Source organism: Oncorhynchus keta, chromosome 12, assembly GCF_023373465.1.
Source record: "Oncorhynchus keta strain PuntledgeMale-10-30-2019 chromosome 12, Oket_V2, whole genome shotgun sequence".
In the NCBI taxonomy this organism is placed as follows: Eukaryota; Metazoa; Chordata; class Actinopteri; order Salmoniformes; family Salmonidae; genus Oncorhynchus; species Oncorhynchus keta.
The window spans coordinates 19170660-19285122 of record NC_068432.1 but is presented as its reverse complement, the minus strand read 5'-3'; the positions used below and the strand labels follow the sequence as shown (position 1 = coordinate 19285122).

The 114463-nt window shown below is 43.0% G+C and overlaps 3 protein-coding genes across 5 annotated transcripts; 1 reads left to right on the top strand and 2 right to left on the bottom strand.

Moving 5' to 3' along the window:
• Positions 1-11807: 11807 nt before the first annotated feature.
• LOC118391672 (protein ripply3-like) lies at positions 11808-13310 on the bottom strand. Its single transcript, XM_035783179.1, has 2 exons — positions 13243-13310; positions 11808-12273 (listed from the first exon to the last, which is right to left on the bottom strand). The coding sequence occupies exons 1-2, from the start codon at positions 13278-13280 to the stop codon at positions 12066-12068; spliced, it is 246 nt and encodes an 81-aa protein (XP_035639072.1). The 5' UTR covers positions 13281-13310; the 3' UTR covers positions 11808-12065.
• A 5572-nt stretch (positions 13311-18882) lies between these two features.
• hlcs (holocarboxylase synthetase (biotin-(proprionyl-CoA-carboxylase (ATP-hydrolysing)) ligase)) lies at positions 18883-68027 on the top strand. 3 transcript variants are annotated; one of them, XM_035782071.2, is made up of 11 exons: positions 18883-19299; positions 19751-19897; positions 25093-25255; positions 25597-26651; positions 26870-27052; positions 36176-36459; positions 61770-61837; positions 62025-62185; positions 65748-65862; positions 66032-66245; positions 66473-68027. In XM_035782071.2, exons 1-11 carry the CDS (start codon positions 18898-18900, stop codon positions 66642-66644), a joined length of 2964 nt encoding a protein of 987 aa, XP_035637964.1. In that variant the 5' UTR covers positions 18883-18897; the 3' UTR covers positions 66645-68027. The 3 variants fall into 3 exon arrangements, with proteins under 3 accessions (XP_035637964.1, XP_035637966.1, XP_035637967.1); XM_035782074.2 differs by having other exon boundaries at positions 19297-19437; XM_035782073.2 differs by lacking the exon at positions 19751-19897.
• Positions 68028-70843: 2816 nt separating this feature from the next.
• On the bottom strand, positions 70844-102222 carry LOC118391775 (single-minded homolog 2-like). The gene is made up of 12 exons (XM_052457560.1): positions 101793-102222; positions 100700-100951; positions 93134-93216; positions 92303-92392; positions 77959-78067; positions 76903-76988; positions 74572-74771; positions 73841-73947; positions 73343-73490; positions 72986-73151; positions 72304-72715; positions 70844-71667 (listed from the first exon to the last, which is right to left on the bottom strand). The coding sequence occupies exons 2-12, from the start codon at positions 100872-100874 to the stop codon at positions 70844-70846; spliced, it is 2400 nt and encodes a 799-aa protein (XP_052313520.1). The 5' UTR covers positions 100875-100951; positions 101793-102222.
• Positions 102223-114463: the final 12241 nt, after the last annotated feature.

Sequence of the window (114463 nt, the reverse complement as noted above, 5' to 3'; positions counted from 1 at the left end):
CATTAATACCTGTCATATATCAGTTTGCAAACAAAGTAAAAAATAAAAATAAAAGTAAAGCTGCATACAAACATGGTCTCTTTTTTTTAAATATCCAGCTTAAACAGACAGATGGGGATTTTTTTTTGCATGCCTCGAGTGGAGTTTGGGGGGGGGGCCTCAAGCAGAGAAATTATTTTAATAAAAACATAATAAGGAGAATATTATGCCCAACTCATGAGGCCCCTTGACGATGTGAGGCCCAATGGTAATTAGCCAGTGTTTGCCACCCCTCCGAGCCTGGTTCCTCTATAGGTTTCTTCCTGCCTTCTGGGGAGTTTTTCCTAGACACTGTGCTTTTGCATCTGCGTTGCTTGCTCTTTGAGGTTGTTGGCTGGGTACCTGAAAAAGCATTGTGAAGAGCTTTATAAAAAACAGGGCCAATTTAAAATTGTTCTCTTCAAAACATGATTTAATCATGTTCTGTTATTTTTTTTAAATAGTTATTTAACCTTTATTTAAAGGTCTTCAGTGATGTCACCATTGCCCTTGATTTTAAGCAATGTTGTGCTGCTATTTTTATTGACTTGGCCAAAGCTTTTGATACAGTAGACCATTCCATTCTTGTGGGCCGGCTAAGGTGTATTGGGGTCTCTGGCCTGTTTTGCTAACTACCTCTCTCAAAGAGAGCAGTGTATAAAGTCAGAACATCTCCTGTCTCAGCCACTGCCTGTCACCAAGGGAGTACCACAATGCTCGATCTTAGGCCCCACGCTCTTCTCAATTTACATCAACAACATAGCTCAGGCAGTAGGAAGCTCTCTCATCCATTTATATGCCGATGAAACAGTCTTATACTCATCTGGCACCTCCCCGGATTTTGTGTTAAACGCTCTACAACAAAGCTTTCTTAGTGTCCAACAAGCTTTTTCTACCCTTAACCTTGTTCTGAACACCTCCAAAACAAAGGTCATGTGGTTTGGTAAGAAGAATGCACCTCTCCCCACGGGTGTGATTATCACCTCTGAGGGTTTAGAGGTTGAGGTAGTCACCTCATACAAGTACTTGGGAGCATGGCTAGATGGTACACTGTCCTTCTCTCAGCACATATCAAAGCCGCAGGCTAAAGTTACATTTATACTTGGTTTCCCCTATCATAATCTCTCCTCTTTCACCCCAGATGCCAAACTAAACCTGATTCAGATGACCATCCTACCCATGCTAGATTACGTAGATAGTTGTGGATGCTTTGCGTGATGTATTGTTGTCTCTACCTTTTTGTCCTTTGTGCTGTTGTCTGTGCCCAATAATGTTTGTACCATGTTGTGCTGCTGCCATGTTGTGTTGCTACCATGTTGGTGTTTTGTTGTTTTGCTACCATGCTTTGTTATCACGTGTTGCTGCCATGCTATGTTGTTGTCTTAGGTTTCTCTTTATGTACTGTTGTGTTGTCTCTCTTGTCGTGATGTGTGTTTTGTCCTATGTTAAGAAAAATTATAAAGTCCCCGCAGGAGACCTTTTGGTAGGCCCTCATTGTAAAGAAGAATTTGTTCTTAACTGACTTGCCAAGTTAAGGTTGCAGTGACGCATCCAAAACCTGAGCAGAAACCATATTGCTTACCAGAGAGAATACTATAGACATCAAGAAAGCCAGTCAGTTGATTATTGACAAGTTATTCCAACACTTTTGATAAACATGAGTTGTCAGCAGTTAAAAACCACTAATACTTCAGTTTCAAAACCCTAAACCATTTTATTTCAGAACCACCAGACCGGGATGGCACTGTCCCCCATGCTACTCCCCTAGTGGAATATAAATGAAACTATTATTCCAGATATTAAAAATGAAGAATATTGACATTTCTCTGAACTCCTTTTCAACTCATGTATATTTAACATGGCTGTTTAATACACATTTCGATGTTCACTTATAAGAATAATAACGTTTTTGAGCATGTTCTGATTGCATGATTTATTTCATTTACCCACCTTGGTAGAGTGAGTACCTATTTACAATTATAAACTGGGTAGTTGGAGCCCTGAATGCTGATTGCCTGAACGCGTGGTATATGAGACCGTATACCACAAGTATTTAAAAAAAACATTACTTTTGACTGTTCTAATTACGTTGGCGAGCAGCTGTTTTGCACAAGAACAACCCTTAGCCGTGTTATATGGTCATACCACACCACCTCGTGCATTATTGCTTAAATAACCACTCGATCTGAACAATGAGCATCAATACTTCCCCAAATAGCATGAACGGGGAGGATAGGATCAGAAAAATAGAACGCATCTTGAAACAAACTCAATTTCAAGAAAATGGAGGACCTTTATTTTGAAGCTGTTTGCGCGATGTCGGACCAGTTAATGTCGCTGATTTCACGGAGCTGGCGTGAAAAGAGTAGCTGTGTTCGAACACTCATACTAAGCCAAAAATTCCCTGACGTCGTACTAAATTCGACAAAATACGAAGTATGCAAGCACTGGACACTATTTCCGTGCTTTTAGGGACCGTAATGCAATTCTTCAGAAAACGGGCGCCGCTTCACAACGTTTTCAGATTTGAGGAAAATGGCGGAAAATATGCAGCCGATGTCCGACAAGAGCGGATACAAATGTATTGCTTTAACTAATTATGACAAATGTTAAGACAATGTTGAGCAAGGTAATACATGAATGACTTTTCAATAATACATTTTAACTAGCCAGAGAGTATATTAACTATATGCTATCTAACGAAATACCCAACATTTATTGACTTGGTTATTCACATCCTTCTTAGCTAAGTGATATAGTCGTTGTGCGTTTTCAATGGACATAGTGCACTGGCACTCCAGATTAAATGTACGAACACACCCAAAATCGTTAAATGTCTGGCTAGTAATTTGTTATGCTAGCAAGAGGTTGCGTAGCAACAGCATCCGGTAGAGAGGCGAAGCGCTAGTACGCTCAAACGATAACGTTCATTTACAGTATATTACAATGAACTAATAGTATGTCGGATATACTTATCAAGTATTTAGTATACAGTATGAAAGGAATGGTATTTGAACACAGCTTGTGTTTCTCGTTAATTGCTAATCAGTTGCTTGTTCCACTTCCCACTCGCTTGAAGTCTCATATATATGCCATTTAGCAGACGCTTTTATCCAAAGCGTCTTACAGTCATGTGTGCATACATTCTACGTATGGGTGGTCCCGGGAATCGAACCCACTACCCTAACGCCATGCTCTACCAACTGAGCTACAGAAGGACCACTCATGACAAAGTTACCAACACCCACTTCCGGAATATGGAAGTAATAAAGATGGGTATAAGATTTAGAATATGGTTATACATTTCCCTCCCTAGCCCTACGAAAAAGCATAAAGTTATCTTCAAATGAAGCATGCTGATGTGGTGAATATCTCTAATTGTACATTAGCTGTTATAACCAAGCAATTAATCTGTCTATGTGTCATATTTATCACTATCTCCCTCTCTTTTCTACGAATTCAGATTATGTGGTGGAAAATTTGCCCTCTCCCCTGCCAGAAACGGCTTTGTTCTGTTCCTTGGCTCACAAGTTGGCTTCTGTAAATCACAATTGAGTGACTTGAGTTTAGGCTATGTCGATGACTGAAGTTGGGATTGGAATGTGACGGAAGATGGCAGAACATGAGGTTTTGTTTGAAACTGCTAGTGAGTCTGGTGAAGCTAATAGTACAGAAAGTGAGAATGAATGGGTTACATTGGTGAAGAAAAAGAGAAACGATAATTAAAGCTATGTTGGAAAACAGGAAACCAGTAGACTCGTTTTAGTCGGTGTCAGGGTTTTGGATCAATGCAACAGGAAACCAGTAGACTCGTTTTTAGTCGGAGTCAGGGTTTTGGATCAATGCTACTTATCTGTTTACCTTCTCCAGGAAAATCTGGAATGAGTTGGAGGAAAGTGTGGAGTCGGTGAGAGTCACAAGACATGGTCTTATTTTGATTTGTGTGGGTCTGCGGAGCAGAAGAAGCATGACTCAAAAAGATATTGGAGTGGAATCCTTCCTGCATGGATTTGCATAGCAGGGTGCCTATCAAGGTTTCTTTTTCTAGGGTGGCGCAAGAAGTAAAGGCAGAGGATATAACTGAATACATCGATAGAGTGGTTGGTGCACATCGACTGACCTGTATGGTGGATGGAGAAAATAAATTAACTTCATCCATGCTACTGTTCTTTGATGAAGAGTCTCTCCCTTAACATATAAAGTTAGGATTCATGAGATACCCTGTAAGAGCTTTTGTGCACAAGCCCCTTCAGTGTCATAAATGTAAAAGATTTGATCATGTGTCAAGTGTGTGCAGAAGGGAAAATAATCATATGCCAGATGAAGGGAAATGCTGTAACTGTGCAGGTGAACATGCGCCTGAATTCTTGGAGTACCCTGAGTGAGAATGAGGTGGCAAGGTTAAGGAGTGTCCAGTATATCTTCTATCTGGAGGTGGTGAGAAGATTGGACGGGAACGAGTGACAGGGAAGAAGCAATCGTATTAGAATCACCACGACCAGTGAAAGATTTCTCATCAACCGAGGGATAGTGGAATGCTACATGTTAAAAAGATGGACTTTGTGTTATGTATTGCAATGGTCATAAACTGTACGGCACAAGTAGAGAATTATTTTAAGAAAATTGAAATTGTGAATGCCGCTGAAAGTTTTTTGGGTCTCCTTGATTTCACAGCTGAGGCCATGCAAAAAATCCTGTCGGTGAATGTACCCTCATCACAGGCCCCCGAGCCTGTGTAAGGATGTATTTTGTAGTGGACTATGCTTGAAGAAGTGTGATGGGTTTCCTTAGTTGACATGTTTATTTTGTATGATGTCGTTTTCCCCCTTTCCCAAAATGTTTTTTTTTTAATTCAATACCCCGTCCAGCTGGTGGCGGTAATGCACCATTAACATTGGATGCCAACCGCCGTTAACCCCATCGAAGAAGAAGACTGAAGTTGGGGACTCAATGCCATATTACTCTCTGTAGACTATGTGAAAAAGCCAAATGTGTTCTCAAATGGAGTACTTTATGTTTTTGGCAATTTTCTACTCTTTCCCCAGTTTTATATTTGATGTGGGCCTATCTCCACTCTCCTTCTTGGTCAAATAGCCCTTACACAGCCTGGAGGTGTGTTGGGTCATTGTCCTGTTGAAAACAAATGATAGTCCCACTAGGCACAAACCAGATTGGATGGTGTATCACTGCAGAATGCTGTGGTAGCCATGCTGATTAAGTGTTCCTTGAATTCTAAATTAATCACTGACAGTATCAGGAGCGAAGCACCCCCACATTATCACAACTCCTCCTCCATGCTTCACGGTGGGAACCACACATCAACCGTTCACCTACTCTGTGTCTCACAAAGACACCGTGGTTGGTCCAAAAATCTCAAATTTGGACTCATCAGACCAAAGGACAGATTTCCACCAGTCTAATGTCCATTGCTCGTGTTTCTTGGCCCAAGCAAGTATCTTCTTATTATCGGTGTCCTTTAGTAGTGGTTGCAGCAATTCAATCATGAAGGCCTGATTCACACAGTTGAACTCTGTGAAGCATTTATTTGGCTGGCAATTTCTGAGACTGGTAACTCTAATTAACTTATTCTCTGCAGCAGTAACTCTGGGTCTCCCTTTCCTGTGGCAGTCCTCATGAGAGCTAGTTTCATCATAGCGCTTGATGGTTTTTGTGACTGCACCTTGCGACTGCACTGTCAAAATTGACTGACCTTTTGGATTGACTGATCTTCATGTCTTCAAGTAATGATGGACTGTTGTTTCTCTTTGCTTATTTGTGCTGTTCTTGCCATAATATGAACTTGGTCTTTTACCAAATAGGGCTATCTTCTGTATACCACCCGTACCTTTTCACAACACAACTGATTGGCTCAAACGCATTAAGAAGGAAAGAGATTTCACAAATTAACTTTTAACAAGGCACACCTGTTAATTGAAATACATTCAAGGTACCTCACCTTTCTGAGTTTGAGAGAATGCCAAGAGTGTGCAAAGCTGTCATCAAGGCAATGGGTGGCTACTTTGAAGAATCTCAAATATAAACTATATTTTGATTTGTTTAACACTTTTTTGGTTACCACATGATTCCATATGTGTTATTTCAAAGTTTTGATGTCTTCACTATTGTTCTACAATGTAGCAAATAGTACAAATAAATAAAAACCCTGGAATGAGTAGGTGTGTCCAAATTTTTTACTGGTACTGTATTTGATAGACCCAAAGTATCAGATCACACCATGTAAAGGAACAACCTCTAATACTTTTTTTTCTCTCAATAAAATGCAACTAACTGGATTTATGTAAACATTAGATTATTCAAATATGTAATACAAATCTCCAACTGATTTTTATTTTATAACGCTATATACAGTGCATTTGGAAAGTTTTCAGACCCCTTGACATTTTCCACATTTTATTACATTACAGCCTTATTCATAAATTGATTAAATTGTTTTTTTCTCCCTCATCAATCTACACACAATACCCCATAATTCAAAAGCGAAAACAGGCTTTTAGACCAATTGTGCAAATAAAATAAAAAATACAAAAACGGAAATATCATATTTACATAAGTATTCAGACCCTTTGCTATTAGACTTGAAATTTAGCTCAGGTGCATCCTGTTTCTCTTGATCATCCTTGAGTTTTTTTTTTTTTAACCTTTTTTACCTCTAGGCAAGTCAGTTAAGAACAAATTCTTATTTTCAATGACGGCCTAGGAACAGTGGGTTAACTGCCTGTTCAGGGGCAGAACGACAGATTTGTATCTTGTCAGCTCGGTGATTCGAACTTGCAACCTTTCGGTTACTAGTCCAACGCTCTAACCACTAGGCTACCCTGCCGCACCAAGATGTTTCTACAACTTGATTGGAGTCCACCTGTGGTAATTTAATTGATTGAACATGATTTGTAAAGGCACACACCTGTCTATATAAGGTCCCACAGTTGACAGTGCATGTCATAGCAAAAACCAAGCCATGAGGTCGAATGAATTGTCTGTAGAGCTCTGAGACAGGATTGTGTCGAGACACAGATCTGGGGAAGGGTACCAAAAAACCGTTGAAGGTCCCCAAGAACACAGTGGCCTTCCATTCTTAAATGGAAGAAGTTTGGAATCACCAAAGCTCTTCCTAGAGCTGGCCGCCCTGCCAATCTGAGCAATTGGGGGACAACGCAGGAGTGGCTTCGGGACAGGTCTCTGAACGTCCTTGAGTGGCCCAGCCAGAGTCCTGACTTGAACCTGATCGAACATCTCTGGAGAGACCTGAAAATAGCTGTGCAGCGACGCTCCCATCCAACCTGACAGAGCTTGAGAGAATGGGATAAACTCCCCAAATGCAGGTGTGCCACGCTTGTAGCGTCATACCCAAGAAGAATCGAGGCTGTAATCTCTGCCAAAGGTTCTCTAATATCTGTTTCTCTGAATCTAGTAACCTCGACTATAACCTGTAGCCCACGTTATTGTCTTGAACAGATGTCTATGCCAGAGGTCAGAGGATGGATGACTGCCAGAAGAGGGCCATACCCAGATTAAACGATGTCTCCATCAGTGAAGTGAACATCATTTTCTATTTATCATCTCAATGACAACAGATTTTTCACATTCTGTTGGAAGAACTATTTTTTATTTAACCTTTATTTAACCAGGTAGGCCAGTTGAGAACAAGTTCTCATTTACAACTGCGACCTGGCCAAGATAAAGCAAAGCAGTGCGACAAAAACAACGACAAAGATAACATAAACAAACGTACAGTCAATAACACAACAGAAAAATCTATGTACAGTACAGTGTGTACAAATGTAGAAGAGTAGGGAGGTAAGGCAATAAATAGGCATTAGAGGTGAAATAATTACAATTTAGCATTAACACTGGAGTGATAGATGTGGAGATGATGATGTGCAAGTAAAGATACTGGGGTGCAAAAGAGCAAGAGGATAAATAATAATATGGGGATGAGGTAGTTGGGTGTGCTATTTACAGATTGGCTATGTACAGTGATCAGTAAGCTGCTCTGACAGCTAATGCTTAAAGTTAGAGAGGGAGATATAAGACTCCAGCTTCAGTGATTTTTGCAATTCGTTCCAGTCATTTGCAGCAGAGAACTAGAAGGAAAGGCGGACAAAGGAAGTGTTGGCTTTGGGGATGACCAGTGAAATATACCTGCTGGAGTATGTGCTACGGGTGGGTGTTGCTATGGTGACCAGTGAGCTGAGATAAGGCGGAGCTTTACCTAGCAAAGACTTATAGATGACCTGGAGCCAGTGGTGTTTGGCGACGAATATGTAGTGAGGGCCAGCCAACGAGATCATACAGGTCGCAGTGGTGGGTAGTATACGCAAAACGGGTGGCACTGTGATAGACTACATCCAGTTTGCTGAGTAGAGTGTTGGAGGCTATTTTGTAAATGACATCGCCGAAGTCAAGGATCGGTAGGATAGTCAGTTTTACGAGGGTATGTTTGGCAGCATGAGTGAAGGAGGCTTGGTTGCGAAATAGTAAGCCGATTCTAGATTTAATTTTGGATTGGAGATGCTTAATGTGAGTCTGGAAGGAGAGTTTACAGTCTTACCAGACACGTAGATATTTGTAGTTGTCCACATATTCTAAGTCAGAACCGTCCAAAGTAGTGATGAGAGTCTAGTGGGCAGGTGCGGGCATACGCCACTAAGAAGTATGGCCTTACCTCAGTGAGGATGCTCACTAAGAAAATTAACAAATAGCTGATGCTGTTGTATATGTACTGCAATAATAATTGCTTGACATAAGTGTGGTATGTCATATGATACTTATTTAGTATTTTTCGAGCACTATCGCTTTGAAGGGGTCCCCTTACTATTGTAAATGTCGTGAAATCATTTCATTTTTACATTTTGTTTGGGGATATGAATGACTTCAGCCTTGATTCACAAGTTGTCTGAAAAAAAATCTAAGAAGCTCCTCAAAGAAGAAAGTTCCTTAGAAAGTTATTAAATGCAATTCCTGAACATTTATCACCAACTTCACACATTTTCATTTTAATAAATTGAGTGGACACCAACTTAATAATGTCTGTTAAAACCATGTGAACTGATCTTAATGATTATATTTGTGTGTTTTGGTTTAACTTCAATAGTACTCCTGTAGATATGCTTTTCTCAGAGAAAAGTCAGTTGTCTTATCTTGCTATCTTTCTCACTCCCACTATTTGCTGTCTATAGTCCATTCAATGCCTGCCAAAGGTAACAGGAAGTACAGCACAAATGTAAATTCTATATGCAAAATGTTTCAATATGCTGCTGAGCTGAGGGTAGACAACCAATTTACCTCTATTTGCTGCATATTTTGTTTTGTTTATTTAGTATTTTAACATTGTTTATTATAATTCAACACTGTTGATCAATTGTATTAATCCTGCAACATACCTGTATGTTATAATTGTCCACCATCCACTGTGTTGAGCCAGTGGTCTTATTTGAAGGCTCAGGGCAAGCAGAGGGCAGTTTTGTCACCATAACTGGCATCTCTCCTCACCGTGGGAATTTGCAGAGGTTTTAGATGCACCTTTTCCATCACCTGTGACAGGACAAAGATCTGACTTGTATATGAACCCTGGGAAGTGAGGTGACCTGACCACAGCAGCTCGCACATCATTTGCTCTTCAACCTCTTGTGATAATCTGTCATCACAGCCCCTCGACTAACTAATGAAAATGCAGATAGAAAATGTTGTGTAATGGAACATGTAAAATTAGTGGTGCTGTGTGGAATGAGATTAATTCGTTTTATGACTATTAGTATTAATCAGTCAAAAATATGAGATCAACAACTTCTCGATTTTATAATGCTTAAGCCTTTGGGTGATGTAAATCATGCATTGTGGCTGTGCTTCTACAGTATAATGTGCTCTTTTCAGTTGGGGTGAGGTCAGTAGGTTTATGACCTCCTGAACTTGTCAGACTGCAAGTGAAATGGCCACAGCACTATCTTCACCTCTTCAGGATTTTGCTGAGACTTCTCAATCAGTCTGCTGCCCACCTCAGTGACCTAGCCACCCACTGGGGACTGACAACCCCCTGTCCCCATCCCCTCTCCCCTAGCCTGTCCCAGCCAACCCACCAGACGGGTCAGCAGGCCACCTCAGCCAGGCTGCACAGATAAACCATCATAAACAAACAAGAGGTTGGGATCAGATGGCTGGCCAGTGTTTAACCTCTGGAGGACCACCAGATCCTTCTGCCCTGTTCGTAAGCCAAGCTGGACCTGATGATGGAGATCCCTGGAACTATACCGTTCCCTGTGTGTGTTTGGGGGGGGTCATGGATTAGGAGTAACTAGTTACATGTAATCTGACTACGAAACAATTACTGCGATCAGTTACATTACTATCAAAAAATATTGTAATCAGCTTACTGATTACTTTTAAATTCAGAAAGGATGTTTGCAAAAAAATATGACACCTTTCTGTTTTCTTAATGAAATTTAATTCAGCATTAAAAAAAGCCGCAAGTTTAAATTTGTTCCAGCTGAGCGAGTCTGACCGCAAGTCAGAGACCACTATGATGACACCAAATGGTTGGATGGATCCTTTTTGTCTTATTCTAATGCCTTTCGGAAAGTAATCCCAAAAATAACTGAAAGTAATCAGATTACATTATTGAGTTTGGGTAATCAATGTGATTACAATTTTGGACAGGTAACTAGTAACTAACGGATTACATGTAGAAAATAACCTACCCAACCCTAGAGGGAAGGGATGGTGCCGGTTGTTTGAGGGCTAAACTTGCCCCCAGGCTCAACCTCAGCCCAGGCTTTGATCACTGGACCCAGTTTCATTAGGAGGGATTAGGAAGTGACCGATTCAACTTATTTCCAATGGTTTTCCAGCTGTTTTCTGATCTCTCTGAGTTCCAGGGAAATATTCAATGGTGGACCATGATGTTTAGAAGATCCCATATAAGATCACAACTTTGGTCACCTTAAATGGATGAGGTTTGGGGTGCTTATACTCTTTTTCTACCATTGAAATTCACAATATGATTCATGAGAGAGATGTTCTTTTATATGTACTGAAAGAGTCAGTTGGTTTGCACTGACTTACAGTATGCCTGACCTTCATGATCTATTTTCCTTTTACTTGTCAGGGTTCATTGGGTCTGTCTCTTCCCCTTGCAGCATGAGCCTGTACTGGCGTGTCCTAGTGGTTAGCGCGGCCTTCTATGACCTCAAACCCTACATTTTTATAGGTTCATGCCATCTTATTCTATTTTCCCTTGTTTTGTATGCACTGTACTGTCACTTTTAAGCATTTTAGAGTATTGGTCAGCCAATATTAAATCATTTATATTTACTGTTGTTTTTGCTTAGGAGTAGGTTACTTACTATTTTACTCCCAAATAGGAGTAATGTGGATAGCAAATACCTCAATGAACATGTGAATTGATCCTGAACAAAAGTATAAATCCACATCCACAAGAAGGGTAGATTATGATTTTGAAATAAATGTTTATTACTTAACTAAAATGATATAAAATGAAATACTTTTACATTTCACTTGGCATCCATACCAACATATTCACTCACTAGCTAAGCCCATAACAGTAATATTCAATTATATGCACATACATTATTTACATTTCAACCAACAAACCATCTACACAGTAACTCATACGTCCAGTAATGTATTACACACACTTTGTCATACACACATAAAAAAATATTATAAATACAAAACATAGAAAGCATAGAAAATGTTTCACTACAAACAAAAAGAAGGGACCAGCACAAAGCCAACTTGAGTTTGCGTGACAAGGTCCTGAGAACATAGGACGTTGTCAAGGGAAATGGCCATATCCAGTTTAAAGGTGTGTTGACGCTGAACTGGTGTAAACAAAATCACCTCAGTGAGGCCACATGCAGCCAGTGACCTGGCCCTTCCCGGCTGTTTCAGGTGAACACCTTGGGTCCTACTGGACACTCACCATGGAAGTAACGTGTCTCCTGTGACCTGCTGCACTGTCCTTCTCCTTTGTCTAATCACACCTGCTTGTTTCCAAAACAGTAAAGACTTAGCTACCTCTCTGAATTCTCTATGAGTGGATGGGACCTGTGATCCAAACTGTGTGAATGAACCTCCAGCTCTTCCTCCATATCTTCATCATCCTCAGAGCTGGAGTCATCGTTGTAGAAGTGGAGAGTGGCTTGGACAGGGAAACTGTCCAAGACCTTCTTCCCCAAATGAGACACATATTCCTCAGTCCTGGACTTGGGCATGAAGAGCCTACGGATCAGATTACTGTATTAAGTATTTAAAAATACATCTGTGTTTTACTATTCAAAGAAATTAGCATATCGGTATACAATATTGTATATAACTACGCTATATTGTTTGTTCTCGTGTGTCTGCATGTTTTTCGGTATAAAGTACTAGTGGACACCAGGTGAGGCCACATACAGATTCCTGTTGAATGCTGTCTCTTTAAACTACCTTATTTTCTCAATAAGTCGCACCTTCACTTCATCCCTCTCCTCCCTAAATCCTCTAGGTTATATCAGCTGTGTCGGTGAACCCCTCCCGCAACTGAACTGGCTACATACAGGGCACAGCATGATGAGAGGTAAGAGGTCACTTGGTCAGAGGTCAACTGGCTTCCAGTTGAAGCTCGCATCCGCTACAAGACCATGGTGCTTGCCTACGGAGCTGTGAGGGGAACGGCACCTCAGTACCTCCAGGCTCTGATCAGGCCCTACACCCAAACAAGGGCACTGCGTTCATCCACCTCTGGCCTGCTCGCCTCCCTACCACTGAGGAAGTACAGTTCCCGCTCAGCCCAGTCAAAACTGTTCGCTGCTCTGGCCCCCCAATGGTGGAACAAACTCCCTCACGACGCCAGGACAGCGGAGTCAATCACCACCTTCCGGAGACACCTGAAACCCCACCTCTTTAAGGAATACCTAGGATAGGATAAGTAATCCTTCTCACCCCCCTTAAAAGATTTAGATGCACTATTGTAAAGTGGCTGTTCCACTGGATGTCATAAGGTGAATGCACCAATTTGTAAGTCGCTCTGGATAAGAGCGTCTGCTAAATGACTTAAATGTAATGTAAATGTACAAAAATGGTCTTCATGAAAGTAATAACATCAAATCATAAAATGTATTCACAACACAGGTATTTTCCCCAAATTAGTCTAAATGTAGTAACAATTCCAATATACTATCTTCTCTCAACTGCTAACAGTCTACATACCTGACAGGGTGCTGGAATCCATGGGCACCTTTGGACATCTGTCTGGTTCTTGATGACACATTCCCTTGGACAAACTAAACAGGACAAGTAGGCATGTTCATTTTCAACTTAAATTAATAAGCCTATACAATACCAAATACAGCATTTCTAAGGACCTGTGTCAGTAAAGTATTGAATAATCTTGTTAACTAGGTTACAGGTTTCTTGTGATGATAGGTTGGATCAAATTGAATTACTTCATAATCTAATAGTAGGCCTAAAGTAATTGCATAATGTCCTTACTTTTTCTAGACATCCAGTTTCTCTATGACAGGGAATCCATGGTCTCCATATCACTGGAAAACTGCAAAAGTAGAAATTTGTTTATTGAACTGGTTTTTATTTCCATATTCGAAACTAAATATAACATTCATACCTTAGGAGTGGCTCTTCAGACTCCCTGTATCTTCCCATGCATCTCATTAATTTGTATTTCACTGCGAGCAACGGCAACTGCATATCCTGACCAAGAGGGAGCATCTTCTGTCTTTGACTGACTCACTACCTGCAAACTCCTAGACTGAGGGACACGGTCAGGTAAGCTGTTTATCAAGGCTTTCCCATCTTGACTGTTCACTTGAATAAACAAAAGTGGATTTGGGTGGGGGGAGTCTTTGAGATCTGTCTTCGGCTGTCAAATTGCAGGTCCCCTTCCTCCACTGAATTGAAGCTTTTCAAAGATGGATCATGAAAAGTTAGTTATTCAGATAAACAATATTTTTTGTAATCTTTTTCATGTTGTTATGGAACTTTAAGGCCCTGGCTGTCCTTCCATTTATTTTATAGACCTATCCTATAGTTCTTGGTAAGTTTACTGGTAATATGCATTTGTACTGGGTACATTTAGATTAAATGGAATATAATTAGTTTAATTCTCATTTAAGGAAGAAACTGTATAAGAATTTGCATAACATTTGGTGAGTTAAGGGATATGCAAATAGCCTCTCACATTATGTTCTCCTAATAGATATTGAAGTTTTTCTTTCCCTGAGTGTTTCAAATTCTTTCTCTCACATGGCCTCGGCCTCGCACAGTGAAAGTTTGTGCTGCAGTCTGCACCAATGACTGTATATACAGTATGTCTGCACTAGTGATGGGTGGGTTGACTCATGACCCGTAGTCCCCGAGGTTACAGTGCCTTGCGAAATTATTCGGCCCCCTTGAACTTTGCGACCTTTTGCCACATTTCATGCTTCAAACATAAAGATATAAAACTGTATTTTTTTGTGAAGAATCAACAACAAGTGGGACACAATCATGAAGTAGAACGACATTTATTGGATATTTCAAACTTTTTTAACAAATCAAAAACTGAAAAATTGGGCGTGCAAAATTATTCAGCCCCTTTACTTTCAGTGCAGCAAACTCTCTCCAGAAGTTCAGTGAGGATCTCTGAATGATCCAATGTTGACCTAAATGACTAATGATGATAAATACAATCCACCTGTGTGTAATCAAGTCTCCGTATAAATGCAGGCAAGAAGGACAATGTCTTGGTTTATTTCAATAAGAGAAAAGCTGCGATATGTTGACTTGAAAATAAAGACAAGGGACGGCCAGAAAAGTAATGTTTGGGAAAGGTTTGGTGAAGTGGTAAAAGAGGATGATAGCAGTGTGTGCAATGTTGTGATATGAGGCACTATACAAAGTTGACAGTCACAAGACTGGACTTCAAATAGGCTTATGGAACATCAAGGGAACTACAGTTCAGATGGGTTCAATGGAAACTGAAATCTGGACACTGACTGAAGGTCTATAACCTCACACGGCCTTAATATTAACTCCTGCAAAATTAAGCATTTTTTGCAGTAAATTTATCGAAATGTAGGCTAAATTTTGACTCGGGAAGAGGAGTGGAGAAAGATGTCTTTCTTTCAGCATCTTGAGAGAATGGGAATGCACAGTTAGATACAGTCTGTAGAGGCGCTATCAGCATCATAAAATCAGTATTTAAACCACATAAAATAGGCTATGCATCCAAGCTGAACTGAAATCTTATCAAACAATATTTATTTTAAGGCAAGTCAGTTAACAACAAGTTATTTTTACAATGGCGGCCTACCAAAAGGCCACGTGCGGAGACGGGGGCTGGGATTAAAAATACAATTATAGGACAGAACATACATCACGACAAGAGACACCACAACCCTACATAAAGAGAGAGACCTAAGACAACATAGCATGGCGGCAAGACAACATGACAACATGGTACAGTAGCAACATATAGCAGCAGCACAAAACATGTTACAAACATTGGGCACAGGCAGCACAAAATGTTGGGTCGTTTTCACAGCTTTTTATTTCTTTACAACAAGTCAAACTGATGTCATTTGGACATTTTGATCAGAAAATCTTTCCAGTTTTTGATTGCATTTTCTCCTCGGTACGTAAACGTCTTTGCTCCACAAAAGCAGAGATTACAGAAAACCTTACCGATGTCAAGCATTCATTCTATTGATTTATAACATTCTGGTGAGTAAGGGTTTATTTAGTCTTCTAGGAAAACATACGGACTAGGCTAATGACAGAAGATAAGCTGCATGTATTTGCACTGAACAAAAATATAAAACGCAACATGTAAAATGTTGGTCCCATGTTTCATGAGCCGAAATAAGATCAGACATTTTCTATTATCACAAAAGTCTTCTCAAATTTTCTGCACAATTTTGTTTACATATCAGTTAGTGAGCATGTTGCCTTTGCCAAGACTATCCATCTGCCTGACAGGTGTGTCATATCAAGAAGCTGATTAAAAAGCATGATCATTACAGAGGTGCACCTTGTGCTGGGGGACAATAAAAGGACACTATAAAATGTGTAGTTTTGTCACACCACACCATGCCACAGATATCTCATGTTGAGGGAGCATGCAATTGGCATGCTGACTGAAGGAATGTCCACCAGAACTGTTGTCTTAGAATTGAAATGTTAATATTTTTATCATAAGCCACCTCCAACATAATTTTAGAGAATTTCACAGTACGTCTGTCACAGTTTAGTGTGAACCCCTTTTCTCGCCACCCAACACAGGATTTCGTGTTTTCCAGCACACAACCAAGTTTATTTTAAATTTCATGGGTTACCATGGATCGGACCCCGTTTCCCCACCTCCCACAGCAGACTGCACGATTTCCCGGACTGTGTCAAGACAATAAGGCCTCCCCTCAGGTAGGTTACCCTCCCCCTGACTCTCTCAGGTATATCGGCCATGCAAAAGATCAGCTGCACACGGAATTATTTTGATATGTCACTGCAAATCTCACACCACTGAAGTATTATATGGCACTGCAACATGATAGTTATTCTAAGGGAAGGCACTGCAAACAATATGGTGAAAGGCACTACAATCCCACTCTGGAGCTGTACACAATATGGGACCCACCCTTGGCCCTGCTCTAATCTGCCAACCCCTCTAATGGACGTTCTACAGTAGGACAAAATAGGGAGGACAGACAAGACAACAGGGTGGGGATAGGTTCTCGATTTCTAGGGCCCGACGAGAAGAATAGTCCTACAAAATAAACCTCTGTATGATGATATCCAGATCCGCACAGCTCCCTGTCCTGGAATCGCCCGGTCTGACACGGAACCCAAACCGGCTGCGCACCTGCGCCATCACGCATACATTTATTTTGGCCCACCACACCAAATGCGATAACGACACGCAGATTAAAATATCAAAACAAACTCTGAACCAATTACATTATTTTGGGGACAGGCCAAAAAGCATTAAACATTTATGGCAATTTAGCTAGCTTACACTTGCTAACTAAGTTGTCCTATTTGGCTAGCTTTCATTTGCTAGCTAATTTGTCCTGGGATATAAACATTGAGTTGTTATTTTACCTGAAATGCACAAGGTCCTCTACTCTGACAATTAATCCACACATAAAACCATCAAACGAATCGTCTAGTCATCACTCTTCCTAGGCTTTTTCTTCTCTTGACTTTATATTGTGATTGGCAACTTTCATAAATTAGGTGCATTACCCCCACTGACCTGGTTCGTCTTTCAGTCACCTACGTGGGTATAACCAATGAGGAGATGGCATGTGCGTACCTGCTTCTATAAACCAATGAGGAGATGGGAGAGGCAGGACTTGCTGCGCGATCTGCGTCAGAAATAGAACTGACTTCTATTTTAGCCCTTGGCAACGCAGACGCTCATTGGCGCACGCGAGCAGTGTGAGTGCAATTATTGAATAATATTTAGATTTCTACATCTACTTATGCAACGCTTGCGCATGCGATGTGACCGGTGAAGTCAGCCTGTAAGGGGAACACAGAAAGAATCACACCCCTTACTTAGAGGAGCTAAAGCTCCTAGATGTGTGTTGTTCCAATGCCTCTCTTGGTCCTCTGCTCTTGGATCACAATTTTAGCTCCAGTTCGTCGTCAGCGCAGCCACCCACTTCCTCACTCGAATTCGCCAGTAAGAATTTGCATTCCGCAGACACTGGTCCATTGCGATCACAGCAAACACTCAAACAGACTAGACATGGAAACTTGCATAGGGGACCAGTCCCCAGAGACATTCTCCGCTAAATTTCCAGGCCTGAATACTTCTACGATATCATGGCAGTCTGCAAACAATCGTTTAAGTGAATGCCGGGATCTACTGTGCTGGAATGTATGATCAATCATGATTTGCCCAATTCTGTACTACCATGAAAATAAAATTCAAAACTAAATATATATCTAACTTCTACCACACCAAAAACTACTTCTACTATGGTATATTTACGATCGCACAATTTAATGTGCTTTCCGCCACCTAATGTGCAGGTTGGAATAAAATACAAAAAAATACAAATAAACTACTTTTCTGTTAAAAAATAAATAAAACAGATTTGACACAGGCTCAAGGGGAACCTGAAAGGTCAGGTCTTTCAGGGCCCTTGCAGGTCTTCAAATGTAAAATCCTTAAGTCACAAAAACCTTTCTGCCGCCGCCACAATAATGTCCAGTTTCTTAGATTTCTTTGAGACGTGCCGTACAGTTTAACTATAGCAATGAACTCCACAAAATCCACCTTTTTAACACTAACATATGTTCCCTAGCATCACATGTTTTCTCAATTATTTTAATCGCATCCGCATTATTTTAATTGAACCTTTATTTAAGGTCTTAATACTTAAGTAATTGTAATATTTCAGTTGTATTTTTTTTTATACATTTGCAAAAAAATCTAAAATCATGTAGATTGATGAGGGCAAACAACTATTTTATGCATTTTAGAATAAGGCTGTAACATAACAAAATTTGGAAAAGGTCAAGGGGTCTGAATATTTTCCAAATGCTCTGTATCTGTGACCAACATATGCATATCTGTATTCTCAGTCATGTAATCCATAGATTAAGGCCTAATGAATTCGTTTTCATTTGGTTGGAGTAATAACAAGCTCATATACTTAAAACATTGGTTTGAATCTAGGATATGCTTTTAATTTGAGAGAAAATGAATAACTAAAGAAGATGTGTTCACTTCTCAAACCCCAGAACCCCAGGCTGGTCTGTTTAGTCTGTTTGCAAGTCTTGTTCTCGGAAGTCTCGCGAGGTTGTGCCTCTGGGTTTAGAAACTGTGCCACTCGCCTGCACAGACTGTGAGCATGCGTAATGACGATTTGTAGTGGGAAGAGCCATTCTGTCAACAACAGGGAAGCCACGGTCGGGTCAAATCTGAGCAGAGAGGCCATACCATATGGGCTCAAAAACGGCTTTCCAAATGTAAAGAAAATGCTAATAACGTTGTGCTACGTCTACCTTTGGGTGCGCTTTCAAAAGTGCTACACAGTGGTAATTCGGAGCACCCTGCACAAATTGTGCGGGGGGAGCAAAACCAATGCAAGTAACGTTAGCTTCACATTCTGTGCCTTGAATCCGCTGGGGAAGCCTCGACTTCAGAAAGGACAACCAACCTGCCTGCAAAGTGTCAATAAGCAGCTCAGTCCACCTCTGCCCGAGGAGGACGTTTTTCTCAAGTTGGGCGACAAGGCTATTTACATAACCGAACCTCAGGTGACACGTTTGTTTGATCTAGCTAGCTAGCTAGTATGTTAGCTACCATCCGAGGCCTTCACTTGTCAAAAAACATAAGCTACTCCGCTATCAATGAATGGGCAAGATCAGCTTGCCAGCTAAATGACAGGCGTGAAGGTAACGTTACGCATTCTGCTGCTCAGTTCCATTCAGAGCACGAAATGTGAAATAGGCCTCCTCCGTTATTAGCTATCAGTTTATGCATGCTGTGAGGTGAATAGCTAATCCGTCAAAAACCATTCAATTTTGATGTGAATTTGTTATATATTTCTGGTGCACATTAACTTACATGATATGTTAGTTATTTGACATAGTTTCGTATATGTCTAACGATCATTCTAACTTTCTAAAACATGCCTTAATATCTATCCATACCATCAGTGTCCATACTGTAGATCAGTGTATATGTTGTCTGTATTATTGTTCCTAGGCATGTGAGGACCTCAGCAAGTGGACTCTTTTGTGGGGGTCCTCTCTGAGTTGTGGCCCACGGATAGAGAACATTTCTTTCATCATAGAGGCTACATCAGGACAAAGAGTGGGCAGCCAGGCTCATCACACTACAGAAAATAAAAAAGTATGGATCACAAGTATATTTATCGAGAAGCAAAGAAACTGTCAGTTTTGTAGACTGTCAAGCATTTACAGTGGCTCGCGAAAGTATTCACCCACTTCGCATTTTTCCTATTTTGTTGCCTTACAACCTGGAATAAAATTTTAAAAAATGGGGGGTTATCATTTGATTTGCACAACATGCCTACCACTTTGAAGATGCAAAATATCTTGTGAAATAAGACAAGAAAACAAACATGACTTGAGTGCGCATAACTATTCATAACTACCCCCCAAAACTTTGTACAGCCCCCCCTTTGCAGAAATTACAGCTGCAAGCATCTTGGGGTATGTCTCAATAAGCTTGGCACATCTAGCCACTGGGATTTTTGCCCATTCTTCAAGGCAAAACTGCTCCAGCTCCTTCAAGTTGGATGGGTTCGCTGGTGTACAGCAATCTTTAAGTCATACCACAGATTCTCAATTGTATTGAGGTCTGGGCTTTGACTAGGCCACTCAAAGACATTTAAAGGCTTTTCCTTATACCACTCAAGTGTTGCTTTAGCAATATACTTAGGGTCATTGTCCTGTTGGAAGGTGAACCTCTTTCCCGGTCTCAAACCTCTGGAAGACAAACAGGTTTCCCTCAAGAATTTGACATCCCCACAACATGATGCTGCCACCACCATGCTTCACTCTGGGGATGGTGTTCTTGGGGTGATGAGGTGTTGGGTTTGCGCCAGACAGCGTATTCCTTGATGGCCAAAAAGCTCAGTTTTAGTGTCGTCTGACCAGAATACCTTCTTCCATATGTTTGGGCAGTCTCCCACATGCCTTTTGCCGAACACCAAACGTGTTTTTTTTAAGGAATGGCTTTTTCTGGCCACTCTTCCATAAAGCCCAGCTCTGTGGAGTGTACGGCTTAAAGTGGTCCTTTAGACAGATACTCCAATCTCCGCTGTGGAGCTTTGCAACTCCTTCAGGGTCATCTTCAGTCTCTTTGTTGCCTCTGATTAATGTCATCCTTGCCTTGTCTGTGAGTTTGGTGGGGGGCCCTCTTGGCAGGTTTGTCGTGGTGCCATTTTCTTTCCATTTTTTAAATAAGGGATTTAATGGTGCTCCATGGGATGTTCAAAGTTTTGAATATTTCTTGACCTGTTTGGAGAGCTCCTTGGTCTTCATGGTGTTGCAGACTCTGGAGCCTTTCAGAACAGGTGTATATCTACTCGGATCATGTGACAGATCATGTGACTAGATTGCACACAGGTGGACTTTATTTAACTAATTATGTGACTTCTGAAGTTAATTGGTTGCACCAGATCTTATTTAGGGGCTTCATAGCAAAGGATGTGAATACATATGCGCACACCACCTTTCCGTTTGTTATTTTTTTTAAACAATTTCACTTCACCAATTTGGACTATTTTGTTTATGTTCATTACATAAAATCCAAATAAAAATCCATTTAAATTACAGGTTGTAATGCAACAAAATAGGAAAAACGCCAAGGTGGATGAATACATTTGCAAGGCACTGTATGTGACAAAACTAACACTGAACAAACATATAAATGCAACAAGTAAAAATGTAATGGGTGGGGATAGGTCACAGATACCTTAAAGGTAGTGGCGTGGATCAGAAAACCAGTCAGTATCTGGTGTGAACACCATTTGTTTCCCCTCATGCAGTGTGACACATCTCTTTGGCATATAGTTGATTAGATGGTGGATTGTGGCCTGTGGAATGTTGTATCACTCCTCTTCAACGGCTGTGCAAAGTTTCTGGATATTGGCCTGGAACTGGAACACACTCGTCGTACACGTCGATCCAAAGCATCCCAGACATGCACAATGGTTGACATGTCTGGTGAGTATACAGGCCATGGAAGAACTGAGACATTTTCAGCTTCCAGGAATTGTGTACAGATCTTTGCGGCATGGGGCCGTGCATTATCATTAGAGGTCGACCGATTATGATTTTCCGATACCGATGCAGATTATTGGAGGGCCAAAAAAAGACTATACTGATTAATCGGACGGTTTTTAAAATTTTAATTTAATTTTTTTGACATTTATTTGTAATAATGACAATTACAACAATACTGAATGAACACTTATTTTAACTTAATATAATACATAAATAAAATCAATTTAGCCTCAAATAAATAATGAAACATGTTCAATTTGGTTTAAATAATGCACAAACAAAGTGTTGGAGAAGAAAGTAAAAGTGCAATATGTGCCATGTAAGAAAGCTAATGCTTAAGTTCCTTGCTCAGAACATGAGAACATATGAAAGCTGGTGGTTCCTTTTAACATGAGTCTTCAATATTCCCAGGTAAGAAGTTTTAGGTTGTAATTATTATAGGAATTATAGGACTATTTCTCTCTATATGATTTGTATTTCATATACCTTTGACTATTGTATGTTCTTATAGTCACTTTAGTATTGCCAGTGTAACAGTATAGCTTCTATCCCTCTCCTCGCCGCTACCTGGGCTTGAACCAGGAACACATCGACAACAGCCACCCTCGAAGCACCGTTACCCATGCAGAGCAAGGGGAACAACCACTCCAAATCTCAGAGCGAGTGACGTTTGAAACGCTATTAGTGCGCACCCCGCTAATTAGGTAGCCATTTCACATCGGTTACACCAGCCTAATCTCGAGAGTTGATAGGCTTGAAGTTATAAACAGCGCAATGCTTGAAGCATTGCGAAGAGCTGCTGGCAAAACGCACAAAAGTGCTGTTTGAATGAATGCTTACGAGCCTGCTGTTGCCTACCATCGCTCAGTCAGACTGCTCTATCAAATCTTAGACTTAATTCTAACATAGTAACACACAGAAATACGAGCCGTAGGTCATTAATATGGTCGAATCCGGAAACTATAATTTTGAAAACAAAACGTTTATTCTTTCAGTGAAATACGGAACCGTTCCGTATTTTTTCTAACGGATGGCATCCCTAAGTCTAAATATTGCTGTTACATTGCACAACCTTCAATGTTATGTCATAATTACGTAAAATTCTGGCAAATTATTTCGCAATGAGCCAGGCGGCCCAAACTGTTGCATATACCCTGACTCTGCGTGCAATGAACGCAAGAGAAGTGACACAATTTCACCTGGTTAATATTGCCTGCTAACATTTCTTTTAGCTTAATATGCAGGTTTTAAAATATATACTTCTGTGTATTTATTTTAAGAAGGTCATTGATGTTTATGGTTAGGTACACGTTGGAGCAACGACATTCCTTTTTCGCGAATGTGCACCGCATCGATTATATGCAATGCAGGACACGCTAGATAAACTAGTAATATCTTCAACCATGTGTAGTTATAACTAGTGATTATGATTGATTGTTTTTTATAAGATAAGCTTAATGCTAGCTAGCAACTTACCTTGGCTTCTTACTGCATTCGCGTAACAGGCAGACTCCTCGTCAGGAAGGTGGTTAGAGCGTTGGACTAGTTAACCGTAAGGTTGCAAGATTGAATCCCTGAGCTGACAAGGTAAAAAATCTGTCGTTCTGCCCCTGAACAGGGCAGTTAACCCACCGTTCCTAGGCCGTCATTGAAAATAAGAATGTGTTCTTAACTGACTTGCCTCATTAAATAAAGTTGTAAAAAATCATTTTAAAAATAGGCAAAATCGGTGTCCAAAAATACAGATTTCCGATTGTTATGGAAACTTGAAATCGGCCCTAATTAATCGGCCGACCTCTAATTATCATGCTGAAACATGAGGTGATGGCGGTGGATGAAGGGCATGACAATGGGCCTCAGGATCTCATGGTATCTCTGTGCATTCAAATTGCCATCAATAAAATGGGGCACTCTGTTCACAACGTTGACATCAGCAAGCGCTCGCCCACACGACTCCATACACGCTATCTGCCATCTGCCTCTTACAGTTGAAACTGTGATTCATCCATGAAGAGCACACTTCTATGCCAGTGGCCATCGAAGGAGAGAATTTTCCCACTGAAGTCCGTGCCAATGCCGAACTGCAGTCAGGTCAAGACCCTGGTGTGGATGACCAGCACACAGATGAGTTTCCCTGAGACGGTTTCTGACAGTTTGTGCAGAAATTCTTCAGTTGTGCTTATGGAACATTTCTGGGATGTTTAATTTCATGAATCATGAGACCAACACTTTACATGTTGCATTTATGTTTTTGTTCACTAGCAAGTGAGGAATGTGCAGTCTAATGTTTTGCTGCTTGTTTCATAGCAAAGTTTGTAAATCATAGATGCAAATGATTTACTTCTGCCAGGTAAGTCTACTTTGCAGTTAACATTTTAATTGAGAAAGTTTTGGGGAAAGTATTTCAATCAACCCACAAGACGGTTATCACATCAACGTGGCTACACATAGAGTGATAGACAAACGCGTGCACTACACAGACAGACGGGCAATATTGCTGGAAATTCATTGGCAGATATTGTGTTTGGCTTTTAAGCCAGTGGTGCTTAACCAGGTGTGGTGGGATAATGTCACTGTTGCGTTTATTAGATAGTAGCTTGTGGTGTTGGATGCTTGTGAGATTTCTTTATGACAGTTTGCGGTGAAACACGTGAAAATTGCACATACTTTTAGAATTGTGTGGCGAGCTACTCATAGGTGGGCTATGAGCTACTGGTAGCTTGCGATCGACTGGTTGTAGACCCCTGCACCAGTTACTGTTGCCTAGGGTCGGGTTTTTGAAAACTATGCTTGTATAGTTCGGGGGGGATGCTCTCTTTTGCTGACTGGACAGAGGATTTGAACCTTAGACAGGTCACTTTCTTTCCTTCTGAGTGTTTACTTCCGCTCCATTGTTCCTCACGTGTGGGTGGGGCTGCACTGGGAAGTGAAACCCCACTGTGTTCGATTGGGCTGTTTTCCTTCAAAAGGCTCAAGGGAAGAGAAAGACTCTGGCCTTTTGGAAGTCATGCTTTAAAAAGCAGGTCTTTAATATGGAGGGTCAACTGACACTTGAGATGCCATGTTAAGATCCTGGAGCCAAAAGGTCCCTTTAAACACACACATTGTTATTTTACTCTCGGGCAGCAAGTAGATTTTGCTTAGTGCATTATCAGTATCTATGTTCTGTTGATTATTGAACTAATCCCGATCCCAACTAATCTAGAAAACTAAGTCTGATATGATCCTCTTTTCCTTCCACCGTCCACTAACAGTTAAATCCTACTGACCTGTGTACTATGCTGTGTTGTCTAGGTGCTGAAGTGGTCAGACTACTGTCTCCCTCTGGCCTGTAGCCCATTGCATCCGTTCAGGGCCGTGGCTCAGGCCAGCGTTGACAACTTCAGCCGCCTTGGGGTGGCGTTTATGGAAGATCGCCTTCAGCTGGACAATGGACTAGTGCCTTCAAAGATAGTCTGTGAGTGTCATTATTGCAAAAATGTCAATGGTTTCTCATCTCGTGTGTGTATATACAGTTTTATACCTATCCTCAACTTTATTGTAAACCTAGGATATTTAAAATAAAAATGTTAGTATTTTTAAGTCTATTTTTAAAAAGAGGCCATTTGTTTCCTAACAGCAGATAAGTTTCAGTTCTTGGCCAATGCCATCTCAGAACTTCACTTAGCTAGGCTATATCCAAACACATGATACAAATCAGTTTTCCAAGTCTATTGTGACATTTTTTCACATTGCTTAAAACTGAGAGAGGGACATATTTTGCAATTCAAATATTGCCCTTTGTACTAATTTCCCCAGCTGTCCTGCTCCGAGAATCTGCGTTCAAAGAACTTCTGGAGAAAGGAAAGTTGGAAAAGCACATCACTTCCCTCTCCCTCAAAAAACAGACTGAGATCATACTCTCTGAGCCTTCTCCCTGCGAGTGTGAGCTACTCTCAGTGAGAGGCGACCTCCAGCTAACACAAAATAGGAAGTGCAGCCTTCTCCAACCGCCAGAGATCCAGAGAGCTTTAGTGGAAAGACGAGGCTCCGAGCACCTACGAGGAGCCAGCCCTGGGGTGGACAGCGGGGACAACTCACTTGGCATCAACCACCAGCACATGGAGGGCCACGGCCGCCACCTCCACCTCTCCAGCTGCCACGAGTGCCTGGAGCTGGAGAACAGCACCATCCTCTCCGTCAAGTACGCCTCGGTCGACAACATCCCTGACCTTCCCGACGACTACGCCACGTGCACGGACAGCGGGGACGAGACTCTGGACGAGTTTGAGGAGGATGAGGCAGAGAGCTTTGTTGGTCAAAGCCGGCGGGTCAATGTTACCGGGAAGCCCCCCAACGTGCTGGTGTTCACGGGTGGCTGCCAGGAGAAGTTCCAGAGGGTGCGTTCGCTGCTGGGCGAGTGCATCGACATGGACAGCTACACGGTGTACCCTCTGAGGCCCCAGCAAGCCCTCAGTGAACCCTGGCTGGAGAGTGCCACCCTGCTAGTGCTGGCCTCAGACGAACCCCTTACCCCCCAGCTCCAGGCCCGTTTCCTTGCATACCTGGAGCAGGGTGGCAGGGTCCTGGGGCTCTCCTCCACCCTCTGCCCAACGGGGCTGGCCCTGGTGCCCAGGAAGAGCAGGAGGAGCCAGATCTGCAGGCTAAGCTTCACCAAGGCTGATACCACAGAGCTGGATCTAAGCGTGCTTGCCAGCGGGAGTGTGTTTGTCAGGGAGCTGCAGAGTGGTGGGGTCCCTGGAGAGACGGAAGTCTGGGGGGAGCTGAAGTGGGACGGAGATGGTGGAGACAAGGACATGGTCATCGTCAGGGTGACGCGTGGAGAGGACCGAGGGGAGGCTGTGCTGTGTCAGGTTTGCACTCCACTGTCTCGATCAGTCAAAGATGTCCTTTCACATGTAAAGCACTAGATTTGTAAATAAAATGCTCTTTAAATGGAAAATATTGCTGCTGCTCGTGTTAACTAACTTATTTAGCAATTAATATACAGTATTCATTCATTTAGATGAATGTGCATTTTACAACCACTTAACCTTTCAGCTGACCTTTGCCCTCTCACCACTGACCTCAGGTGCACCTGGAGACGGCCCCCAATTCTGAAGATATTGTGTCGTCTCAGGGTTTTGACGAGCTGAAGATGAGCAATGCGCGGCGCTACGAGGTCCTGACGGAGATCATCACCTCCCTGGGCCTGAGCTGTGAGCAGAGTCAGGCCCCGCCCGCCAGCCCTGTCTACCTCCTCGCCACCTCTGAGGTACGTACCCGACTCCTCCCTTGCTACCTATCTGTTAAAACTAAGGCCTCTCCCAGCCAGTTCAGTATGCACAAGCTTTTTGGAATGTGCAGATATTTATTCAGAAATCTATTGTGTAGAACAGAGATGCTTCTGACAGAGTAAGGATTCACAAATGCTCTATTCATGGTATTTCTATCTTCATCGGTCAGTGTGTTGCATATAGTGTATGCACCTGACCAAACGTGACCTAGGCTTCCCCCCCCCTACATTTGATCAGTAACAAATTCTATATTTCTACGTTGGCCTGTGGTGTGAACATGGCTAGCCTGCCCCACAATATCCAGACAATTGGGTATGGAAACCTTCAACTCTCTTGTCTTTTATTAGAGTTTTCACATTACTCCTGTCCTCAAGTTGGATAAAAAAAATATCCTATTGCTTTAGCAATGTTAGCTCATCAGTCTCTCTAGATATGCCGTGTGGCTGACTGCTGATCAAAGGTCTGTTCTAGCTCTACTGTTTGTGTTCTTGTGGAGCCCTGCCCTCACTTATTTTGACTGGCCCTCTGGACACATAAACCTGCTCTAAGCCTGTTGCATATATTGGACATACATTTGCATGTATTAAGAATGAAAATGGTTTCCACATGTTCAGACCCGTCTGGGGCGTGTGGACTAGGGCTGCCACAATAAACATTTACCCAGGCAATTATGGTCTGGGGGGGGCAAGAAAAGGCCTGACATGGACACGAGTCTCTCTCTCTCTCTCTCTCACACACACACACACACACACACACACACACACACACACACACACACACACACACACACACACACACACACACACACACACACACACACACACACACACACACACACACACACACACACACACACACACACACACCCTATTGCTCAGTGCACAATGCAGTTTCTCTATGTGATGTCAGTGGTGACAGTTCAAAAAATGCCACTAGTCTGTGTGCACCCAGTCGCTTACTAGCAGGCTGAGGCTATTAATGCTATTACTCCCAGTCAACTTGCTGCCTGGCAGGCTGAGGCTATTAACCCCAGTCAACTTGCTGCCTGGCAGGCTGAGTTTATTACCCCCAGTCAACTTGCTGCCTGGCAGGCTAAGGCTATTATTCCCAGTCAACTTGCTGCCTGGCAGGCTGAGGCTATTACCCCCAGTCAACTTGCTGCCTGGCAGGCTGAGACTATTACTCCCAGTCAACTTGCTGCCTGGCAGGCTGAGACTATTACCCCCAGTCAACTTGCTGCCTGGCAGGCTGAGGCTATTAACCCCAGTCAACTTGCTGCCTGGCAGGCTGAGTTTATTACCCCCAGTCAACTTGCTGCCTGGCAGGCTAAGGCTATTATTCCCAGTCAACTTGCTGCCTGGCAGGCTGAGGCTATTACCCCCAGTCAACTTGCTGCCTGGCAGGCTGAGACTATTACTCCCAGTCAACTTGCTGCCTGGCAGGCTGAGACTATTACCCCCAGTCAACTTGCTGCCTGGCAGGCTAAGGCTATTATTCCCAGTCAACTTGCTGCCTGGCAGGCTGAGGCTATTACCCCCAGTCAACTTGCTGCCTGGCAGGCTGAGACTATTACTCCCAGTCAACTTGCTGCCTGGCAGGCTGAGACTATTACCCCCAGTCAACTTGCTGCCTGGCAGGCTAAGGCTATTATTCCCAGTCAACTTGCTGCCTGGCAGGCTGAGGCTATTACCCCCAGTCAACTTGCTGCCTGGCAGGCTGAGACTATTACTCCCAGTCAACTTGCTGCCTGGCAGGCTGAGACTATTACCCCCAGTCAACTTGCTGCCTGGCAGGCTAAGGCTATTATTCCCAGTCAACTTGCTGCCTGGCAGGCTGAGGCTATTACCCCCAGTCAACTTGCTGCCTAGCAGGCTGAGGCTATTACTTCCAGTCAACTTGCTGCCTGGCAGGCTGAGGCTATTACCGCCAGTCAACTTGCTGCCTGGCAGGCTGAGGCTATTACCCCCAGTCAACTTGCTGCCTGGCAGGCTGAGGCTATTACTCCCAGTCAACTTGCTGCCTGGCAGGCTGAGGCTATTACTTCCAGTCAACTTGCTGCCTGGCAAAGTGCTGTGCTCTGCTGTGGTATGTGGGGAATTAGCTCTGGGAGTTAATCAGTGTTTGAGATGGATCACTGACCGTTTACTCACCCACTTCAGAGGGATCTCAGAGGGTTATGCCAGGCTCCCGCCACTGATTGGCCTAACAGGCCTCTGAGAGCAGGAAGTGAAACGCCTCAGGACCACACACCAAGAGGCCAGGGTTCCGGTCTAGAAGCATGGTTTCGACTGCAACTACAGTCTTGCTTCGGTACTGCAGTTTAACTGAGGCCTGGCCAAGAAACACAATTTCCATTGACGGCCACATAGAGAAGTCAGATTAGAAAATTCCTAATAAGACACTTTAGTCATCACCTTTGTGCACAAAACATCCATTGAATTATCCAAATGATTGTTACTGAGGTCGATTATTTTATTTTCTCTATCGCTCACAGCCGAAGATATCAACATTACGTTGAAAACTACGGTTGGACATCTTGGTTGCTGTTTACATTTCTAAACAGCCAGGCTGTTTCCGGAGGCTTCAGCCTTAGCAGTTATGTGTAATCTAGATAAATTCACAATGGCTATAGAGTCTAGAGTAGGTCTGTCAGATAGGGAGAAGTGCTGAAATGCAGCACTTGAGTTGGGAAAAGATTGTGAAAATGTCATAATTTCAGCCTGGGTCTTAAGACTGCAGCCTAGGTGTTTTGTTACTCTAGTCTGTTGTACCCTCTTGGCAGGGGATACAAATGACAGCAGAAGTTTTCCTACGCACCGGTGGTGAAATAACTCTCCACTAGGTGGCAGAAAATCTCTATTTTGCGCCTTATGAGTACTACAACTTCATCTCTGGTATTTCATAGTGTTTGTTGTGGGGATTCGTCTTAGCAAAAAGCAAATAATTCAGTCACTTTGATTAACTTTCTTGAGTATTCTTTATCAAAGTGTAGACTTACTGAAAAATAAATCAAAGAACGTAATACCCCAGTACAGTTGTACCTCAAAATAAAATTCACTTTGCCCGCGATTTGTGAGCCCCAAAACCAATTAATTATCTCATAATGCCAGATAAAGACCTCAATGTACCCTGGACAGGAGAGATGTCACACACCCGTTGCCCTCCACTTGGCAAATCTTATGGGCTCACTTGAACGACTCTGTTAAGTTACTTATTTAAGTTAAGTTACTGTTAAGTTACTTATTTATCCATACACTTGGCCCTAGTTGGCCTCCCTCTGCCCGACAATGCAAAAGTGTTTCCGAAAAGGACTAAAATGTAGTTTAATTATGACTGTTTGGTGTGTTTGGACTGGGCTGTGACTTCTTCTTCACCCCACTGCCCCAGCAACTTTAAAACATACACCGGGATGATGAAAGCGAGGGCATGCAGGATCGCTTCCAGATTGTTCTAGGAAAATTGAAGGTGCTTTGAGGAATTGGAGGGGATTAGATAGTGTACAACAGAAATAGAATGCACTCTATAGAGTGTATTCTGTGCACCTTGACTAGAGCGGATGGACTGTGTGCATCTGTCAATGCTACCTCTGGAATTTGTAGTGGAGACCCTGGTGTTATTGTTGTTACCCAGGTTCCTTTGCTCTAGCCCATCACATGGCATGGGCTTGCTCAGAGGAACTCTGTGCTCAGACAGATTCATCAAGGGAGTGTTTATTTCCCTTTTCCCCTCTACTGCTCACTTCTTCTCTCCCTATCTCCTTACTCTCTCATCCCTCTCTGATTTCCCTGCTATTCTTTCTCTAATCTGACAAACCAATTATCAAAATCAAATTTTATTGGTCACATATTTAGCATATGTTATTGTGGGTGTAGCGAAATGCTTGTGTTCCTAGCTCCAACAGTATCGTAGTATATAACACTTCACAATAATACAATAAACTAATTAAGAAATATTTAAATATTAGCTCAAGCAATGTCAGAGTAGCATTGAATAGAATACAGTATATACATATGACATGGGTTAAGCTGTATGTAAACATTATTTAAACATTATTAAAGTGACTAGTGTTCCATTATTAAAGTGGCCAGTAATTCCAAGTCTATGTATATAGGGCAGCAGCCTCTAAGGTGCAGGGTTATGTAACCGGGTGGAAGCCGGCTAGTGATGGCTATTTAACAGTCTGATGGCCTTGAGATAGAAGCTGTTTTTCAGTGTCTTGGTCCCAGCTTTGATGCACCTGACCTTGCCTTCTGGATGATAGCGGGGTGAACAGGCCGTGGCTCGGGTGGTTGATGTCCTTTATGATATTTTTGGCCTTCCTTTGACATCGGGTGCTGTAGGTGTCCTGGAGGGCAGGTTTGACCCCGGTGATGCGTTGGGCAGACCACACCACTTTCTGGAGATCCCTGCGGTTGCGGGCGGTGCAGTTGCCGTACCAGGTGGTGATACAGCCCGACAGGATGCTCTCAGTTGTGCATCTGTAAAAGTTTGAGTGTTTTAGGGGCCAAGACAAATTTCTTAAGCATCCTGAGGTTGAAGAGATGCTGTTGAGTCTTCTTCACCACACTGTCTCTCTGGGTGGACCATTTCAGATTGTCAGTGATGTGTAGGCCGGGAAACTTGAAGCTTTCCACCTTCTCCACTGCAGACCTGTCAATGTGGTTCGGTGGGGTGCTCCCTCTGCTGTTTCCTGAAGTCACCGATCAGCTCCTTTGTTTTGTTGACGTTGAGTGAGAGGTTATTTTTCTGGCACCACTCTCCCAGGGCCCTCACCTCCCTGTAGGCTGTCTCACCGTTGTTGGTAATCAGGCTTACTACTACTATTGTGTCCTCTGCAAACTTGATGATTGAGTTGGAGGTGTGCATGGCCACGCAGTCATGGGTGATAAGGGAGTGTTGTTTCCTACCTTCACCACCATGGGGCTGCCCATCAGGAAGTCCAGGACCCAGTTGCACAGTGTGTGTTCAGACCCAGGGCCCGAGCTTAATGATGAGCTTTAAGGGTACTATGGTGTTGGATACTGGGCTATAGTCAATGAACAGCATTCTTACATAGGTATTCCTCTTGTCCAAATAGGATAGGGTAGTGTAATGGTGATTGCATCATCTGTGCATCTATTGGGGTGGTAAGCAAATTGAAGTGGGTCTAGTGGGTCTAGGGTGTAAGGTAGAGGTGATATGATCTTTAACTAGAAGTGAGTGCTATGGGGCGATAGTCATTTAGTTCAGTTACCTTTGCTTTGTTGGGTACAGTAACAATGGTGGACATCTTGCAGTAAGTGGGGACAGCAGACTGGGATATGGAGACATTGAATATCTCTATAAACACTGCAGCCAGCTGGTCTGAGCATTCTCTGAAGACGCAGCTAGGGATAATGTCTGGGCCGGCAGCCTTGCGAGGGTTAACTTTCTTAAATGTCTCAACTCACATCGGCCACGGAGAAGGAGAACCCACAGTCCTTGGTAGCGGGCCATGTCTGTGTCACTGTGTTATTCTCAAAGCTTGTCCGGAAGCAAGACGTTGGTGTCTGCGACGTGGCTGGTTTTCCCTTTATAGTCTGTGATTGTCTGTAGAACCTGCCACATGCGTCTCGTGTCTGAGCTGTTGAGTTGCAACTCCACTTTGTCTCTGTACTGACATTTTGCCTGTTTGATTGACTGAGGGAATAAGTACACTGTTTTGTATTCGGCCATATTCCCAGTCACCTTGCCATGGTTAAATGCAGTGGTTCGCACTTTTAGCTTTATGTGAATGCTGCCATCTATCAACGGTTTCTGGTTTGGGTAGGTTTTAATAGTCACAGTGGGTACAACATCTTGTATATACTTTCTGATGAACTCAGTCAGCGTATCCGTTTATTTGTCGATGTTATTCTCAGAGGCTACACGGGAACATATCCCAGTCCGTGTGATCAAAACAATCTTGAAGCATGGATTCCGATTGGTCAGACCAGCATTGTATAGACCTTAGAACGGGTACTTCCTGTTTCTGCTTATAGGAAGGGAGGAGCAAAATGGAGTTGTGCACCTACATTTTTTTTTTGTCTTAAATATTACTTAGATGTTTTCAGTTCGAACTAGTCAGGTTATGCAATTTTTAAGATACAACAGCAGACACACTGGCAGTGCTTTCAATAGAGAAACATACTGAGCTCCCTGCTCCTTATCCCTGTAAGCCCAGAGATGTCAGACTTGTTAAGTGGCCCAACCAGTCTCCAGTGACCGCCCTCTCCTTTGTGATTGGCACAAAGCAGATAATTGAGGCATGCAGATCAGCAACACTAATTGATTAACCATCACTGTATTTGCTAAATATGGATTTGGGCTAATTAGGCCGTCATCCTTGTCCTCTCTCATTGCCAAGGGGGTGCTAAACACATACATTTGCGTAGCAGATGGTGCCTTGAGAGGTTAAAAAATGACCTAATTTGAGGAAATGAAAGGAGCACCACGTATCCTCTTTACTAAACCGAGTATCTGCTGTGGGTGTGGGGTGGCAGAAATGACTATTAATCCACTCACTCAAAATTCTAGTAACTTTCCCCAAATTGGAGGATTAGCTGTCCATTTCCACTTCCCCTAGTTATTATATTATGAGGAAATATAAATAAATGAAAAGGAAACTACAGAACACCACTAGAAATGTGCATGTTTTTTTTTCATTTATTAGTAACATGGAAAAGAACATGGATACTGAATAATACTTGATGGGATACTTAAACTATATTTAGCTGAAAATAAATAAGAATTAGTCAAATGTTTGAATAACCATAACATGATTAAATAGCGACATTATATACTTTAAATTGGTAGCTACCAGAGATGTGGACTTGAGTCACGTGACTTGGACTCAAGTACCACCCGAGTTGCAAATTTTGCGACTTGACTTTCACTTGAGCATCAATGACTCAGGATTTAACTTGGACTGGAACTATCAAAAGACTTGAGACTTGGATTACCCCCTCCTAAAAGAGCAGCAAGTCTGTTATTACACCGTGAACATACATTTCTGGCAGTTCCGTTGCTCAAAGCTGAGAATTGCATTGGGTTATATGGAAAATGACTGTTAAATTCTGTTCTGCCTAGCGCTGCTGTGCCGGCAGGTGCGGAAAGGCAAGGGGAAAATTAGAGCACTGTCCTATATTTTCAGCGCTTGTCACTTGAAAACATGTGCTCTTAGCAAGAGTTTCCTTGAATATTTATTCTGACCTCTCAATGTGCATGTAGTGGGCAGGGGGAAAACAACACTTGATTCTAATTGGAGATTTCAAAATGTCGGTCAAACTTTAGCTGTACTATTAACACTAGCTGTAAATTGTCATTTGGATGGCCTTTCTATTAGTAATGATTCAAAAAGCATTTATTTATTCATCCGTTAAGTTTATTATGTAGGCCTATGTACTGTACAAGTATGCCTAGTGTAAGGTAAACAGATAATATAACCTGAATTTAAAAATTGCATTAAAATTAGTATAATACACTTAACAGAGTTCTCACCAAAGAATGTGCCACTATGCCTGTCATTTTTTTATATACACTTTAAAATGAATAAAACCAACTTGAAACTGTGTGTAAATGATAATGGACCTACTGAACCTACATTCATGCAGTTTCTTGACTATGTCCAGATCGCTAATAGCCTGCTCACCCAAATGAAAGCTAGACAATCAAGGCGCATCGACAGTTCCAAAAACGATGGATAGAGGAATATATTTTTTTTAATTATACAAATTACAGCAAAGAAATATAGGCAATTTTCAGTGTAGTCTTCTGGACCTTGTTGAAGACAGAATGCTGCCCCTGGGGCAAAATGAGTTTGACACCACAAGAGGCAATCAGCAGTAAAACAAAGTTCTGCCATTTCCTGTTACGGTAGAAAGCTGAGGGAAGAGGCTGGGGAAATGTAACCAAACTCAAATTCATAGACAGCTATGGAAGCAAGGACTGAGCATCCCTAATAACATGGTTAAAACAATCATTTTGATATTAGTCTACATAGTGTTTGTTTACATCTACTTTGTTTACAAACATTGGCGTAAAACAAGCTTATATTTGGGGTTCTGGTGGGGGTATGACAGTTTAACAAAGCTACTGAGGCATAAGTTCTATCCTTTAAGAATCAATGGGTACATATCATATGTCCAAAAATGGATGTAGAAACTGCAGATTGGCCCTTTAAGGCTCTAGATTGCAGGAAATGTCACTTACAGGTGCTCAAAAATCTCTAAGTCTCCCTCTGCCTTACCCATCAGCACCACCTTATTAAACAATCCTGGGGAGAACCTTGACTTAACCATATATTTTGAAGACTCAAAACACAACACTTGTGACTTGACCTGAGCTCTGGGACTTAACTTAAGACTTGCCCATTATTACTTGGGAGTTGACTCAAGACTTGAAAGGTTAAGACTCTTGAGACCTGTTTCGGACTTGCTAAATTGTGACTTAGTTAGTACCGTCTCAGATAGTTACTATAAAGAATGACCTTTTTTATTTTTTAACCCGTGTCTGATAAAATTCATCAAAGCAACAGATTACTTTTAATACAGACAATTCACTTTACTGTTCTTGGCTGAGTACAAATGATGTAGCCTGCGGCGAATGCAATGGAAGAATTCCCTGTCTGCGTAGCATTCGTGTACAGCATCATATTAGATGAGGATCATGTCAAATCCCTCTGTGGAGAAGGGGCCTTCCTCTGACTTCTTCAGCAACATGTTGTTAGTGTTAGGAGGAGATGGTTTCTGGTGGGAGTCAAAGTGTCTGATCCTTTTGATGGATGAGAAGTGACTAGAACAGAATGTTTCACTACTCTGGGAACCAGCGCCTAATTAAGCCATGTAATTGATTATCAGCAGCAGTTGATTATCTTACTTAAGGCTGGACTTTGCCTTGGCTCTTTAACTCTATACTGGAAATATATATAATTGAAAAAGATGGCATCATAATTGTCTGTTTTATACGTTTTCATGGAAGGATGGGAGCCATTAGGATATGAAGAAAAATATATTTCATTGAAATGAGTGAAGTGAATGGTAGTGAAATCACAGAGGATTTATTCAGTCTCTCATCACACCGGCCTTGTGTTCTTCTGTCCCCAGGAGCGCAGGGCCAGCTTCCTCAAGTGGCTGCACACCCAGTTGGACAAGGAAGGACTGCTCAAGTGTTCCAAGGCATTCCTTAAAGTGGTCCCCAGCTCAGAGCTTCAGGCTGGGCCCCCCCTGCTGCCCAAGGGGACCCTGGCCCTGGTCACAGATGCCCCAGAGGCCCAGAGCTGGGAACAGTTCAGCCTGCAGACCTACAGCCAGCACCTGGAGACCCGCACGCTGGGACGCACCCTTCTCTACACTCAGGTCACCCCTACCACCATGGACCTACTAGACGGGTAAGTTAACATTACCTGCACTTGGCTCTGGGACAGGGAGGGAGTGGGGTAGTCTGTAAGTAAGGGCCAAATCCTAACCTAAGAATCAGTCCAACTCAAAGTTTGACAGAACTCTCCATTGACATCGATGCATGACTTAAGCAGAAGTTTGAGTTGGCTGCACTCATATCTCCAGTTAGCATCTGCGGTTTATCGGGTGTGGGTGGTTTCAGGGGAAGATTTTCAGTTTACAGTCATTGTTAAAGTAACATGGACACATATGATGTTATACGCACTGTGATACCCTTGTCAGCGTAGCGCCACGAGATGATTCCGGGTTCAGTAGTGGTGTCTAAATGAAAGTGAAGTTGTCAGACACCAGTGCGGCGTGAGAGTCATAAAAAGAGAGAGAAAGCAAATTCGATTGAGAGTGAGTGGTTGGTCCACCAACCATGCTGTGGGGTGGGGGGGGGCATTCCGCTGGGCTGGAACTAATTTAATGGCTGAGTGACCTTACTGCAGCAGAGGCAGGCTGTACCTAATACAGGTCTTTGTCTATATCCCACATCTCATTGGGAACTTGCCAGTCAACAGGCGGATCCCAGGGACAGGTTGAAGCTATTAGAGCTGTCATGAAGTTTGAAAAATGGATTCTGGACCTGCGCAGAATTGATTGGAACTGACAGTGTTGTCATTAAGGTTGTAAGGTAACGAAAGAGGGAGGAAAGACAAGGACGCGTGAAAAAAACAGTTCTCCAGTTGTGAGTTTTGATTTCGCTCCCTCTGATTTTTTGGCAGTTTAATTTCCAGATGGTCCCGTTAGTCTTGATTAAGTGGGATTATTCTAGATGAAAGCCTCTTGTCGGAGTCCTTTTCTTTGTTTTAGCCTATATTCCCTCAAGCACATGTAGTTATTTTTTATTTAACCAGGCAAGTCAGTTAAGAACAAACTTATTTTACAAAGACAGCCTACCCCGGCCAAACCCTCCCCTAGCCCGGACGACAATGGGCCAATTGTGCACCACCCTATGGGACTCTCGATCTCAGTGTCTAAGACCGCTGCGCCACACGGGAGCCCGAGTCAAGCATAGTCATTATAGGATGACTATGGGAGGATTGTCATTGTTTATCTGGACCGCTCTTGCTCCTATCAAAAGGGAACACCTGGGTTGTGTTCATTAGGCACCAAAAGGAAGAAAATGCTCCGAAACGGGGAGGTATTATCTGTACTTGTTCAATAAGAAACTCTCATTTTCTTTTTCCATTCCAAAATGTTTTTCTACGCTGTGACCTAATGAACACGGTCCTGGTAATATCAATATAACTGACACTAACCATATAGGCAACTGTCTTCCTATTCAGTATTGAGTGTGTTTTGGCATTCTGATATGGACTGGTGGTGATAGTGAAACTACTGTAGGTATCAAGTATGTATGACTCTCATTTATACTCAATAGGTCTTTATTTAGTCTGTACAACATGCTTTTCTCAATTTGTTTGCTGACCTGTTCTTAGCTGTGGGGTCTGTTTTTGTGCAGATGGTAGTGGAATACCACGGCAGTTTAGGAGCTAGTCAAGTATAGCTTTTCAGTTTTCTTTGGAGGGCCACCAGTACAGTGGATTTAATAAGCATTTCCTTTATTAGAAACTATTTAATTCAAGAGAGACTATTTTTGATGCATGGAGAGAGAGAAAAGGACCCACAGTAAATGCAAAACTAATAACTGTTATTCATCCAAAAAGCAGATATTTTGTTTTTCTGTTGTAAGCCAAATTAAGACAGGAAGTGAAAATAGGCTGAATAATTCATGGTTATAATTGAACTGACATAAAACAACAATTAGCTGCACATTCCTATGTAAATACTTTTTTATGGTGGTGTAGTGCTCATTGTTGGCAAGGAAATGTAAATTCAAATGAGTTGCCGCGGGCAAGAAATGTTCTGACCAATGTATTACTCAAGCAAAAAATAAATAAATGATGGAGTGTATTCGAATGTTTCGTTTGACGTATTTTACTTGAACTTATTGTTCAACAAAATTATGGTATTGTTGTCTGCATATCTTTTAGCATACAGTAAAATGTCAAAAATGACTTCATCAACTGAAGTTTATTTAATCCTAGGCTATCCATGTCACTTTCAATAGTATGTATAATTTCCAGATAAACTGTACAATCCGTTAGACATTTTTTGTACATTCTTAATCAATACTTTAGTTCACAAATAAATGAGTTAAAGCAGTGGGAAGAGAAATCCTGAGGATGTAACAACCTTATTAATATACGAAAGCTAATAATAATATACGAAGATATATATTTTTTATTTCATCTTTATTTAACCAGGTAGGCCAGTTATGAACAAGTTCTCATTTACAACTGCGACCTGGCCAAGATGAAGTAAAGCTGTGTGACAAAAACAACAACACAGAGTTACACATAAACAAACGTACAGTCAATAACACAAAATAAACATTTTAAAATCTATGTACAGTGTGTGCAAATGTAGTGAGGTAGGCAATAAATAGGCCATATAGGTGAAAATAATTACAATTTAGCGCAATACTACTGTTCAAAAGTTTGGGGTCACTTAGAAATGTCCTTGTTTTTGAAAGAAAAGCAAAAAAATCTGTCCATGAAAATAACATCAAATTGACCAGAAATACAGTGTAAACATTAATGTTGTAAATTACTATTGTAGCTGGAAGCTGCTTTTTTAAATGTATTATTATTCGTTTTTTTTAAATGGAATATCTCATAGGCGTACAGAGGCTCATTATCAGCAACCATCACTCCTGTGTTCCAATGGCACATTGTGTTAGCTAATCCAAGTTTATAATTTTAAAAGACTAATCTATCATTAGAAAACCCTTTTGCAATTATGTTAGCACAGCTGAAAACTGTTGTTCTGATTTAAAGAAGCAATAAAACTTGCTTTCTTGAGACTAGTTGAGTATCTGGAGCATCAGCATTTGTGGGTTTGACGACAGGCTCAAAATGGCCAGAAACAAAGACCTTTCTTCTGAAACTCGTCAGTCTTATCTTGTTCTCAGAAATTACGGCTATTCCATGTGAGAAATTACCAAGAAACGGAAGATCTCATACAACGCTGTGTACTGATCTCTTCACAGATTTGTGCAGGGTAAAAGGGATCTTGAAGAAGGAAGGCTATCACTCCATTTTGCAACGCCATGCCATACTCTGTGGACGGCGCTTAATTAGGAGCCAATTTCCTGCTGCAACAGGACAATGACCCTAAGTTCCAAACTATGCAATAACTATTTAGGGAAGAAGCAGTCAGCTGGTATTCTGTCTGTAATGGAGTGGCCAGCACAGTCACCAGATTTCAAACCTATCAAGCTGTTGTGGGAGCAGCTTGACCGTATGGTACGTAAGAATTGCCCATCAAGCCAATCCAACTTGTGGTAGGTACTTCAGGAAAGGAAGCATGTGGTGAAATCTCTTCAAATTACCTCCACAATCTGACACCTAGAACGCCAAAGCTCTGCAAGGATGTAAATGGAGGATTTGAAGGACACAATTGTTATTTAAATTAAAAATCATTATTTATAACCTTGTCAACGTCTTGACTATATTTCCTATTCATTTTGCAACTGATTTCATGTATGTTTTCATGGAAAACAAGGACATTTTTAAGTGAACCCAAACTTTTTTGTGTGTGTGTATATATAAACCTTGCCCCCAAATGCAACTTTAATTATAGATCAGTTCTTCAACTCAATGGTGGAGCATTTCTTTTATAAGTAATAAGTAATAGGCCATTGAGGGGGAGCTTATTAAAAGGGGAATTGGTTGGGGGGTAAAGTGCCTGGCTCATCGGCTGGGGGAGCTGATGGAGGATTGGTATAGGGGGTGGGGTAATATATTGACGGCCAGGCTGGGTCTGAGCTCAGTGGGGAGGCGGTGTGTTTGTCCAGAGTATTAGTGCTTTGTTTGGCCAGTAGCAGCTAATAATAGGCTGGCCCCAAGACATATCACAAGGTCACAACCAAGCTAGAATATCAATGCCCTTAGCCAGGACCGCTGAGTTGTGAGCAGGTTACACACTCACTAACCCCTCCGTTTCACACTCACTGACCCCGCCGCTTCACACTCACTGACCTCGCCGCTTCCCACTCACTGACCTCGCCGTTTCACACTCACTAACCCCTCCGTTTCACACTCACTGACCCCGCCGTTTCACACTCACTGACCCCGCCGCTTCACACTCACTGACCTCGCCGCTTCCCACTCACTGTCCTCGCCGTTTCCCACTCACTGACCTCGCCGCTTCACACTCACTGACCTCTTCGCTTCCCACTCACTAACCCCGCTGCTTCACGCTCACTTTATTAATCCGTTATTTTACCAGGTCGGTTGACTGAGAACATGTACTCATTTGCAGCAATGGCCTGGGGTACAGGGGAGAGGAGGGGGATGAATGACCCAATTGTAAACTGGGGATTATTAGGTGACCGTGATGGTTTGAGGGCCAGATTGGGAATTTAGCCAGGACACCGGGGTTAACACTCTTACGATAAGTGCCATGGGATCTTTAATCACCTCAGAGAGTCAGGACACCCGTTTAACGTCCCATCCGAAAGACAGCACCCTACACAGGGCAATGTCCCCAATCACTGCCCTGGGGCATTGGGATACTAACTCCGCCGTTTCATACTCCCTCACCCCGCTGCTTCACACTCCCTAACCCCATCGCTAGGCAGCTACTCACACTTTCTAACGCTTCTCATACAGTCTGATAGATTACAGAGAGGCTAGATACCCATCACAATCATATTGTATAATTTTTATTCAATTGCTACTCAATTCGCTACTAAAACCCGTCTCATGACTTATCAAACCGAAGGCCTTTGAGACATTTTACAAGGACGCAGATATCTTGCACATACAGTTGAAGTCGGAAGTTTATGTACACCTTAGCCAAATACAATTCAACTCAGTTTTTCACAATTCCTGTGAAATGTGAGAATAATAGTAGAGAATGATTTATTTAATGTTTTATTTCTTTCATCACATTCCCAGTGGGTCAGAAGTTTGCATACACTCAATTAGTATTTGGTAGCATTGCCTTTCAATTGTTTAACTTCGGTCACGTTTCTGGTAACCTTCCACAAGCTTCCCACAACAATTTGGGTGAATTTTGGCCCATTCCTCCTGACAGAGTTGGTATAACTGAGTCAGGTTTGTATGGCCTCCTTGCTCGCACACGCTTTTTCAGTTCTGCCCACAAATTTTTCTATAGGCTTGAGGTCAGGGTTTTGTGATGGCCACTCCAATACCTTGACCTTGTTGTTCTTAAGCCATTTTGCCACAACTTTGATAGCATGCTTGGGGTCATTGTCCATTTGGAAAGACCCATTTGCGACCAAGCTTTAACTAACTGACTGATGTCTTGAGATGTTGCTTCAATATATCCACATAATTTTCTTTCCTCATGATGACATCTATTTTGTGAAGTGCACCAGTCCCTCCTGCAGCAAAGCACCCCCACAACATGATACTGCCACCCCCGTGCTTCACGGTTGGGATGGTGTTCTTCGGCTTGCAAGCCTCCCCCTTTTTCCTCCAAATTTTGTACCTGTTTCCTCCAGCATCTTCACAAGGTCCTTTGCTGTTGTTCTGGGTCTGATTTGCACTTTTCGCACCAAAGTACGTTCATCTCTAGGAGACAGATATTGTTTCCTTCCTGAGCGGTATGACAGCTGCCTGGTCCCATAGTGTTTATACTTGTGTACTATTGTTTGTACAGATGAACTTGGTACCTTCAGGGGTTTGGAAATTGCTCCCAAGGATGAACCAGACTTGTGGAGGTCTACAATGTTTTTTTCTGAGGGCTTGGCTGATTTCTTTTGGTTTTCCCATGATGTCAAGCAAATAGGCATGAGTTTGAAGGTAGGCCTTGAAATACATCCACAGGTACACCTCCAATTGACTCAAATGATGTCAATTAGCCTATCAGAAGCTTCTGAAGCCATGACATAATTTTCTGGAATTTTCCAAACTGTTTAAAGACACAGTCAACTTAGTGTATGTAAACTTCTGACCCACTGGAATTGTGATACAGTGAATTATATGTGAAATAATCTGTCTGTAAACAATTGTTGGGAAAATTACTTGTGTCATGCACAAAGTAGATGTCCTAACCGACTTGCAAAAACAAAAAAGTTTGTTAATTAACAAGAAATGTGTGGAGTGTTTGAAAAATGAGTTTTAATGACTCCAACCTAAGTGTATGTAAACTTCCGACTTCAACTGTGTCTTTGCTCCTCGTCGCATTTGTCATCTCTATTATTGTATATGTGTGATACTTTGGCCACAGTCAGACTGTGAAAATGGTGTCATAAAAGTGTCAGTTCATTAGTTTGCTGCAATGTTTGATAGTCCATAATCATTTCTCGTGGGAGATGGTGGTGTGGGGCATCAAGACAGATCAGTAGCAACCTATCACCCAGACAGACATTTTCCTCGCGGTACACTGGGGGGGGGGGCGCGTTCTCCATCCGGCTGACATTTAAACCCGACTGTTTTGTGGAAGTGTTTATTTGTGAACAAGGTGGGATAAGACCCTATGGTGTTCCTGAATGCTACTCCACTGGTTCCACTGAGCCATAATGATGCTTTTCCTGCTCAGGTGAACCTGATCCCAGCGCCTGGAGCCCTACGCTTCTTTTTGTCCCGGTTTCTCTCATTCTCTCTATCTGAGCCCAGGCGGCAGGTCCGTCAAGAAAAACCCCAGGGCCCACTTTTCCTCTCCTCTAACTTCTAATTTTTCTTTCATTAAGCAGAGACGTTGGGCCTGGTGAGGAACAAGTGATGGACGTAAAATGCAAATGACTTGAAAGATGACCACCAGCGGTGTAATTTAGCAGTGAAAACCCACGCCATATTTGGTTTGAGTTGCAGGAACATAAACAGGACCCTGTTAAGCTAATGGGAGCATAACACTTTCGTCCTCTAGAAGTGGGAATAAGACAAACACAGTGAATAAGGGGCTCTTCTGGTTAAAGCAGCCCCGTTGTCGGGCCAAAGCCCCGGCAATCAGTGTTTGTTTTGACAGGGAATCCAAAATCCAAACTGACACTGTATGGAATTAGGGTCGTGTTTCCTGTGCAAAATATGAACCGTGTACGGGTAGAAAACGAGAAAGGGGAGCGAGAAAGAGAGAGAAAATGGACGCCCCATAACTGCAGCAGCAGGTATGTACATAAAAATCGAATTGGTCCAATTGACCTTGCATGCTCTACCTGCAATTATCTAAAATTGTAAGCAGATGCCTAAAGTCCTCATTTCATATTCTGGTGAACATCTGGCGTGGCTGACCAGAGTTAAAGTTTACATCTCCAGCAAGTCGGCATGCTAAGGAGCTGGAGTCTGCAGGTCAGGCTTTGAGGAGAGGACCCTGCAGGGCACAGGCCTCATAGAAGCGTTCAAGTGGAGCAGGAGAAAGAGAGAGAGAGACACACACTCGCACAAGTGGGAGAATAGAGAAACACCCTCCGGCACAGATGAACAACAGGAGTTAAAATGATGAACATATTTTGTCATCGGAAATTCAATAGGCATCATCAGGGTGGAGGAGAATAGTTGCTCAACACTGTGTGATAAAGGTTCTACATATGTCATGAAAACACAAGCTCCAAGGAAAGACTGACATACTGTCCAAGACATCGTTCTTTAAACAAAGACATCACAGCTCTAAAGAAAGAAATCGAGTGGCGTTCCTCTGTATGTTCTGATGACAAGCTTTTCTGACTAAACCTCTAGGGCCATTTTACAGGGTCCAGCAGAGTCAGGGAAAAGAGGGCGACCTGCCCTCGCCTGCCCTCAGTAATGGACGACGCCTCCCATTGATCACCTCTAAGGGTGCTATTTGAAAATGATAATTTGTGCCAACAGGATTACCTCAATTAATCACATTTACAGATTAGTTTTTCCTCTCCTATCGATCATCACCTTTGTTTCGGCTGATGATCAATGCAAACTAGTTTAGGCTAACCACGGCAAATCCAATTGTGAAAAAGAGCATCGACGGCAGAAATAATCTCTTAATTTAAGATATTTTGATCTGGGGGATTGGTTAGGGATTGGATGGGTTGGGAGAGTGTTTTTATGATAAATGGCTTTCAGTGAAAGGTCCCCAAATTAGAGATTTAGGCCTATATCACTCTGCCTGATGAGTTATGATTTGAATTGAAGTTTTATCAGAAAATAAAATCCAGTCAAGTCAATTAATTTTGTCATTGAAAATTACTATAATGACTTGGAGGCAGTCATCCATGTCAGTGTGGGCAAAATCGAGTTACTGTTTATTTGCCGTCACCCCAACAGCCATTCCCTGTGACAGGCAGCATGCTGTTGAGAAACATCTTCACCTGGCCTGTTTAAGAATCAACAGAGCATAGCTTCACCCCTAGGCCTAGGGCTGAAAATCCTCTTTTTGTCTGCTATGTGTAATGTGTACCCCACACCATTCTCTCCTATACCCCCGAAAACAAGTTAAGTGACTGGGCCTTTACACTAATCCAGGACCGGCACACACACACACACACACACTATATGTCAGTGTAGGGAGGTATGAGTTACTGCTCCTCCCCTCTTGTCCCTCTGACCTATTGGCGCTGAGTAAGTGACCCCTCTGGCTCAGCTGCCCCCCCAAGACAAAGCTCTGGGAGCCTATCTCTGGTCCGGCCAGCCAAACAAAGGCCTGGCCGGACATAAAAAGGCCTTGCTCTTCTGGGAGAGGTGGTCCCATCTTTCATCCCCAGACGTGTTACTTTGTAATGTCTTTTTCCTGGGCTTGTTGTAATTATGAGCTGGACAATGGTCCCAGCCTGGTCAGTGACTGCTGCTGGATGGGATGGTTGAGTAGAAGGGGTTACTGCTGCTGGATGGGGTGGTTGAGTAGTAGGGGTTACTGCTGCTGGATGGGGTGGTTGAGTAGAAGGGGTTACTGCTGCTGGATGGGATGGGGTGGTTGAGTAGTAGGGGTTACTGCTGCTGGATGGGGTGGTTGAGTAGTAGGGGTTACTGCTGCTGGATAGGGTGGTTGAGTAGTAGGGGTTACTGCTGCTGGATGGGGTGGTTGAGTAGTAGGGGTTACTGCTGCTGGATGGGGTGGTTGAGTAGAAGGGGTTACTGCTGCTGGATGGGATGGTTGAGTAGTATGGGTTACTGCTGCTGGATGGGGTGGTTGATTAGTAGGGGTTACTGCTGCTGGATGGGGTGGTTGAGTAGAAGGGGTTACTGCTGCTGGATGGGATGGTTGAGTAGTAGGGGTTACTGCTGCTGGATGGGGTGGTTGATTAGTAGGGGTTACTGCTGCTGGATGGGGTGGTTGAGTAGAAGGGGTTACTGCTGCTGGATGGGGTGGTTGATTAGTAGGGGTTACTGCTGCTGGATGGGGTGGTTGAGTAGAAGGGGTTACTGCTGCTGGATGGGATGGTTGAGTAGTAGGGGTTACTGCTGCTGGATGGGGTGGTTGAGTAGAAGGGGTTACTGCTGCTGGATGGGATGGTTGAGTAGTAGGGGTTACTGCTGCTGGATGGGATGGTTGAGTAGAAGGGGTTACTGCTGCTGGGTGGGATGGTTGAGTAGTAGGGGTTACTGCTGCTGGATGGGATGGTTGAGTAGAAGGGGTTACTGCTGCTGGATGGGATGGTTGAGTAGTAGGGGTTACTGCTGCTGGATGGATGGGGTGGTTGAGTAGAAGGGGTTACTGCTGCTGGATGGGATGGTTGAGTAGTAGGGGTTACTGCTGCTGGATGGGATGGTTGAGTAGAAGGGGTTACTGCTGCTGGATGGGATGGTTGAGTAGTCGGGGTACTGCTGCTGGATGGGGTGGTTGAGTAGAAGGGGTTACTGCTGCTGGGTGGGATGGTTGAGTAGTAGGGGTTAATGCTGCTGGATGGGATGGTTGAGTAGAAGGGGTTACTGCTGCTGGATGGCGTGGTTGATTAGTAGGGGTTCCTGCTGCTGGATGGGGTGGTTGAGTAGAAGGGGTTACTGCTGCTGGATGGGGTGGTTGAGTAGTAGGGGTTACTGCTGCTGGATGGGGTGGTTGAGTAGAAGGGGTTACTGCTGCTGGATGGGGTGGTTGAGTAGTAGGGGTTACTGCTGCTGGATGGGGTGGTTGAGTAGAAGGGGTTACTGCTGCTGGATGGGATGGTTGAGTAGTAGGGGTTACTGCTGCTGGATGGGATGGGATGGTTGAGTAGTAGGGGTTACTGCTGCTGGATGGGGTGGTTGAGTAGTAGGGGTTACTGCTGCTGGATGGGGTGGTTGAGTAGTAGGGGTTACTGCTGCTGGATGGGGTGGTTGATTAGTAGGGGTTACTGCTGCTGGATAGGGTGGTTGAGTAGTAGGGGTTACTGCTGCTGGATGGGGTGGTTGAGTATAAGGGGTTACTGCTGCTGGATGGGGTGGTTGAGTAGAAGGGTTACTGCTGCTGTATGGGATGGTTGAGTAGAAGGGGTTACTGCTGCTGGATAGGGTGGTTGAGTAGTAGGGGTTACTGCTGCTGGATAGGGTGGTTGAGTAGTAGGGGTTACTGCTGCTGGATAGGGTGGTTGAGTATTAGGGGTTACTGCTGCTGGATGGGGTGGTTGAGTAGAAGGGGTTACTGCTGCTGGATGGGGTGGTTGAGTAGAAGGGGTTACTGCTGCTGTATGGGATTGTTGAGTAGAAGGGGTTACTGCTGCTGGATAGGGTGGTTGAGTAGTAGGGGTTACTGCTGCTGGATAGGGTGGTTGAGTAGTAGGGGTTACTGCTGCTGGATAGGGTGGTTGAGTAGAAAGGGTTACTGCTGCTGTATGGGATGGTTGAGTAGAAGGGGTTACTGCTGCTGGATAGGGTGGTTGAGTAGTAGGGGTTACTGCTGCTGGATAGGGTGGTTGAGTAGTAGGGGTTACTGCTGCTGGATGGGGTGGTTGAGTAGAAGGGGTTACTGCTGCTGGATGGGGTGGTTGAGTAGTAGGGGTTACTGCTGCTGGATGGGATGGTTGAGTAGTAGGGGTTACTGCTGCTGGATGGGGTGGTTGAGTAGTAGGGGTTACTGCTGCTGGATGGGGTGGTTGAGTAGAAGGGGTTACTGCTGCTGGATGGGGTGGTTGAGTAGTAGGGGTTACTGCTGCTGGATGGGGTGGTTGATTAGTAGGGGTTACTGCTGCTGGATGGGGTGGTTGAGTAGAAGGGGTTACTGCTGCTGGATGGGGTGGTTGATTAGTAGGGGTTACTGCTGCTGGATGGGGTGGTTGAGTAGAAGGGGTTACTGCTGCTGGATGGGATGGTTGAGTAGTAGGGGTTACTGCTGCTGGATGGGGTGGTTGAGTAGAAGGGGTTACTGCTGCTGGATGGGATGGTTGAGTAGTAGGGGTTACTGCTGCTGGATGGGATGGTTGAGTAGAAGGGGTTACTGCTGCTGGGTGGGATGGTTGAGTAGTAGGGGTTACTGCTGCTGGATGGGATGGTTGAGTAGAAGGGGTTACTGCTGCTGGATGGGATGGTTGAGTAGTAGGGGTTACTGCTGCTGGATGGATGGGGTGGTTGAGTAGAAGGGGTTACTGCTGCTGGATGGGATGGTTGAGTAGTAGGGGTTACTGCTGCTGGATGGGATGGTTGAGTAGAAGGGGTTACTGCTGCTGGATGGGATGGTTGAGTAGTCGGGGTTACTGCTGCTGGGTGGGATGGTTGAGTAGTAGGGGTTAATGCTGCTGGATGGGATGGTTGAGTAGAAGGGGTTACTGCTGCTGGATGGCGTGGTTGATTAGTAGGGGTTCCTGCTGCTGGATGGGGTGGTTGAGTAGAAGGGGTTACTGCTGCTGGATGGGGTGGTTGAGTAGTAGGGGTTACTGCTGCTGGATGGGGTGGTTGAGTAGAAGGGGTTACTGCTGCTGGATGGGGTGGTTGAGTAGTAGGGGTTACTGCTGCTGGATGGGGTGGTTGAGTAGAAGGGTTACTGCTGCTGGATGGGATGGTTGAGTAGTAGGGGTTACTGCTGCTGGATGGGATGGGATGGTTGAGTAGTAGGGGTTACTGCTGCTGGATGGGGTGGTTGAGTAGTAGGGGTTACTGCTGCTGGATGGGGTGGTTGAGTAGTAGGGGTTACTGCTGCTGGATGGGGTGGTTGATTAGTAGGGGTTACTGCTGCTGGATAGGGTGGTTGAGTAGTAGGGGTTACTGCTGCTGGATGGGGTGGTTGAGTATAAGGGGTTACTGCTGCTGGATGGGGTGGTTGAGTAGAAGGGGTTACTGCTGCTGTATGGGATGGTTGAGTAGAAGGGGTTACTGCTGCTGGATAGGGTGGTTGAGTAGTAGGGGTTACTGCTGCTGGATAGGGTGGTTGAGTAGTAGGGGTTACTGCTGCTGGATAGGGTGGTTGAGTATTAGGGGTTACTGCTGCTGGATGGGGTGGTTGAGTAGAAGGGGTTACTGCTGCTGGATGGGGTGGTTGAGTAGAAGGGGTTACTGCTGCTGTATGGGATTGTTGAGTAGAAGGGGTTACTGCTGCTGGATAGGGTGGTTGAGTAGTAGGGGTTACTGCTGCTGGATAGGGTGGTTGAGTAGTAGGGGTTACTGCTGCTGGATAGGGTGGTTGAGTAGAAAGGGTTACTGCTGCTGTATGGGGTGGTTGAGTAGAAGGGTTACTGCTGCTGGATAGGGTGGTTGAGTAGTAGGGGTTACTGCTGCTGGATAGGGTGGTTGAGTAGAAAGGGTTACTGCTGCTGTATGGGATGGTTGAGTAGAAGGGGTTACTGCTGCTGGATGGGGTGGTTGAGTAGAAGGGGTTACTGCTGCTGGATGGGATGGTTGAGTAGTAGGGGTTACTGCTGCTGGATGGGATGGTTGAGTAGAAGGGGTTACTGCTGCTGGGTGGGATGGTTGAGTAGTAGGGGTTACTGCTGCTGGATGGGATGGTTGAGTAGAAGGGGTTACTGCTGCTGGATGGGATGGTTGAGTAGTAGGGGTTACTGCTGCTGGATGGATGGGGTGGTTGAGTAGAAGGGGTTACTGCTGCTGGATGGGATGGTTGAGTAGTAGGGGTTACTGCTGCTGGATGGGATGGTTGAGTAGAAGGGGTTACTGCTGCTGGATGGGATGGTTGAGTAGTCGGGGTTACTGCTGCTGGATGGGGTGGTTGAGTAGAAGGGGTTACTGCTGCTGGGTGGGATGGTTGAGTAGTAGGGGTTAATGCTGCTGGATGGGATGGTTGAGTAGAAGGGGTTACTGCTGCTGGATGGCGTGGTTGATTAGTAGGGGTTCCTGCTGCTGGATGGGGTGGTTGAGTAGAAGGGGTTACTGCTGCTGGATGGGGTGGTTGAGTAGTAGGGGTTACTGCTGCTGGATGGGGTGGTTGAGTAGAAGGGTTACTGCTGCTGGATGGGGTGGTTGAGTAGTAGGGGTTACTGCTGCTGGATGGGGTGGTTGAGTAGAAGGGGTTACTGCTGCTGGATGGGATGGTTGAGTAGTAGGGGTTACTGCTGCTGGATGGGATGGGATGGTTGAGTAGTAGGGGTTACTGCTGCTGGATGGGGTGGTTGAGTAGTAGGGGTTACTGCTGCTGGATGGGGTGGTTGAGTAGTAGGGGTTACTGCTGCTGGATGGGGTGGTTGATTAGTAGGGGTTACTGCTGCTGGATAGGGTGGTTGAGTAGTAGGGGTTACTGCTGCTGGATGGGGTGGTTGAGTATAAGGGGTTACTGCTGCTGGATGGGGTGGTTGAGTAGAAGGGTTACTGCTGCTGTATGGGATGGTTGAGTAGAAGGGTTACTGCTGCTGGATAGGGTGGTTGAGTAGTAGGGGTTACTGCTGCTGGATAGGGTGGTTGAGTAGTAGGGGTTACTGCTGCTGGATAGGGTGGTTGAGTAGTAGGGGTTACTGCTGCTGGATGGGGTGGTTGAGTAGAAGGGGTTACTGCTGCTGGATGGGGTGGTTGAGTAGAAGGGGTTACTGCTGCTGTATGGGGTTGTTGAGTAGAAGGGGTTACTGCTGCTGGATAGGGTGGTTGAGTAGTAGGGGTTACTGCTGCTGGATAGGGTGGTTGAGTAGTAGGGGTTACTGCTGCTGGATAGGGTGGTTGAGTAGAAAGGGTTACTGCTGCTGTATGGGATGGTTGAGTAGAAGGGGTTACTGCTGCTGGATAGGGTGGTTGAGTAGTAGGGGTTACTGCTGCTGGATGGGATGGGATGGTTGAGTAGTAGGGGTTACTGCTGCTGGATGGGGTGGTTGAGTAGTAGGGGTTACTGCTGCTGGATGGGGTGGTTGAGTAGTAGGGGTTACTGCTGCTGGATGGGGTGGTTGATTAGTAGGGGTTACTGCTGCTGGATAGGGTGGTTGAGTAGTAGGGGTTACTGCTGCTGGATGGGGTGGTTGAGTATAAGGGGTTACTGCTGCTGGATGGGGTGGTTGAGTAGAAGGGGTTACTGCTGCTGTATGGGATGGTTGAGTAGAAGGGTTACTGCTGCTGGATAGGGTGGTTGAGTAGTAGGGGTTACTGCTGCTGGATAGGGTGGTTGAGTAGTAGGGGTTACTGCTGCTGGATAGGGTGGTTGAGTATTAGGGGTTACTGCTGCTGGATGGGGTGGTTGAGTAGAAGGGGTTACTGCTGCTGGATGGGGTGGTTGAGTAGAAGGGGTTACTGCTGCTGTATGGGATTGTTGAGTAGAAGGGGTTACTGCTGCTGGATAGGGTGGTTGAGTAGTAGGGGTTACTGCTGCTGGATAGGGTGGTTGAGTAGTAGGGGTTACTGCTGCTGGATAGGGTGGTTGAGTAGAAAGGGTTACTGCTGCTGTATGGGATGGTTGAGTAGAAGGGGTTACTGCTGCTGGATAGGGTGGTTGAGTAGTAGGGGTTACTGCTGCTGGATAGGGTGGTTGAGTAGAAAGGGTTACTGCTGCTGTATGGGATGGTTGAGTAGAAGGGGTTACTGCTGCTGGATGGGGTGGTTGAGTAGAAGGGGTTACTGCTGCTGGATGGGATGGTTGAGTAGTAGGGGTTACTGCTGCTGGATGGGATGGTTGAGTAGAAGGGGTTACTGCTGCTGGGTGGGATGGTTGAGTAGTAGGGGTTACTGCTGCTGGATGGGATGGTTGAGTAGAAGGGGTTACTGCTGCTGGATGGGATGGTTGAGTAGTAGGGGTTACTGCTGCTGGATGGATGGGGTGGTTGAGTAGAAGGGGTTACTGCTGCTGGATGGGATGGTTGAGTAGTAGGGGTTACTGCTGCTGGATGGGATGGTTGAGTAGAAGGGGTTACTGCTGCTGGATGGGATGGTTGAGTAGTCGGGGTTACTGCTGCTGGATGGGGTGGTTGAGTAGAAGGGGTTACTGCTGCTGGGTGGGATGGTTGAGTAGTAGGGGTTAATGCTGCTGGATGGGATGGTTGAGTAGAAGGGGTTACTGCTGCTGGATGGCGTGGTTGATTAGTAGGGGTTACTACTGCTGGATGGGGTGGTTGAGTAGAAGGGTTACTGCTGCTGGATGGGATGGTTGAGTAGTAGGGGTTACTGCTGCTGGATGGGGTGGTTGATTAGTAGGGGTTACTGCTGCTGGATGGGGTGGTTGAGTAGAAGGGGTTACTGCTGCTGGATGGGGTGGTTGAGTAGAAGGGGTTACTGCTGCTGGATGGGATGGTTGAGTAGTAGGGGTTACTGCTGCTGGATGGAGTGGTTGAGTAGAAGGGGTTACTGCTGCTGGATGGGGTGGTTGAGTAGTAGGGGTTACTGCTGCTGGATGGGGTGGTTGATTAGTAGGGGTTACTGCTGCTGGATGGGGTGGTTGAGTAGAAGGGGTTACTGCTGCTGGATGGGGTGGTTGAGTAGAAGGGGTTACTGCTGCTGGATGGGGTGGTTGAGTAGTAGGGGTTACTACTGCTGGATGGGGTGGTTGAGTAGAAGGGGTTACTGCTGCTGGATGAGGTGGTTGAGTAGTAGGGGTTACTGCTGCTGGATGGGATGGTTGAGTAGTAGGGGTTACTGCTGCTGGATGGGGTGGTTGAGTAGAAGGGCTTACTGCTGCTGGATGGGATGGTTGAGTAGTAGGGGTTACTGCTGCTAGATGGGAAGGTTGAGTAGAAGGGGTTACTGCTGCTGGATGGGGTGGTTGATTAGTAGGGGTTACTGCTGCTGGATGGGGTGGTTGAGTAGAAGGGGTTACTGCTGCTGGATGGGGTGGTTGAGTAGAAGGGGTTACTGCTGCTGGATAGGGTGGTTGAGTAGTAGGGGTTACTGCTGCTGGATGGGGTGGTTGAGTAGAAGGGGTTACTGCTGCTGGATGGGATGGTTGAGTAGTAGGGGTTACTGCTGCTGGATGGGATGGGATGGTTGAGTAGTAGGGGTTACTGCTGCTGGATGGGGTGGTTGAGTAGTAGGGGTTACTGCTGCTGGATGGGGTGGTTGAGTAGTAGGGGTTACTGCTGCTGGATGGGGTGGTTGATTAGTAGGGGTTACTGCTGCTGGATAGGGTGGTTGAGTAGTAGGGGTTACTGCTGCTGGATGGGGTGGTTGAGTAGTAGTGGTTACTGCTGCTGGATGGGGTGGTTGAGTAGTAGGGGTTACTGCTGCTGGATAGGGTGGTTGAGTAGTAGGGGTTACTGCTGCTGGATAGGGTGGTTGAGTAGTAGGGGTTACTGCTGCTGGATAGGGTGGTTGAGTAGTAGGGGTTACTGCTGCTGGATAGGGTGGGTTACTGCTGCTGGATAGGGTGGTTGAGTAGTAGGGGTTACTGCTGCTGGATAGGATGGTTGAGTAGAAGGGGTTACGGCTGCTGTATGAGATGGTTGAGTAGAAGGGGTTACTGCTGCTGGATAGGGTGGTTGAGTAGTAGGGGTTACTGCTGCTGGATAGGGTGGTTGAGTAGTAGGGGTTACTGCTGCTGGATAGGATGGTTGAGTAGAAGGGGTTACTGCTGCTGTATGGGATGGTTGAGTAGAAGGGGTTACTGCTGCTGGATAGGGTGGTTGAGTAGTAGGGGTTACTGCTGCTGGATAGGGTGGTTGAGTAGTAGGGGTTACTGCTGCTGCGGTGTTGGCACTCAGTCTCTTCCTCCCCTCTCTCGCTCTCTTGCTCTTCCCGTTTCTGCCTCTCTCCTAATCTTAATATAGCTGTACCTCTCCTTTCCCTACTTGAAGGTATTGATCATTCAGGTGTGGCAATAGTTGACCTGTAACTGTTCTGTCTTAAGACGTCAGTTCCTTGTTTTGAAAGTCACAGCATTGTTTTGATTTGAATAGGTTAAAGTGTACAGAGATAGAGGGGGAGAGTGAGAAATAAATAGAGAGAGGGAGGGAAAGGAGTGTGTGTCTGAGTGGGTGCACAGTGCAGGTTGAGGTAGTCCCTGCACTTGTGGCCACTGCTGTTTCTAATCAGGGCCATGCTGCTGATTTTTGAAGAGACCAACCTGGAGTAACACAGCTGTTTGGTGCTACTGGCCTTGGCTCAGGGAGAAGCAGGCCATATCGTTTGGCCGCCGCCAACAACCCAGATAGATTGGAGGGAGGTGTGCAATCCGTCTTGCTTAAAGACAAGAATTTCTTTCATATTTCAAATACAGTTTTTTGTCTGAGTCACATGTTTTCTAGCTCAAGGGGACGTTGCAATCTTATTGCTGCAGTACACGGGGAGTTGGGGAGTTTTATATTTATGTTTTTATAGTCCTGCATCCTACGTGTTTTATATTCCTACAGTACCAGTCAAATGTTTGGACACACCTATGGGCTCCCAGGTGGCACAGAGGTCTGAGGTCTGTAAATAAGAGTTTGTTCTCAATTGACTTACCCAGTTAAATAAAAAATAGAAACCTACTCATTTAAGGGTTTTTCTTTATTTTGACTCTATTCTATATTGTATAATAATAGTGAATATATCAAAACAATTAAATAACAGACATGGAATCATGTAGTAAGCAAAAAAGTTTTAAACAATTCAAAATGGTATATTTGAGATTCTTCAAAGTAGCCACCCTTTGCCTTTGACAGCTTTGCACATTATTGGCGTTCTCTCAACCAGCTTCATGAGATAGTCACCAGGAATGCATTTCAATTAACAAGTGTGCCTTGTTAATTTGTGGAATTTATTTTCTTCTTAATGCATTTGAGCCAATCAGCTGTTGTGACAAGGTAGGGGTGATATACAGATGATAGCCCTATTTCGTAAAAGACCAAGTCCATTATGGCAAAAACAGCTAAAATAAGCTTATAACTTATAACAAATAACTTAACAAAATGTGTAAAAAGTGAAGGGGTCTGAATACTTTCTGAATGCACTGTACATACAGTCAGGTCCATAATTAGTGGCACTCTTGATAAAGATTAGCAAAACCTGGTTGCCTCTGCCAGGAGTGGATCTTCCAGCAAGACAGGAAACCCAAGCACTAATAAAATCCATAAAGATTTTTTTGCAAAAAATATTTTGCTTTTTCATTGTAAGCTCATTTGCTTTTGTGGCTGCCAGTCAAATAGCGTTGCACTTCTGTTGTCATCTGATAAAAATTGAGCTATTTGAGGTGGAATATGTTGCACAAATGTATTTTCTATAGTTGGACACGCCTGATCACTCTATTGGGGGAAGAAGAAAATAACTTGACTTAGTATAAAAATCTTTCTCCCATTGTGCTATTTACAAACAAACACATGACTAGGTCAACTGTTTTGGCGAACTACGGTAAGCTTCATAATGTAAAATAATGTGACCGGTGAAATGAACAACGTGATCTGTTTTATTTCCTAACTTCTGCTCTAGTTGACTGCAGGTATTTTACTTATAAAGTAGCTACAAATATAAAAATGTATTGGTTAACTTCAAATAAATAGTTGACGTATTGACAAACCATCCCGTGTCTATTTCCAAATACCCCTGTATACCGCCCAAGCTTAGTTTCCTTGTCCATTTGTTTCACTTTAAGGTGAAAACCCTGCCATTGTAGCCGTCTAATTGTGAATTGTGGGCCTTTTCTTTCTGTTTTTTTATGGACGTTATTGAGAATTCTTCTAATGTGTTTGGGCTTTTCTGAGCCAGCGGCAACCTCTGTGGCACTCTGTGTATGTGCTTTCAAAATTAGATTGACTTTCTAGAGGAATGCATTAGCCCCCCAAGCTTTACAGCCCTGGACTGGCTGAGCTGGCCCTTATTAGAGATGGCTCTTCATTCAAACGCACGCACGCACACACACGGATGCACTTGCTTCTACACACTCATACGCACACACGCAGCACACACACAAACACCCATACCCCCCACCTCCTTCTTTATTGACAATCTCTCATTGAGCGTATAAGAGCATTACCATGTTTAGGACTGAGTTGTTTTGTGTGATCTCATATTTACATTGTAGAAATGTATTTCACACTGCTTTGCATGCTAAGCTGGCCCAGGGAGAAGAGGGGGAACTTATTTTAGATGTGACAAAGCCCAAGAAAAAAATACATGGGGGGGGGGGTAAAACACTCTCCACCCAGACACGGTTAATTTTGGTTCCCAGCTTTGGGACAATGCAGCTTTTCTCTCTCCTCTCTGTGGCTGGGCTCTTTACTGACTCTATAATAGAGACCAGTGCAGTCTGGGAGGAGGAGACAGACTTGAAGTGGCTCTCCCTTTCTTTCTCTCTGTCTCTCCCTATGGCACTCTCTCACTCTTACTCCTAATATTCCACCATTCAGTAGGCCTATTTTGACTACAATTATGTTTTTTAAAAGGTGCTTTTGAGACCTTGGACTAATAATGATGCTGGACTTTTCCCACATTTTGTTATGTTACAGCCTTATTGTAAAATGTATTAAATATTTTTTTCCCTCAATCTACACACACTACCCCATAATGAAAAAGTGAAAATAGGTTTTTAGAATTTTTTCAAAATGTTTTAAGACTTAAAAAAACAGATACCTTATTTACATAACTATTCAGACCTTTTTCTAGGAGACTCGGAATTGAGCTCAGGTGCATCCTGTTTCGATTGATCATCCTTGATGTTTCTGCAACTTGATTGGAATCCATCTGTGGTATATTCAATTGATTGGACATGATTTGGAAAGGCACACACCTGTCTATATAAGGTCCCACAGTTGACAGTACATTACAGAGCAAAAACCAAGCCATAAGGTTGAAGGAATTGTCAGCAGAGCTCCAAGACAGGATTGTGTCGAGGCACAGATCTGGGAAAGGGTACCAGTGGCCTTGGTCAGGGAGGTGACCAAGAACCCAATAGTCACTCTAGAGTTCCTCTGTGGAGATGGGAGAACCTTCCAGAAGGACAACCATCTCTGCAGTTCTCCACCAATCAGGCCTTTATGATAGTGGCCAGATGGAAACCACTCAGTAAAAGGCAGAGGCCAATAACATCCCTATTTTGAAGCATGATGGTGGCAGAAACATGCTGTGGGGATGTTTTTCAGCGGAGACCTAGTCTGAAGGCAAGATGAACGGAACAAAGTACAGATAGATCCTTGATGAAAACCTGCTCCAGAGCACTCAGGACCTCCGAGCTGGGCAAAGGTTCACCTTCCAACTTGACAACAAGCCTAAGCACACAGCCAAGACAACGCAGGAGTGGCTTTGGGACAAGTTTCTGAATGTCCTTGAGTGGCCCAGCCAGAGCCCGCACTTGAACCCAATCGAACATCACTGGAGAGATCTAAAAATAGCTCTGCAGTGACTCTCCCCATCCAACCTGACAGAGCTTGAGAGGATATGCAGAGAAAAATGGGACAAACTCCTAAAATACAGGTGTGCCAAGCTTGTGGCGTCATACCCAAGAAGACTCGAGGCTGTAATCACTGCCAAAAGTACTTCAACAAAGTACTTAGTAAAGTGTTGGAGTAAATATTATATTTCAGTTTTTTATTTTGAATACATTCGCATACATTTCTTAACCTGTTTATGCTTTGTCATTGTGGGTTATTGTGTGTAGATTGATGGGGGAGGGATGATTCAATCCATTTTAGAATAAGGCAGTAACGTAACAAAATGAAGAAAAAGTCAAGGGGCCGGAATACTCTCCGACTGCACTGTTTGAATCAGTGGCCCAAGATTTGGGGTGGAAATGGCCTATTCTGAAGGGTGACTTCCTTATGGATATTGCGAAAGTGCTTTGAGTATTCATCCAGATGTTTTCATGAAGTGCTTCAAACGTTCTACACTTCCACAGTAGTCAGTCGAGTATGTGTAGGCTGTTTCCTATTTACAAGGCATCTTTTCACATTACCAGTAGTACATCTCTTCATTCACCCACTTCCCATTGCATCTCAGCCATTATCTTCCTCCTCGGCTGTAAACAACGGAAAAACACACTCACACACACCTCTTACACACAAATTGAAGAAAACATGCACACCCACACGCGACCCACACCCCCAGCTGTATCAGACACTTTATCAGACACTTAATGGTGGACAGCGGTACCCTGGCAACCTGGTGAGGAGGTCAGCGAAAGTCTTCCTAGCCACTGATGTTCTTATTAAAAGCAAATTTCTGTGGCTGAAGGACTCCAGAGAGCCAGCTGGGCCCCCTGTTCGCTTCACCTCACGCCTTGATTGGCGAGGGGGCGGCCGTCGTCACGGAGCGGCGCACAGGGTTCTCCCTGGTCCTGCCAAACAGCGTCAGCGCTCAATTAGGGCAACTGCGCGGTGCTCCGAGCCTGGCCACCTCCTAACTGGCCTCAGACATGGAGAGGTCATGCTCCTGCTAACATGGTTCACAGACATGACTCACACAGCTCACACTACGGCACACAAATACTGTGTGCGTGTCTGTGTGAGGGAAGATTTGGAAGAGCAGTGTGAGATTTACTATGACATGGCAGTATACAGGATTTCATGCCTTTTTTAAACTAAACCATGCATGAAAGCTATTTTCTTAACACAGGTTCATACCCAAGCATTACTCAACATCATCATAATTGATTAACATAAATTGCATGTTGCTACTTTTATTTTTATTCAGTCAACATTTTATTACTCTTAGTTTGACAAAGAAAGTACAGCAGAATACTTAATATTCAAGTTATTTTTAAAAAATTCCCTGTGTCTAGAACTTTTTGAAGGCTTCAGTTTTTTGACCGCACAGGTTTTTGTTGAGCAAGGGATGGCAGTTTTTTTTGCCGTTGGGCCATTATACCACGTCCAATTGAATTACTATCAGTTTGAGATAACAAATTCCTACATCTGCTAATCAGCATTTTTTTGTTTTTTTTTACATTTTCTTACATTTTCTCTCGTTTCTCTTTTTTTGCTTCCACCACTCTCCGCCATGCATATCTCTGACATATTTGCGTAGATCAAGGAATTTGCTGCAAACAATAGTAATTCCACCTCAAAAAGCACAAGAAAACGGATTTCAAAACCCACCATCTGATTGTTCTGAAATCGTTTCTGTTGTCAGAAACAGATAAGATTAGCATTCATGAAACATTCATCTGTTGAAATATACACTAAACCAAAATATAAACCCATCATGCAAGAATGTACAGTTTATATACGGAAATCAGTCAATTGAAATAAATTCATTAGGCCCTAATCTATAGATTTCACATGACTGGGAATACAGATATGCCTTAATAAAAAGGAAGTGGCGTAGATCAGAAAACCAGTCAGTATCTGGTGTGACCACCATTTGCCTCATGCATCACATGTCCTTCACATAGAGTTGATCAGGCTGTTGATTGTGGCCTGTGGAATGTTGTCCCACTCCTCTTCAGTGGCTGTGCGAAGTTGCTGGATATTTGCGGGAACTGGAACATACTGTCATACACGTCGATCCAAAGCATCCCAAACATTCTCAATGGGTGACATGTCTGGTGAGTATGCAGGCCAAGGAAGAACTGGGACATTTTCAGCTTCCAGGAATTGTGTACAGATCCTTACAACATGGGGCAGTGCATTATCATGCTGAAACATAAGATGATGGTGGCAGATGAATGGCACGACAATGGACCTCAAGATCTCGTCACGGTATGTCTGCATTCAAATTGCCATCGATAAAATGCAATTGTTTTCGTTGTCCGTAGCTTATGCCCGCACATACCATAACACCACCACCACTATGGGCACTCTGTTCACAACGTTGACATCAGCAATCCGCTCGCACACACGATACCATACATGTTGTCTGCCATCTGCCCGATACAGTTCAAATTGGGATTCATCAGTGAAGAGCATACTTCTCCAGCATCGAAGGTGAGCATTTGCCCACTAAAGTCAGTTACGCCAAACTGCAGTCAGTTCGGCTTCAGTCACTCCTGCGTTATCTTGGCTGTGTGCTTAGGGTCGTTGTCCTGTTGGAAAGTGAACCTTCGCCCCAGTCTGAGGTCCTGAGCACTCTGGAGCAGGTTTTCATCAAGGATCTCTCTGTACTTTGTTCCGTTCATCTTTCCCTGGATCCTGACTAGTCTCCCAGTCCCTGCCACTAAAAACATCCCCACAGCATGTTTCTGCCGCCATCATGCTTCAAAATAGGGATGTTATTGGCCTCTGCCTTTTACTGAGTGGCTTTCGTCTGGCCACTATCACAAAGGCCTGATTGGTGGAGAACTGCAGAGATGCTGCCACCACCATGCTTCACCTTAGGGAGGATGCCATGTTTCATCCAGACGTAAAGCTTGGCATGCAGAGCAAAGAGTTCAATCTTGGTTTCATCAGACCAGAGAATCTTGTTTCTCATGGTCAGAGAGTCTTTAGGGGCCTTTTGGCAAACTCCAAGCGGGCTGTCGTGCCTTTTACTGAGGAGTGGCTTCCTTCTGGCCACTCTACCATAAAGGCCTGATTGGTAGAGTGCTGCAGAGATGGTTGTCCTTCTGGAAGGTTCTTCCATCTCCACAGAGGAACTCTGGAGCTCTGTCAGAGTGACCATCGGGTTCTTGGTCACTTCCCTGACCAAGGCCCATCTCACCCGATTGTTCAGTTTAGCTGGGTGGCCAGACTCTTGGTGGTTCCAAACTTTTTCCATTTAAGAATGATGGAGGCCATTGTGTTCTTGGGGACCTTCAATGCTGCAGACCTTGTTTTGTACCCTCCCCCAGATCTGTGCCTCGACACAATCCTGTTTTGGAGCTCTACGGACAATTCCTTCGAACTCATGTGGACTCCAATCAAGGATGATCAATGGAAACAGGATGTACCTGAGCTCAATTTCGAGTCTCATAGCAAAGAGTCTGAACACTTATGTAAATAAGGTATTTCTGTTTTTATTTTTACTTTGTCATTATTGGGTATTGTGTTGAGATTGATGAGAATGTTTTTTCATTTAATACTTTTTAGACTAAAGCTGTAGTGTACCAATGTGGTAAATCAAGGGGTCTGAATACTTTCCGAAGGCACTGTAACCTCATTGTTTTTGTGTTACTGTTTTTATTTTTTTTATTTAGCTTATAAAACTTTTAAACTCTGCATTGTTGATAAAGGGCTCATAAATAAGCATTTCATGATAAAGTCCACACCTGTTGTATCCGGCATATGTGACAAGTAACATTTCATTTTAATTTATTAATTGCTGACCAAATGATTAGATAAGAACAGATATGTAGCCTAGCGGTTAAGAGCTTTGGGCCCATAACCAAAAGGTTGCTGGTTCAAATCCCTGAGCCAACTAAGTTAAGTCTATTGATGTGCCCTTGAGCAAGTCACTTAACCGTAATTGCTCCTGTAAGTCACTCTGGATAAGAGCGTCTGCTAAATGACTAAAATGTAAAACGATTGTGTTTAAAAAGCATTAGCTCCTGGGCCTGTGTGTGTTTGTGGTGTGTGTTTGGGGTTAAAGGAGAGGTGCAGAGTTAACACCACCTACCTGAGTAGTTTATCTTTAACTGAGTGTGATTAATGCAGGGTGGCCATCCAAAGCGACACTAGTAGCTCTGGGCCTTCTAGAAAGGAAATATTAACTACCAGGCATCTGCAGCCAAGCTACTTGAGAGAGAGGAGAAAATATTTGAAAATGATTGATCAACAGGGTCCTTTTTTTACTCTCAGTGCAAAGGCAGTTTGTTGTGTTTTTGTGTTTGACTAATCACACATGAAATGGGCCTATGTTTTTGGTGAGTTGTTGAAGTAGACACGTCACATGCAGTGTTGCAGGGCTAAGGGCCCAGCACTGACGGGGTGTGTGTGTGTGTGAGAGAAAGTGATGGAAGGACCGTCCTCTGCTAGCTAATAGTTTGAGAAATGATTTCTGTGACACCAATGATTGAATGCAGAACTAAACTGACTCAACTACTATTTTTCTCAAAGGGTGTCATTTACAGAGTGTTGTCAGTGTATGAATAATACTCTTATCACTAATCAGTTATGTGAAGGCAACACTTTCATATTCTGACACCTTCCTTTCCTCCTGTCCTTCAGGTTGATGCTCCAGCTGCCTGAGAAAATGGGGTTAACTGCTGTAGCGGCTCGACAGACCCAGGGTAGAGGTCAGTTTCCAACACAACGCTCTCTCACTCGCTTTTTTTCTTGCCCTCTCTCCCTCACTTAGCTACTACTTTTCAATTCACCTACATTGGTACGTTTTTGTACCTCGTTCCAATGAACAACCTAAAGGTGGATTGTTACATCATGTCGCCTCTTACTGTGTTTTTTGTTGCATTTTCCGTATGTCAGGCCGTGGGGGGAATGCGTGGCTGAGTCCTCTGGGGTGTGCCATGTTTAGTGTGCATGTGCAAGTGGCTGTGAGTTCCAGACTGGGCCAGAGGATCCCGTTCCTGCAGCACCTGGCTGCCCTGGCTGTGGTGGAGGCCGTACGCACCCTTCCCGGTTACCAGGTACAAACACTACATACTATTGCTGCATGGTTACCACCAAGCTACACTATATATACAAAAGTATATGGACACCCCTTCAATTAGTAGATTTGGGTATTTCTGCCACACCCGTTGCTGACAGGTGTATAAAATCGAGCACACCGCCATGCAATCTCCATAGACAAACATTGGCTGTTGAATGGCCTTACTGAAGAGCTCAGTAACTTTCAAAGTGGCACCGTCATAGGATGCCACCTTTCCAACAAGTCAGTTCGTCAAATCTATGTCCTGCTAGAGCTGCCCCGGTCGTGCTGGTATTGTGAAGTTGAAACGTCTATGAGCAACAATGGCTCAGCCATGAAGTGGTAGGCCACAAAAGCTTACAGAGTGGGACAGCTGAGTGCTGAAGCGCGTAGCGCATCAAAATCGTTGCAACACTCACTACGAAGTTCCAAACTTCCTCTGGAAGCAACGTCAGCACAATACCTGTTTGTCGGGAGCTTCATGAAATGGGTTTCCATGGCCGAGCAGCCGCACACAAGCCTAAGATCACCATGTGCAATGCAAAGTGTCGGCTTGAGTGGTGTAAGCTCGCCGCCATTGGAATCTGGAGCAGTAGAAACGCATTCTGTGGAGTGATGTCTCACGCTTCACAATCTGGCAGTCTGCCAGAATCTGGGTTTGGTGGATGCCAGGAGAACGCTACCTGCCTGAATGCATAGTGCCAACTATAAAGTTTGGTGGAGGAGGAGTAATGTTTCAGGCTAGTCCCCTTAATTCCAGTGAAGGGAAATCTTAACGCTACAGCATACAATGACATTCTAGATGTGTCAACAGTTTGGGGAAGGCCCTATTCCTGTTTCAGCATGACAATGCCCCCGTGCACAAAGCAAGGTCCATACATAAATGGTTTGTCGAGATCGGTGTGGAAGAACTTGACTGGCCTGCACAGTGCCCTGACCTCAACCCCATCAAAAACCTTTGGGGTGAATTGGTCGCCCAACATGAGTGCCCAACCTCACTAATGCTCTTGTGGCTGAATGGAGGCAAGTCCCCGCAGCAATGTTCCAATGCAATGTTCCATCTAGTGGAAAGCCTTCCCAGAATAGTGGAGGCTGTTATAGCAGCAAAGGGGGGACCAACTCCATATTAATACCCATGATTTTGGAATGAGATGTTCAACAAGCAGGTGTCCACTTACTTTTGGACATGTAGTGCATCTCCAAGCTACAGCCATAGACCTGCCCTATCCCAATCCATGTCACTGAGGTTAAGCCTGTCATCACTAGAATACTTTACTTACTGCACTGATACATTTACCATTGGGAGCACTCCTTATGCCGAATAAAGGGCTCCAGGTTTCACACAGCTATTTATGGCCAGTCAGGTGTCCCTCCTTGTTCTGTTCAACGCAATGCACTTCCCTCTCCAAATGGATGGTATGTCTAACTCACTGATCAAATGTTTCTGTGCTAGAACTCTCCTTTCTCCCCCTCTCTCATTAGGCATCTATTTTACATGGTGTAAGGGCCCGATTTTGCTTCCAGGAGTGTTTGTGTGTGTGTGAGAAAATATATGTGCTGCAGTGTGGGGGTCTGTGATGAGAAACACACTGGTGTCACACTGCCCAGTTGTTTATGGGCTCTGGCCAGTCAGCCAAAGTTTAGAACAAGCCTATGCATGGCACAGGAAATAGTACTGAACATGAAGAAATAACAGCCAACATTTTGCCTAAATATTTCTCTCTTAATCAAGACTAGAGGCCAGGTTTACATGTAGCTGGATTTGCCATTTTTGGAGGTAATGTAGGTCTGTCAAAGCCATTGTAGATGTGTGCCATGAGTTATGGTAAAATATAAACAGACATGGTGGCCGTTTTAAGGGATGTGCTGCAGATGGGGAGAACCTAACTTTCAAAGCAGGCCAGACTCAGAAGAGCTGTTCAGGTTGACAGACATACAGTTTGGTATTTTGAACCCGTGTAGACGCTACATTTGCACGATTATGTCATTTCTTGTACAGATTGTTTTTACAGACACGGCATGTAAAACAAATTATTTTGATCTCTGTCTTAGCTTGTTCTAAAACTAACTATTTCCATGTATAGCATATCATGTCTTACATGTAATACTACATATTTGATTATTTAAGTAATAATGCCCGAGAATCTGGTGTTTGGAGGACATATTGGCACGGTCCTCCAAACACCGGCTTCAAGGGCATTATCACTTTTATACAACAGGTTTTACCAACATATTCAAATAATGATTGACATATATCATTAAACATTTTAGTTTGATGAATTTATTCATACTATTTCATCCTTCCACAAGATATAGTTCCGACACAAATCTAGGGTTGCTACCCAAGCTGGCTGGTTGTTTGTTCTATTGGTTGGGTTTCCAGAGACACGACCCAGTTGTTCAGTCTTTTTGTTCTGTATCTATGGACACGACACAGTCCTTCGTTCTGAATGGTCCATTACCATACTGGCTGGTAATATTCTTATCCCTTGCTAGCTAGCCAACTACATCTAACTTACAGTCATGTCAAACAGTGCTGCCAGAATAACAGCAAAGTAGCTGGATTTGCGTTTGTTTGAACTGTTTTCTAATGACATTTATTTGGATACATCCATAACAATGAGCTAATGATGCACGGTTTGCCTGGCATGGAAATTGTGTTATCTCATAAGGACACTGTTGTTCAGAGGAGCTAGCCAGCAACACAACTAACACAATCACTTCAAACTGAATCTTGAAAGACCGCAAAGTAGCTGCACTTCATTTTGTTTTTACCTGTTTTCTATTGATAGTTCTTTGTGTATATCCATGAAAATTATGCTGATTTATGATTTTGACTGGCTGAGAAAAGCTGCCTGCCTGTCTGCCACATCCCTTCTCCTGACACGTACATTACATTGGGACAGCCGGAGATCGAATTTGAATATTGAAACAATGTTGCAAATGTCGGAGAGACAGACAGCAAGGTTTATACAAATCTCCATTGTTGAAAACTACATGTTAGTGTAAAATAAATGTGAGAATGTCTTGATGCTTTTAATAGTGGAAATTAAGTTTATAAATTGCCTGGCTGGGCTGATGAGACAGTGGATTGCGCAGTCCGATGGAGCAGAGTAAATAGGCATTTTAACGTCATAGATTTAGCTGGTGGTAACTTGTGGAATAGACACTGGCTGGAATGCGGTTTTAACTAATCATCATTCAGGATTAGTCCCACCGTTGTATAAAAGTGGATACGGTGTAGTGTACTATATCTCCGTATTTAATAGTACTTTCATGTATTGATGCGTTACACCAAAAAATATATATATATTTTACCTCTATTTAACTAGACAAGTCAGTTAAGAGCAAATTCTTATTTTCAATGACGGCCTAGGAACAGTGGGTTAACTGCCTTGTTCAGGGGCAGAACAACACATTTTTTTACGTTGTCAGCTCAGGGATTCTATATTACAACCATTCGTTCACTAGTCCAATGCTCCAACCACTAGGCTACCTGCCGCCCCAGTGTATATGTGATATAGAAGTGTATCTCAACGTCAGTTTTGGTCTCGTTGTAGGACATCGACCTAAGGGTGAAGTGGCCTAATGACATTTACTACGGTAACCTGATGAAGCTAGGAGGAGTGTTGGTGACATCAACAGTCATGGGACCAACCTTCCATCTCCTCATTGGTCAGAATCCTCTTTTACTTATGTTTATCCAAGTGCAGTATAATGGAGCTTATCTTGAGGACTTAACCTGTTAACTTATAGAAATAAACAGTGCTTGAATAAAATACCATTTGTTATTCTTGGTGAAGTGTCTTCTCAATGAATGTCTTTAAACAATCTGTTTCTCCAGGCTGTGGCTTTAACGTCAGCAACAGCAACCCCACCATTGCCATCAACGACCTGGTGATGCAGCACAACCGAGAGCATGGCACAAGCCTGGAGGCCCTTAGCTCAGCCCAGCTCATCGGCCGCACCCTCACCTGCCTGGAGCAGCTCATCTCTGACTTCCAAGAACGGGGGCCAGAGGCCGTCCTACCCCTCTACTACAAGAGATGGATGCACAAGTAAGAACTTGGATGGATATTATTTTATACTCTGTAGGCTACCTGTAAAATCTACTCCCGCTGCTGCAGTTGCTACTGCTGATCATAATATTAATTGTCATTCAAGAGGAACTTCTTTCCCACACAGACATATTAATAAACACCTCTCACTCTTCAGACATAACATCTAAACATGGAAAATGTGTTTACACTACATTGACCTTGCTGTACCCTCCGTCCTGACTCAGTGGGACCCAGGTGCGTCTGTGGAGTGAGGATGGCCCCCAGGCTGTCGTGGTGGGCCTCGATGACAACGGCTTCCTGCAGGTGCGCTCCGAGGAGCAGGGCGTGGTCTCCGTGCAGCCTGACGGCAACTCCTTTGACATGCTAAGGAACCTGGTGGTCACCAAGCAACGCTAGGATCCTGTATGGATCCCTATAGAGTAGCCCCACCTGGTTGCCTGAAGGGCATTTTAGCCAGGGGCATCATGAAAGAAGATTAGCCAGCTCCTACGTAGCTTGAGTTGGAGATACTCTTAACTATTTGTGAGATCTCACACAACTAATCTGCTAGGGAAAAATACTACTTAATCTTTTCTTGTTTTTTACTTGAGAAAATAACTAATTGACCTAACAATTACTTATCTGCAAGTATAAATACAAATGTTTGCTTATTTTACTTGATAGATTGGCTGAAACCTATTGGGAACTAAAGCATCTGAAATCGTTTGTTAGGATACCATCCCATGGTATTTGGGTAGCTGTTTTTAAAAGTTGGCCTGTTTAGTGTAGTGCGGTGGTAGTGGAATTACTTGACTAGTTCATGTATTACATCAGGGTTTCCTAACAGCATACATTTTTGTTGTAGCCCCAGACAAGCACATCTTTATTACATGATCAAATTATAGTTGGCAGCTACAGGATTTCTAAAATACAGTAGTTTATGAAGAATACAAAATTAGTTCACCGAACTCACTTATATTCAATTGTACAATAGCATGGTTTAAGTGTAATTGTGAAGTCAAATTGTCAACACTGATTATTTCCTTTTGTAATGTAGTATTCCATGTAATATCTTTAGTTACAACACTCAAAGGCTCTCGAGAAAGTGCTAGAGGTCGAAACAGTCTTCTTTTCCAGAAGTGTTGACGCGAGTCCTATTAACATGTTAAAACACGTCTTTAGTTTATCACTTGGAAATGTACCAAACTTCTTTGCGTAAAGACATTGTGATGCTATATTGACATGGGAGGTCACACTTAGATGCAAATGTATTCACTGAGTGCAAACACAATGTGATAGACTGCCCGAAGGCTGGCACCTAATCCCAATTGCTGGACTGTTTATTATTGGTTGCTACTGAGCTACGGGATAACCCAAGCCTGTTGCGCTGACTTATGTTATAACTTATGTTATCTTAGAACGCCATCAATTTAAGAACTGTAAGTTCATATCACTTACTTTAAGCATTGCATTTGATGTTTTGGAAGTTAGAGTGAGATGTTTTTGTTACTCTTTAGGACAGGCATGCTGGATTGCATTCCTTACTTTAAATTTCAGAGACTATAACTGATACTCAATGTCTAACAATAGATAGATATTTGTAAGATAAAGAGGTGATCTGTATATTTTGATAACACACACAATTGATGTAAAACATCAGCACTCTATAACTATGTAATTATGTAATAAATGAATACTGGTTGCAGTTGTATGATGAAAAACTGTTTGGTAAACATATATAAATATGAATTATCTTGTCATTCCAATAAGAGCTATTATTAAAAACCTATACTGAAATAAATGGCCTTGGATATATCATTTTTCTGACTTGCAATAGTTTGTAGACCATGATACCTTTGCATGGGTATTAGGCATAAGGTGAACGAATCCCCTAGAGCGGAATTGGCTTTCAAGTCTGCCTCAAAATAATGTTGTTTGCCAGAACCCAATCTCCCATCTACAGACATGTCATTGGACAACAAGAAGGGGCCTCTTAAACGAAGGTAGGTAGGTTTCCTGTTGCTTTCTTTGCTCTGCTCTCCTTTCTCCATGCCCCTTAAACTGTACTAAAGAGAAAGACACTGTTGATTGAGTCCAGCTTTGCCCAGCAGTGGCTGTAGAGTGGGAGAGGGAGGGGGGAAGTAGATTCCCTCCCTCTTCCGGTGGGGGAGTGATGAGGTGTGGGTGAGCCCCTTGGTGCAGGTGACCAGGAGGGAGTGAGGATTGGGGGGGGTGTGGATAAGGAGAAAATATGCATGCCAGCTCCACAAACTGGATGCAGCCCTCAGCTCCATTACAAGCTCATTCCCACCTTCTCGGATTTTAATAAATGTACCCAATATGGTTTCATCAAAGTTTAGCAATGCGCTAACAATGTATTCAATGGCAATATTGAGGTTTTTATAGTGCCTGGTTTTGAGTACTGTTACTTTTTGAGGAAACAACATGGTCCTCTGAACTCTGTTGAAAACAACTGGCTTCCAATGTAGCGATTTTGATCAATAAAGATTTAGGTCTTAGCTGCACCGTTCCGATGTAGCTGATGGTGTGTACACTCTGGAGCATCAGCTACAAAGACTCCAGAGTTTCTCAAGCCTAAAGTTCATTAAGCAAATAGCTTACCTCTGGATCCATAAATGGAGCCTCCTCAATATCCTATTTAACAATCTCAGTGGCAGGTCTCAAGGGTCAAAAGGGATCTATCCTCTTTAATATTGGCTGCATAATACCACATCTCAATCCAGCCTCCCCAGAGAGACAGCAGAGCCCTTTGGCTCACCTTCAAATATCAGCTTTTCTTCAAGAAAAACTAGACATGTTTTATAGGGTAGTTAGATGGCAATCCTTGGCTTCTATGTTTACGCTAACTCTATTCTTTGAGTTATAGAAAACAGAATGAAGTGAAGGATGTAAGATTAAGAAAATAATGGTTGACAGCTGATATGTTTGCTGAACTTTGTTTGACAAGCATTCTGACATATGTACTGGTTAGATAGGGAATGGTTGACTGACTTCATATCCCATCGTGATGAAACGTAAAAGACTAGCAGGGAAAACAAGCATATGGAGAGGACATACAGTATTTACATAAACTTTGAAGAGGCTTTGAAAACTAGTGAAAGGTGCATTATTGTATTTGAATGTTTTTATGCTCTATTTGAAACATGCAAATACCCAGTGGTTACCTATAATGTTTATTTGGTGTTACATTGTACATTTTCTGACCTCTGAAATTCATAAAGCACAAATTACACTGTGGCTCTTTTAGGTTGCTTTAGAAATAAATGGGACCATTGTTGATATAGTGTACATAACACTGATGAGAATAATACCGTTTTTATGGAAGTGCCTAGTGCTTTCAGAGCTTCTGCTGATTTGAGTTTAGATGTTTGAGTTTAGATGTTAACATGGAGTGTCTCCAGTGGTCCTTGGCTGTCACCGGACTGTCTATATGTGTCCTAAGGGGAATGTGGAGGGATGTATGGATACAGAAGACCACAGTGGATGGACAGTTACACACCCCCACATACATATATTTGTATGTCCCATTTTACCAGGTTGATGGGATACAGGCAGGAGAACAGACATAAGGTGTACTTCAAGATGACCTCAGAAAGAAAGTAAGAAGGTTATATGTAACTATTATATAAAAGTGCTCCATATTTGGACATTTGACGTGATTGATATCATAGCAATGTCCACAGACCTCTTCAATAACCAGATGATATTCACAATGCATTCTGAGGAATAAAGAAGAGCTGAAAATAGAAATGGACAATGACTGTCTGGCATGACATTTCATTTGAATTGTTTATTCAGAATGAAAGCAAACTACCTTGTTTTATTTCATTTCATTTCCCCCAATGCAGTATTTTTTTTTTCATTATACTTGTTAGACCCTAGTTTCCTTCATAAATAAGCAAGCTGCTTTGTGTTGCACAATAATAAATAAACACATTACGTTTCCAATCTCTGCCATGGGTAGAATATACCAAATTAATTCCAACTTCAAAAGAGGATGAAGGATATTTTCCCTCATTACTGTGTGCAAGACATTGTCCACGTTCAATACTTTTGCAACTGTAATTTTTCTGTTGGCATAATTTATACGCGCATTGGAAACAGTTTGCACTTGAACTAGCTGGCGAATTGGGTTGAACTCATGCTACATTCTATAGTCTCTTCTTGTTCAGGTCTGTAGGATAGGTACCTCTATGAGTTACAACATTAGAGGGGTGTATTCTTCACAGGCAATTTGTACCTCAAATGATGTACTGTATGGCTCAAAGGTGATTGAGGTCTTATCAAAAGAAATGGCTTTGAACTAGAATGTGGCAATGCATTACATATGCTATTGGCTAAACTTTATGCCAAAAATATAATGTATTCAAGAAACCTGAAATTCCTGGCTGCTCCTTACAGGAGTCTGACGTTGGTTTATCTGTGTAGAAAGCATCGGGGAAAAACAGAAATGGGGGTCCCCAGAAAGTGACTCGACTTATGTCTGACACAGTAACATAGTCACTGATACAGCTTTTGGTCATGGTCTGTTTCTGACCAAAAAGACTGAAGTCTAAGGGTGTCTGTCCCTTCTTGACCTTCAATCCCAGGCCGTGTCACCTCTCGTTGGTTATGATGACGGACGTGCCGATGTAATGAGGGATCTCCCTGTGGGTCTCAGGGGAGGAGCCAGAGGCGGGGCTTTGGCTCTTGTAGCCATAAGAACCCATTTCATCACCACGGTAACCGTAGCTGTCCGACAAATGGCCGAGGGCAGCGTAGGGCGGGGCCTGGAAGGAGCTGTGTTTGGCCAAGACGTGGTGGAGGTTCAAAGACATGTACGGAGCCTGGGCCGGCAGGCCTGCCCCAACTCCCACCCCCATCCCAACCCCAACTTCAACTCCCACCCCCATCCCAACCCCAACTTCAACTCCAACCCCCATCCACATCCTCCTCTCCCCCGCCTCAGGCTCCAGCAGCTTGGGGGTCCTCCGCTCCCAATTGCTGTCCGTGTGCTCCAAGGGGCCAGTGGCACTGTGGCTGTAGGGGGACTCCATCATACACAGCCTCCTGTGCTGCTCCAGCACCACCTGCATGGGGAAGGGCTGGCCCAGGCCGTGGAGAGACCCGGACTGCTTATAGCTCGCCTTCTCCAGCACAGAGCTACTCAGCAGAGGACAGGACAAAGGCTTCTCCCCTACTATGCAACCACCTCCTTCTGAGACCTTGTGGTGGTGGTATCGGTTGAACGGCAGCTTGCTGTCCTCTTTCGTGGCCTGTGACTGGGAGGGCAGGCGGTCCTCTGTGGTCTTCCTCTGGCCAAGTGTGTGATGCTCGTAGGGCTCTTCCTTGTACCTGCTGATAGGGCGCAGGGTCGCACAGCTGGAGAGGACACCATGGAGGGGTTCGCTGGGGGGGTACCCCCTGCTCGCTGTAGGGCCTGTGAAGAAATTAAATGCTCCATGAGATTCAGACTAAAATGCTATAGAGGCTATAGCCAGACACCTCTAGAAGTTTGGTAAGTCGCTGGTTTAAGACTTGCTGCCACACCAATCTGTCCCTTATACATTTTTAAATGATGGGGCACTACTACCACATAGCAATTCAATTGGTACAGCACTTTCAGTAATGGTGCAACAAATATAGCCTCTTACAAGGCACGTCTCAAAATATGTTAATGAGCCAGAAACAATAATACCATGCATCCACTAGTGGTCAAAAAGATTTTGGCGCTCAAAAATTACGGTACGGTACTGTATTCTGTGAGACTGAATTACAGTATCATTTGAAATATAGCAATTCATTCCCCGCCCACAAATGTTCCCAGAATGCACCCTCATTTACAGTATGCTGCAGTAAAATGTTTCTCAGTATTTGACTGTTGATAATACCCCAAATTTCCGTATCAATTACAGTTTTCAGTTACAGTGTACAATTTCTGGTTAAATGTAGCATTGCTAGTGTAAACTGATTATATCAGTTAGTGGTGCATTTAAAAGCTTGTGGAAAGAGCTCTGCGTTCCTCGGCACTGATTGTGAGCCTGCCTTTCCCCATGCTTTTGAGCCAGAGCCATACCGGAATACGCTGCTGCAGTGGCAGTGGTGATGGCACACGATGCAACAGAGCGCCTCGGGGCGTGACCGGGATGGCTTTTGGCGTTGGCACAGCTCCAGCGCTCCTCGCCCCCTCGATCCTGCAGGGAGCTGAGCAGCTGCCGGGCGGCCAGGCTGGGGGAAGCCGGGGAGGGCGAGGCGGAAGAGGAACCCTGGGTGGATCGTACCCTCCTCTGGGAGTCCGTGTGGGGTAGGTTCCCATATGGGTTGGGGAAGGAGAGCCCATACGGGGCGCTGATGCTAAACAGGACCTCTTCAGCTTCTGGGCCTCCAGAGGGGCCAGAGCTCTGCCCCTGGCAGGGGGCCTGGCTCTCCTTCCAGGCCTCTCCTTGGGGGGAGCAGTCCAGCTTGTCTGGATGGTAGGTGATGTTGGGCTGGAGGTGGAGGTAATAGACAGCAGGTTATGGTGGTGTTGTTATTTTCTATCAAGACAGGCAATGAAGACAGTGCTGAGTACTGCTCATTTGTTGCGCTATGACAAAGAATCAAGTCACTTTGTTATATTTTCCTTTTCAAGAGGAAAGTTACTGATTGTGAATAGTGTCTCCTCTTTTTCCAAACTGGCAAAAGCTATTCATCATAATATCGGCTACTGTATGTGCATATGAACAGTATTAGTAACTCGGTGTGAGGAGCAGTAGTACCTGAGGGTAGGGGGCTGTTTTGAGTTTGCTCTTGATCTTGACTGCTTTGGCCTTATGTTGTTTGCGGGGGTCCTGAGAGGAGGCCGGGCCACTCTTAAAGACCAAGCTGGATTTGGCCGCTCGACTCTGCTCCTGAGACAGCTGCATATCTTTATATTCTACGTCCCTGTGGCGAGACATATACATACAGCACAGAACAGCTTGGATTAGCATAACACACACACACCGGGTGCACCACCTTACAAACCCAGACTTTCTTCCCCAAAATGTCCAAGACTATTAAATTTACTTTTTTTTTAGGACATGATTCACCTGTCACAGCACCACTCAGGTCGAAAGGTGAAAGTGTTGACTCACGTGAGAACATAGTTGACACTGACGATGCAGTGGGGTCTGGAGGAGCGGCTGTTGTGGACGATGGTGGCGTAGCTCTGCACCCACACCCAGCCCCCATGCTTGGACAACATACGGTAGTACTTAGTGGTGACCTGCCCTTTCACCAACACTGCAGAAGAGGGAGGGGTGAGAGAGAAAGATGGGGATGAGAGATCAAATCCCAGACTGCACTGTGCCTGGGTAAAAGACTGAGGGAGAGAAAGAGAAGTGCACATAGCTATAGAATGCAGACATAATGCTTGGGAGAGATAGACTGCAAAAGGCTCAGTTCCATTGACATACTCATGAATACCTTGAGTCATGAATACTGTATCATTTTTATTTTCCTCTTAAACCTGCATGGGTAGTCTGTGAGAAACTCCACAGTTGCCACTTACAGAAACCCTAACCCTCTCAAGGAGAGTGTGGGTTGTTTAGTTAGAAGTGTCACAATGTGGCCACAGAGGGGGACTGACTCACAGAGGTGGTGAGCGAAGCGTAGATGGAATGCGTCACAGCCGTGCACGTGGTGGTATAGTGTCTTCTCGATCAGGTCCTGGGGTTCGTGTCCCGTCAACTCAGCCACCCTTGAATCCAGAGTTCAGGAGTCAAAAGCAAAACATTTTAAATCATGATGTTCACATCCTTTGTTGTGTTTGTTTTTTATTTTAATTATATTTTTCTGTCTCATTTTACATAGGTTATGTTTTTCCCCCTACCTACCTCCCTCCCTCCCTCCCTCATATTAATACAACAGTAGCTAAAACGGGGAGAAGTCTGTCCATAATAAAGCTCTGCTCGACCTTCTTAACAGCACTATCAACAAGGCAGGTCCTACAGGCCATAGTTTTTTCGCACCTGGACTACTGTTCAGTCGTGTGGTCAGGTGCTACAAAGAGGGACTTAGGAAAATTGCAATTGGCTCAGAACAGGGCAGCACGGCTGGCCCTTGGATGTACACAGAGAGCTAATATTAATAATGTGCATATCAATCTCTCCTGGCTCAAAGTGGAGGAGAGATTGACTTCATCACTACTTGTATTTGTGAGAGGTATTGACATGTTGAATGCACTGGGCTGTCTGTTTGAACTACTGGCGCACAGCTCGGACACCCATGCATACCCCACAAGACATGCCATAAGAGACTGTATAAACTGCCTTAATTTCACAGGAACCCAGGAAGAGTAGCTGCTGCCCACTCACTCCCATACCTAGAGTCCAGGAAGATGAGCTTGAGGTCCAGGCTGGCCCTGAACATGAACATGTTACTATGGAGCTTGATCTCTGTGATACCACTGGGAGGCAGGGAGTGGCCCACCGCCACCAGACCCACGATCTGATAACACGAGTCAAACAGTGCCATGTCCATCACGTACTGACGGATCTTCAAATACCCACTGCAGTGGATCACCTAGGGAGCAGAGAGATGAGAGGGGCTTTACACAGCAATATAGAGATAGATACAGATACAGACATAGATATAGCTAGACAGATAGGCTTTACACCTTGCCTTATGTGTCCAGAATGTGGTTTTGTGTCCACATTTAGGTGGAGCAGAGAGTTAGATATGGTAGATTGAGATACAACATTGTTGGTAATGCAGCAAACTTGCTCTCACTAACTCCATGAAAGCAAGAGCAGGCTCAAACTCAGCCTGCACCCCACTAAGTGCCCCTCTCCACTCCCCCCTCCTCCACTGCTCCCCTCCAGCCCTCCCTCCCTGGAACAGCCACGTGCCTAGATGCTAATGGCTCTATTTATCTTCCTCACTTCCTGTTAACCTATACTTGTCCGGCCATTCAGTAGCGGCCGCCCAGTTCGCACAGATGATTTATTCTACTACTTAACATAAACGGCTTGTTTATTGGCAATGTACAGTTGAAGTCGGAAGATTACATACACTTAGGTTGGAGTCATTAAAACTCGCTTTTCAACCACCACAAATTTCTTGTTAACAAACTATAGTTTTGCCAAGTCGGGTAGGACATCTACTTAGTGCATGACACAAGTAATTTTTCCAACAATTGTTTACAGACAGATTATTTCACTTATAATTCACTGTATCACAATTCCAGTGGGTCAGAAGTTTACATACACTAAGTTGACTGTGCCTTTAAACAGCTTAGAAAATTCCAGAAGATGATGTCATGACTTTAGAAGCTTCTGATAGGCTAATTGACATAATTTGAGTCAATTGGAGGTGTACCTGTGGATGTATTTCAAGGCCTACCTTCAAACTCAGTGCCTCTTTGCTTGACATCATGGGAAAATCTAAAGAAATCAGCCAAGGCCTCAGAAAAAAACATTGTAGACCTCCACAAGTCTGGTTCATCCTTGGGAGCAATTTCCAAACCCCTGAAGGTACTACATACTTTGGTGCGAAAAGTTAAAACCAATCCCAGAACAACAGCAAAGGACCTTGTGAAGATGCTGGAGGAAACAGGTACAAAAGTATCTATATCCACAGTAAAACGAGTCCTATCTCGACATAACCTGAAAGGCCGCTCAGCAAGAAAGAAGCCACTGCTCCAAAACCGCCATAAAAAAGCCAGACAAAGGTTTGCAACTGCACATGGGGACAAAGATTGTACTTTTGGAGAAATGTTCTCTGGCCTGATGAAACAAAAATAGAACTGTTTGAAATTACTTAAGGACAACAAAGTCAAGGTATTGGAGTGGCCATCACAAAGCCCTGACCTCAATCCCATAGAACATTTGTGGGCAGAACTGAAAAAGAGTGTGCGAGCAAGGAGGCCTACAAACCTGATTCAGTTACACCAGCTCTGTCAGGAGGAATGGGCAAAAATTCATCCAACTTATTGTGGGAAGCTTATGGAAGGCTACCCAAAACGTTTGACCCAAGTTAAACAATTTATAGGCAATGCTATCAAATCTGACCCACTGGGAATGTGATTAAATAAATAATTCTCTCTACTATTATTCTGACATTTCACAACCTTAAAATAAAGCGGTGATCCTAACTGACCTAAGAGGGCATTTTTACTCTGATTAAATGTGGGGAATAGTGAAACTGATTTTAAATATATTTGGCTAAAGTGTATGTAAACTTCCGACTTCAACTGTAAATTTACAACAGATCTCAATTGCAATCTGCTAGGCGATGTATATTATAGGGGACGAGGGGAAGAAGTAGGGAGTGAAGAATATTGCCGTTGCATCCAGAAAGGAAGGTTTTAGAAGAGGTAGTTGTTGTTGGAGATTTGAGTGAGTCAAGTGGAAATGCTGCAGCTGCTGAGACTCTCAGACAAACAATATGCAGTTTCAAATAACCTGTTAACACTGTAATAACACTATAATAACATTATAGCCTCAATTGAACAACAACATTTTAATCTCAAAATAGAAGAAAGAAGAAATATTTGTTTTGAACTGACTGTAGGTGTTAAATTTGAATTAGTTACTCTCTTATATTTCTCTCCTATATTGATATTCATGTTTACTACTTCCAGAGACGCAGATTATCATGGAATACAGAAACTAGGAAATGTGATTTCAAATATTTAATTTCATTATAGTAGTACCTTATATCCTCCACACGTCAGTCCTGCATTACGCTTGGCCAATACACACTTCATCCTCAGGAAAAAAGAGCGCTCAATTTCGTACTCTGTAACACACACACACACACACACACACACACACACACACACACACACACACACACACACACACACACACACACACACACACACACACACACACACACACACACACACACACACACACACACACAGAGACAGACACAGACAGAGAGAGGAGAAATAGACAAAATAAAAACATTTCACCACCACAGTCACACACACAAACCCTGGTTAAATGTCCTTGAGCTGTTCTTGTCTATTAATATTCTGTATTATGTCATGTTTTGTGTGGACCCCAGGAAGAGTAGCTGCTGCTTTCGCAAACAGCTAATGGGGATCCTAATCAAATACCAATACCAAATAAAGCAGCAAATGTAGATGTGGCTAGCCTAAGTGTGTGTGTGTGTGTGTGTGTGTGTGTGTGTGTGTGTGTGTGTGTGTGTGTGTGCGTGCGTGCGTGCGTGCGTGCGTGCGTGCGTGTGTGTGTGTGTGTGTGTGTGTGTTGGAGTGTCATTGTCAGTGGGGGGGGATGCTGTCTGTTATCACATAAGACTTCAGATGCTGCTCCTAGACTTAGATAATGAAAACCTGCCTGCTGCTCTGAGAGAGAGAGAGAGAGAGAGAGAGAGAGAGAGAGAGAGAGAGGCTGCCTGAGTATGATCTTGTATTATGCATCATGGTGCTACACATTGTACTTTGTACACAAGTACTATGTTGTTATAGTTGCCTTCCTTCTTACGGTAGAGGTAGACCTCATTGAAGTAGCAACACTGTTACTTAGAAACGTACAGAGAGTTGAGTACATTTTGCATGAGGGAAAATCGTGATCAACTGACTTGTTTCGGAGAGAGAGAGACAGAAGTAGAAAGGGAAAGGAAATGGAAATGGAAAGAAAGACAGAGACAGAGAAAGAATAAGAAAGACAGAAAGAGAGGAAGAAAAAAGGAGAAAGAGAAAATAGAACAGGAGAGTGAATGAATCTAGCATGTTAGGCACCTTGCAGGAAGTGATGGTGGAGGGGCTGATGGGCGCTGAGCACGGCCGTCATCTCATCATGGTCTGATTGGTGGATGTACTCAAATATACTGTTGCCCGTCAGCTCCACCTGACAGAAACAAATCAATCAAATCAAATGTTATTTGTCACATGAATACAACAGGTGAAATGCTTACTTACAAGCCCTAAATGAACCATGCTTTTAAGAAAAATAAGTGATAAAATAGATGTATAAAAAATAGAAAATGAAATAACAAATAATTAAACGGCAGCAGTAAAATAACAATAGCGAGGCTACATACAGGGGGTACCGATACTGAGTCAATGTGGAGGCTACATACAGGGGGTACCAGTACTGAGTCAATGTGGAGGCTACATACAGGGGGTACCGGTACAGAGTCAATGTGGAGGCTACATACAGGGGGTACCGGTACAGAGTCAATGTGGAGGCTACATACAGGGGGTACCGGTACAGAGTCAATGTGGAGGCTACATACAGGGGGTACCAGTACTGAGTCAATGTGGAGGCTACATACAGGGGGTACCGGTACAGAGTCAATGTGGAGGCTACATACAGGGGGTACCGGTACAGAGTCAATGTGGAGGCTATATACAGGGGGTACCAGTACTGAGTCAATGTGGAGGCTACATACAGGGGGTACCGGTACAGAGTCAATGTGGAGGCTACATACAGGGGGTACCAGTACTGAGTCAATGTGGAGGCTACATACAGGGGGTACCAGTACTGAGTCAATGTGGAGGCTACATACAGGCGGTAGCAGTACTGAGTCAATGTGGAGGCTACATACAGGGGGTACCGGTACAGAGTCAATGTGAAGGCTATATACAGGGGGTACCGGTACAGAGTCAATGTGGAGGCTATATACAGGGGGTACCGGTACAGAGTCAATGTGGAGGCTATATACAGGGGGTACCGGTACAGAGTCAATGTGGAGGCTATATACAGGGGGTACCGGTACAGAGTCAATGTGGAGGCTATATACAGGGGGTACCAGTACAGAGTCAATGTGGAGGCTATATACAGGGGGTACCGGTATAGAGTCAATGTGGAGGCTATATACAGGGAGTACCGGTACAGAGTCAATGTGGAGGTTACATACAGGGGGTACCGGTACAGAGTCAATGTGGAGGCTATATACAGGGGGTACCGGTACAGAGTCAATGTGGAGGCTATATACAGGAGTACCGGTACAGAGTCAATGTGGAGGCTATATACAGTACAGGTCAATGTGGAGGTTACATACAGGGGTACAGTACAGAGTCAATGTGGAGGCTATATACAGGGGTACCAGGGGGGTACAGAGTCAATGTGGAGGCTATATACAGGGAGTACAGGGAGTCACCAATGTGGAGGGTACAGAGTCAATGTGGAGGTTACATACAGGGTGTACCGGTACAGAGTCAATGTGGAGGCTATATACAGGGGGTACCAGTACTGAGTCAATGTGGAGGCTACATACAGGGGGTACCGGTACAGAGTCAATGTGGAGGCTATATACAGGGGGTACCGGTACAGAGTCAATGTGGAGGCTATATACAGGGGGTACCGGTACAGAGTCAATGTGGAGGCTATATACAGGGGGTACCGTTACAGAGTCAATGTGGAGGCTATATACAGGGGGTACCGGTACAGAGTCAATGTGGAGGCTATATACAGGGGGTACCAGTACTGAGTCAATGTGGAGGCTATATACAGGGGGTACCGGTACAGAGTCAATGTGGAGGCTATATACAGGGGGTACCGTTACAGAGTCAATGTGGAGGCTATATACAGGGGGTACCGGTACAGAGTCAATGTGGAGGCTATATACAGGGGGTACCGGTACAGAGTCAATGTGGAGGTTACATACAGGGGGTACCGGTACAGAGTCAATTTGGAGGTTACATACAGGGGGTACCGGTAAAGAGTCAATGTGTGGGGGCACCGGTTAATCACATCACATCAAGTTTTATCAGCCTGAAATTTGAGAAAATGACAAGTTGCATTATATATGTTAGAGACCAGCATATAATTTCTTCAGTGACATGTCACCCCTAACAAATCAAATCAAATGTTATTAGTCACATGCGCCGAATACAACAGGTTACAGTGAAATGCTTACTTACAAGCCCCTAACTAACCAACAACACAGTTTTTAAAAAATATGGATAAGAATAAGATATTTTTTTTTTATAAACAACGCAAACAAACAAACAAGAAAACACAATCGGTTGGGGGCACGTACAATGTCTGCCTTCTTCTCTGGTTCCATCTTAAAACAACAGTGAAGAAGACAGAGTCTTTCTGAATTGTGTTTTGAGGTCTTTTCATCATTTAGCAGGATGATACTCTGTCATTACAAGGGATTACATTATCAAAGAGAAATGCCTATTGAAGGGGGACACTGACTTTGTGTGTGTGTGTTTGTGTGTGCACGTGTGCGTACATGTGTGTGCTCGCGTGCGTACATGTGAGTGTGTGTGTGTGTGTGTGTGTGTGTGTGTGTGTGTGTGTGTGTGTGTGTGTGTGTGTGTGTGTGTGTGTGTGTGTGTGTGTGTGTGTGTGTGTGTGTGTGTGTGTGTGTGTGTGTGTGTGTGAGAGAGTGCCTGTGCCTGCATGCGTACATGCATATGTGTGTGTGTTGGAAGTGAGGAAGGGGACAAAAATTGATCTCTGCATCACGTTCAGCTCCGCCTCAAAGGCGGATGATGTCAGGAAACACTCGGGTTAATTTATGAAAGAACCAATAATTTGCATGACAACACAGAACAACGTCTAGGCTCCTCTCTGATCTATTTTACCTCTCAAATTTGGGGTCTGGGTCACTCAGCGAGCGGGTCACTGCTCCCCACTTCAACAACAAATTGGTTTCTTCAGTTAGGCTCGGGTAATCCATGCTTTGTAGTGAGAGAGCATTGAGACTGAGCATAGAGGACTGCTCTGCTTTTTGGTGTCACAGAAATGGTGTTCAGGAGCAACAAGTGAAATATGTGTGTAACAGTGGAGGCTCCTCAGAGGAGAAAGGGGAGGACCATCCTCCTCAGTGAATTTCATAAAATGTTTTATTGTAAAAAAATGTAAAAAGCTATCCTTTTTAGATAAAACTATACTCAATTTAATCACATCATAAATAATTGATTAAAACACACTATTTTGCAACGAAGGTCTACAGTAGCCTCAACAGCATTCTTTTGGGTGGCACCATGGTGTAGCCGGAGGACAGCTAGCTTCCATCCTCCTCTGGGTACATTGACTTCAATACAAAACCTAGGAGGCGCTTGTTTCTCACTCCCTTCCATAGACAAAGTACAGTGCCTTGCGAAAGTATTCGGCCCCCTTGAACTTTGCGACCTTTTGCCACATTTCAGGCTTTAAACATAAAGATATAAAACTGTATTTTTTTGTGAAGAATCAACAACAAGTGGGACACAATCATGAAGTGGAATGACATTTATTGGATATTTCAAACTTTTTAAACAAATCAAAAACTGAAAAATTGGGCGTGCAAAATTATTCAGCCCCCTTAAGTTAATACTTTGCAGTGCCACCTTTTGCTTCGATTACAGCTGTAAGTCGCATGGGGTATGTCTCTATCAGTTTTGCACATCGAGAGACTGAAATTTTTTCCCATTCCTCCTTGCAAAACAGCTCGAGCTCAGTGAGGTTGGATGGAGAACATTTGTGAACAGCAGTTTTCAGTTCTTTCCACAGATTCTCGATTGGATTCAGGTCTGGACTTTGACTTGGCCATTCTAACACCTGGATATGTTTATTTTTGAACCATTCCATTGTAGATTTTGCTTTATGTTTTGGATCATTGTCTTGTTGGAAGACAAATCTCCGTCCCAGTCTCAGGTCTTTTGCAGACTCCATCAGGTTTTCTTCCAGAATGGTCCTGTATTTGGCTCCATCCATCTTCCCATCAATTTTAACCATCTTCCCTGTCCCTGCTGAAGAAAAGCAGGCCCAAACCATGATGCTGCCACCACCATGTTTGACAGTGGGGATGGTGTGTTCAGGGTGATGAGCTGTGTTGCTTTTACGCCAAACATAACGTTTTGCATTGTTGCCAAAAAGTTCAATTTTGGTTTCATCTGACCAGAGCACCTTCTTCCACATGTTTGGTGTGTCTCCCAGGTGGCTTGTGTCAAACTTTAAACGACACTTTTTATGGATATCTTTAAGAAATGGCTTTCTTCTTGCCACTCTTCCATAAAGGCCAGATTTGTGCAATATACAACTGATTGTTGTCCTATGGACAGAGTCTCCCACCTCAGCTGTAGATCTCTGCAGTTCATCCAGAGTGATCATGGGCCTCTTGGCTGCATCTCTGATCAGTCTTCTCCTTGTATGAGCTGAAAGTTTAGAGGGACGGCCAGGTCTTGGTAGATTTGCAGTGGTCTGATACTCCTTCCATTTCAATTTTTTGATTTGTTAAAAAAGGTTGAAATATCCAATAAATGTCGTTCCACTTCATGATTGTGTCCCACTTGTTGTTGATTCTTCACAAAAAAATACAGTTTTATATCTTTGTGTTTGAAGCCTGAAATGTGGCAAAAGGTCGCAAAGTTCAAGGGGGCCGAATACTTTTGCAAATCAAATCAAATCAAATCAAATTTTATTTGTCACATACACATGGTTAGCAGATGTTAAATGCGAGTGTAGCGAAATGCTTGTGCTTCTAGTTCCGACAATGCAGTGATAACCAACAAGTAATCTAACTAACAATTCCAAAACTACTGTCTTATACACAGTGTAAGGGGATAAGGAACATGTACATAAGGATATATGAATGAGTGATGGTACAGAGCAGCATACAGTAGATGGTATCGAGTACAGTATATACATATGAGATGAGTGTGTAGACAAAGTAAACAAAGTGGCATAGTTAAAGTGGCTAGTGATACATGTGTTACATAAGGATGCAGTCGATGATGTAGAGTACAGTATATACATATGCATATGAGATGAATAATGTAGGGTAAGTAACATTATATAAGGTAGCATTGTTTAAAGTGGCTAGTGATATATTTACATAATTCCCATCAATTCCCATTATTAAAATGGCTGGAGTTGGGTCAGTGTCAATGACAGTGTGTTGGCAGCAGCCACTCAATGTTAGTGGTGGCTGTTTAACAGTCTGATGGCCTTGAGATAGAAGCTGTTTTTCAGTCTCTCGGTCCCAGCTTTGATGCACCTGTACTGACCTCGCCTTCTGGATGATAGCGGGGTGAACAGGCAGTGGTTCGGGTGGTTGATGTCCTTGATGATCTTTATGGCCTTCCTGTAACAATGGGTGGTGTAGGTGTCCTGGAGGGCAGGTAGTTTGCCCCGGTGATGCGTTGTGCAGTCCTCACTACCCTCTGGAGAGCCTTACGGTTGAGGGCGGAGCAGTTGCCGTACCAGGCGGTGATACAGCCCGCCAGGATGCTCTCGATTGTGCATCTGTAGAAGTTTGTGAGTGCTTTTGGTGACAAGCCGAATTTCTTCAGCCTCCTGAGGTTGAATAGGCGCTGCTGCGCCTTCTTCACGACGCTGTCAGTGTGAGTGGACCAATTCAGTTTGTCTGTGATGTGTATGCCGAGGAACTTAAAACTAGCTACCCTCTCCACTACTGTTCCATCGATGTGGATAGGGGGTGTTCCCTCTGCTGTTTCCTGAAGTCCACAATCATCTCCTTAGTTTTGTTGACGTTGAGTGTGAGGTTATTTTCCTGACACCACACTCCGAGGGCCCTCACCTCCTCCCTGTAGGCCGTCTCGTCGTTGTTGGTAATCAAGCCTACCACTGTTGTGTCGTCCGCAAACTTGATGATTGAGTTGGAGGCGTGCGTGGCCACGCAGTCGTGGGTGAACAGGGAGTACAGGAGAGGGCTCAGAACGCACCCTTGTGGGGCCCCGTGTTGAGGATCAGCGGGGAGGAGATGTTGTTGCCTACCCTCACCACCTGGGGGCGGCCCGTCAGGAAGTCCAGTACCCAGTTGCACAGGGCGGGGTCGAGACCCAGGGTCTCGAGCTTGATGACGAGCTTGGAGGGTACTATGGTGTTGAATGCCGAGCTGTAGTCGATGAACAGCATTCTCACATAGGTATTCCTCTTGTCCAGGTGGGTTAGGGCAGTGTGCAGTGTGGTTGAGATTGCATCGTCTGTGGACCTATTTGGGCGGTAAGCAAATTGGAGTGGGTCTAGGGTGTCAGGTAGGGTGGAGGTGATATGGTCCTTGACTAGTCTCTCAAAGCACTTCATGATGACGGAAGTGAGTGCTACGGGGCGGTAGTCGTTTAGCTCAGTTACCTTAGCTTTCTTGGGAACAGGAACAATGGTGGCCCTCTTGAAGCATGTGGGAACAGCAGACTGGTATAGGGATTGATTGAATATGTCCGTAAACACACCGGCCAGCTGGTCTGCGCATGCTCTGAGGGCGCGGCTGGGGATGCCGTCTGGGCCTGCAGCCTTGCGAGGGTTAACACGTTTAAATGTCTTACTCACCTCGGCTGCAGTGAAGGAGAGACCGCATGTTTCCGTTGCAGGCCGTGTCAGTGGCACTGTATTGTCCTCAAAGCGGGCAAAAAGTTATTTAGTCTGCCTGGGAGCAAGACATCCTGGTCCGTGACTGGGCTGGATTTCATCTTGTAGTCCGTGATTGACTGTAGACCCTGCCACATGCCTCTTGTGTCTGAGCCGTTGAATTGAGATTCCACTTTGTCTCTGTACTGACGCTTAGCTTGTTTAATAGCCTTGCGGAGGGAATAGCTGCACTGTTTGTATTCAGTCATGTTGCCAGACACCTTGCCCTGATTAAAAGCAGTGGTTCGCGCTTTCAGTTTCACGCGAATGCTGCCATCAATCCACGGTTTCTGGTTAGGGAATGTTTTTATCGTTGCTATGGGAACGACATCTTCGACGCACGTTCTAATGAACTCGCACACCGAATCAGCGTATTCGTCAATATTCCCATCTGACGCAATACGAAACATGTCCCAGTCCACGTGATGGAAGCAGTCTTGGAGTGTAGAGTCAGCTTGGTCTGACCAGCGTTGGACAGACCTCAGCGTGGGAGCCTCTTGTTTTAATTTCTGCCTGTAGGCAGGGATCAGCAAAATGGAGTCGTGGTCAGCTTTTCCGAAAGGGGGCGGGGCAGGGCCTTATATGCGTCGCGGAAGTTAGAGTAACAATGATCCAAGGTTTTACCACCCCTGGTTGCGCAATCGATATGCTGATAAAATTTAGGGAGTCTTGTTTTCAGATTGGCTTTGTTAAAATCCCCAGCTACAATGAATGCAGCCTCCGGATAAATGTTTTCCAGTTTGCAAAGAGTTAAATAAAGTTCGTTCAGAGCCATCGATGTGTCTGCTTGGGGGGATATATACGGCTGTGATTATAATCGAAGAGAATTCTCTTGGAAGATAATGCGGTCTACATTTGATTGTGAGGAATTCTAAATCAGGTGAACAGAAGGATTTGAGTTCCTGTATGTTTCCTTCATCACACCATGTCCCGTTAGTCATGAGGCATACGCCCCCGCCACTCTTCTTACCAGAGAGATGTTTGTTTCTGTCCGCGCGATGCGTGGAGAAACCCGTTGGCTGCACCGCCCTGGATAGCGTCTTCCCAGTAAGCCATGTTTCCGTAAAGCAAAGAACGTTACAGTCTCTGATGTCCCTCTGGAATGCCACCCTTGCTCGGATTTCATCAACCTTGTTGTCGAGAGACTGGACATTGGCAAGAAGAATACTGGGAAGTGGTGCGCGATGTGCCCTTTTTCGGAGTCTGACCAGAACACCGCCGCGTTTCCCTCTTTTTCGTAGTCGTTTCCTTGGGTCGCTGCAAGCGATCCATTCCGTTGTCCTGTTTGTAAGGCAGAACACAGGATCCGCGTCGCGGAAAACATATTCTTGGTCGTACTGATGGTGAGTTGACGCTGATCTTATATTCAGTAGTTCTTCTCGACTGTATGTAATGAAACCTAAGATGACCTGGGCTACTAATGTAAGAAATAACACGTAAAAAAACTAAAAACTGCATAGTTTCCTAGGAACGCGAAGCGAGGCGGCCATCTCAGTCGGCGCCGGAAGTGTGCAAGGCACTGTAATTATGATAACTTCCGGAGGATGTCCTCCAGCCTATCAGTGTCACGCCCTGACCTTAGTTTTCTATGTTTTATGTATTATTTTGGTCAGGTCAGGGTGTGATGAGGGTGGGTATACTTGTTTGCCCTGTCTAGGGTTTTTTGTATATCTACGGGTGTTTGTTATTCCAGGTTTATTGTATGTCTATGGTGGCCTGAATTAGTTCCTAATCAGAGGTAGCTGTTTATCGTTGTCTCTGATTGGAGATCCTATTTAGGTTGCCATCTTCCATTTTGGTTTTGTGGGTTATTGTCTATGTGTCGTTGCCTGTCAGCACTCGGTTTATATAGCGTCACGTTAGTTTTGTTATTTTGTTAGTTTGTTTAGTGTTCTTTCTTTATTAAAGGAAGTATGTATTCATATCACGCTGCACCTTGGTCTCCTCAATACGACGAAAGTGACAATCAGCATGAACTGCAACATAAACTGACATTATGTACAACCAATCAAAGAATCAGAGAATTCATCTAGTACTGAAAGCATAAGCTACAGCTAGCTAGCACTGCAGTGTATAAAATGTGGTGAGTAGTTGACTCAAAGAGAGAGAAAGACAATAGTTGAACAGTTTTGAACTAATTAATATCTTCCAAAATGAAGGAGTGCTAGTAGTTTAACTTACTTAGCTAGCAAATGCAGCTAGTTAATTTAGCCTACTGAAACACCCTGCTCAAACAGAGGGATGCTATGTTATCTAGCTGGCTATGACTTTCCCAACATGACACTGGAACTCTTCCAAGTCAAGGTAAGCTTTTGGTATTACTAATTTATTACCACCAGGGCCCATCAGTGTAACTGCTTACTGACTGTGGGTTTACTAACACGTTAGTACTATTAGCTATGCTGACTATAACTTTACTTTAGCTAGCAGCGTAGCCTAGTGGTTAGAGTGTTGGACTAGTAACCGGAAGGTTGCGAGTTACATTTACATTACATTTAAGTCATTTAGCAGACGCTCTTATCCAGAGCGACTTACAAATTGGTGCATTCACCTTATGAAATCCAGTGGAACAGCCACTTTACAATAGTGCATCTAAATCTTTTAAGGGGGGTGAGAAGGATTACTTTATCCTATCCTAGGTATTCCTTAAAGAGGTGGGGCTTCAGGTGTCTCCGGAAGGTGGTGATTGACTCCGCTGTCCTGGCGTCGTGAGGGAGTGTGTTCCACCATTGGGGAGCCAGAGCAGCGAACAGTTTTGACTGGGCTGAGCGGGAACTGTACTTCCTCAGTGGTAGGGAGGCGAGCAGGCCAGAGGTGGATGAACGCAGTGCCCTTGTTTGGGTGTAGGGCCTGATCAGAGCCTGGAGGTACTGAGGTGCCGTTCCCCTCACAGCTCCGTAGGCAAGCACCATGGTCTTTTTTTTGTAGCGGATGCGAGCTTCAACTGGAAGCCAGTGGAGAGAGCGGAGGAGCGGGGTGACGTGAGAGAACTTGGGAAGGTTGAACACCAGACGGGCTGCGGCGTTCTGGATGAGTTGTAGGGGTTTAATGGCACAGGCAGGGAGCCCAGCCAACAGCGAGTTGCAGTAACCCAGACGGGAGATGACAAGTGCCTGGATTAGGACCTGCGCCGCTTCCTGTGTGAGGCAGGGTCGTACTCTGCGGATGTTGTAGAGCATGAACCTACAGGAACGGGCCACCGCCTTGATGTTAGTTGAGAACGACAGGGTGTTGTCCAGGATCACGCCAAGGTTCTTAGCGCTCTGGGAGGAGGACACAATGGAGTTGTCAACCGTGATGGCGAGATCATGGAACGGGCAGTCCTTCCCCGGGAGGAAGAGCAGCTCCGTCTTGCCGAGGTTCAGCTTGAGGTGGTGATCCGTCATCCACACTGATATGTCTGCCAGACATGCAGAGATGCGATTCGCCACCTGGTCATCAGAAGGGGGAAAGGAGAAGATTAATTGTGTGTCGTCTGCATAGCAATGATAGGAGAGACCATGTGAGGTTATGACAGAGCCAAGTGACTTGGTGTATAGCGAGAATAGGAGAGGGCCTAGAACAGAGCCCTGGGGGACACCAGTGGTGAGAGCGCGTGGTGAGGAGACAGATTCTCGCCACGCCACCTGGTAGGAGCGACCTGTCAGGTAGGACGCAATCCAAGCGTGGGCCGCGCCGGAGATGCCCAACTCGGAGAGGGTGGAGAGGAGGATCTGATGGTTCACAGTATCGAAGGCAGCCGATAGGTCTAGAAGGATGAGAGCAGAGGAGAGAGAGTTAGCTTTAGCAGTGCGGGAGCGCCTCCGTGATACAGAGAAGAGCAGTCTCAGTTGAATGACTAGTCTTGAAACCTGACTGATTTGGATCAAGAAGGTCATTCTGAGAGAGATAGCGGGAGAGCTGGCCAAGGACGGCACGTTCAAGAGTTTTGGAGAGAAAAGAAAGAAGGGATACTGGTCTGTAGTTGTTGACATCGGAGGGATCGAGTGTAGGTTTTTTCAGAAGGGGTGCAACTCTCGCTCTCTTGAAGACGGAAGGGACGTAGCCAGCGGTCAGGGATGAGTTGATGAGCGAGGTGAGGTAAGGGAGAAGGTCTCCGGAAATGGTCTGGAGAAGAGAGGAGGGTTCAAACCCCTGAGCTGACAAGGTACAAATCTGTCGTTCTGCCCCTGAACAGGCAGTTAACCCACTGTTCCCAGGCCGTCATTGAAAATAAGAATATGTTCTTAACTGACTTGCCTGGTTAAATAAAGGTAAAATTTTACAAATTAAAAAATAAAAATATGGTGACAACGATGTAGGCTGTGCGTAGCGGTTTAGCTTGGAAAGTTTTTTTTGCCTGGTCACATACAGCTGATGTGTTGTGCATTGAAGTTCACAAGTGAAGGGAAGAGGTGAGAGGAGAGCGCATAGATGTGAGAAGGAATACAACGTGGCTGCTACGAAAGTGAATTGTGTTTACAAGTGATCAGGGGTGTATTCATTCCGCTGATTCTGTTGAAAAACATTTCTTAAATGGAAGCAAACGGAACAAAACAGGGCTAAACATACCTGAATTTGTCCAATATAAACTCTCGTTTGCAACTGCAGGCAAGATTGTGCAAGATTGTCTGTCACCTCAAATTTGTTTCTCGACCTGTGTGCACCGAGGTTGCAAACTTTCATTCATAGGCTAGGTTTTAGCAACCTTATGATGCGTATATGGAACATTTGAGTATCATGTAGTAGCCTAAACCTATTGCTGTTACATTGAACTGGGTGAATGGAATGTGAATGAGAGCCATACAATGTGATGTAATAGAAATAAGGCCATGGTCATGAAAAAAAAATCGGACCTCATCTTAAACGGCACTGACCGCCACTGGTGGGTAAAAGCACCAATGTAAGTTAAGATATGTGGGTTACTGATACTTAACAGGCATCTAGATTTTACAATGGAAGATGGGTTAACCTCAGTGTTTCAACAGAGGCATTCTCAACATACTGTTTTGTCTTCCACAGTTAATTTTAAAATGACACTAATCTTAGCCCACTAAACACACACACTGACACTGACTTGCACTGGCCCTGCACACTCACTGAACTCTACCCACACATACTACACTGACAATGACACTCCAACACACACACACACACACACACGCACGCACGCACGCACGCACGCACGCACGCACGCACGCACACACACACACACACACACACACACACACACACACACACACACACACACACACACACACACACACACACACACACAAGATATCAACAACAATGGATGGTCCATTTGAATAAGCTTGACAGCGTACACAGGTGTGCACAAGCATAATTTACATCAGGCCTGCGTGCAAGAGTGCTACATTCAGAGTGGGTCGTTGGGCTGTTTTTATTGGATTGAGTTATTGCTGTTGCTCAGCCCCCCTGTTCTCTCGAATGCTTTCTGAGCACAGCCGTCAATGTGTCTGTCCAAGTTTGCTTAGGGGAGGTACATTCAAGACATCAGCATTTCTGTTTGCTATCCACAGCTCAGTACACAATCTCTTTACATGAGTGCAGTGTTAGGATGACAGCGGTTCCATACTTTAGGTTCTGGCCACTTTTGTAAGCAGAACACCCCTATACTGTAAGTAGCTCAACTAAAATCAATGTGGGCACCTCCATTTTAAAAAACTGATTAATAAAATAGTTGCTTTGGTCTGGACCACTACTTCTAGGGCACCCCGAAATGTCTATGTTCCAGCCTTTTGGAAAGTGAACCAGATAGAATGACGGTATGCTGAAAGTGGAGGCCAAGAGTATAACACATCAGAGACGGTACTTTAAGGATAAACCTCTGTTCTGAGGGAGGCTGCCGCTGACTCCATTTCGCTATTCTCAGTCACCGCGTGTGAATAATGAGATGATTCAGTGGGAGTCCACGTGTGGAGAGCGGGTTAGATAGACAGAGCATCTCTCTCTGGGGGAACACCAATACTGATGAAGTGGGCAAGTCAAGCAGCAAATAATGCTGATCACACTGTCCTAATGGAATATATATATAAGCCAAACCAGCAATGATATACATTGCTTCTCAGTCAAACTGCCTGGACCTCAGTTAAGGCAGGGTAAACAGAATAAAATATAGTATACAAAAGTATGTGGACACCCCTTCAAATTAGCGGATTTGGCTATTTCAGCCACACCCGTTGCTGACAGGTGTATAAAATTGAGCACACCGCCATGCAATCTCCATAGACAAACATTGAATGTCCTTACTGAAAAGCTCAGTGACTTTCAATGTGCCACCTTTCCAACAAGCAATTTGTCAGCTGTTATTGTGAAGTGGAAACGTATAGGAGCAACAATGGCTCAGCCACGAAGTGGTAGGCCACACAAGCTCACAGAATGGAACTGCTGAGTGCTGAAGCGGTTAAAATCGTCCTCAAAACTTGAGACATCTGTGGCTTTGTGTCTTGTGACAAACTGCATATTTTAGAGTGGCCTTTTATTGTCCTCAGCACAAGGTGCACCTGTGTAATGATCATGCTGTTTAATCAGATTCTTGATAGGCCACACTTGTCAGGTGGATGGATTATCTTGGTAAAGGAGAAAGGTCACTAACAGGGATTTAAACACATTTGTGCAGAACAATTGAGAGAAATAAGCTTTTTGTGCGTATGGACAATTTCTGGGATCTTTTATTTCAGTTCATGAAACATGGGACCAACACTTTACATGTTGCGTTTATATTTTTTTCAGTATAATTGTGTAGATACTCTGCTAAGAAAAACTGATGGTCCACACCAAATTTCTCTATCATAATCTGTTCAAAAGTTATTGGGTTTTTTACCCTTGTAGGATGGCCAAGATCAGGGTGACTAAATCAATGGAGGCCAAAGAATAAAAGTGGTCAAAAATCTGGAAAATAACATTGTGTCAGCTAGGCTGGATGCTGTGTGAGAATTAAGGCAAACTAACAGGCTCATGGTTGAACTCGTCATCGTTATTATTATCCAGAGAACATAAAACAATATAGAGGTAAGATAGATATTGATTTTGAGATATGACATGTATTGTTTTCATATTTTAGTATAAATTTTTCATATTAATGCAAAATTCCCGTTATTTCGTAAAAATTTATCAGAAAAACAGGCATATCTCTATGAGATATCAACGGAGCACTGAGCATACCGCACGCGTTTTATTTTCAGCTCCTACCATGTTAATTTCGCTTTTTGCAGAAGACCACCACAACAATGAAAATCCTCAAAAGTCACTGCCAGAAGTGGCACCACTCTGTCAACAGAGCTTGGTGCTTCTTATCGGATGTATTAGGTTACGGAATCTGACTTTTTGGATTGGTAATGATATTTTAGAGAAAGACCCCACTGATAGATTCAGAACATGAAGAATCATATTTGTCTGGGTAAAATGTAAAGTGAAATTTCATCACCAAAGCCCGTTTTCACCCTTTTTGGGCAGAGTGGGTGGACTGCCTACAAATTGTGAAATGAACAGCACCCAAACACAAAGGAAAATAACTCAACACCTAGAATAGACTGACAGATCATATTCTGTGTCCACCCTATACCTTCTCAATTATCTGTGCTAGGTGAACTTAGGCAAACTTTGCGTAACATTCTGCAGTCTGTTTTACTGACTGTCAAATCAGTGGTTGAACAGGCATATCAGGAGGCAGATGCCCCTTAGTTGACCTTGGTTGTGTTGAGGGAGGCAGACACAAAGCTTGTGGCATACGCAATGGCCCAGGACCAAAATGGAGGCAGAGTAATGTCTTACCTGGGATAGGCCGAGGTGGACTGATGCAGTCTCAGAGATGTACATGATTTTGCCGTCTGAAGCGACAACGAATACGAAGCCGTCCAGAGTCTGGGGAACAAAACGTGTTAGACCCAAAAATATATAATCCATTTTGGATAATAACATACATAGAAGGTCAGTTAGAATTGTAGATATTAGACATTGCATTGTGCATAAATCAGCATATGGGAGTGTGGCTAAGAGTGCCTTTTATGCCTACTCTTTTGTAATCTTTCAAAAACCACACTCTGTTCTATCACATCTGGCTCTAATCATGGCATGAAATCCACTACAAATTCTTGGCAAAGCCTACAAATTCCATAGCAAAAACATTGTAACATCAATGGCATTTTCTCTTCAGAACACTACACTTGTCCTAAATACATACAGTACCATACAAATCAGGCTGTCTTCTGTATACCACCATTACCTTATCACAACACAACTGATTGGCTCAAATGCATTAACCTCTTGGCCTTTCCTTTAAGCTGTTGAAGGAAAGGCCAAGAGTGTGCAAAGCTGTCATCAAGGCAAAGGGTGGCTACTTTTCTCAAATATAAAATAGAAATTGATTTGTTTAACACTTTTGTGGTTACCACATGATTCCATGTGTTATTTCATAGTTTTGATGTCTTCACTATTATTCTACAATGTAGAAAATAATAAAAAATAAAGAAAAACCCTTGAATGAGTAGGTGTGTCCAAACTTTTGACTGGTACTGTATATTGTGTATATATAGTACTGAAATATTGTGTTATATATTTGTGTTGTGTATATTGGGTCATATATCTGTGTTGAAAATATCCCACCTGAAGTAGATGGGATCCCAGTTCTTTTGCCATGTTGTCCAGAGGGCTGATTCTGGTAGGCTGGCCCCAGGCCTCCCCCAGCCCTGTAGATGAAACACACAATAGGTGTAGAATACATTACCGAGCTGCTTCCAGGAGAAGAGGACACTATGAAGAGGACCCAGTATATAGCCTTACATTATTTTTTGACTGGTCTGATCAGATACTGCAATCTCAATGGTACGGGTTAATGACACAATGTCTTCTACGTCAAATGAAAAGATGGACACCAGCCAGCGTTAAAGGGGACATCAATCACGACAACTGTCCCTTGAGATGCTGCTCATAAAGGTTTGAGAAATATTGAACCATGGTAATACTAAAGGATTTCAAGCTGCTCCATCCTGTCTCATTATGTTGTGTGTATTTGTTTTAAATCACATAGGTTGAAAGTAGTGTATGTATTTGAGCTAATGCAAAGTGAGTGCACAGAATCCTACAAGCACACATGTCCACCAGTCCTGTATAAGGTTGGACTAACGGGAGATGTCACATATGAGAGTAGATTTCAGAAACACACCCTTATTCAGTACTTTTGCTGTGTTTAAATATTTTATTTTGTGCTTGACTCAGATCCAATTATTTGCTCATGCCCACATCCATAATCCCCTATGTCACTGAGAACAAGATATATTTTTCCTACAGTCACTCTCACTTGCTGTGATATTATCTGTCTATTATGCTGGACACTGGGACATGTAAACAACCTACTGGGCACAAACAGATTGAATAAACGTTGTTTCAATGTCATTTGTCATTTGGAAAATACATTGATTTCAAAAAAGTAATCAACTGTTGTTTGAGGGTGACACTTCAACCACAAGATTGTCATCATGGTAACCAAATTTCAACATAGACAAATCTTGTATAAAACATGTTGAATTTGTACCTTTAAACAACGTCAGATCTTCAACATACAGTAGCTTTGATATTTGTTACTGACTATTATTGTGCTTTTGTTAGAATGATTGATAAGAGAGCTCCACTTTAAAAGAAAACTAAATAGATTCACTAAATAGTCATTCCAAAGGGTAGGTTTAACAGAGCAAATGAAGTGTGACCATACCTTATCACTATATGATGCTATTTAGCCCGATATAGCATTTATAATGTCATCAACAGCTATTGTTTCAATTCAACCCAGAATTTAACTTAAATAAACAATACAATAGGCCTTGGGTTTCAAGCTCTGGTTGATATCAAATCTAGCGATATATAGTGATGTTGACTTGTGTTCGGTTGTCAGCGCAACCAAATATAAACGTTTGAAGGAGATGTATCTTCTGCTTCAATAGTTCCATCACTAATAATTAATATATTGGATTCACGTCTCCATTTCAGCTGAAAATCTAAGTTAAAGAATAGGACTAAATCAAATCAAACTTTATTTAAAATGAATTTAAAGTTTTATTTGATTCAGTCTTATTCTTTAACGTATATGTTTGGTTGAGATGGAGACGTGAATCCAACATATCAATTATTAATTTGTAGACAAACTGGAAATAAAGCCAGACTAAATCAGTAGCCCAGATAGAACTATCCAAGCAGAAGATACATCTCCTTCAAATGTTGATATTTGGTTGCATTGACAACTAAACACAATTCAACATCACTTTTGCAATAGAATAAATAGCCTATTAACTTGTTGACAAGTTAAGAAATGATATGTTGGATTCACATCTCCAACTCAAACAAAAATAAAAGTTGAAGAATGAGATTAATCCATTGGTTCAGATGGAACTATCCAAGGAGTAGATACATCTCCTTTAAATGCTGATATTTGGTTGCTCTGTCAACCAAACACAATTCGATATATAACTTTTTAAATACAGTAAATAGCCTAAATTTAAACAAAGGGATACTTCAGTATTATGGCAATGAAGCCCACTATTTACTTCCCCAGAGTTAGATGAACTCATGGATACCATTTTTATGTCTGCATACTGTTTGAAGGACGTTATAGGTAGTTTCGCTAGCCAATGCTAACTAGTGTTAGCACAGTGACTGGAAGTCTATGGTATCTACTTGCAGTTACCATATACTTCCAGTCATTGCGCTAACGCTAGTTAGCAATTGAGCTAATGCTAGTTAGCAACTTCCTTCAAACTGCACACTGGGACATAAAAATTGTATCCACGAGTTTATCTTACTCTGGGGAAGAGTAAGATAAACCCAAATCCTGAAGTATCCATTTAAATGAGTAACACATCCATGGCCATATCTTGAGGTTACTGTAACTATACATTTCTTCTTATCATATTCAGTGCATTTGGAAAGTATTCAGACCCTTGACTTTTTCCACATTTTGTAACGTTACAGCCTTATTCTAAAATTGATTAAACTGATGTTTTCCCTCATCAATCTACTCACAATACCCCATAATGACAAAGCTAAAACAGTTTTTAGGAAAAAGATTAAATATCACATTTACATAAGCTAACTACCTGCATTTCAACACATTTTACAGTTTTATAAAGTGCAGTTTTATAATGCTATTTTACACATTTTGTCATGAGTCTGAGAGAAAAGATTGCCATTTTAAAGCGAATTTCCTGCAATTCTACACATTTTGCCATGGGGCAGGAAGACACGTGTGCTGTTTTATAGCTCATCTCATGCTATTATTCACATTTATCTATGAGGCTGAGAGAAAATGTTGCAGTTTTAAAGTTAGTGAAAATATAACTTTAAAAAGTTCATATATTGTTAACTTATACCCAAATAACGTTGTTGACTTATCCTATACTCATTTTTGTGACCAAAGCATTAATTGAAAAAAAAAAAACACTTCAAAAACCCCACTTCAAGCTTGTATCTCAAACAGATCGTTTCAAAAATGCTTGCTATTTCCTCCTAGAGGTAATGAGCTGACATTAATATTTTAAATGACCGGTATACACCCACACCATTCCAACACAGCGAAGCTGCTTTTTAACACACTTAATTGCCATTTCTTGGAAGGAAAACTATTTCACTCATATTGTAATTTATCAAAGGTCATATTTCATACAAATCTGGAAACACTGGACAGTTACTTTAAAGATCGACTTTCAGCAAAAACTCAAAGTTACGGCTTTAAACTGTAACCAAAAACAAATCCTGTGAAATGACAACAACACATACTAGAGGAGTTACTGGCTAGCTACAAGTGGCTTGCTTAGCTAACAAACTAGCTATGTAAATCGTGACCAGAATAACACATCAATGAATTGGAATTTGGTTGTGTTTTTAGATGGTTGAAACATGATGATAACACATTGCAAATGTAACTAACTTTTGGCTTTCTTTTTGAGTGGGTGAATATAGGTTTTAATCTCATTGATCAACATCTCAACCAAATATTTCCCAAATGTCCACGTTGAAATGACATGGTGTGCTCAGTGGGAACCTTTGTGTGTTTATACTCAGTAAGTCTGTTTGCAAATTATGACTTGACAAAATCACCAGAAAAAAAGAAAATAAAAATAAACATGTGAAACATGTTTTAAAAGAAAGTGTTACATTCACAGAAATGTCACAACTGTCATCTGAAAATATAAAACCTAAATTTGATGTGTGATGAAGTTGAACATTAGCATGCCAGGTTGTCCATCTTATTAATTTGTAGAAGGGTGGAATTTGTCAAATGCTGTGAACTCAATGGCCAGTGTCACTTATTTCATATACAGTGTATTCAGAAAGTATTCAAACCCCTTCACTTTTTCCAAATTTTGTTACGTTACAGCCTTATTCTAAAATGGATTCAATAAAACATTTCCCTCATCAATCTACTTACAATAATAACAAAGTGAAACCAGGTTTTTAGAAATGTTCGCAAATGTATAAAAAATTCAAAACAGAAATAACTTATTTACATAAGTATTCAGATCCTTCACTATAAGACCTGAAATTGAGCTCCGGTGCATCCTACTTACTTTACCTTCTGTGGTCAATTCAATTGATTGGACATGATTTGGAAAGGCACACATCTGTCTATATGAGGTCCCACAGTTGAAAGTGCATGTCAGAGCAAAAACCAAACCATGAGGTCTAGGGAATTGTCTGTAGAGCTCCGAGACAGGATTGTGTCAATGCACAGATCTGGGGAAGGGTACCAGAAAATCTCTGCGGCATTGAAGGTCCCCAAGAACACAGTGGCCTCCATCATTCTTAAATTGAAGAAGTTTGGAAACACCAAGACTCTTCCGAGAGCTGGCCGCCCGGCCAAACTGAGCAATCGGGGGAGAAGAGGCCTTTGTCAGGGAGGCAACCAACAACCATCTCTGCAGCACTCCACCAATCAGGCCTTTATGGTAGAGTGGCCAGACGGGAGCCTCTCCTCAGTAAAAGGCACATGACAGCCAGCTTGGAGTTTACCAAAAGGCACCTAAAGGACTCTCAGACTATGAGAAACAAGATTTTCTGGTCTGATGAAACCGAGATTGAATTCTTTGGCCTGAATGCCAAGCGTCACGTTTGGAGGAAACCCTACGGTGAAGCATGGTGGTGGCAGCATCATGCTGTGAGGATGTTTTTCAGTGGCAGGGACTGGGAAACTCAGGATCAAGGAATAGATGAACGGAGCAAAGTACAGAGAGATCCTTGATGAAAACATGCTCCTGAGTGCTCAGGACCTCAGACCTTCCAACAGGACAACTATGCTAAGCACACAGCCAAGACAACGCATGAGTGGCTTCAGGACAAGTCTCTGAATGTCCTTGAGTGGTCCAGCCAGAGCCCAGACTAGAACCTGATCAAACATCTCTGGAGAGACCTGAAAATAGGATTTGCAGAGAAGAATGGGAGAAACTCCCCAAATACAGGTGTGCCAAGCTTGTAGCATAATACCCAAGAAGACTTGGGGCTGTAATTGCTGCCAAAGGTGCTTCAACAAATGACTGAGTAAAGGGTCTTAATACTTATGTAAATGTGATATTTCAGTAGTTTAAAAAAAATTGACTTGCAAACAATTCTAAAAATCTGTTTTTGCTTCGTCATTATTATGGGGTATTGTGAGTAGATTGATGAGGGGAAAAAAATATTTAATCCATTAAAGAATACGGCTGTAATGTAATAAAATGGTGAAAAAGTAAAGGGGTCTGAATACTTTCCGAATGCACTGTATAGTCTGGGTTCTCAGAAAAACATATAAGCATTGAGCACCCTACATTTTCTCAATTTAACTTTGCTTTGAGTGCTTTGATTTGACTGAGTTACAAAACTGGGGAAAATATGCAAAATAGTGGCTATTGCACAATATGTTTTGGACAAACATTCAGGGTTAATAGGTCACAGTTTTAACTCTTATATTTTCATACTTTTCACCATCAATATCCATTTAATTCCCTGTGTCTTGGTTTGATAGACGGGATTAGGGATTAGGTGCTGTGCAGGACAGGCCTTTTACGGATCTGTAGACCCAAATCACGTAAGTGGCTGCAACAGACGTTGCACTTGCACCCCCGCTATAGGCATAAATGGAAGCAATTTGAGGTGGTGTGAAAAAATGTGTTTGCTTATTTATTACTCTTTTTAAAGAACTGCCTCAAACTAAAATAAATTATGTTTATATTTGCGTAATTTGCACACTTTGCACATGGAATGCACGAGATAAACATGCATAATTTGCGTGAGGTGATAGGCCTATATTTCACACATTTTTGCGCATCATTTTGAAATCTGCCTCGGGTCCAAGTTTCTGAATCCCCAGAATAGTTATTTGCAGTGCTTGACTTGCAATGAAATAGGTGCCGGTACTCAATTTGGGTTCCGGTAGGCCTACTATTTATATTTAGGTGCAGGTGCCCCACAATACTTTTGATTTACTATTCTAGAATCGGAACAGGAGCTCGCTCAACCAGTAGAAAATGATGGCGCCGGTATTCAGCTCCGATGAGGTCATCCCCAAGTCAAGCATTGGTTACTTGCAAAATAAGCCTACACATTTGACAATGTGAGGGACAGTGGCCATTAATAGACTCGTTGGACGGAGGTCACATCTCTCTCAGTACGTGAATTACATGTAAACCCCAAAAATATTCAATACATCTGATGTTAGAATAATCAATATGTCAAACGAGAAAGTAAAAACAAAAATGTTATGGCAGACTGTAGTTTGGCCTAGCCTTGGCCTATTTATTAATTTGAAGCGACTGTTAATTTCTACAGTTAATTAAAACGAAGGCCTATATTTCGTGTGAAACATTGTAATTAAGATTAAACAATCCTATCTAATCATATTTGCTATAACTTGGAGTGCTTAAATAATATTTCACCTGTAAGTTAATGTAATTTAAAACGGAGGCCTATGGTCTGTACTTTTGAAAGAGGCAGCATAATCATTTTCTCGAAGTAGGTTCTTAGCTTATTAATTAGTTCATAAATCCATTTCTGTTTTGTCATGGAAGTTGCGTTCATTTTAAATTACAATAGTAATGCTATTTAGTTGTTTTAGGGTAGTGTCTAATTTTGCTCCATAAAAAACAACGAATTGGCCTAATCATTTAAGATAATATTAATTTAATTGATTTCCAAATATTTGAAATTACATCAATCACATTTTTGATTATTATAATTAAATATGATCAAGACTATAATAGATGTAGGATTACACTTTTATTTTTGTAATATTGTTATACAGGTTAATTATTTATAGATTCCACAAGATTTTAATGGTGAAATGGTCATACATTTAGCTACTATTATCCAGAACTAACGGGTGGCCCTTTTAGTCCGTGCCTAAAGTTTTCTGTGACTTTATGAGTGATGACAGATCAATTCTAAGGGAGGAAGAGGGCTGTTTTCCTCAGGTTTAGCCTGTCGAAGTGTTCCTTTTATTGACCATAATTAGATGATTTATTATAACTCCTAATCTAGAGCCACATCTATAGCAGTGAAACATTATTAATGTGAAGTTATAAACATGTAAAATGAGTATATAAAAAAAATTGTATGACCAGGTGGGAAAGAGGAAAGTTGGTGACAATTATAAAGGCACTTTTAGGCATGCATGGTCATATCCCACTGGACAAACACTGGGTGAATCAACGCTGTTTCCTGGCCAAAAAAAATCTATGTGATGAAGTTGAATCAAAATGGAAAATTGGTTGGATTTGCAAAAAGTTATCAATGTAAAGGAATGTCGTAATTGGGTACCCAACATTTAATATAAAGCCATTAACATGTTGACATTTTTTTGATTTCACATTGAATTCACATCACAGACGTTGAACTTATTTATGTCTGTGCTCAGTGGGATGCATATCTTTTAGATATTTATAATTGGCAAATTCTACTGGAGATTCATTTCCGACAAATCACTCTCCTTGTCCATAGAAACATTAACTAGGGGAAGTGACAATGGTAACCTACATGACCCCGAAAATGTACATATATTTCAAAATTAACACAATGAAAAGGCATACATTTTCTTATATTTTCTGGCCCTTTCTAATATGTATTTGTTTTAAAACCTGACATGTGCCTCTTCTCCTGAAGACATAGGCCTAATTATGATTCATCGTAATTGATAGTGGTAGCATAACTTACCATCCGGAAACACGGCTCTCATCTTCAAGTAACTGGTTGTCAGCCGAATTATTGAAGCCTTATCCAGTTGTGAGGTGATGGCTGAAGGTAAAGGCAGTAATTTCGCCAGTTCATAAAATTCTCCATTTTCTTTCTCTCGTCTCGTCTTCGCCGCATTCTTGGACTTTTCCTTCATCTCTGACTGTTGTAAATTAATGCCTTTGGCGGAACACCTTCCTCTTCGCCCTCAAAACGTAGATTTTCCCTTTTTATCTTTGAATCAGAAAATGCACTTACCAATTACATCATAACGATATTGTAACATATTTTTACAATTTCTTGAACGATCTAGTGAAAAATAAGCACTCTCCTGTCTCCTTATAGATTGCAGAAACTTGCATGTTCACTAAAAACAACCTGTTGCATGTAATTAATTCCAATTAAATATTACAACCATTAGCCTACATGTTGATATGTATTGAATGTTCGAAATGTTGGTCTCCAAAACATTGCTTTCCGACGCCTGTGCATAACACAATTTAGGTGGTAAACAACGTTAAAGTTACCAGAGCCCTGTAATAATTTGAAAAGCTTTTTCTTCGACTAGGCTACTTTTCATTCAAAAGAGTCTGTGAGGACAAATCTTGGGTAGGCTCCCTTCAGTCTCCAAGTGGTGGCATGAGAAACAGTTTGCTCTCTACTGAGCAAGTAAACTCCGGAATATGTAGGCTGTCAAATATCACACGGATGAACGCCCCGTTTAAACAGAAAATACTCCCTTGAAGTATCAGAAAACCTCTCAAGTTCAGGCACACCATCAAAATACGATTTGGTTGGATTCGCTATACATCATCGGTGCGAATGTGTAGGCCTATTCATTTGCGTAAATAAAAGGCTAATTTTAATCGTTTCATTACCGAAAACAAACCCATATAAACACTATAGCATACTGTTAACGTTTGTAAAGAATTGGACGCGAAAATATTCGTGCGTAATGGCAATGTGTAGGCTATCCAACTATTCAACTTGTCGAATAATTACACCATCCATGCCCAATACACATTTAAAGACATCCATGATGTAGATGTTTTACAGCATATCAATTTGAAGTTACCTGCGCATGGAATGTTATTTTTCACACTTCATTCCAGAGTGTTTGCTGCCATAACCACCAGAAACCTGTCTTCGATGACGCACGGACACTGCAGTTATGATGATTAGTGAATAACGACTATATGTCCTTCCCATGTAATGTCCACCTTGTTTAATCGACTCAGGAAGAGATCAACTGAGTTCTCAATTTCCTTATTTCAACGCCAGGATAAGGATACATAACTAGGCTACCAATGGAGAGCATGCGAAGTTGTCTCAGACAGTGCTAGGAATAATAAAGCAACCTTTTCGTCTTCAAGAAGTCTCGTTTTTTGGCTTCAATAATCCTTAAAGACAGACCGATTTTCCAAACAGCACCCGTCAATTCCTTTTGCAGAACCAAATGCGGACTGAGGGAGAGGGGCGGTGCGCAGGCAAGAGCGCACAGTTACATCACGGAATCTCTACCGCCTGGATCAAAGCAAGGTAGCTTCAGTGCAAATGAATTGTACACAAAATAATAATACCATATCAACTCCAGTGTGGGGCTGACTACATGACAATAGACTGCATGTCTCCTCCTAATTCATCTGGTCACATGTAAGCTCCTGGGCACAAACTGGATGAGTCAACGTTCAACGTAATTTCTCAAAATATTGTGATGTGGAATCTATATTGAAAATACATTGAATTTGAAAAAAGTAATACAGGTAAAGTGTTGTTTTGAGAGTGAAACCTCATACACAGGATCATGTCATCATGGTAACCACATTTCAACAAAGACAACCCGTGTATAAACTATATTGAATTTGTATCTTTAGAACAACGTCAGATCTTAAATGTTATACCCACTATATATTGTTTTATATATATAGGCTGGGTAGCGCATCTTACTGGAGAGTGAATATATCAACTGCTCCCCTTTAGCCTCACATCCAGGGTTGTACCCAGGCTCAGCCCTGCTGAGCTATGATATGTGTCACTGACTATTACCAATGTTCTATCATTACATTTACATTTAAGTCATTTAGCAGACGCTCTTATCCAGAGCGACTTACATGAGAATGATTGTTGTTTGCTTTCCACTTAAAAACTAAATATATTCACTGTTGCTGTCGAAGTAATTCCTAAGGGTAGGTTTAACACATGTGACCATACTTGATCACTTATACACTAGGCTTTATCACCAATTATGTTATTTAGGCTTATATAGCATTTGCAAAGTCATCAAGAGTTAGTTTCAATTCAATTAAAAAATAGACAATACAATATGCCAAGGGTTTCAAGCTTTCAAATGTTATGATATTTTGTGATATTGAATTGTGTTTGGTTGCCAACAACCAAATATCTACCTTTGAAGGAGATTCATTTTCTGCTTGGATAGTTACACCTGTGCCACCGACTTAGTCTGGCTTTAATTCAATTTTGTCTGCAAATTAATCATTGATATGTTGAATTAAGGTCTGCATCTCAACCAAAAAAAATCAAAGTTAAAGAAAAGGACTGAATCAAATCAAACTTTGATTAAAGCACATTTATAGTTTGATTTGATTTGGTCTTATTCTTTAACTTAGATTTTTGTTTGAGATGGAGACTTGAAAAACACATAGGCCTATCAATGATTAATTTGTAGACAAATTAGAAGATTAATGTCCTTCAAATGTTGATATTTTGTTGCTTTGACAACCAAACACACTTCAATATCACTTTTGAAATGCAATAAATAGCCTATTAACTTGTTAACAAATTATAGGTTGGATTCACTTCTCCAACTTAACCAAAAATGTAAATTGAAGAATGGGATTAAGCCAGCAGCTCAAATGGAACTATGCAAACAGTAGATACAACTCCTTTAATTAAATGTTTATATGTTGTCGCATTGTCAACCAAATTCAACATTGCTTTTATAGTAGGCCTAAATAGCCTAAAGTTAAGGCGATCTTACAAACTAATGTAACATTCAACATTAAAATGAGTAACATATCCATGGCCACAATTTGAGGTTACTGTAACTATACATTTCTTCTGTAGGCTAATTATATAAATTGTTCATGTTCAAGATAGCATGCATAGGTTGGCGCAGGTCTGTGAAATCTTCTCAATTGCTGTAATAATCTGCTCAGAATCTTGAACTGCACACTCCATCATCCAAAAAGTTCACCGTGCACCCACCATTTGATGAATGGAAATAGACATCTGTTACAAAACACCAAAAAGTGATATGCCATTCTGTGATTGTCATTAGGCCTACGGTCTTGTAGCCTGAATTGATTGATGTGTCTTGCTGACAAGTGGACCTTTTTTGTAAAAAGAAAAGTTGGGACACCTGAAAAGGGTCTGGAATAGCCTATGGGACACAAATACAGCTGTGTCTGTCTGGAGGTCATTGGTGCGGGGAAGAGAGTAGAATGTGATTGAAAGACACAGAGCCAACTATCCGTGGTTTAAACCATGAGATAGAGGTGAGGGGGTTGGTTTAATTTGGAATACGCTTTTGTTTCAATATTTACCACTGTAGCAGTACAACATTGTATTTTAAACAAATAGGAGGATGATTCAAATTCGAGAACCCCCCCTCATCCCTTCCACATTGTGTCAATTTCAATGCGATGTAAGTAGCAAGAAAACCATTACCTAGGCTATAGATCTAGGTCTGTCATTCATTTTCTATTTTGTTGTTAGCCTGTAATTTCTGTTTTGCAGGCCTACTGTGTACCCTGATTAAACATGTAATTAACTTTGTAATGTACTAAAACAAGCATTGTGAGAGTTCATTATTTAGCATCAAACATAACACTTTGTATTCAGGACAAAAAGTGAATTGCTTTGCAACATTTTTTGCAGTATTACTTTAGTTATTTGTTGCAAACAGGATGCATTCTTTGGAATATGTTTTATTCTGTACAGCCTTCCTTCTTTTCACTCTGTCAATTAGGTTAGTATTGTGGAGAACCATCCTCTGTTTTCTCCTGTCATAGCCATTACACTCGGTAACTGTTTTAAAGTCCCCATTGGCCTCATGTGCTTCTACATCTGCATTGCTTGTTGTCTTGGGTTTTAGGTTGGGTATCTGTATAGGACTTTCTGACATCTGCTGATGTAAAAAGGGCTTTGTTAAAAAATTGATTGATTGATGGTGAAATCCCTGAGTGGTTTTCCTCCTCTCCGGCAACTGAGTTAGGAAGGACACCTGTATCTTTCTAGTGACTGGGTGTATTGATACAATATCCCAAGTGTAATTAATAACTTCACAATGCTCCAAGGGATATTAAATGTCTGTTTTTTTTCCATGACTTTTTACCCATCTACCAATAGGTGCCATTCTTTGCGAGGTATTCAAAAACGTCCCTGATCTTTGGTTGAATCTGAGTTTTAAATTCACTGCTCGGCTGAGGGACTTTACAGATAATTGTATGTGTGAGGTACAGAGATGAGGTAGTAATTTAAAAATCATGTTAAAAGCTGTTATTGTACACAGAGTGAGTCCATTTTGACTCAATAGTAAACTTTGTGATAAAAGCACTAAATTTGGCACAGAGGTAGATGTAAGTACCCTGAAAATATATACAGTTGAAGTCGGAAGTTTACATACACCTTAGCCAAATACATTTGAAATACGTTTTTCACAATTTCTGACATTTAATCCTAGTAAAAATTCCCTGTTTTAGGTCAATTAAGGTCACCACTTGATTTTAAGAATGTGAAATGTCAGTCTAATAGTAGAGAGAATAATTTATTTCAGCTTTTATGTCTTTCCTCACATTCCCAGTGGGTCAGAAGTTTACATACACTCAATTACTATTTGGTAGCATTGCCTATAAATTGTTTAACTTGTGTCAAACGTTTCGGTTAGCCTTCCACAAGCTTCCCACAATATATTGGGTGAATTTTGGCCCATTCCTCCTGGCAGAGCTGGTGTAACTGAGTCAGGTTTGTAGGCCTCCTTGCTCGCACATGCTTTTTCAGTTCTGCCCACAAATTTGCCATAGGACTGAAGTCAGGGCTTTGTTATGGCCACTCCAATACCTTGACTTTGTTGTCCTTAAGCCATTTTTCCACAACTTTGGAAGTATGCTTGGGGTCATTGTCCATTTGGAAGACCCATTTGCGACCAAGCTTTAACTTCCTCAATGAAGTATTGAGATGTTGCTTCAATATATCCACATAATTTCCCTTCCTGTTTCCTTCCTGCCTAAACAATTGTTGGAAAGATTACTTGTGTCATGCAAAAAGTAGATGTCCTAACCGACTTGCCAAACTATAGTTTGTTAACAAGAAATTTGTGGAGTGGTTGAAAAACGAGTTTTACTGACTCCAACCTAAGTGTATGTAAACGTCTGACTTCAACTGTAGATATGGAGCCAACCCCCAAAAAATAAAATTCTAAATAAATATTTAGCTTTCAGCCAATGCTTCTATACCAAGTTGAGAGTCTCATCTTTCAGATGATATTGGAACTGAGTTGATAGCCTATAGCGTTCCAAAATTAGAGATAAAAGATTGATGGCACCGGTGCCCATATTGCCTATATCGCCCACATGGGCGGTCATCTTAGGTCATACCGGTATATCAGATGAGCTCAATCACCAATTTCTCAGCCTCTGAGCATCACAGAAACACAACACTTTCAACAAATAACAGAAAAATGTTCATGACAAGTTGCTATGGATGAAATATATAAAAATAACTGTTCAATACCTTATATATATATATATATATTTTTACATTAAATGTGTCTATAAATATGTGAACATTTAAAAATATATGCTTATTTGGGGAATTAAAACCATTTACTTGTGTTACCAAAGATTCATCCAAGAAAAGGTGTTACTGCTTGACAGACAGTATCTCTGCAATCATTACCAATATGGGGTAAACAATGACCCTTGTTGCCACTTTTAGGGTCATAAATATAATGGCGCTTTTAGGGTCATAATAAACATGAAAATGTTAATGCAACTAATTTGCCACTAGATCTCTTCTCATTAGGATAGCCTACATCTATTCCGGATCCATAGGCCTAAAAGAAAACTGAATTCCGTTTTAATAGGCTTGTAGTTTGGTGAACTGGAAAAGTTCTTAAATGCTCAATATTTCATCAACAAATTAAATTAATTATTTAGATACCTTTTCAAATGGCATTGGCTTTATATTTTTGGTTCATACATATTTAAATTCTAAGTTCATGTTTACGGTTGCCAAAATAATTCACATATGCCTACCACTATTTATGCAATTAATGATCCAATAAAAATCTATTGTAGTCTACAACTAAATACACCAAGATTATGTTTACGGAACATCACATAATTCTAAAGCATGCAAGTTGTATTGATGTCTGTATATGGCAAAGTGCTCTAGCTTGATATCAAATAGAACATGTTTAGTATTTGGTCAACTTGCAGCTGTACACGTGAAATCAGCCCAAACGTTTGACAAGAAGTCCCTTGGCAAAAGATAATGCAGTCAGGTAAAGTTATGAAAATTAAGGATGAAATCAAAGTAACTGTGGTAGGCTAATATAAAAAACATTTAAAAAATCTGTGCATTCATTCAAAATCCATTCAGCAAACAAATAATCTTTCAAACATATCTTAGGTTTAAGAGCAATTTAATCTGATACTGACCAAAAGGCTCATGAACAGTTTCTACCCCCAAGCCTTGGTCCTTCTGTAGCTCAGTTGGTAGAGCATGGCGCTTGTAATGCCAGGGTAGTGGGTTTGATTCCCGGGACCACCCATACGTAGAATGTATGCACACATGACTAAGTCGCTTTGGATAAAAGCATCTGCTAAATGGCATATATTATATTAAGCCATAATTAAATAGCTGTCTTAACTATTTGCATTGACCCCCTATTTATTTGCACTGAATCTCTTGCACTGGCTCTATCCACACACTCACACATACTACACTGACAATCCAACACAATCACACATACTACACTGACAATCCAACACACACACACACACACACACACACACACACACACACACACACACACAGATTACATATGACTACACACACATAAACACTCTTCACATATGCTGCTGCTACTTTGTTTATTATCTATTCTTATTACCTAGTCACTTTTACCTCTACCTACATCGACATATGACCTCAATTAACTAAACTACCTCGTATACCAACACATTGACTCTGTAACCACCAACCCTGTGTCCTCACCAATGTGCCAGCTTCAACAAAAATGCTGAATATGGTTTTCATACCTGGCACACTACTGTACCGCTCACACGAAAGAGCTGTGCGAACTGGAAGCAGTCATGTTGCAGGACTGTGTGTGTGTATTTTTTTAATTAACCTTTATTTTATCAGGCAGGTCAATTTAAAAAAAAATCCAATGCACATAGAAGACTCCGCAACGCCTCTCATCTTTTCCCTAACCTGACATTTAACACATTATCACACATATGGCACTATAACATGAGATTGATAATTGCTCCTTGAGAAAAGAAAACACGGGAGTCCTTCATCCCTTCAGTTATTCACAGTGTGAAGTGCAGCCTTTTGAAAAGGGCCTAATCAGCTCATTTATTTATGTTCCAGTGTTGGCTGTGATACTCAGGCTATCGCTTTCTGCCTGGCTGTCACCGCTGATGGATTAACAGAGCTCTGTGCCGATATGGAAAATCCTGCTGGAAGAGGAACTTGGAGTAGACGCTAAAGGCCAACACTTGTGGTTTCCCCCATCTGCCCGCACGATCGTCTCGCCCTCCCCATCCAATACGTCCATCTATGTTCCTGGACTGGCCAATGTGGATCTATTGGACTCTAGAATAACTGTGAATGGAGGATAGTGAGTTGTACTGCCTGGAGCTGGGATTGGCAACCCCTTTTTGAAGGCCCTTGGATTTATTTGTATTTTTCTTTAGGAACTCAGTCGCAGTCTCAACTTACTGTTGCGTGTTAGAATAGTAGAATACACTAAGGCTGAATTGTTTTATTTTGTTTTGCATCATCAGTTTTTCTCTTGCTATGTCAGTCATTGATAGTCACTAAATTAGTCTATTTAAGCTAAAAAATAAATGATTGGTAAATTAGTCTAGTGGTCAGCTATCCAAATTTAGTAATCCTGGTTGAATTACCAGCTGGGGCCCCCACTGATTTTGTTAGTTAGTTTCACTCAGATATCATATTAAAAATTGCAATCATTTCTCTCCACCATATGGCAAAATGTGTAGAATTGCAGGGAATTAGTTAAGAAATTACAAAATTGTCTCTCCGCCCCATGGCAAAATGTGTAGAATTGCAGAAAACTTGCTTTAAAACGGCAACATTTTCTCTATGTCCCATGGCAAAATGTGTAGAATGGCACAAAACTAACTCTAAAACTTCAAATGTTTTCTCTCCGCTGTCAAGAGGGGGGAAGCTAAAATGTTTTGCTCTCAATGTGGGAGGAGGTGGGGTATGGATGTGGGTACACAGACCAGCGAGCAACTGCTGCCCCTCATGATGAGCTCAGATTTTTTGTGGTTATCACCTCCGGAAAAGTTGCCCATCCCTGGCCTGGAGGGTGTGAGGGTGCAAAACCAAGCTGTGTTCCAAGATAAAATGTGATCCCAGTAGTCATCACCCTACATGTTGTACTAAGACACTAACTTGAATAAAAGTCTGAAGTAGGTGTGTGTGTGTGTGTGTGTGTGTGTGTGTGTGTGTGTGTGTGTGTGTGTGTGTGTGTGTGTGTGTGTGTGTGTGTGTGTGTGTGTGTGTGTGTGTGTGTGTGTGTGTGTGTGTGTGTCACGCCCTGATCCATTTCACCTGTCCTTGTGATTGTCTCCACCCTCTCCAGGTGTCACTTATTTTCCATGGTGTATTTATCCCTGTGTTTCCTGTCTCTCTGTGCCAGTTTGTCTTGTAATGTCAAATCAACCAGTGGGGTTTTCCCGTGCTCCTGTTTGTCTATTCTCTTTTACTAGTCCTCCCAGTTTTGAACCTTGTCTGTTTTTCTGGACTCCATTCCCACCTGCCTGACCATTCTGGAACTCTGAACTGGTTTTGTCCTTTTGCCTGTCCACGCCCATTCTCTTGCCTACCCCTTTTGGATTGTTAATAAACATCCTGGACTCTAACCATCTGCCTTCTGTGTCTGTATCTGGGTCTCACCTTGTGCCCTTATAGTGTGTGTGTAAGAGGGAGCGAGTAACAGAGGAAGCTTGAAGAGTGCTGGAGAATGAAATGGAGCAGAGAAGGTGAGTAGTTTAACCCCTTATTAACCTCTGTTTGGGGAATTTTATACACTAATTTAACTTTCACACTTCCATGTGTGCAGCTCCTGCCCAGGTCATTGTGTTCACAGCAGCCTCTGAGCTTAGCCTCACCTCACCTCAACCTGACTACTGCACACACACCAACATTCACAAGTACAGCCAATATGAACCACAGTACTGCAGCCCTTGTATCAGCAGAATATCATTCTATATAAATTAGTTATGCGATGTTACAGAAATGTGGATTGTCCACATGCTGTAACACCCGGCGGAAGAATTGGACCAAGGTGCAGCGTGGTACGTGTTCATGATTCTTTATTTCTCAGAACACCAAACAAAAGAATAACGAACGTCACGTTCTGTAGGCTTCACAGAGCTAAACAAAAACATCCCACAAAACTAAGGTGTCAAAACTGGCTGCCTAAGTATGATTCCCAATCAGAGACAACGATAGACAGCTGTCCCTGATTGAGAACCATACCCTGCCAAAACATATAAAAATAAAGAACATAGAGTTTCCCATCCAAACAGAGAATAAAAAGATCTCTACGGTCAGGGCGTGACACACGCTCCTATTCCATACTACATCATTTTCGACTACAGTTAATAATGAGCATGCAAGTTGAAGGATATGTTTGGGACAACAGAAATATTATTACGTTCTAATGTCACTCACTGTGGTAGCGGATTGTTACAAAGAAGCACATTACAATATTTGGAGCAGCTCAATAAATTGAAACATGTGGAGAAATGGCCATGGAAATGTACATGTAATTTTACATTATTTAGTACCATATCACTTTTATAAAAGAGTGAATTAATTTGGATTCTCCCGCTCACATGAGATTTTTTTCTCGAGGGTTTCCATGCTGTCAATGTTTATCTCATTGACATTCAGATTAATTGAGGTGGAACACCTAGCTTATTATTTAGTTTAGGCTGGTGGGGAATAATATAAAATAGATTATGAAAAGAAATAGTGCATGAAAAGAAACAGCCGGGGAGGGATGAGTGATGAGGATACAAAATGGGGCTAAATGGTATTAGTATGCACTTTGCTTTCAGTCAGTCTTCTCTCAGATTGCATTTTAGGCTGCCTACACTCACTAATGCAGAAAGGTTGTTTTTCACTAGTAAGTAAAGTAAAATAAAATTCTGGCAAGAGGAACTTGTTCCCTTGAAACTTGATTCGTACATCATTGAGTTCTGGGCATATAGTCTCTACTGCAGGAAACTGTTGCTGCTGTAGTTTGAAGGAACAAAGATTGGCTACTTATGGAGTTTAACTACAAAGGAAACGTTTAAACAGTTCTGCTCAGTCAGTTTCACTAAAGACAGTGTTGGAGTGCAAAGGTAAATTGGAAAGTGTGCAATTCCCAACATTTTAAATGAGAGAGCTTTACAAGTTTGACTCTGACTGCAGTAAATGTTGTTGAAGCTTTATAGTGAACACCGGCAACCCAGGGACCCCCATCATACAATAGCAAAACAGTTTTTTCTCACATCTTGTCTTATCTTCAGGTGAATGATAATGGAAAGAAGTAATCAACATTTTTTAAATTAATAGATTTGGTAGATAATTTTATAATTTTTTTGACCTCCCAACATTATAACATAGCCTATTAGCTAGAAATGTAACTCCAAATGTCACGCCTTGGTCTTAGTATTTTGTGTTTTCTTTAATTATTTGTTCAGGCCAGGGTGTGACATGGGTTTATTGTGTTGTCGTATTTTTTTTTTTTTTGTAGGCATTGGGATTGTGGCTGATTAGGGGTGTGTCTAGCATAGGCTTGGCTGCCTGAGGCGGTTCTCAATCAGAGTCAGGTGATTCTCGTTGTCTCTGATTGGGAACCATATTTAGGTAGCCTTGGTTTCACTGTGTATTTCGTGGGTGATTGTTCCTGTCTCTGTGTAGATTCACCAGATAGGCTCGGTCACTTTGGTTTTTCTTTTTACTTGTTTTGGAAGAGAACGAGTGCCATTCTCCTTGCGGAGATGGTGCTAAATACATCAACACGGCCTGTCCCTGGGATTGGGCTGGCCAACACGATTCGGTTTGCTTGGAAGGAAAAGGAGTTGGAGCCTTTAGGACGGGAATCTTTTGGAAGGATAATATTGATGGGGATTCTAAAGCTGACGGGGAAGGACGTGTTTTGTTTCCAAGGCAACTCATTGGAGGGAGCATACGACGTGGCACTATATACAGAGGAAAAACACGATGATATCCTGAGAAGGGCAAGAGCAGTGGGAGGTGAGAGGCCGATGTGCCACTACAAAATAACAAGCCTGGCGAAGAATAACTTTAGGGTTGTAACTGTCAACATTTACAACCCTTACGTTAAGGACGAAGAGGTGAGGGCTTTTCTGGGGAGATACATGGATAAGGAGATGGTGGAAGAGCAAGTGGACTGGGGGGAAAGTGCCCTGGTGGAAGAGATGAGGGGTATGGTGGAGGAGCTGGCGGGGGGGGAGGGTGGTATCTCTCCACTGCCGCCATCACCAAAGAAGAGAATGAAGAGGAGGGTGCGATTGGCCGACAGTGAGGGGGAGGGGATGGCCAAGAGAGTGATGGGGGTGGGAGAAACCTCTGGGTTGCTGCTGGTTTCCCCAGGCCCTCAACTTCTGTTGGGTGGGGACACACCTAACAAGACTCAGGACTGGGTACAGGAGGAGGTGGGGAGTTTTTTGTTTGGGGACTCAGCCTCCCCAATTTTTTTCCAAACCAGCTGCAACACTGGGGAGGGGGAGGATTGTGGGGGTAGACCCAGGGTGCAGGGCACCCCGGAGCCAAACACTATTCCTGCATCCTGGGATGGTGTGATGGAGGAAGAGGGGGGGATGTCGGGATTACGGATGGTGTTCTCACCGGTAGATATGGAGCAGGGGAGCATCGGGTGAGTCTCCTGTTTTTTTTTTTTTTTTTCTGTCTGGGTTTAGAATTTGAGTTTATTACATGTTTTTATTTTTTCATGGAGTCTAATTTTACTTTTGTTAGTTTAAATGTAAGGGCTTTAATGGATTTTGTTAAGAGGAGGGCGGTTTTTAGTTATTTGGAGGGTGTGGAGTTTGATTTTTGTTTTTTTACAGGAGGTTCACCTGAGGGATGGAGGGGATGTTAGTAGGTTTAAGAGGGAGTGGGACAAGGGGGAGTCGGTTTGGGGTGTTGGGGGGGTGCACTCATCGGGGGTAGGGATTTTGTGTGGGCACAGGGAGGTAAAAGTGGAGGATTCTTTTGTGGTAATGCAGGGCAGGGTTATAGGGGTGGATGTCACGATAAGGGATTGTAAATTTAGATTAGTGGTGGTGTATGGGCCACAGGTGGTGGCAGACAGGAGGGAGATGGTGGACTGTCTGACGCCCTGTGTGTCACAAATAGGAAATTAGTGATAGGGGGATTTTAATACAGATTTAGGAAGAGGGGGATAGCAGTGCGGGCGCCATTGCCAGGCTAATGGCTTGCCATGGTCTGGTAGATGGTGGTCTGCACACTACTCCGAAAATGGACGGTCCTACATGGCGCAACTCCAGGGGGTTGAGCGGAGGCTCGACTATATTTTTGTACCCAGGTCTTTGGGTAAGTTGTCTGGGCGGCTGTTGCCTGTTTTCTTTTCGGATCACGACGGGGTGCTCCTGCAGGTTGGGTCGCCAGTCTGCCTCTTTGGTAGGGGTACTGGAAGCTAGATCGGGATGTGCTGGAGGAGCAGGCTTTTGTTGACGGGTTTTATGGTTTCTTTTGGAGGCTTGAGGGCCTCCGGTCCATGTGCGAGGGGGTGTTAGAGTGGTGGGAATTAGTTAAGGTGAGGATTAGGGCTTTTATAATAGGGTATTGCAAGAGGAAAAAAAGGGAGGAGAGGAGGGAGGTGGATCGTATCCAAAGGTTAATTGAACTCGAATACGAGGCAGGCAACCTCGGCGGGTCGTTTGACTGGAAGAGATCCGCAACCCTAAAGGCGCAGCTCAGGGAGTTGCAGGAGCGGAAGGCTCGAGCTTTCCTGGAGCGTGCGCATAGTGGCTTTCTAGAACATAATGAGACTTGTTCTGCTATGTTCTTTAAGTTGGTTAGGGCAAGACAGAGTAGGAAGGTAATGCATGGTGTTACGGAAGAAAATGGTATTATAGTTAGAGAACCAGAGGATAAGGTCAGGGTGACAACTGATAATTTCCAAGGTTTATTTAAGGAAAGGGAAATAGATGTAGAGCAGGGAAATGTGTTTTTAGAACACTTGTCCAGGCGGTTGCCGGAGGACATTAGAGAAGTGATGGAGGCCCAGATCTCACTAGAAGAGGTTGAGAGCGCTCTTAGGAGGATGGGAAAAGGGAAGGTGCCTGGGATGGCTGGGCTGCCGGCTGAGTTTTATCTCAAATTTTGGGGTATACTTGGACCAGTGGTCCTCAAAGTCTTGAAGGCCATCCTTGAGACGGGGGTCCTGGGGGGATCAATGGCTGTTGGTGTGCTGTCACTTTT

Bases quoted from the DNA above. Each gene is read 5' to 3' on its own strand.
- LOC118391672 (XM_035783179.1), bottom strand. From the start codon at position 13,280: ATGTCCAAAGGTGCCCATGGATTCCAGCACCCTGTCAG. The intron at 12,274-13,242 runs GTATGTAGACTG...TCTGATCCGTAG, and splicing joins GGATTCCAGCACCCTGTCAG to GCTCTTCATGCCCAAGTCCA.
- hlcs (XM_035782071.2), top strand. From the start codon at position 18,898: ATGACGATTTGTAGTGGGAAGAGCCATTCTGTCAACAACAGGGAAGCC. The intron at 27,053-36,175 runs GTACGTACCCGA...TTCTGTCCCCAG, and splicing joins ACCTCCTCGCCACCTCTGAG to GAGCGCAGGGCCAGCTTCCT. The intron at 62,186-65,747 runs GTACAAACACTA...GTCTCGTTGTAG, and splicing joins GCACCCTTCCCGGTTACCAG to GACATCGACCTAAGGGTGAA.
- LOC118391775 (XM_052457560.1), bottom strand. From the start codon at position 100,874: ATGAAGGAAAAGTCCAAGAATGCGGCGAAGACGAGACGAGAGAAAGAA. The intron at 73,948-74,571 runs GTATGGGAGTGA...TCTGGATTCAAG, and splicing joins CTCATCTTCCTGGACTCTAG to GGTGGCTGAGTTGACGGGAC. The intron at 73,491-73,840 runs GTGAGTCAGTCC...CCTCTTCTGCAG, and splicing joins ACGCTTCGCTCACCACCTCT to TGTTGGTGAAAGGGCAGGTC.